This window comes from Haliotis cracherodii, unplaced genomic scaffold (genome assembly GCF_022045235.1).
Source record: "Haliotis cracherodii isolate W230 unplaced genomic scaffold, xgHalCrac1.p SCAF_22, whole genome shotgun sequence".
Taxonomy (NCBI): domain Eukaryota; kingdom Metazoa; phylum Mollusca; class Gastropoda; order Lepetellida; family Haliotidae; genus Haliotis; species Haliotis cracherodii.
Window position 1 is genome coordinate 12,573,214 of NW_027266278.1, and position 144,179 is coordinate 12,717,392.

The window sequence follows — 144,179 nt, forward strand, 5'->3', positions numbered from 1 at the left end:
ATCCCAATTGCGCAGATCGACTAAAAGATTTTTTCAGTTCTTAGTGTCTCGTAGGCCATTTTGGCCGGCCGCTGCGTTTTTACATTCTTGCCTTGTCTTGTTATATGTACAGCGGATGACACTTCTTCTGTAATAAATACTAGCCAACATCAACACCTTGCCAACTTAAAATCGCTGACTTCGTTGATGCATGTCATCGTATCCCAATTGCGTAGATCGATGTTCATGATGTCAATCACTGGATCGTTTGATCGAGACATTATTTTACAGACCGCCGTCATATAGCTGAAATATTGCGGAGTGCGGCGTTAAACAACAAACAAACAAAAAAATTTTAAAAATGTATCTCCCGGGTTTGAAGTTCATCCTGTCAAGTGACAACTTTCCTGTTATGGGATAAGCGAAACAATGCATTACAAATGTCACAGCAAATGTGAATGCGCACTTAAACATTTTTCGCAATAAACGTATATTTCTATATCGTAAATACGTGCCTATGACGGGTGACATGTAACGAGGAATGTCACCCACATGCACGGTCTGTGTCGCATGTTAACGTATGCTAATTAGCCCGATACGTGACGTAGGTTGCGGTTTGGCAAGCATTTCCTGGTTGAGGCAACAACCCATCGGATTATAGGAGACAAACAACGAGAAGGAAAATGTGAGTACTCTCAATATCCCATGTGTTTAGTTGATAATGCTTAACTCGTAATGGTTTTGACAGGACTAACACGTACACGTCAACATATTGTTTGTTTGTAAGACGAGTATCGAGTGTACGATCTACACCTAACAACTACTTGTGAAATATTTACGAGATACGTCGATGCAGGAGCTCCAACTCGGTTGCTTCAAATTCGACACTAGCTTGCTCGGAATATTTATCGTAATTCGAATTCGAGACGAGTACCCACAGCGAATGAGTGGCTGTGGTTTTATGCCGCTTTTAGCAATATTCTAGCCATTTTTCAATCATTTTCATAGCTATTTTAAATTGTTTTCTTAGACAGTGACGTAGTTGAGCCGTTAATAGCTGAGATATTGGGGCTATTACCATTATTCACTCACTCTAATGACGTGGCCTGTTGATCACAGGATACCAATATAAATCTCACTGTTATAGATGAGTCTACAAAAGCCTATAAGAAATAATCCATCTCGGGGTCAGACAATCCAGCATTGATAGCATAAACAACGATCCACGTCGTCGGCATACGAGGATACACACTCAGACAGGAAAAAGGCAGGTTTTATGCCTCTTTTAGCAATATGCCAACAATATCACGACGGGGGACACCAGAAATGGGCTTCACACATTGTACCCATGTGGGGAATCGAACCCGGGTTTTCGGCGTGACGAGCAAACGCTTCAACCACTAGACTACCCCCACCACAGTACCCACAGAATGGTTATAAGGCACATTCTATTCCGAAACCTTATTTGTAAACAATTGAACTTCACGGGGATATGGGTGGGGTAGAATTCTAAGGCGCTGCTTTTCCTGTAGAGTTACGTCCCCAGGCGTGCAAGGATCCGCTGAAGGTTTGTTCGAATCCCAATCCCAATACAGATAATTATTGTATGAACATTTATATTCAGTCACTATCTACAAACGAATCTCTCCTTGGATGGGTGGTGTAATGACAGAAATGCCTGCTCGTGATCCTAGATCCGCACTGATAATGGCCATGTCAAGGGTGTCAAGTGGTGTGCACCGACGACCTGTGTCAGTCTAGGTTTCTTTATAACACTAACACGCCGTGATATACACAATATTCACCTACCTAAATATTCACCTACACCCACCTAACTCAACTTATGCTTGTCGTAAGCGACTAACAGGATCGGGCGGTCAGGCTCGCTGACTTGGTTGATGCATGTCATCGACCCCAATTGCTTGGATCGATGCTCATGATATCAGTCCCTGGAATGTGTGCTCCAAACTCGATTATTTAAAGACCGCTGTCATAAGGCTGGGGCATTGCTGAGTGCGGCGTTAAAAACCAAACAAACACATACCAGTTACACACCTTTGCTTTGCATCACTTTTTGATAGCTATTCATCAACACATTATCATGATATAATTAGTATCGTATAATCTACTCTGCTTTTAGCAGAGATGAATTTTGTCAGTTATGTTTAATAAACCGTCTACCGTACGACGGGCTATTTCAGAGGACAGAATCATTCCGTGGTTTATTAGCAATAACCGCTTATCACGAAATCCACAGTTTCTCCAAGTTTATAATGGTTAGAACGAAGTCCTTTGTATCCAAAACGTATGAGAAGACGGCCTTGCCGTGAGAGTTATGTCCCTTTGTCTCCAGGATCCACTTGACCTGGGTTCGAATCCGCCCAGAATATGATCCTCCTCGGAACCATACCTGAGTTTTTCACCAAACTGGCACTTTAGGCTTTCCTTTTTTAGGAAACTGAAACGCCGTGATATAAATCTGAGGGACGCGACATAAAACACAAATCAGTCATTGATAACGGCAACGTATAAAGCCACGTGAGCTTCAGCCTCGTTTTGAGTGTACCCACGTGTGTTTCCCAGCACTGCGTCCTATTCACAGCTGCAATGTTATCTTGAAAAGGGTTAACCGTTGCAGAAGGCTAGATCATACACATATCATTCATGGAATCTCGTTATCAGACATATTTGCGTAAAAGTAGTTGTTTCAGGAACGGGTAGACCTGTCCAAATATTAGTGCACATGTCTTTGTCGGATAAACATGTCGCCCTCGCCGATGTTGATTGTCGTTACCTAGGAACCGCGTTGTAGAACAACGGCCTGGTTGGTAAATAGTCGATCTCACTGATGAAGCTGCAATAACGTTTTTGCTAAATTCAATGTCATCATATCATTTACGACCTTGTGACGTTGCTGACTGCCCAAATAACGCTCTAGTGACGTTGTTATTAACACCATTAACATTCATTTGACGTAACATACAACGTCATAAACAAGATGGTAACGTTGCTAGGTCTGTTATTAACACACAGCTGACGTTATTGTCTATTTAGGGGCGGTCGGGTAGCCTAGTGGTTAAAGCGTTCGCTCGTCACGCCGAAGACCCGGGTTCGATTCCCGACATTGGTACAATGTGTGAAGCCCATTTCTGGTGTCCCCCGCCGTGATATTGCTGGGATATTGCTAAAAGCGGCGTAAAACCATACAGTATTGTCTATTTAAGAATTGACTTTCACCATGCGTGAGTAAACTGTGAGTATGAACCGCCATGGAGTGTTGCATCATGGGATGTATACACATTTTATTTAATACATGTGACTTCATGTTAACACTGACAGCCAAACAACAACCAGTTATATCGCGGAATAAAATAGTTCCTCAAAAGGAGAGGGACATGAGCGTATGAATTCTCGAATTGTTGTACAGCAACATCTTTTGTGGATTGATTACGACAAATAGGTTCAAATAATACCGTTATTGGATGACAAAGGTCTATTAATAACTACCTCCGTAAGACAGCCAAACTGAAAGCGCGTCGTAAAACAGTTATATCAAGTGCGTGAAAACGTGACGTGAGAGATCAAGCTACTAATGAACCTGTGGCGATCTTCAAAGACCAATTGGCCGATCATTGAAAAGTGATTGGAAAGATGTGTTAAATCTATTCTAAGTAAATTCATGGATTGGTGTAGACTGTCACTGTCGTCTTGACACGGATCGAGTCGATAGTGTGGATGCGCGTTTCTTGTTTTGTTCACTAGGATGGGTTGTAGCGAGGATGTTCTTGATCGACCAGGCAGCCAAACACTCTGACTTTTCTCAGTGTATGCTAAAACGCTGAATACAAGAATAATGGGTCTAGGTAATCAGAAACAACGCTCCTGTATTTATTACTGCTAGGGAATCCGAGGGTTGTTCCCAGGAATGGTGAAGTAGTCCGTCAGTGTTTACATGATTTCGAGTGAGAGAGTGAGTGAGTGAGTGAGTTGGGTTTTAACGCCGCTTTTAACAGTATTCCAGTTATATCACGACGTGTCAGCTTAATGTAGGAGGAAAGTCCTAAGTGATGCAGGTCTCAGACGTTTACCACTTCGGTGGAACCCACGAGCACGGGTATGGTGCTGACAAACCTAGAAACATAATCGGGGCGAACCGGACTTAGAACCCACAATCATAGGTTTCAACTCTGCACAGCGAATCGCGGCGTCTTAGACGACTGGGCCACCAGTGCCCCCTACATCATTTCGAGAATTCAGTCTCGTGAAAAGGGTATGAGCGTTGAATGTTATACCAGCTAAAACAATATGGGAAACTGTGCAGAGTAAGCTCCCCTCGTTCAATGATCCGCTGAGTTTGAATCCTCTATCCTTGATTACTAGTATATGGTCCTTGCGGTCACCATAAAACAGGCGTCATGGGTTTCATCAGTGAGATAAACGTCTACAACGTGCACCTATCGTGATTTCCCTCTTACAATAACCTCGCCTCCGTGGTCTAGTGGTAGAGCGTTCACCCGGAGAGCGGAAGGTCCGGAGTTCGATCCCCGGCCGCGTCATACAAAAAGACGTTAAAAGCTTGTACTTTAAAAGATTGTTACCCTGCTTGGCGCTCGGCATTAGGGGGCTAAAACAAGGACTGGTCGGCTCGGAGTCAGTATACTGTATCTCAGTGAGCTAGCACTATAAATCGGCATCAGTCCGGACTAGTACAAGCAGCCACAAACTCACACACACACATACACGTGCATGCACGTCGCTATATAAGTGCAATAATCTTGGACACGACGTTGGACCTCACCTACAGTTACCTCGACATGGTCTCGTGTATCTGACTGCCGTGATATATCTGTGAACCATTCAACCCGTGAACATCCAGGGTAGAATAGGTCTTAAGCAACCCATGCTTGCCGTAAAAGGCGACTATGCTTGTCGTAAGAGGCGACTGGCGGGATCGAGTGGTCAGGGTCGCTGACTTGGTTGATGCATGTCATCGATCCCAATTGCGTGGATCGATGCTTGTGAGTTCAGTCGCTGGATTGTCTGGTCCAGACTCGATTATTTACAGACCGCCGTCATATAGCTGGAATATTGCTGAGTGCGGCGTAAAACAACAAACAGCTGCCAGCCATTCATATTGTTTCAACACAAATGATTGCTGGGGTGACGGCAGGTTAGAACTGGTCCCAAGCAATCGTGCTTGTCGTAAGAGGTGACTTAATGGATTGGGTGGTCAGTCCCCGCGCATTTCTTGATAGCGTTTCACCATACCCCGATGGTGTGGGGTGATGCTCATAATATCAATCACTAGTTTGTCTAAACTCGTCCTGCAGCTGGTATATTGTTGAGTGCGGCGTTAAACAACAGGACGTAGCCGTCCCTCCCAGTCCATCTTGTCGCCGGGATGCTGACACTGAGGAAGAGATAAGGGTGAGACGCTCAGGAAATGGTAGGGCGTGACTGTGATACACTCTCGCGCCATCTGAATTTGCTTCTGTCCTAGTCGTTCTGAAAGTGACATGGCCTTTCACCTTTCACCTTCCATCAATCCATCCATCCTTCCATCCATCATAACACATACATATATTAATATATATATATATATATATATATATATATATATATATATATATATATATATATATATACCCCGATGAATAAGGTTCATTCAAGATGTGCACGTAATAAATAGAAGAAAAAAACAAAACAAGTATGGTGTCAAAATAAAAAGAAGATAAAGACAATTATCTTTGACATCACAGCGTTTTACGTTCATAACTCCATGAACCAAAATATTGATACCATATTGATGTCAGTTCTTAAACATATGTACCTTACTTTCGAAAATATATTGATATTTTACAGAACTAGCGTTTACACTATTTCGCCGACTTGCTAAACGCCCATAGACTGCATGTACATCATTTCGGCGTCAGTCCCGTAATTATTTCTTCCAACCTTTTTCAGTTTGTAGACAGTAATGAGAAATGTCTTAAGTGTAAAAAGTACTGCTAACAGCTTCAGAAGCCGAGCCATTAGTGATGTCATTTGATTGTGACGTCATGGTTACCAGTGACGTCACAATGGTCTGCAAAGCATTGTGATGCAATTTCATTGATATCGTGTAGATATCGCTTGTTATTACCCACGTTGTGAAGATACAAGTGGTAAGATACTAAATCCGTACGTCACACGGTACAGGGTTGACCTTGTTTTATTCGTTTTGAGTGGATAACCGTGACCTCTGTCACACCGGGACTACTGTTTGCAGAGTTGCGTCCTTTGGGCACGCCAGAAACCTATGAATGTGGGTTCGAATCCCGGTTCGACCTTATTTTGTTTCTAGGTTTGTCAGCACCATACCCGTGCTCGTGGGTTTCACCGAAGTGGTAAACGTCTGAGACCTGCATCACTTCGGGCTTTCCTCCCACATTAAGCTGACACGCCGCGATATGACTTGAATACTGTTAAAAGCGGCGTTAAACCCAACTCACTCACTCACTTAGCACATTGTACCCATAACGAGAATCGAACTCGAGCGTGCGGCGTGACGAGCCAACACTTTAACCACGTGCCTACATATCCTGACCGTACTCCCATGCACGTGTTGTTTAATAAAGGTTAGCAAAAATACCTTTTTAAAAAGTTTAATTTCTTTTACCGTTTCAGCATATATCATCAACGAAACATGAACTCTTTTTCACGACGTCATGACCCGTATTTTTTTTAATTTAGTCACGCCATAAACCCATTGAATGTATCTTTTGCATATAAACAAATAGTTTTATGAACATAGAATTCCATATTGAATAACACGCCGTTTACATAAAACGAATAATGTTTATAATTTGCACGCATCTACAGTCAATAAATCTTAGTCAAAATGAATTATCTACATTTGATCGATAGATGTGGCATCGTATTTATTGTAGAATATACCAAACACGATATACTGAGCTATGTGAAAGGAGATATGGGACACGTATATTGCGAACCGCTGCCTACAGAATGAGCCTTTTATATAGCTTGGATTTATCACATCGGCCACCTGGCCAAGATCGATATGAGAGACGGACCTACGGAAGAAATATGTATCATTTTACTGGGTTTATTCATCAATAAAATATTTTATTGGTTTATTCTGGACATGAGTTCGAGAATGCTCTTTATGTGTGAGCTCCATAGGTGTGGTTGATATGTGAATAGACTTCAATGACAATGGCGTGGACTTGTGACAACAAGCTGTCGGCTGATTGACGGATGGCATTGGAAGTGTCTATTTCGTGGAGGGTCACGGCGAGTGGGCGGCGTGCTGTTTGAAGACGCAAATAATTGTATTTGAGTCTGTTGATGGCGACGGTTAACATATTTATCAAATCGGGGGGATGGTCTCAATTTACCGTGAGTCATGTTGCTCGGGCGTGCCAGAAACGTTCTTGGTTCGAATCCCGGTTCGCCCTGATTATGTTTCTAGGTTTGCCAGCGCCATAGCCGAGCACGTGGGTTTCACCAAAGTGGTAAACGTCTGAGACCTGCATCACTTCGGGCTTTCCTTCCACACCTAGCTCACACGCCGTGATGTAACTGGAATACTGTTCTGTGCTTACTTTGGGGGCAGTTGGGGCGGTCGGGTAGCCTAGTGGTTAAAGCGTTTGCTCGTCACGCCGAAGACATTGGTTCGATTCCCGACATGGGTACAATGTGTGAAACCCATTTCTGGTGTCCCCCGCCGTGATATTGCTGGAATATTGCTAAAAGCGGCGTAAAACCATACTCACGCACTCACTTTGGGGGCAGTAGGGTAGACAGACTTGCGGTGAAGTCTTTCGCTCATTACGGGGAAAGGCCCAGGTTCGAATCCTGAAATGAAGTTTGGGCGTATGTCATTATACGAGGGCGGTCGGGTAGCCTAGTGGTAAAAGCGTCCGCTCGTCGCGCCGAAGACCCAGGTTCGATTCTCGACGTGGGTACAATGTGTGAAGCCCATTTCTGGTGTCCTCCCGCCGTGATATTGCTGGAATATTTCTAAAGGCAGTGTAAAACCGAAGAATTTCAAATATTTCTGAGCTCAGCAAAAGTGAATGACATGTCAGTCAGTTTCTCTGAGCCCAGAAATATCTGAAATACTTCGAGTAAGGTGTGTAAATTCTATTCCTGGAAACAATGGGGTCTTCGCTTCGTTAGGTGTATTTTTCTCATGCGTCAGTTTGATTGATATGACTGACGCTGTGCGTAATATGCACTCTCGCCGCATATAACGCTGTCCAGAACACATCCGAAAGGTTGCACTGCGAGACAAGCTGTCTCCTTTTCAAACCAGTTACGTTTTTTAAAAACATAACACCCACTGTCTCTATTGTATTTCCAATTGATTTTCGTTTCAAAATTGAATTTGAGTTCTCGGCATGGCGAGTTCATCATCAAAGGGGCGTATTTTGTCTGCTTGTCAGGAAATGAAAAATTCAACTCTTTAAATATATTTGCTGTGTTAATTTTATCCTGCACTAAAACACTATGAACGCGAAAGAATGATAATTGTTTTACGCCGCATTTAACAGTAAACTCATTGCGTCACGCCGGACCCGTGAAGATCCGAGATGGAATAGGTCTTCAGCAACCCATGCTTGCCGTAAAAGGCGACTATTCTTGTCGTAAGAGGCGACTAACGGGATCGGGTGGTCAGACTCGCTGTCTTGGTTGATGCATGTCATCGATCCCATTTGCGTGGATCCCTGGATTGTCTGGTCAAGATTCGATTATTTACAGAGCGCCGTCATATAGCTGGAATATTGCTGAGTGCGGCGTTAAACAACAAACAAACAAACAAACAAACAAACACGCCGGGCGTGGCCACAAGGCGCCCCATCACAAGTTCGATTTGACGCCGGCCATATACAATGCCGAATCCCATGGGCACTCGTGCGGTGTCGAGAATCATGATTCATGCTTAGGGCTAATCTGTGATTCGAACCCGCGATCACAAAATACTGTCACGTCTAAGGGGGAAAACTCGTTTGGCCGCCTGTCCCATAGGCTAGCAAGACCCTAAGAATTTTACATAGTTATTTTCACAAATATTTGGTTCGAACACGTTGACAGCAATTTCGCCGTATGAGACAATAATATACTTCACATATTTGGGGAGGGGCGGGTGGGGACGTTGGGGCGGGCACGGGTGGCCCAGTCGTCTAAGGCGCCGCGATTCGCTGAGCAGAGTTGCGTCCCTTGGGCACGCCAGAAACTTATGATTGTGGGTTCGAATCCCGGTTCGCCCCGATTATGTTTCTAGGTTTGTCAGCACCATACCTGTGCTCGTGGGTTTCACCGAAGTGGTAAACGTCTGAGGCCTGCATCACTTCAGCCTCAAATAAGAAATAAATCAATGGTTCCAGTAGAATCAATATCCTCACTGGTCTGTTATCGGCACTCCGGTATCTAGAACTTTGCACAACAATATCAACGGTGTTACCCATGTCAGGAAAATAATGTTCAGTAATATTCTCACTTCAATTCTTTATTTCTGTACGAGGGGACAGTGACTCATATACAAGAAATATGTTTGTTTTGATTTGTTTGTTTGTTGTTTAACGCCGCCCTCATCAATAGTCCAGCTATATGACGGCGGTCTGTAAATAATCGAGTCTGGACCAGACAATCCAGTGATTGACATCATGAGCATCGATCCACACAATTGGGATCGATGACATGCATCAACCAAGTCAGCGAGTCTGACCACCCGATCCCGTTAGTCGCCTTTTACGACAAGCATAGTCGCCTTTTACGGCAAGCATGGGTTGCTGAAGACCTATTCTACCCCGGAATCTTCACGGGTAAGAAATAAGTAATTAAGTGATATTTTCACAGAATATTATCAGTCTGGCTTTATGTTGATTTGCCAATTCAAGTCTCTTGTTCCATTGTTTTTTATTGTTCGCGAAGCTCCCCATACCAATGTGACGACATTTCAACGCATTGTAAACAATTGACGATGACGGTATCCGTTGCTCATCACGTCATAGATGGTTCTATGAGACGTCGTTCCAACCGACTAAGCTCATGTCTGCGCTTGAGGTCTGGATACCCGTAATTTCCTACATTTCTCAGACACAAGACTTGGTTAGAGAATACTCGTGACCAGTAATGACGAATTATCCGTTGAACTTCACTTGACATGGCTCGGGACATACAAAATAAATACGCGTGACAGATAATCCTAAATATTCCTCAATGCTCGCAGGTCATTCTCTAAATAATCTCCCGATTTAAGTGATCTGGGGTATTACTGAGGGTCAATCTCATTGAAGTCAGACCTTGAACTGCGATACGGTGCCTCTCTGTGCGAAGATCTGAGGACACCCCAATAAAAGGTCGCGCCAGGTCAATTCTGGGCGACATTGACCGTCCAATCTAAACCAAGGTAGCGAGCGTTCTTGAGCCAACCAGATATCAGCTTTCTTAAATGATTCGGCTTCATTTCTCAACCACCTCGATTCGGAAATTTCGTTTGTTTGTTTTTTGTTTGTTTTGTTTGTTTAACTCAGCAATATTCCAGCTGTGTGACGGCGGTCTGTAAATAATCGAGTCTGGACCAGACAATCCAGTGATTGACATCATGAACATCGATCCACGCAATTGGGATACGATGACATGCATCAACCAATTCAACCAAGTCAGCGAGCTTGACCACCCGATCCCGTTAGTCGCCTTTTACGACAAGCATAGTCGCCTTTTACGCAAATATCGATACGTGTGATTGACACATATGACGTTGAAATACTATAATTTAAACTGTTCGAGCCTCGTGACACCCTCAATAGCAATAGGGTCTTTTGAAAATTAATATGTAGTAAATCGGCTAATTTGTAATGGTTTTTTTAATTTGGTATCAAACCCAAGTCACATCGTGAGAAAGAATCTATAATACGTATTTCAAAAATGTGATTCTACTCCAAATTAAAAAATACTTCCTTAACTAACGTTGACACGTTAACGTGATATTAATCCAAAACCACCAGGTTGACTTTTTATTCCTCTGATCGCGAATTAACCTTTTCTGAGGACAAACTGAAGACAATTATATCATGGCTGGAGGCTAGATCAAAGGAGCCGACTGTTATCAATGACACAATAGATGATGACGTATGTAATGTCGCCACCGCGTCAACGAGAGTCAGTGCAGGTGGAAACATGTTCTTGTTGGGTTGCTTGTTCCTGTCAGGAACCAAACAACGTAGATGTTGGTTGGTTGGTTCGTTTGTTGTTTAACGCCGCACTCAGCAATATTCCAGCTATATTGCGGCGGTCTGTAAATAATCGCTGTCACTACAGTATACCCTTTGCCTGTTGAAGGTCTCAGACCAACCCCATTGATTTCATGACAAACCCGCTGTTTGCTTGGAGGGCAGTTTCCGCATCATTTGCCGATATAATTAAGTTCTGCACACCATGTCCATTTTGTAGTATAAGATATAATAACCTCCCTTGATTAGTTCATTGCACTGATTAGTTTTCAATGCACGCACATAGAAACACAGACAGACACACTGGTATACACTCACACAGACAGAAACACACAAAAATAGAAACAAACACAAACACGCAGATACAAACACAAACACAGGCAGACATAAACAGACACACATGCACAAACACATACAGACACACACACACACACACACACACACACACACACACGTGCATGCAAGTCGCTATATAAGTGCAATAATCGTTTCCCAATTGCGTGGATCGATGCTCATGATGTCAGTCACTGGATTGCCCTGTCCAGACTCGATTATTTACACACCGCCGTCAGCTATGGAATATTGCTGAGTGTTGTAAAACAAACAGAACCTATTTTATAAACTGAAAGTTTGGAAGCTAAACAACAAACAAACAAACAAACAAAACTGTCGGAACACGATGACATGCACCAAGTCAGCAAGCCTTACCACCCATCCATTTAGTCGTCTCTTACGACAATCATTGGTTTCTGGGGACCTGTTCAGTAACCCGGAATCCCCAGGGGAATATCTGCAGAATATGGCATTCAATTGTTCATATCTGCAAAAGATGTTAAGGCTGACTTGTTCCTGACCAGGAGGAGATCGAACGATTACTCAAGCGGACTTTATCTTGCATTTCATCTTAAGAGTTTCTCAATGACTTAGAAACATCCCGCGAACTTTATTTTCATCAGAAATGCTTTTTAATACATCTTTTCTCAGGGCTAATCAATGACTGAGAAACATCAAAGTTAAGTCATGAATTGAACATGCTTGCAAAACTCGAGTCCTGGTATATCTGGACACATTTCTTTTTCTACATCTAATAAATTGCCATATTTTATCTCACAAGAACATTTGGAATGTTCGTCCATAACATGAACACCGTGCTATTTATCCACAACCAGAACATTGCGATGTTCATAGAATAGGTCTTAAGCAACTCATGCTTGCCGTAAAAGGTGACTATGCTTGTCGTAAAAGGCGACTAACGGGATCGGGTGGTCAGGCTCGCTGACTTGGTTGATGCATGTCATCGATCCCAATTGCGTGGATCGATGTTCATGATGTCAATCACTTGATTGTCTGGTCCAGACTCGATTATTTACAGACCGCCATCATATAGCTAGAATATTGCTGAGTGCGGCGTTAAAGAACAAACCAACCAACCAACCAAATCCTACCATGAAACTCGCGATGTTTGTCCATTCCTGGTAAATTCTAAATGTTTATCTACGCCTGGAGAATGTTAAAAATCCGGATATTTATCTGAACGTGGAAATGTTTCTCCGGTCGGCCGGCCGTACGTCGAGACCAGTCATGCTATTTCGGCTACCTGGAACGTCAAGATTTGTTTGTTTGTTGATTAACGCCGCACTCCACAGGTAGTCAATGATATCACGACGTAAATAATAACACATTTACAAAGAGCAAAGTTACGTTTATTGCGAACAATGTTTAAATGCGCATCCGCATTTGCTGTGTTTACTCAACACGAATTCAAAATTGTGATCTGTGACAGAATTGAAATATAACAGCCCATGAAGCTTGTTTAACGTTTATGATTTCGGAAATACTTTGCTTGACATATTCCAATAACAGGAAAGAAGTCACTTAAGGATTAACTTCAAATCTGCGATAAAGTTTTTTAAATGAACAACTTCTTTATTACAATTAAGAGCGAAGTTGTTCATCCATAAATTCTTATCCTTACTTAGTACTCCAACTTCTAAATGCCTATCAAAGAAGTTTTTTAAATGAGCTTGTTTGTTTGTCGTCGCAATCAGCAAAATTCCTTCTATGGCACTGCCGCCTGTAAGTAATCAAGTCTGGACAAGGCTTTGTTTGTTTGTTGTTTAACGCGGCAAACGGGTGATTGATATCATGAGCACCGTCCCACACCGTCGGGGTACGATGACACGCGATCAACCAAGTCACCCAGCCCGACCACCCGATCCATTTAGTCGCATCTTACGACCAACAATACAGTTGGTTGGTTTGTTCTTTAACGCCGCACTCAGCAGTATTCCAGCTATATGACGGCGGTCTGTAAATAATCGAGTCTGGACCAGACAATCCAGTGATTGACATCATGATCATCGAACCACGCAATTGGGATCGATGACATGCATCAACCAAGTCAGCGAGCCTGACCACCTGACCCCGTTAGTCGCCTTTCACGACAAGCATAGTCGCCTTTTACGGCAAGCATGGGTTCCTGAAGACCTATTCTACCCCGGAATCTTCACGGGTCATACATCAGTGGGATTCGACCCTGGGCCATCTAGCTGACGAGCGAACGTATGTCACGCAAGGCCACACCTCTTCAAATCACCCTCGCTGCTATCACAGACCCCGACATAAAAACGGATATTCTCGAGCATGTCTCGTTAAGTTCCGTGAAGATACGATACAGGGTTATTGATTGGAACTTTAACAATAGGTGAACATTCCAGAGTTGAGAGTTGTCTTACAAAAGAATCGATTAAAGTTAAAACGTTTTTTCCTTGGCTTTCGCGACTAAATATTGATAGACGCTTTCCTCTGAGTTTCTATTGAAAGGGAATTTGGTTTTGAATCGTAATATCATTGTTGTGATGATGATGATGATGATGATGATGATGATGATGATGTTAAGAATTGTGTTCACGGGGTTATGATGTTGGTTTTAAGTTGGCAAGGTGTTGAAAACACATTTGATGTTTGTGCGTAAAACAATGTGGGTAACCGTGATTACGTTTGTTTGTTGTTTAACGCCGTACTCGTCAATATTCCAGCTATATGCTTGGACCAGACAATCATGTGACTGACATCATGAACAATGACATGCATCATCCAAGTGAGCGATACTGACAAACCGATCTCGTTAGTCGCCGCTTACGACAAGCATGGTCGTCTGTTGCCGCAAGCGATTTATTCTAACCCGCATCTTATACCACGCATCTTATACCCCGTTCACATGCACATTTTCTAACGTAAGTAAAGAAACAGATATTAATTAGATCATCTTCTTACGTTGACATAAACGTTCACATTGCAACATATTCACACAGTGCAAATTTACATTTACATTTGCACCTGCTTCAGACATTGATGCAAATTTGCTCCTGTTGTAAATATACACACATGAGTAAACGCGTTCACATGACAAGTGTGTTTGTTTGTTTGTTTGTTGTTTAACGCCGCTCTCAGCAATATTCCAGCTATATGACGACGGTCTGTAAATAATCGAGTCTGGACCAGACAATCCAGTGATTAATATCATGAGCATCGATCCACGCAATCCGACTTGGTTGATACATGTCATCGATCCCAATTGCGTGGATCGATGGTCATGATATAAATCACTGGATTGTCCGGTCCAGACTCGATTATTTACAGAGCGCCGTCATATAGCTGGAATATTGCTGAGTGCGGCGTTAAACAACAAACCAACCAACGTTGACATGCATCAACTTAGTCAGCGAGCCTGACCACCCGATCCCGTTAGTCGCCTCTTTCGACAAGCATGGGTTGCTGAAGACAAATTCTAACCCGGAATCTTCACGGAACTGTTCTCTCGTAGCAGTACTGTGGGAAAAAACTCAAATTAAGACAGCTTTGAATACAAAGTTCTGTCTGAACGAACAGACAGCATTACATTCGCTTTGATCTCAGTAGTGGCGTCAATATACCATGAATACGAAATGTCCTAGGATTAGTTGGAAACGAAGATGAAGGCTGTTCAGAAGAAACAAACTTCACATTTCCGAGAACATCAAAATGTTATATTACTTTCAATGATTTATGAATATAATATTATTGTAAATGCTTAAAAAAACATATAACTCCACTCTGAACCCTTTTAGAATCAGCACAGTATAAAACATTCAAAACGCCATGACGACGACTATAGGCCGAGACGACATTTTCAAAACACAGAGCAGGTGAATTTAAGCCGTATTCCATTACGCTAGAAGAAAATCACATTCAAATAGTATGAAGTACACTACCGGGCAAAAGAAAGTATACCTCACTTTTGATAGTGGATAAAAGTGAAACAAACAAGAAATAGGTTGTTCGACGGATGGTGATGTATTTGATGTTTGTTGTTTGTTTGTTGTCGCCGACCTCAACAATATTTCAACAATATTTCAGCTATATGAGACACGTGAAGATCCGGGGTAGAATAGATCTTCAGCAGCCCATGTTTGCCGTAAAAAGCGACTATGCGCCTAACGGGATCGGGTGGTCAGGCTCGCTGACTTGGTTGATGCATGTCATCGATCCCTTTTGCTTGAATCGATGCTCATGATATTAATCACTGGATTGTCTGGTCCAGACTCGATTATTTACAGACCGCCGTCATATAGCTGGAATATTGCTGAGTGCGGCGTTAAACAACAAACCAACCAACCAACAAACCGGGGTAGAATAGGTCTTCAGCAACCCATGTTTGCCGTAAAAGGCGACTATGCTTGTCGTAAAAGGCGACTAACGGGATCGGGTGGTCAGGCTCGCTGACTTGGTTGATACATGTCATCGATCCCAAATGCGTGGATCGATGCTCATGGTGCCAATTACTGGATTGTCTGGTCCAGACTCGATTATTTACAGACCGCCATCATATAGCTGGAATATGGCTGAGTGCGGCGTTAAACAACAAACCAACCAACGCATTTATCGAAGGCTCAGACCCCATAGAATTCGTTTGTTTCTTGTATAGTCCAAATTATTCAGCCGTATAACGGTGGCCTGTAAATAATCGAGGCTGGGCCAGACAAACCAGTGATTCGGGGATTATGAGCAACGCCTCGCTGCGTCAGAGTACGATAACACACTGTCAACCAATTCACTAAACCTGACAGCCCTATCCAATTATAGGTTTTTAAGGACATATTCCATCCCATAGTGACGGAAACTTGGCAGGACCCGTGAAGAGCCGGGGTAAAATGGGTCTTCAGCAACCGATGTTTGCCGTAAAAGGCGACTATGCTTGTGTAAGAGGCGACTAACGGGATCGGGTGGTCAGGCTCGCTGACTTGGTTGATTCATGTCATCGATCCCAATTGCGTGGATCGATGCTCATGAAGTCAATCACTGGATTGTCTGGTCCAGTCGATTATTTACAGAGCGCCGTCATGTAGGTAGAATATTGGTGAATGCGGCGTTAAACAACAAACAAACAAACAAGAGAAAACAGTTTTTACAACGGCACAATCGTTTACTTTTTGTGTAAGTATACAGTTTATATAATTATTTTGACTTTTACATGTCGTAGTACATCACTTCATGCTCTTGAGGTGTTTAATTCAGCTTTATTGTTATAAATATTGTTTATTGTTCCATAAAGTTCGATCGCAGGTAGAGAAAATTAATTGTTCTCACAGTTACTGAAGATGAAAGCAACTTTCACCGATCACGATACCTTCGTTGCTAAGCGATGCTAAACTGTTAGGTGCTGTTTTAACATACGTTGACTTATGAATTTCGACTATGAACTAACAATTTCATTATGTTTACGAGCGGCTCGCGCCTTCTCTATTTGACGCGGAAACTAGGGTAAGTGTGTGGCTTACTGCACGAGATACGTTGAACGCTCGTGGGGTTTCATGCGTGAAGCGAAATACGGCATATCACGTGATACCAGTCGCTCGACCAGGGCAAAAATTCCCTGCTAGCGATAGAATGCTTTAGCGGTCTGTCAGGGCGATTCGCAGTTCACAGCGGACACGTGAATGTTGCTATCAAGCCTAGGTTTCTATACCAATGTGTGGTGGATAGCAGTTCGACGCTGGATATGAAAAGAAGGATATACGTCTAAATTATGTCGGTATACTAGCACAAAGGAGATTGACAGAACACGGAAATCTAGTCCAGCATACACCATGTGCTAGCGATCGGCAGTGGTCTTGTGTCATGTGGGTAACAACATAGACCGATAAGAGGATTCTGGCTAAAGTATGACGACCAAAATTGTTTATTTTGTGGTTGACGGACGAAATGAACAAACAGAATTCCGCGGGAACGATGACACCGAAGATATGCGAGGTAAGTTGCTGCTGACCACGAAGCTCTCTAACAGTTCCGTCGTTCTCAACCGGCCTGTGAGCGTTGTATGTAACCCACTTATAGACGATGTACACGGCCTGCGTTGCGCTCTCGGTGCTAAAGAAATTTGGCATCCTCTCTTTATGACGAACCTTATAGAAATATAACCTGTCAAAATGTCATGTAGCTCTAAAAAGATACACTTGAGAACATGTTTTAACCGAGCAATAGAATGGACCGGTAAAATCCCTATTCGCTTTAAGAAAAGACATTTAAAAAGTTTACTTACTTGTTGTGAGGGGTTAAATAATTGACAGTAGGTAAGTCCCTTTCATTTAGAGCTATGTCACTGCTTATATGGCAGCGTGAATATGAAATAGATGTTATTTATACCGACAATGCATTTTATTTATTAAACCACGCATATGTTATATTCGATCGGTAAACATTGCCAGGTGTTGGCGTTATCAAATTGCAAATATAGCTGGTATTATTTTCCATGTATTAACGTCCCTTGAACAGAACTCGGAACTTCATTCCACATGAATACTTCAAAGGGTTATTTTGATGGAATGGTGAGAAATATACGCCCATTTTCGACGCCCTAAACTTGACAGGTCGGTTTCAATGTCGGCATCCCTCTGTCGGTAGAGTTGTCAGTTTCACTTGAATGACATGTTATGTAACCAGTTGTCGATTGCATTTGTGAGCCACATTAGTATTATTGGCTTGGAATGAATGACAGTCGAGTTGCATACACTGTTGTTTGTTGTTTGCGTCAAGGTAGAATCTAAGCCAGCTTGAATTGACTGCAGCATTTGTTATTGACACAAAAATGCATAGCGTTGCTCAGAACTTTTTAGGTGCTTCGAAGTTTGAAGCTTTCATGATCAATGTAAAGGATGTGCTGTCCATCTTCTTGTGATTTTTGGCTTTGCTGGAATATATACCATTGATAGGGGGGTGGGGTGGGGGGTGGGGGGTTCCTAACATGGAAAAACAATGCTAATCTCAAACAAAAATCCTCACTCAGGCATACACACCAATAAACAATATACAATATAAATAATTTGAGGGAGTGAATTCTTAAGAAATCTTTAATAAATTATCTAGAAGATTTGTCATTTGACTGACGTAATTTCAAATCAAAATTGTTTTCTGGGTGGAGTTTTTAATATATTAGAGATGACAGAATATGTCTCCTGGTATAATCTTTTCTACCATTAGATCTAATTTTGTGTTTTTCCTTGCTTTGACTTGTCCAGCCTCGATTATTTTTTTATTATAAATTATTAAACTATCAAAGTGATTATTTATTTGGGTTATGCATCTTACATTAAACAATTGTTATTATTATTATTATTATTATTATTATTATTATTATTATTATTATTATTGTGTTCTGTCATTATTATTATTATTATTATTATTATTATTATGTGTTCTGTCAGATATGTCATTACTGTGGCATTAATACCATATATATTATCCCGAACTAAGACAAATGAGTATGGTATTAGTGACATGAGACGTCGACTTAATACTTGTAAGGAATTTGAGTGGGTTTGTGATTGATCAAAATGTACTAGACCAGTCCTCTATTTAAGTTTTTCTTGATAATCTGACAAGAATTTTCATAAATGATGACATAAAAAAACAGAGACAAGACTTTTATTGAAGTACATTACCTGTAGCTTATATCAAGTCATAACACAGTCAGGGCATCGGAGAGGATCTATCATCACCAGATGAGGGAGTCTGACATCGATTGGCTGTCATGACTCACAGAGACAAAGTCTACACTACACACCTTTGTAATGTCACACACTTTGTCTACTTGATCAAGAAAATACACAATACCTTATGAAAAAAATTTTTTTTTAGCTCGACCCCAACAAAATGGAAATCTTTAAAAAAGAGAAATTCTTTAATAACCTTTTTTAAACTCGGCAAAAAAAATTATTTATAGCTCGACCCTAACAAAATGGTAATGGGTAAAAAAGAGAAAATCTTAAGTAACCTTTTTTTAACTCGGCCAAAAGCAAACTCATGTGTGTGTGTTCCCCTTAAACAAATCGTACATACATGTACAGTGCTTTATACTGCCAGACAAACTTGACAGGCTTAACCAACATATTACTCATGGCTAAATATTTTTTTTGATGATGAAGGAAAAAATGTGATGTGGCTTTTTTCTTCTTTCTTTCCAACCAGGACTTTTCTGATAATAAAGCTGTAAATAAAACTCAGGCATATACCCTTATAAAGTACTGACTTTTTTACGAAATGTCTTTATGCCTGTGCTTGTCATTGTGGGTTTAATGGAAATTGGATGGACAAAATGGCTGATGTGGGTGGACAGAGTTTAAAGCAGGGACGAATGAATTCTCAGCTGTTAACTGTCAGATCTTGTGCTCTATCATAGTTTAGTGGTGATTTTATTGGGACAAGTTTGCCATTTTCTTGCTTGTATTTTACAGGCAGATATGGTGTCAGTATGGTAATGCTTACATAAAGGCGGTCGGGTAGCCTAGTGGTTAAAGCGTTCGCATGTCACGCCGAAGACCCGGGTTGGATTCCCGACATGGGTACAATGTGTGAAGCCCATTTCTGGTGTCCCCCGCCGTGATATTGCTGGAATATTGCTAAAAGCGGCATAAAACCATACTCACTCACTCACTAAAGGATTAAGTATTTAATACTGTTGTGTCGTGGTTCATTTTGTGCTTTCTTCAATACACAGTGGCCTTAAGCACTATGATACTCAGTGTCAACAGAGCAGGCCGGGACTGGGTTGGCGTATTGCCACATAAATCGTATTGCAGTATAGCACAATACTGAGAGCTGTAATTCGATACATATTGCAATACTTATTTGGGCCCAAATTATATATATTTGTACTTTCAAATGGTACTTCTTCATTCAATAATGCAGACTTCTGATTGCGTGATGGGTAGTATGAAAAAACAAGACTTCCTATTATGTCTTCAATATGGAATGGTAATGTAAACAGTCTGAAGCGTGTGCTGTTTACATGGTATCGATAGAAACCCAGTCAATCCAGATGCCTTAAGATAGTAGAGAAAATTTATATAATTATATATTAATTCTTTTGTGACTGTATCGGAAAATATCAGTACACAAGGGTTGTATTGCGATTACGATTCCAGTTATATTGCACACACTGAACAGAGCGTTCTCCCTTGGCCCTACCAGGATGCACAAATACAAAGATGTTCAAATACAAAGTCTCAGATATGACATACACAATACATTGCTCACTTGTGTCGTGGTAAATGTCTGCAACCCATGCAGAGTTGTGTCCCTTAGGCATGTCAGAATCCTATGATCATGGGTTCGAATCCTAGATCGGCCAAGATGGTTTGTTAGGACTCTGTGCTTGTGGGTTTCATGAATATGTATCACTTCCAGCTTTCCTCCAAACATTTGACTTGTGGGTTTTTTGCTGGTACATTTTCTCATGGGTTCATAAGGGGCGATCCAGGTAGCCTAGTGGTTAAAGCTTTCGCTTGTCACGCCAAAGACCTGGGTTTGATTCTCGACATGGGTACAATGTGTCAAAAGATAACAAACATTAAATTTGTGCCTGTGTTGCTTTTTCATCACAAGTCATGAAGAAAGTATGCTTTTTTTTCTTGCCTTTTTTTGTTGAACCCCGCACTCAGCAATATTCCAGCTATATGACGTCGATCTGTAAATAATCAAGTCTGGACCAAACAAGCCAAGGATCGATTGACATCATGAGCATCGATCCACGCAATTGGGATCGATGACATGTGTCAACCAAGTCAGCGAGCCTGACCACCTGATCCCATTAGTCGCCTTTTACGACAAGCAAAGTCGCCTTTTATGGCAAGTATGGGTTGCTGAAGACCTAGTCCTGAAAATTGATTTTGACCAAGACCTTCCAAACATTATCAATACGTTAGTAGGCTGAAAAGAGTCGCTGAAACACTCCATACTTTAGGTTCGGTTTGTTTGTTGTTTAACGTCGCACTCAGCAATATTCCAGCTATATGACGGCGGTCTGTAAATAATCGAGTCTGGACCAGACAATTCAGTGATTAATATCATGAGCATCGATCCACGCAATTGAGATCAATGACGTGCATCAACCAAGTCAGTGAGCCTTCATACTTAATGTTAAAAACACAGCTATGATACCCTTATCAAACACATCACCATCAAAGAACAATTTCTTGTTTGTTTCACTTTAAACCACCATCAAACAGGGGTGTGTAAATTATCTAATGTAATCATACATGTATCAAAAAATATTTATGCTGGTCCTAGGGATAAGCAGTGTTTGAAATTAAAGGTCCATGTTGCATATTATTGGTAAAAAACTGGTCATTACAGGTAAACACAAACACGCAATATGGATTTATTGGAGGAAATATGGTATGAACACTTACAGATTTGGAGTGGTGAGCACTGGATATTAATTGTTACTTCAAGCCATGTCAATGTCCACCACAAGTTCTCGCCTCCAGCTGGGGAGATGTTATCCAGTTGTGACACTGCTGTGGTCATTATAATGGCCATTAGCTGACCATTAACTGACCACTAGCTGTCCTGGCTGGGCTTGATGGCTTGCAGGTTAGAGGAAAGTTGTGGACAGGTGAAGTAACATCTTTTTTGTTTAATCAACAGATAATGTTTATGGTTTAAATACATTTTTTGCCTATTAGCTTGGGTAGATTAAAATGAAAATTTGTGTAGCTCCAAATGTTGGGTTTTTTCAATTAACTTTTATGGGTTGATTGATTTTAATCTATATTCTTTTCTAGTTTGGTTCATTTGTTGTTTAAGGCCACACTCAGCAATATTCCAGCTATATGACGCTGGTCTGCAACCAGACAATCCAGTAATTGACATCATGAGCATCGATCAACGCAATTGAGATACAATGCCTGACCACCCGATCCCGTTAGTCGCCTCTTACCATAAACAAAGTCGCCTTTTATGAAAAGCATGGGTTGGTGAAGACCTATTCTACCCCTGATCTTCACGGGTCTATTCTTTTCTAAATGCAGGAAGTTGTAGTTTTGTATTTAATTTTTATCATTCATCTAAACATACAAGAAAATGGTTCCAAGAGGAAAATTTCGAATTGAATAATTATGTTTTAATGTTTTACACAAATTGTCAATCTAAAAGCCCTTACGTCTCTTTCTTTGTAGTGTCATTTTTTAGGAAGAAATCTGTTTGTCTCCATTCCCTTGTGATGTATACCATTCTCTGAAGTAAAGAAAGGACATGACTTAGTTGGTGAACTCTAATGTCATGTAAGAAGGAACTTGAACTGTCTGTAGAGTTGCCTCCCTTAGCAAATGCCAGGCTGTGCTTGCAGTGGGTTGAATCCCAGAGTGGCCATGATTGGGACCCTTGATATGTCAGCATTATTGTATATTAAATTGTCCACCTGGTGGATCTGTACAGATTTTGTCACTTCATTGCCGCTAGGGATTCCAGGTGAGAGTTAGTGAGGCCCCCAGCAGCCTATTCTAGTCGTAGGAGGCAACCAAGTGGATCGGGTGGTCGGGGTTAGTGACTTGGTAGATTGCGTGCCGTTGTACCCGACGGAGTGGATTGTTGAACACTATATCAATCACTGGATTGTCTAGTCTGTAATTATTTACAGGATCCCATCATATAGCTGGAATATTGCCGAAAGAGGCGTTAAACAACGTACAAACAGTCAACACTCCTGGCTTAGCTTCCGTGAAAACCTGATGCATAATATTACTAAAAATAGATTTTTTTCAAAATTTTCAAGGTTTTTCAACAAAAAATATTTTGTTACTATTAATAATAATCTTTCCCAAATTTGACCCCCTTCCACTGCCCACCTCCCTTCCAAGTAGTTTCTTTTAATTATAAAAATAAACTGTCTAAAATGAAACATGATGGCTTACATTGTATTTCTTAACTGACTCAAAAGTCGTATAATAATTGACAGCTCACCTCAGTAGGTGTGACTAACATGTACGAGTCTCTGACGTTTTTTTGTCATCACCAGGGTATTCAATGGTGCCAGACTTGAAATGTGTTTAATCTGCTACAAACTGAAGAAGCGTCACCTTGTATAATTGATCCTTGACGTCACGTTGCCATGCCAAATGGTATATAAGAATGAATAATTGACTGACAGTTTGTTCACCAGTTGAAATCTTTCATTGACTGGGTAATTGCTTCAGGAACTGTATCAAACTCTTGAAGCCAAGGAAGCTATAGAAAAATCCAGGATTTTAGGTAAAAACATATTTAGTCTTGTTTAATAGTGAATTCATCAAACATTTATTTGGCTGTTGCCTGGGCCTAATATCAAAGGGATCTGAACTTTGACTGTTGTATTTCCTGTGCTGTTGTACAAAGCGATCTGAATGCTTTGACGTCATATTTCCTGGGTGTTGTAAAAAGTGATCTCAACACGTTGACTGTACTTTTTCCTGGGTATCGTTGTACAAGGTGATCTGAACACTGTGAGTCTGACTCGTATTTCCTGGGTGCCGTTGTACAAGGCGGTCTTAAAGCTTTGACCGTTATTTTTGTGCTCAAACATTGCCGGTAGTCTCAGCAATAAGATCAAGTTGTGGAAGGAGGTCTAGATGTGTAGGTTTTTTATTGTTTAGTTCTTATCGTTTGCTTCTCTCAAGAGGATGAGTTTTTTGTTTGTGATAAAACAGTTGTTTCATTTCTTCCATACCTTCATCTTCATCAATATGATACAGACAACTATATCTCCAATATTGGGGATTAATCAAGCTGTGAATCAGATGGAAAGTTTACAAGATTTGACCTTCACATTTGTGGCCTTGAATGCAGACTTCTCTTGAGTTTAATTAAATTTTTATATTCTACATTTCAAAATTTTAATTTAAACAATATTAAGAATATTCCCTAGGTTTATCAAGGTTTCCTTCACAGCCATCTGGGAAAAACTATATTTTATTCAAAATTTGGATTATGGATTAAATTTGGAGTATAAGACCACTATGGAGGAGGAGACTTTTAACATCAGTTTATTCAATACAATGTCAAAATACCTTGGAATTTAAGAAAATACAAATTGTTCATATTTTCTTAATTTCCAAGGTATTTTGACATTGTTTTGAATTAATAATGTAAAACTGATGCTAAACGTCTCCTCCTCTACAGTGGTCTTATCAGTGGAATACAACTCACCTCTACAGGGCCATAACAGTAGTAATATCTCGGATCATATGAATTGGATTTTTGGTTTTTTTTCAATTTGAGGCATTTTCTGACATTCCTGACATTCCATGGGATTGAAAATTGGCCTCAGAGAAGATCTAGATGCACCACTGAATGTAAGATCATCGCCAATACTTCATACACCATACACTATACTTTTTGTATACACTTTTTGCTCCATCATGAGGGCGGTCAGGTAGCCTAGTGGTTAAAGCGTTCGCTTGTCAAGCCGAAGACCTGGGTTTGATTCCTGACATGGGTACAATCTGTGAAGCCAATTTCTGGTGTCCCCCGCCGGGAAATTGCTGGAATATTGCTAAAAGCGGCGTAAAACCATACTCACTCACTCACTCCTGCATCATGTCGATGATATTAGATGCCTGATGAGTCAAACTTTGAAGTCATTTCAGACAAAGATCTTATGTTTAGCCTGTTTATAGGGCTGGCATTAAGTGCTTTAAGTTAAACTCTTTTTAATGTTTATGAGGCTAATAAAATCTGATTTGTATGGCTTAGAATCACAATGACTTAATGTGTAATGGGATTATGTGTGCACCAGTTAGCAGACTGAAGTCTATTTAAAACTTTGAAATCTCCATTGTTGTATGAGGTCACATGGTCAGTGGAGAGTTTTGATGTGTGCGATTCATTGGGTGTGTTATTCAATCTAGGAGATCCGTTGAGCAACAGCCCAAAGAATGTAGGAAGTAGTGTGGATCTCGGCTACAGTTGTGGCCCAGTTAGTCACCAAGTGCGTTAAGTATCGTACAATGGAAATAGTTACTTCTACTGCGTCTCGGTCATTTTTGTGAGGGGCGGTCGGGTAGCCTAGTGGTTAAAGCGTTTGCTCGTCACGCCGAAGACCCGGGTTCGATTCCCGACATGGGTACAATGTGTGAAGCCCATTTCTGGTGTCCCCCGCCGTGATATTGCTGAAATATTGCTAAAAGCGGCGTAAAACCATACTCACTCACTCACTCATTTTTGTGAACATGTGAAGTGTAGTCATTCATCTCTAAATACCTATCTATTTTGCATAGCGTACGTCTTAGAATGCAAATTGACAATGGTGGCTTTTGTATATTTTGTAAGCAAGACATGAACACCTTTTTGAATTTATTTTTCATGTATATAAGTTTTGTTTTATCATTGTCGTTGTGTCTGAACCTCAAGTACACAATGACCTGTGAAGATCAGGGGTAGAATAATTCTTCAGCAACCCATGCTTGCCGCAAAGGGTGACTATGCTTGTGGTAAGAGGCGACAGATGGGATCGGGTGGTCAGGCTTCTAACTTGGTTGATGATGTCATCGTATCCCAATTGCATGGATCGATGCTCATGATGTCAATCACTGGATTGTCTGGTCCAGACCCGATTATTTACATACCGCCGTCATATAGCTGGAATATTTCTGAGTGCGGCGTTAAACAACAAACAAACAAACACAAGTACATGATGTACAAACACGAGACTTGTCTGTCATTCAGACCCTGAAACAAATATATCTAATATAGCCCAGGCAAGTCTATAATAGTGGGCAAATCGAGATTACTGTGGTTTCTATAAGTGAAGAGTCTCTGGGCTCCTTCTTATTATATTTCATTAAGATAATTTTACAAGTTTCATTTATCTATGGTTTAGATTTCTTCAAGAATTGTAGTACATATTTTCAGATCAGTAAGATTTAAGAGCATTAAACATTTCTTCTGAAGCTGTGCTGTGGTTAAGATGAATACGGTAGGTGTCTGTCTTGTACAAAACCAACACCACTGTTATATAAGTCTATAAGCTGCATATTTGTTGAAGTACTTTGAACACTGAACACGTCTAAAAACGGTGGTTATTAGAATGAATACGGTTGGTGTCTGTCTTGTAAAAAACCAATACCACTGTTATACAAGCCTATAAGCTGCATATTTGTTGAAGTACTTTGAACACTGAACACATGCTTAATAACGTTTTTTATGAGAATGAATACGGTAGGTGTCTGTGTCTACAATACCAACTCCACTGTTATACAATGCTCCTACCAAGTGGGGAAATACTTGAGGCTTCTCCCAAGGCACATGGGCCGTTACTGAGAGCACCCAGCAGGACATATAGGTTGTATGGAGGCTAGCCACTCAGCTGTGAAGGTTCCCCTGTCATTCATTCATGTTACATTTCAGGGGTTTTATTCTGTATCAATAGGTCATAAAATACGGGATTACGGCCTTAGCAATATTTACACAGCACATGACCAGTGTCATTGAGTTTGTTGAAATAATCTGTCCACATTTGATAAACATCGCACAAGTATGAATAGGCTTATATGTTGCTGTCTAGCCATGTAAGGCCTACAATCTGTTTAGATGCCCATGAAACGCCATCAATTTGGTTACCATGGTTGACTCTGCTAAAATAAATGTATTGCAATTATTTTTCTCAAATAATTCATGATATCAAAAGATAAGACTGTAACTTGATGGAGAAATAACTTGATACTGTGGTAGATATATAATATTGCAACACTGGTGTCCGGACTTGAATAGGTTAATAATGCAATTGGATGTGAATTGAAACAATGAAATCAAGAAAGAATGTCTTTTTAACGACACTACCCTTGGGTATTACTGAAAGGTATGATCCCTGCCCTATAAAGGCCTAAAAAAGTGTCTCAAGTTTTATGTAAACACTGTTTTGTTTTGTATTCCTATTTTATGAAAATCATCATGGATAAGGAAGGTTATATATATTTTTAAGAAACTGACATATTTCATTGCGTATAAAACATTTGTCTTGATGGAATTGATTTTTTGAGACCCTTCTTACTTGTTTCCACAATCCGGGGGTATTCCTGGGTCTATCTTTTCTTGACTCCCAGGGACTTTGGGGGTCCCAGGCCTGCACATGGTTGAGGTTCGAGGCTAGTGACATCAGGCTTGTTTCACTTGATTTCCAAGAATTGTACTGATGTCATATCATTGCGCATGCCCTTAAGTCTATAATAGATGGGAATGTCTGTGTTGGGTAATGGAGAAATCATGAAAATCTGTTGATTCTACTTATGAAATCGAGAGATTTGAGTGATTTCATAAACTTAAACCATGTTATGGTTGATGTGTAATTTTTCTAACATTTTGCATTATGACCTGTAGTTGCATATGTTTTTTCTTCTTTAAAATGCACGTTCAGAATGGTCAGTGAATTCCTGGCTCAGAATCAAATGCATGGACAATGGACGTTATAAATAGTTTTAAGTGAAGAGAATTAAAGATTAACTCTCTGATGTATATTTCTGATTGTTTCTTAACAGAAAAGAAATGTCAAAACATGTTTATTGCAACCTAGCAATCAGAAGAATAATGTGTTCCTGTGATCACCTGTATTCAAACGGAAAAAAGTATTCACTTGAAAATTGGATACACACATTACAAAACGTTACATGCCTTAGAACAGTCAACGCAAGACTGAAAACTTCAGGTTCAAAACATAAACCTGATACTGTATCAAATACATCACGACCCGTGAAGATCCGGGGTAGAATAGGTTTTTCAGCAACCCCTGCTTGTAGTAAAAGGCGACTATGCTTGTCGTAAGAGGCGACTAACGGGATCGGGGTCCGGCTCGCTGACTTGGTTGATGCATGTCATTGTATCCCAATTGGATAGATCGTTGCTCATGATGTCAATCACTGGATTGTCAGGCCAACACTTACAGTCCGCTGTCATATAGCTGAAATAGTGCTGAGTGCGGCGTTAAACAATAAACAAATGAAACGGAACTAAGAGTCTTTGCGATAACGAGAGTTTCAACATGGTGGAGATTGCGTGTCAAGGTCATTGACCAGTGGATCAAGGTCATTGACCAGGGGAGGGAGATAAAACAAGATACAATCAACATGATTTATAGTGTGAAGTTTATGGGGAAAAAGGGTAAGCGAAACGATAGAGACTGGTGTGTGTTTCTTGCCTGAAGGGTATATGTTTGTTTATGGACAAGTTATGATTTTTGTAGTTTGATCATGTTGATAGGACAATTTATGTGTCAAAATAGCTTCTGTTTAGTTTTATAGTCCTGCTTGAGCTTTTACCCGCTTTTGCCCAAACATTTGAGGCTACTATGCTTGTCGTAAGAGGCAACTAACCGGATCAGGTGGTACGACTCGCTGACCTGGTTGATGCATGTCATCGATCCCAATTGCGTGGATCGGTGCTCATGATATTAATCACTGGATTGTCTGGTCCAATCTTGATTATTTACAGACCGCCGTCATATAGCTGGAATGTTGCTGAGTGCGGCATTAAACGACAAACCAACCAAATCAAATTACCCGCCCTTAATTTTGATTAACCGATTTGACTTGCAACACTATGGACCAATCAGAATGCAAGTTACAAACCAACCTCAATGTTGGGTTGATGATATCAACAACATGGCGGCCAGTACCATTGATTATGAAATTCAACATTGAAAAAATTTCTAAGCGAAAGAAAGCCCTCAAAAATGTTTTGATGGAAAGGATGTTGTCATGTTTTCTTATCTCGAAGTTCGATTGGTTGGTAAAATATTAATATAAATCAAGCGCGGGTAATTTATGATCGCGAGTTCCATGGGAATGGATCGAGGGGTGAGTGTAGGTTTACCATAATGCACGCCCTGGGCCCACTTGCACAAAGCAATATGAGCACTATGACTATCTTATGTCTCATAGCGCTAAGTTAGTTTTGTGCAAGTGGGCCCGGCGATAGAGAGGATGTCTGTAGCATCCTCATCCTGAACTAACACCTACCCACACAGCTACTGTTAGCGTGGTACTATTAATTAATCACTTCAACACAAATCTCTGAAAAATCCATTTATAACCCAAGACTAATGATGGAGTTGTGGAAGGGAGACAACTGCCTATAGTCTGAATGTCGAAGACACGTTTGATAACCAAGTCCACATGTTTAAATGTCACTGTTATATTTGCTGCAGTAAATGGATTAATGCTCAGGTAGATTGTCGTGCCATTCTTCGTTTACTAGTGGTGTTGTATGCTATCAGGAATCAGTTGTCATTGGTTTGGAAATATTTTCAGAATGGTCTTAGCACCTGTGGGAAATCATCAGAAAACTTTATTTATAGAATTGTAGAACATGGTTGAAATTTTTTTTTTCCCCCGAAAGTTAAGTGTTATGTAATATGTCTATACTCTCAGTTGGAAGTTAAAAATTGATGAAATATTGTTGTTTTCCTGTATTTGTTTATACTCATGTGCAAGGGCAGGGCATCTTTTTGGGCGTCTTTAATTTTAGTAGAGAGTTAGCAGTTTGATTGTTAAGAATAAAATGTTTGTCTAAATTTGTTCTTAATAAAGATAAATAAGATGCACTCATGCCCACACGCACACACACGTTAAATTCTTGGTTGAATTCAAAACCATCATAAGACCAGTGATAAGAAATTATATTTTTGAAAAGATGTTTGAATGGTGTAAAGAAGGTGTCCTCAAGACTTATTTCTGAAAGTTTGTCTTCAGCCAGTGGACAGATTTACAGTGCTGGGGAAGTAGAGTAAACATAGCGTGTTTGTATATTTGCAGTCATACCCTTTTAGTCCTCTCCAAATTCATTGTGAAGAGCTGTCACTTGTGTTAATACTCTCAAGCCTGTATATCGGGTAGTATATCACGGTGTATATCATGGTGTATATCACGGTGTATATCATGGTGTATATCATGGTGTATATCACGGTGTTTATCATGGTGTATATCACGTGTATATCATGGTTTATATCATGTGTATATCATGTTGTAAATCACGTGTATATCATGGTGTATATCATGGCGTATATCATGGTGTATATCACATGTATATCATGATGTATATCATGGTGTATATCACGGTGTACATGATGGTGTACATGATGGTGTATATCACGTGTATATCATGGTGTATATCACGTGTATATCATGGTGTATATGATGTTGTATATCACGGTGTATATCATGGTGTATATCATGGTGTATATCACGTGTATATCATGGTGTATATCATGGTGTATATCACGGTGTATTTCACGGTGTATATCATGGTGTATATCACGGTGTATATTATAGTGTATATCATGTAGATTGGGATATATTGGGAGATGAAGGAGACTGCCAGGTAGCCCATGAATTAAGCATGATAATGTGGATAATGGTTGACAAATATTGATCAATTAGGAATGTGCAAGCATGTTCTGGCATGACAGTCAGTGAGTTTCTTGGGTATAATATTTCTTAAAGGCCGACAGTATCCTGGCCTTGACCTTCATGGATGCTGGTAGTATTTTGCATGCTGTCCATCCATTTCTGAAACACCTGTGTAAGCGGGCAGCTGTAGAACATAAACCACCTTGCTGCCGAACCATGCAGATATAACTGAAACAACGCTGGTATAACTGAAACACTATGATATATGTAACAATATATATACATGTATATGTTATATTTGGTATACCATGATATAACTGAAACACTAAAATACAACTGAAACACCATGATATAACTGAACACCATGATATAACTGAAACACTATAACATAACTGAAACACCATGATATAACTGAAATACTGATATATCTGAAATTGTTATATAACTGAAACACCATGATGGAACTGAAACACTATGATATAACTGAAACACGATAATATAACTGTAATTATTATATAACTGAAACACCATGATATAACTGAAACACTATAATATAACTGTAATTATTATATAACTGAAACACCATGATATAACTGAAACACTATAATATAACTGTAATTATTATATAACTGAAACACCATGAAATAACTGAGGTGGTGAGGGAGGGGGGATAAAACTCTCTCGCTCAAAGGTGTACTTGTTTGACAGTAAATTCATGGAAGGAGCTTTTAAACACATGACAGTGAAGACATTCATTTCCTCTGGGTCTGTTACCCATCTATCTACGTATTTACGTGTTTATCGACAGCTAGCCAAACAATGTGTAACTATGTCGACAAGGATGTTATTTCCCTTGACTTTTGTGTAAACATTAAAAAGTTTTCAATCATTTTTGTATGACATCACATGCATGACAAAGCAAACAGTTTTATTGTTGAACTAATCGGTTGTGTCAGCGACCTGAGCGGGACTGAGCTCCCATTTAATGGTGGAGGAGTCCTTGGCTGGTGTAGTCTTCAGTTGGGCTGTGTAAATATTTCTGTCTGTTGAGGGGTGTCAGTGTGGATTAGCCACAGACAGGGGTACACATGGCACTGGTTTCTAGGAACCTACACTAACACAGATTCCCAATAGGGAGACAAGCTAAGGTTCTTGGAGACCTATTCTAACTCAGAATCCCCCTGGGTAAGGTGAAATGGGGTTTTACATCATGTCTAAGATTATTGTTCTTTTAAGCTATTTTAGTTTGACTTCAAACTGCCGGTTTTATAGTGCTAGCCCACTGAGATACCATGCCTCAATTTGGCATTGAGACCAGGGCCCACTTGCACAAAGCGATCTTAGCGCTACAACTATTGTAAGCCTATGTTAAAGTATGGGAGTTACGATCATCTTAGCACTAAGATCGCTTTGTGCAAGTGGGCCCTGGTGACTCAGACACCTAATACTGTGTCTGAGTTAGCTAGTTCTTGTTTTATCTGAATGCCAGGCAGGGTAACAACAAAAAACATTTCTTAACATCTTTTTGTACGAAGCAGCCAGGGGATCGAACACAGACCTTCCGCTCCCTTGGCAGACACTCTATCCACTGGACCAGGGAGGTGATGGGGAGACAAGCATGGTTTCTGGTCTGGGTACCAATTCTAACCCAGAATTGCCATGGGAAACAACATTGGCAGAGGGATTGTTGTAGTATTTAACGTAGCGCATAGTTAATCATTATTCCCAGTGTTGACAAGAATAATACATAGAACACCCCCACATCCCAACCTCCAAACCGTAAGAGGCGACTAACAGGACCGGGTGGTCAGGCTTGCTGACTTGGTTGATGCATGTCATCATATTGCAATTGCGTTGATTGATGCTCATAATGTTAATCACAGGATTTTCTGGTCCGGACTTGATAATACCACCTCCGTGGTCAAGTGGTAGAGCGGAAGGTCCAGGGTAAGATCCCCTGCCACACACACACACACACACTATATAAGTGCAATGATCTTAACGGTAAACCCAATTTCACCTCACCTCATCCCAAAACTAGGACTGTTGGGCTAGGAGTATACTGTGTGCGGTATTCATGTTAAACTGCGGCATGGTGTTTCAGGTGGGCTAGCACTACAAATCAGCATCAGTCTGGACGCGCACGCACACACACACACACACACACACACACACACACACACACACACACACACACACACACACACACACACACACACACACACACACACACACACACACCATATAAGTGTGACGTTAAATGCCACCTGACCTCACCAGACTCGATTATTTACAGACCACCTTCATATAGCTGCAATATTGCAGAGAGAGGCATTAAACATCACACAAACAAACAAAGCAAACAAAAACCTCCTAACCACCACCAGAGATGAGCACCACTTTCAATGACTTGAAATAATAATGAATCTATATATTGTGGTATCCAAAATCATGCAAGTTCATCTTGTTGGCAAAGTCTACATAAGTGATTAATTATGAATTTCAGAAATTGATTCCTGTGATTGAAAAAGCGAAACTATTCACGCCCAGCTTCCTATATACAAAGTGTGTATTACACATGCGTCGTGACCATAGAAACACCAAACAAAATGGTGGACAACTATGAAGTTGTAAACAGTGTGGGTTGTTTGTATTTAGGTACATAACAAATAAGGGATGAAAGAGAGCTTGCAATATTGTGCGGTATGTATTGCATTACATGCAGAATTAGGGCAATCAGTTGCAATACAAAGAAAAGTCAATGCACATTACTAACCATGACAATTGGATGGTCGGGTAGCCCAGTAGTTAAAGCAATCGCTCGTCATACTGAAGACCCAGGTTCGATTCCCGACATGGGAACAATGTGTGAAGCCCATTTCTGTTGTCCCCTGCCGTGATATTGCTGGAATATTGCTAAAAGCGGCGTAAAACTATACTCACTCACTCACTCCTTAATTCCTCTGAAAGAAGGAAAAGAAAAAATGAGATTTGAAGGATAGAGAGATGGAAAGAAAAGAATAATTCTAAAAAAGAACATTTTATGTTAAGATTATAATGATGCATACACACAGCAGATAAAATCTTAGATGGTGAAATAAGCAAGGTGGTTGCAGACTCCCTGCTGTGTGGAGCTTGGTGTTCAGTCTCCTTGTAGGCTATTGACTCATTATAACACCTCAAGGTGGTTGCAGACTCCCTGCTGTGTGGAACTTGGTGCTCAGTCACCTTGTAGGCTATTGACTCATTATAACACATCAAGGTTGCCGGGCGTTACCAGATGTGGGTGGTTCTTCAAGTTCTGTATTACAGGCAGATGTTAAATTAGGTCAGTTATGAGCCCAAAACTCTGAGTTTCAAAATGGGCTTTGTTTTTGTGCCATGCCTAGCAACTATGTTACCGGCGTGTTGGAGTTTGTTGACAGTGGTCTGTAAGTTATCAAGTCTGGACCAGACAATCCAGTGATTGACATCATGAGCATCGATCCACATAATGGGGATACAATGACATGCATCATCACCCAAATCAGAGAGCCTTTCCACCCGATACTGTTAGTTGCCTCTTACGACAAGCATCGTTGCCCCTTACGGCAAGCATGGGTTGCTGAAGACTTATTCTACCTCGGGTCTTCACAGGTTCAGAATGACTTGAAGTATGTCTCAAAAGGGAGTAAATAATCTCAAACCAGTGAGTGAGTGAGTGAGTGAGTGAGTGTGTGAGTGAGTTGTTTAACACCTCTGGACAGTATTTCAGTTCTACAGTGTGTCAGATTGATGTGATGCAGGTGTTAGGTTTTTACCACCTTGGTTAAACCAGTGCTGGCATCATGTTCGAGTCATAACATGTATTCAGACAGTTCTTCATTGTTTGTACCTAATAGGAGGGACCTCACAATTTTTTTACCTATTTTATTATATCAGATAAATCCACTTCATTTATGCTTTTTTCATGTTTTTCAAGCATATTCGGAAACAATTTTTGTTTTCATAAAATACACCCACCCCTACACGAACCCCAGCCCCTACTCTCCCCCCACCCCTACTCTACCCCACACTTATGCTACTCCACCCTAATCTACCCCACCCCTATGCCACCCCACCCCTACTCTATCTCACCCCAATGCTACCCCACCCCTACTCTACCCCACCCCTACTCTATCTCACCCCAATGCTACCCCACCCCTACTCTACCCCACCCCTACTCTATCTCACCCCAATGCTACCCCACCCCTACTCTACCCCACCCCTACTCTACCCCACCCCTACTCTATCTCACCCCAATGCTACCCCACCCCTACTCTACCCCACCCCTACTCTACCCCACCCCTACTCTGTCTCACCCCAATGCTACCCCACCCCTACTCTACCCCACCCCTACTCTACCGCACCCCTACTCTATCTCACCCCAATGCTACCCCACCCCTACTCTACCCCACCCCTACTCTATCTCACCCCAATGCTACCCCACCCCTACTCTACCCCACCCCTACTCTATCTCACCCCAATGCTACCCCACCCCTACTCTACCCCACCCCTACTCTACCCCACCCCTACTCTGTCTCACCCCAATGCTACCCCACCCCTACTCTACCCCACCCCTACTCTACCGCACCCCTACTCTATCTCACCCCAATGCTACCCCACCCCTACTCTACCCCACCCCTACTCTATCTCACCCCAATGCTACCCCACCCCTACTCTACCCCACCCCTACTCTATCTCACCCCAATGCTACCCCACCCCTACTCTACCCCACCCCTACTCTATCTCACCCCAATGCTACCCCACCCCTACTCTACCCCACCCCTACTCTATCTCACCCCAATGCTACCCCACCCCTACTCTACCCCACCCCTACTCTATCTCACCCCAATGCTACCCCACCCCTACTCTACCCCACCCCTACTCTACCCCACCCCTACTCTACCCCAGCCCTATGCTACCCCACCCATACACACACACCCCATACTCTAACCCGAGCCCCTCATAACTCTCCCCCTTCCCATGTCCCCCCCACCCCAAATATTGAATGATCTGCCCCTCAGTGCAGAAAGATATGTTTTAAGCAATCTGGGTCATAATCCCAATATAGCATTGTCTAGTGCATCAGTAACGTAAACTTAGTAAACTTGCTGTAGTCAGTCCCACAGCAACAGCGGAAACATTGCAACAGTTGTATTCGTTACCTGTCGGATGCCAGGCCTGAGTGTAAATTTCAGCTGATCATGGCCCGTGGTCTTCCAGGCTTATTTATGACCATACAGCCATCAGTGCCTGGTGCTATCAACACTCGTCCATTTCACTTCCTTGCATACCCTTGTATATTTACAAAAGCAAGCAAGAAGCGTTGCTATGACGTCAGAGGAGCTTCACATGATAGCATACAGCTATACACTTATTTATGTAGCTCAAAAAGCTTTCCTTGGCCAGTGACAGGAATTCACTGTGATCCAAATGTGAAGGGTATGATTTGTTTCAAAGTTTGAGGAATTTTGGATGGAAGAATAATTTCTATTAACTGAATATGAAGAATTCAATTACACACAAAAAAATACTAAAAAAGGTCATCTTCTATCAAAATCAGTAAAATGATCTTATTAAAAATATTAAAAATTATTATTAAAAACAAAATTTAGGAAGAAATTGTCATAACAACAAGTAATCGTCTTGCCTAAGAAACATGTTAATCTACACACATGTTGTTAATAACGTGGGGGCAGTCGGGTAGCCTAGTGGTTAAAGCGTTCGCTCGTCACGCCGAAGACCCGGGTTTGATTCCCGACATAGGTACAATGTGTGAAGCCCATTTCTGGTGTCCCCTGCCGTGATATTGCTGGGATATTGCTAAAAGCGGCGTAAAACCATACTCGCTCACTCACTGATGCATGTCACCCAATCCCAGTGGCGTAGATTGATGCTCATGACATTAATCACTGGATTGTCTGGTCAAGACTTGATTTAATATTGATTGATTACCATATGATGACGGGAATATTACCCAGTGTGGAATGAAACAACAAAAAACAAACAACATGACACATGGCGTATATAGTTGTTGCATTACGCCTGTCATTAAAACAATCTAATGTTGTATTTTTAACAGTGTCCTCAGTCTCACCCTAACCCTACCATCAAGTTGACACAAGCTCTCGTGGTCTGCTTCATTAGCATATGCAAATCTTGTTTCTGCTTCATTAGCATATGCAAATGTAGTTTCCAAGCAACAGAGTATAAACATGACACTTTCCAGTGAATGATATCAGACGACCGTCTGGAACTGATCGCATAGGAGGTCATATCGAATAACGCTAACGGAATATACCCAATAGATTGAGTTTATGTCAAGGTTAAGTTACTGAACGATCTGTTCAATATCATTAGGACTTCCAGAAACCTGTTAACTATCATGTGCCATGCTGTGAGAACCTAATTAGGATGGTGGACAGGTGTACAGGTAATGGGATGCAGATGGACAGTAGAGCAGCCTACAGGTTACGGTGTTTGCTGTTCTGGCCTTAGATTTGTTTGTTTGTTTGTTTGTTGTTTAACGCCACACTCAGCAATACTCCAGCTATATGACGGCAGTCTGTAAATAATCGAGTCTGGACCAGACAATCCAGTGATTGACACTGCATTGATCCATGCAATTGGGATACGATGACATGCATCAACCAAGTCAGCGAGCCTGACCCCGATCCCGTTAGTCGCCTCTTGCAACAAGCATAGTCATCTTTTACGGCAAGTATGGATTGGTGAAGACCTATTTTACCCCAGATCTTCACGGGTCTCTCATCTTAGACCTGGTTTTGATTACCATTTGTTCTTACTTGCACGATCCGTCCCTCCCCTTGCTTGCTCACTCACTCACTCACTCACTCACTCACTCACTCATGTTTGCCATAAAAGGTGACTAATTGGATCGGTTGGTTGATGCATGTCATTGTATCCCAGTTGCATCATGATGTTAATCACTGGATTGTCTGGTCCAGACTTGATTATTTCCAGACCACTGTCATATAGCTGGAATATTGCTGAGTGGGGCATTAAACAAACAAACAAACAAAACAACCACCTATCCCAACCCAGCATGATTCTTCTTAAAAGAAGCTAACTGAAATCTATCCACTTACCTGTATCTAATTTGTTCAGGTGTTTTACAAATGAAATAACAGCATTATTTCTTGGGGCCTTAGAATCGAGTTGGAGCTGTGCCAAGAGGGTATTATGTTCCAATCTATGTGGAGTGCAGTGGTCCAACTGGACATTGTGGACAAGTCAGTCTGCATGGTCAAGGGCTGATTCCCCAGTGAGGTGTGGAGGGTCATGATAGGGGGGGCATGATGTTAGAAATGTGTAATTTCATCAATATTATAGCCCTGTGGGGACTGTGGATTATGCCAAAGGAGACTTAGTAAAATGGATTGGATGGGGGATGTCAATGGATTTATTAGTGGTGTGGGCAGTAGTTTATGACATTGTTAAATCTTTGAAAGCACCAGACTAAAAATATCTCTGTCTTGGAGCAATCAGTTTTAAAAAATATCCCCCAAAAGTATTCATGATTCACGAACTTTTTTTGGTCAGTATACGTGACCATTAATTTGCAGTAATTTTTTACATCAGATACCCATCAGTTTCTTTAGACTTGTTTACTTAATAGAGCTCTCAGCATGACTGCATCTTTGAGTTTAGGAACTTACAGTATTTGCCACAATAAGCACCCCAGGTGTTTGGAATTGACAATGGGAGGTGCTTATTAATGTCATCCCTGAGTTACATTTGTTTTCAGAGATGGAGATCAAACTTTGATGAAACTAAAACTTTTTTGATAACAGTTCCTGGGCAGTTCATGATATCCCCTTTCTCAGCTGCTGTTTTCTGTAAAAGTCTGTAATGTATACAAGAACAACTGGGTGGTCATGGCAAGTTTTGGTTTTGTTTAGGGGTGGTTATGAAGAATACTTACAGTCTGGTCGAGAAGTTAGTGAGGGGTGTTTAGAGGAGCAGGGTGTTTAATATGGCAATTCTTGTAGTACTTTGCCAGGTAGCATGACTTGTTGCAGAGTTTTGTACCATCTTTTAGAAACAGGTTTTAGTTAGGGGTGGTTATGAACAATAGCTACAGTCTGGTCGAGAAGTTAATAGGGGTGTTTAGAGGAGCAGGGTGTTTAATATGGCAATTCTTGTAGTACTTTGCCAGGTAGCATGACTAGTTCCAGAGTTTGTACCATCTTTGGGAAACAGGTTTTTGTAAACAATGCTTTTCCAATACATAGTTACATCCCCTTCTAGCTTATTGAGGGGCGGTTGGGTAGCCCGGTTGTTAAAGCGTTCGCTTGTCACGCCGAAGACCCGGGTTCGAATCCCGACATGGGTACAATGTGTGAAGCCCATTTCTGATGTCCCCCGCCGTTATATTGCTGGAACATTGCTAAAAGCGGCGTAAAACCAAACTCACTCACTCACTCTAGTTTATTGAAACAGGTTCTTATTAATGAAACAGCAGATTCGTCGAGGAAGCCACAAGTTGCTCAAATTGAAGACATTCATAAGGCATCTAAGAATCAATTTTAGGTGAAAACTTTTTGTAGCTAGTTCAGTTTGAAAATAACTCTCAAGACCTGTGAAAAACTGTCTCTGTCATGGTTAATAATCTTTTTTTTTAAATTTCTTATTTTGATTCAATCATCCCATATATTCTTGATTGGTTCAATTTATGGTTGGCATCTCTAGTTGACAAATTTCATAGTAGTAATTCAAAAAGATGCATAAAAGTTTGGGAAAATAGAGACAGGGTCGTGTGGAACAAACTTCCAAGTATATTGTCCCTAAAAAAATGAAGCACCACTATTTCTTGGTCAGTGTCATGGCCATGAACCCATATAATCCCTACCCAGCTGTGAGGAATATAGCTTCTTTTCTGATAGTGATTACCTTGCAACTAATTTGTATAAAGCCAGACAGAGTTTGTCAAGCCTGATTAATGCACGCTGTTGTCGTACTTGTGCCCTATATGAGTGCCCTGAATTGATGTAGCAGTTTTTGTAAGCATAACGATAGTATCATTCAAATCCTTGTTCTTTATGCAACTGGTTGACTTGTTCGCTCAGTAGGATTAGTGGTGTGTTAAATAGTATTATGTGTCTGGAATGTTTATTTATTCCGCAGCTATCATAGACCTATTGTGTGCTTGTTATTCTATCTTCGTTATGTAAGTGTCTTTGTTGTGATTCGGGTTTAACGTTACTGAGGTCAAATATCTTATGACCAGTGACTTTGAGAATTGGCAAGGTTAGATGACTTCTGAATGATTACATTTTTCGAGTCTTAAATGTACCTGTTTTAGAAAAACACATGATGTGTTGAGTGACTTGACTTTTGTTTCAAGGTCTTGTTGAGACTTTTGTTACAAGATCTATTTCTGACTTTTGTTATATGATCTTCTTGAGACTTTTCCACTCTTGTGAAACCTACAAACACAGGGTTGGTTCTGACAAACCTACAACATGGGTTAGTTCTGACAAACCTACAAACACGGGTTGGTTCTGACAAACCTACAACATGGGTTAGTTCTGACAAACCTACAAACATGGGTTAGTTCTGACAAACCTACAAACACAGGTTGGTTCTGACAAACCTACAAACACAGGTGGGTTCTGACAAACCTACAAACACGGGTTGGTTCTGACAAACCTACGAACACAGGTTGGTTCTGACAAACATACAACAAGGGTTGGTTCTGACAAACCTACAAACGCGAGTTGGTTCTGACAAACCTACAAACACAGGTTGGTTCTGACAAACCTACAAACAAGGGTTGGTTCTGACAAACCTACAAACAAGGGTTGGTTCTGACAAACCTACAAACACGGGTTGGTTCTGACAAACCTACGAACATGGTTTGCTTCAAACCTACAAACACGGGTTGGTTCTGACAAACCTACAAACACGGGTTGGTTCTGACAAACCTACAAACAATGGTTTGCTTCAAACCTACAAACATGGGATTTTGTATCAAGACTAGATATTATTCAGCTACTGCTACAAAACCTTTTCTTGCAACAATGTCAGTTTTGTGGCAGGCAATGGTGTTTTTCAGCAGTCTGAAACATAGCTATTGTTTTCAAGAATTCTAAGGGACAATATATTTTTCGATAAAATCCTCTGTGCTCGTCAGGGGCCATTGTAAGTAAGAGAAATGTCATGAGCCCAGATTACAATCAACTGTGTGGGTTGTCAGTTGAAACATGTTGATTGCAGTATGTCAAAAACATTTTAAGAATTCCTGTCAACAGCCACTTTGCACATAATTGTCACAGACTGCCCTACTACCAGCTGTCAGTATGCAGTGATAACGATGTCGGCCACTTATATCCTACAGGTTGTGGTCTGGACACAGACTGTGTGTGGCAGTGTACTCCCAGCACAGCACGACTAGGGCTTCTTGCTGTTCTGCAGTCCTGCACCATGATCCTGGAATATATTTATTTTATGAAAAAAAAATAATCTAGAAACGCATTCAAAAGCAAGTCTAGCCAGCTCAAGCTAGCTCTATTCCACAGAAATCAGCTTAGGCAATTTTTTTATATTTTTGAGTCAAGAACAATATTGTGTAATATAAGATTTCAGAGACTAAATGTTAGTCTATTTGTTCTGGTGTGGTTAGCCACAAAGTTTGTAGGATTTCTTCACATGTCATTCATCAAAGATGGCAAATTTGTAGCTTCACTTAGTGTGTCATGTACATCATATTTTTTTTTTTTTAAACCTGTGAAGATTTGGTTTGAATAGGTTTTCAGCAACCCATGCTTGCTGAAGCAGGCGACTATGCTTGACACTCCCACATCCCAGCATCCTAACCGTAAGAGGCAACTAACAAGATCGGGTGGTCAAGCTCCCTGATTTTGTTGATGCATGCATCATATCCAAATTATATAGATCCATGCTCATGATGTCAATCACTGCATTGTCTGTTCCAGACTCAAATAATTACAGACTGCTGTCATATAGCTGGAATATTGCTTAGTGGGGCCTTAAACTACAAACAAACAAACAAACATATTTTTAAGGCTTTTTTTATGTTATGTACATTTACAAGAGGGGCTGGAGGGGAGGGGCTGGTCTGTATGACATGATTATGAATGCCAAACTTCCAGATTGTGATCGTTGGTCTGTCAGCATCATAAACGTGCTTGTGTGTTTCGATAAATAATAACCATCTAAATCCTTTCTTACTTTTGGCTTATCAAGCATACGCTGACTGACCTTGATCAATCTTTGGAAATCAACATGATCAATAACAATGTCTGTTCCAGACAATGCTACCAATTTATATTAAGGTTGGGATTTTTTTTGATTTTTTTTTTTTTTCACATATAATCCATTAAATGAATACAGACAGACATGCATATGTGCTGATTTTTTTTTGATTTTTTTGGGGGGGAAGGGGGGGTGGGTAAGTTGTCGGAAACAATGTCTTTGACCTTCAATACCACTGTTCAGTGTGTAATTCGGAGCGGTCAGGTAGCCTGGTGGTTAAAGCGTTCTCTCGTCACCCCGAAGACACGGGTTCGATTCCCGACATGGGTACAATGTGTGAAGCCCATTTCTGGTGCCCCACGCCGTGATATTGCTGGAATATTGCTAAAAGCAGCGTAAAACCAAACTCATTCATTCACTCTCTCAGTGTGTAATTCAACCCAAGTCACTGAATTTCAAATGATTTGATAACCCTTGTCTTTTATTGTTATACTCATTGATGCAGCCTGGACTGGAAGGAGCTAATGAGGGATGTTTCGGGTCAAACTATATAAGTAAATGACATGTCATACTTCAAATATTTGGTTATGACATGTTATAATTCATACAGTAATAATTATAATAATACACATTGTAAGATAAAATTATTTTTCAAGACTTGGACTTATAAGCAACTGATGATATTAATTAATATATTTATTTGATATGTGCGGGTTTTTTTACTCTCGTGGCTCAAATTTGATTCTGCAACCAAACCTTGCATTTATGGGTACTGGATGCATAGGTCTGAGAAACACGAAGCACTGCGATAATAGGACAAGCTTGGCAATTGGCATACGGCACCAGATATCCTTGATCAAAACCATAAGTTTCTTTCCAGAGACAATAAACACTGATACATTCATGGACTTGTCGAACCAGTCTACTCGTTATTAGATTGTGTTATTACTTTATCATTCGCAATGTGTTATGGACGATAGTAATCCTTTTTTGTCTTGAAGGACCATAAGAATACCACACACAGGTTTAACTTTCCTTGATCATATACACTGCTTCATTATGACATCAAAGCCTCTGTAATGGCACGGATATAAATATGTAATTGACGACTTTGTCGTTAATATCAAAATTGTGTGACGGGCCCTTTGATGATGTTGATGGTGCGATATATCAGTTCGGCATTGCGTAAAGACAATCCGTAAGTATATGTCTTGACCTTAAGGGATAGAGCCTCCAATTAACTGCTATCAGGCTGGTCGTCTGAAATGAACATGATATTGACGAAATTTGGAAATTAATGGTTGATGTGGCTGTGAAGGAATTATCTGCCTGAGGCGATGCACATATGCCACTTCCTCGTCCATTCGATTAATTGACCCAAGGTCAGTTACGTACTGGTTGCAAACGAGGCTCTACGCAATATCATGTTCAGACGATTTGGTCATAACGTGTCGCCTTGGGCTTACTTTATGTAATAAATGTACATATTTGTATATAATTACATTATTACGTGTTTAAAACCTGCTTGCTGATATTAATGACTGGGATTTGGAGTATGATGTTCATTTTTGCATTAATCATGTCAGTGTTAATGTGTGTTTGGTTTGTCATATATACTGAAGAAAAATGGGTAGGGATCATGAAATATGTTTAAAAGTCGTACACATTTCATGAAACTCAGTCTTGGGTGCAAAAAGATAGAATATTCATGATCCTTAACGTCTTTTGATCAGTATATGTAATTGTGTCACTGAATGAGTGAAATTCTTTGGAAATGATGTGGTAACGTAGGCTGGGCAGATGAGAGTATTTTAAACTTTTTAATTGATAAGGCTGAGGCTGAGGCTTTTGTAGCAGAGATTAATATGCACATTCCAGAAATTTATGGGCAAGGTTTTCTTCTACGTATCTTAAGAGTTTTTAGAGGTGAGGTGAAATTGGGTTTAATGTCGCGTCCAAGATTATTGGAGTTAAATGGCAACATGTGTGTGTGTGTGTGTGTGCGTGCGCATGTGCATGTACATGTGTGTGTACGTGTGTGTGTGTTGCTGCTTGTACTTGTCTGGACTGATGCCGATTTATAGTGCTAGCTCACTGAGATACCATGCCGCAGTTTAACATGAATACCCCACTCAGACACAGTATACTGACTCCGAGCAGACCAGTCCTTGTTTCAGCCCCTTAATGCCGAACACCAGACAGGGTAACAACAAGTACCATCTTTTTAACATTTTTTTGAATGACGTGGCCGGGCGGATGCTCTACAACGAGACCACAGAGGCGGTCAAAGGTTCTTAGAAGTCAGGGGGAACATTTGGGTATTTGTTCAACATTTAGCTCTCTTTGTCTCGGTCTTGTGCAATTTCCACAAAACTAGATGTTGGTCGATAGAAATATAATTTAATATTTTAAAGAATTATCGATTGTTTTTTTTAGCCATTCGAAGCGTCAACGGATAGGTGGTTTCAAAACGTTTGTAGGGGCACGGGTAGCCCAGTCGTCCAAGGCGCCGCGATTCGCTGTGCAGAGTTGCGTCCCTTGGGCACGCCAGAAACCTATGATTGTGGGTTCGAATCCTGGTTCGCCCCGATTATGTTTCTAGGTTTGTCAGCACCATATCCGTGCTCGTGGGTTTCATCGAAGTGATAAACATCTGAGACCTGCATCACTTCTGGCTTTCCTCTCACATTAAGCTGACATGCTGTGATATAACTGGAATACTGTCCAAAGTGGCGTTAACCCAACTCACTCACTCACACACTCTGTTCAAGGCAGGTGATGCACCAGCAACTCAAGGTCCATGAGATAGAAGCATACAGAAAGAATTTCTGTTCACTGAAGCATATGTTATTTTATCCCTAATAGTCCAGTTATGTGCACTGAAGTTGTTTTGCAAATTGACAAACCCTGTCTGATATTTTATGTGCCAAGTTCTAATAATTCAATGGTTAATTTCTTTTATTGCTAGTCTTGAAGACCAATTTTCTAAATTCGTTCATCATGTTCATTGAGAAGAAAGCATACAAGTTAAACCTGCCAAATTGCCATTTTGTAAATGAGAGGTTTTAAATCATTTTCTGGGAATCGTCTACCATCACATGTCCTTGTCTGGAATTCTACCTCTTAATGGTTCTACTCCCAGCGAGGAGGCAAGAAACTCCATGACACCCACCAGTGGAACCATCCTAAAATTGATGACTGAATCAATGAGCCTCTGTCGTGAACTTTCCCATTTCACATAACAAGACTTCATTCGGCTAAGTACAAGAGAAAGAATCGACTTTCCCTCCGTAACATTATCAAACAATTTGTGCACTTGTTGAGAGGGGAAAAGAGCTATTTCTAAGCTTGTACAAATTCTGAGGAAATTCTGAGTAAAAGGGGATCATGTTAATGAATTATTTGTCAAAAGTTTTCAATTCATGCTTGATTAGCTGAACAAAACTCTCTCGTGGTTGGGGGCACGGGTGGCCCAGTCGTCTAAGGAGCTGTGATTCGCTGTGTAGAGTTGTGTCCCTTGGGCACGCCAGAAACTTATGTTTATGGGTTCGAATCCCAGTTCGCCCAGATTATATTTTTAGGTTTGTCATCACCATACCCGTGCTCGTGGGTTTCACAGAAGTGGTAAACGTCTGAGACCTGCATCACTTTGGGCTTTCCTCCCACATACGCCGCGATATAACTGGAATACTGTTAAAAGTGGCGTTAAACACAGCTCACTCACTCACTCCCAAAGAATTACTTTCACTCTGACATCTCATTTCCTTCACAGCGTGCATGGACTCTGTGAGGCCTCTGGGTCATAACTGGTCCCCATCTACCTTTGTTGATACTAAGGGCAGTCAGGTAGCCTTGTGGTTAAAGCGTTCGCTTGTCACGCCGAAGATCCGGGTTCGATTCCCGACATGGGTACAATGTGCGAATCCCATTTCTGGTGTCCCCTGCGGTGTAAAACCAACTCTCTTGTTGGTATTAAGATGATTTCAGAAATCAGGTGACCAGAGATGGCGACTTTTTTGGATGTACCGGAACCGTCATTTATAATAGCAACCATAGTTCGTCTGGTTCAACACGATCCTTCACAGGCCGTTCTGCCGAGTCATGTTGCTGTCAACAATATTCCCGCTTTATCACGATGTAATGACCTCACTGAGTAATCTAGTCTTGACCCACTGAATGGGCCTCTTGATCATTCAACTCGCTGGTCACACTGTCAAGGTCACACGTCGCATGCAACTGTCAACACCCTATCAATGCAAAACATTCCTATTTTTGCCAGCTGAAGCAGAAGACATCCACAAATGCAGACAGCTTAGATTACCAGATATTGTGAGTCTCTGCATATTCAATCTCTACAACAGGGATCTTGTTTTGAAACAAGCCAATCAATTTTTTACCCGTGTGACACACATGAATCTTTGGAGTTAAATGAGGGGAAAACTGGTGCCTTTTATACAATGGACTAGGGCTGGGACGAGTCCAAATTTACTACCTGGGTACCCACCCCCTATTACCCGACACTACCCTGGTACCCACTGTAGGTCTCGGGAGATGTCCGATTGGTAACATATTTAGCATAGCCCAGGCAAAACGTATTTATATATTAAACAATCTGGTCATTCATACACTGAAGCTGAATCAAGTTATATCTTTATTCAACCATATGAAAAATCAGAAGGAATGGGTGCTTAGTCAGAAAGAAATGCGAACATTAGTGACTTGTAGTGTAACCATAGAGTTCCAGATAATTTTTGTCATTAAACAATATATCACGTGACTAACCACGGGTCGGGGTAGTCCTGTGGGTACCAGGGTCCTACTCAGTACCCACCCTACCCAGGTACCCGAGTTACCCATCCCAGCTCTACAATGGACACTTTTTCATCTTCATGGTGCCGTGATATTGCTGGAATATTGCTAAAAGCGACGTTAAACCATACTCACTCACTCATTCATCTACACAGCTGTTTGGGGGTACATAATGAAGATAAAGGGGGACATTGATACAGGTCCATTTCGAGACATCGAAATGATTCCCCATGGACAACCTGAGACACTGCCTCTGTTTAGTTGAGGGTGATCATGTATTGAAGTATTTTACATCACATAAATTGAGTGAGCAGCCAAAGTGATGGTTGAATCACCTAAGTCCTAGTAAACTTGAGGCTAAGGACTGCAAATTTGGGTGTACCAGAATAGTTCCCATTTGAGACAACGGTCAGCAATATTCCTGATAATAAAGTCATTTTTATTGCGCTATTATTATCGAGTTACACATCTGGTGATTGTGGTTTACTCTGAAAAAAATACTTCAGAAGGGATAGATTTAGGCCCTGACTTGAAAGACATTGACGTTGATTTTAGTGTAACGGGTAAGAATTCCACAGAGATGCTGCTCTGATGTCTGGGGCCAATATGTGACAGTATTCCAGCTGTGTCACTGTTTCTGGATCCAACAAACCAGTGGCAGTCCTGGAACATGGGCACGATGAAACACAGTCTGCTGCGGATCCTGAAATATTGCAACATCCTCAGTTCAGTCGACTCTTATGTGACAAGCATGAGGTGCTGGCACTGTTTCTTAGAGACTGGCATACCCACAGCGGTGATACATGCAGAAATATGGTACCAAGAATTTAGGGCTTTGACGAGTCCAAATTTCCTACCTGGGTACCCGACCCCTGTTATCCGACCCTACCCCAGTACCTGTTCTAGGTCTCAGGAGTGCAAAATGTCCACTGAAGAATTGTTTTACCGGAGCCCTGACCAAAACTGTACCAGATACATGTATGAAACGATCTGATCATGATCAAGCATACACTGAAGTTGAATGAAGCTTTATCTTTACTCCAACATAAAAAGTCAGAAGGAATATGTGCACAGCCTTCTGTAACCATGGAGTTTTATCGTTAGTGTCATTAACACAATACATCATCTGACTAACCACAGTCCTGGGTAGTCCTGTGGGTACTCGGGTCAGAATCAGGATCCACCCGACCTGAGTACCCGAGTTATCGAGTACCCGAGTTATCGAGTACCCGAGTACCCGAGTTATCGAGTACCCGAGTTATCGAGTACCCGAGTTATCGAGTACCCGAGTTATCGAGTACCCGAGTACCCGAGTTATCGAGTACCCGAGTTATCGAGTACCCGAGTTATCGAGTACCCGAGTTATCGAGTACCCGAGTACCCGAGTACACGAGTACCCGAGTTATCGAGTACCCGAGTTATCGAGTACCCGAGTACCCGGGTACCCGAGTTACCAGGCCTAGAAGAACTGGAGCAGTACTATCTATCTGCAAGCTGGAATCCCCACATGACTGGTCTTTGATTTGGGACTGGATACATTACATGCCCTTGCTATAAATAGCCTGGTTTCTGCATTCAAGTTATAAAGGGAACAAAGACTTCGCAGAGGTAAATACGTTTGTGTTACAGTTAAAATACCAAACATCCTTTTCGTGAAGATCTGGGTTAGAATTGGTCTTCAGCAACATATGCTTGACATATGAGCCAACTAACGGGATCGGGTGGTCAGGCTGGCTGACTTGGTTGATGCATGTCATCGTATCCCAATTTCGTAGATTGATGGTCATGGTGTCAATCACTGTATTGTCTGGTCCAGATTTGATTATTTACAGACCGCCGTCATACAGCTGGAATATTACTGAGTTAAACAACAACAAACAAACTAAATATCCAGGCACTTGTTCCACAAAGTGATCTTTAAGCACTACAACTATCCTAAGTATTGGAATTACAATCATCTAAGATTGCTTTGTGGAACCTGGCCCTGCACTTTAAACAGCTTTTCCTACTAAACCAAACGACCCAAACAACTCCATGCCAGATTATACAAATATATTGAGCTTTTCAGATTTTTTATTTTGACTGGCCAAAACTTATTGGTGAGCATTAATCAGACCATAAATACAGAGAAGTGCCTCTACAATGCATCCAATGCAAGTCCTATTGGGGCAATAACCCATTCTTGTCCTGAAAGATGTGCAATATTTGTAAGACTAATTTGCAATATCCGACAAGGATGAACTTCTTTCAGCAAGCTTTAAGACAAGCCGCAACAGCAATTTGAGGTTGTCAAGGAGCTATTTTGTCAAGTAATAGGTTCTTTTGTAATCAGTAAGGGAATGCATCGTGGTGGTGCTGCAACAGGTGCAGATGTCGTTGGAGCAGTTCATGCAGCCTCTGCTGATGCTGTAAACAAAGTGTTTCAAGTCCAAATGTTTGACACCTGATTTTTAGCATTTAACATTGTTTCAGAATCTTAATTAGTAGTGTAACGAGTCACTAAAGTCACTGCTGAAGAATACTTTGTACTCTGTATGAAAGGGATGGTCTTTCGTGAGGCCCCATCGGGGTGAGATATTAAGTCATATGAACATTATTGTGTAGTAATCATAGCACTGTGTACCTTGATATACTTCCAAGTGTATTGGTGCAAACCTTCTGTTTGGCAACTAAGCTGAGTAATGTCCCTTGGCTGTCAGGATCTGCTGGTCAATACCAAAGTGATGCAGGTCTTAGTCGTGTACACTTTGGTGACACTTACAAGCATGGGAATGGTGCTGACGAACCTAGAAACGTAATCGGAGAACTGGAATTCCCACAATCCTAGGTTACTGGTGTGCCACTGAAATGTGGTGCCTCAGACGACATGGCCGCCATTGCTACCCTTGTTGGTATGTACCAGTGTTCATGGTATTCAAAGTGGTATTTTTCTATAACTGTGGAGTAACACATCTAGTCTCTGAAATGAACTTATTTTACTGAAAAAAACAGTTGTTAAATTATCTCAATAAAATATAATAAAAATGAGCCAAGAGACTCTCTTCATTTTCAGATGATTTTTCTGATATTGCAGTAATCTAGAGTTGCCCAATACATAGGCTTGCATGGGCTGTATTGGATATATTTGTTTCAGGGCCTGTATGACAGACTTCTACAACTGTTACGCTGTGATCTGACTTGAATACTGCTCAAAGCTGCATTAAACCCCTCACTCACTCACTCACTCACTCTTCAACTGCTTTGTTTGAGGTAATAGGACGGTAGATGGCAGCCATTACGGTGATCCTTAGGCTTACAATCACCTCCTGTACAGTGTATTGACGTAGGCATGGATGTCCTAGATAGGTACACCTCTGCCAACAAGACTGTGGTTCAGTGTCCGGGCTAAATCAGCCAGTGTGTGTATAGGACGGTAGATGGCAGCAATTACGGTGATCCTTAGGCTTACAAGCACCTCCTGTACAGTGTATTGACGTAGGCATGGATGTCCTAGATAGGAACACCTCTGCCAACAAGACGGTGGTTCAATGTCTCAGGCTAAAGCTGCCAGTGTGTGTATACTTGTATAGGACAGTAGATGGCAGCAATTACGGTGATCCTTAGGCTTACAAGCACTTCCTGTTCAGTGTATTGATGTTGGATGTGCTGTGCAGAGTTGCGTCCCTTGGGCACGCCAGAAACGTATGATTGTGGGTTCGAATCCCAGTTCGCCCCGATTATGTTTCTAGGTTTATCAGCACCATACCAGTGCTCGTGGGTCTCACCAAAGTGATAAACGTCAGGCTTTCTTCTTACATTAAGCAGACACGCCTTGATATATCTGGAATACTGTTAAGGGCGGCGTTAAACCCAACTTACTCACTGGTTCAATGTCCAGGCCAATCTTTTAAGAACTTCAACCACAAAGTCACCTTTACATTGTAAGAAATTTATATTTTTTTAAATATTTCTCTCAAAGAGACAACATAGTCTTGTTTACAGATGTTTGTCATAAATCATTCCAGTTAACAGGGTGCAAAACATTTGTATTTTTTTAAACTGTCAGCGTTGTTTTCCTAAAAAATAAAAAAAATGTTACAAATACAAACACAGATATGTTCTTAGTGAGAATATTTTCAAACCCAAACAGCATTTGAACTGTTTAAAAAAAAAAAATAATTCAAAACTGCATCCATAAAATAAGAAAAAAATGGTATAGCCTTTATGATAAGCTTTGTAGATTATTGATGTGTTCTAAAACCTTGGACAAATGTCTGTTCTGTACGAGGGTAACAGTTCAGTACCTCATTATCTTTCATCATAAATCTCCCCATGGGTTCAATCAGGGTGTTAAGATCACCATGTTTACCCCAGCCTTTGTCCCGCACTGTATGGTGTGGCATGCAGATACACTACTGCCTAGAAGTTCATTCCCCTTACACGCATGGGCAACGCGTTACGCAACCAGTGTGCATCGGGTTGGTCACGCGTGTGATACCCGTGTGCAACGCGTTGCACACGGGTGTGCACCCCGTCCGCCACTCGTGTGCAACGCGTGACACACTCATTAGAGGGGGAACAAACTTTTGACCAAAGGAGGACCCGTCTTAGCTGAACCTGGAGGTGGTAACAAGGAGAGAAAATTTTGTTATCCTGACGAAAAATGATAATGCACATGTATTTCCTAATGTCTCCTTTCTTTATGTGATTTTGTGGGAATAACATGAATACTGTTGTGATCAAATAGATGTGTTTTGTTTTATACGACCATTGCTTCTAAATCCGATGGTGTTAAGAGAATACATGGTCCTGGAACATGTTATTGCAATTGAAATGCTTTTATTGTGATTTGACATTAACCGTCTGTAGTACGACTTTCAGTGATAATATGTATGAGGTTTGGCGGCGCATTGTTTTTATTGGACCCTAATTACTTTGTGATGACTTGGACTCTTTATCACAGCTCCATAGCCGTGAGGCTGGAAAAGAACAGCATGTAATTAATGAGGGTGGGTTATATCATTGAGGATACACTTGAGGGAGAGAATACTAATTACCGTACTACAGGAAGAGACCTGTAGACGTAAGCGCGGGGTTGTGTTTTAGCTGGCCGTTCGATAATGGCCGCCAGGAGAAGTGAGCTTTGACTGCGTCATCTAAAATAAATAATATGATACAGCAGTGTTATTTTCACGGTCTGTTGAATAAACTCCCAGTGCAACGGTCAATGTATCTTCTACTTGATCCTTGATACATCATTTTGGCATTCACAATATATAGTATTTCAACGTACAAAAGAGCACTGATCTAAAGCAATTCCGCGGGAGTAGTTGTTACCTGTGCATTACTGTATTTTCTCAGTGAGTACCCGGATGATATAGCAGAAATCTAGACTTGTTCGCGACCTGTGCTCGCCATTCGGAAGCGCATTTTTATTGAAAGTAGAAGGACATATGGTCACACTGATCAACAAAAATGAAATACAGTTTTTGAAATGTAGGTATATTTGTGGGGAGCATCGGTAATGGTGATGCAGTTTTGATAAGTCACTTGCTTGGTTATTGTGCGATCTTCGTGTACACTATTTTGACTTGCAACACAAAGAAAATACTTCATCTGCACATTGCTTATTTTACCGTTGTATATGTTTACATTCAAAATGTAAACAGATTTCACTAAGGAAATGTATTAAACGCCTAAATATTCAGTTTATTTTACAAATTAACTGAAAAATATGTCCATCTTTATTAATATGATAACGAATTCCAAATATTTGTTTATGTTTAATATCATCACCAAGTACAGTTTTGTATTGTTTGGCTTCTTTTCTTAGCATAATTAATATATTGTGATGTGTTTAAGCTCTTTTGGTCGTCTTTATCATTTTTAGTCAGTCGGTTAAATAAATGAATGGATTATTCAGTCAATTTGTAAAATGACTGAAATATTTAGATATTTAATAAATTGCCTGAGTGAATCATATTTTACACATTGAATGTAACATATGCACGCTTACAAAAGAAAATACTTGTGAAAACAACGTCTATCGCGCATCGAAAAACTTCCCAACCAAACGGAAAGGAACAAGAATGATTCTGTTCAAAGCTGCAGCGAATGAATGAAAACAAAATGCAAATATCATTATTACAACCTACCAAAGTTATAATGTATCCGGGAATATCAACATAAAGGAACAATATCCATTGCGTCTGCAGCTGTACAAAAATACTTATTCGATGTCAAATGCCTATGTGAGAATCAAATACTTTAATAATAATTATTTGGAAAAAATATTTGGAATATATATGAAATATATTAAAATATTTAAATATATCGTTTTTAAACGTTATTTAAATGTATCGAATATTATAACCCGTGTCTGTCTCTTAACTGATCACTTAGTTTGTTTCAATTGTTTCACATAGGTGCCAAGTTGGCTGAGAAAGCCCACGTGACAACTATTTTTATAATGTCCACGGTTCTTAAAAACATACATTGAGTTAGATAACAATGAACAACCAGTCAGTGTATTATCGGTTACCCTTTGAACAAAGTATGTTGTTTTTACATCTGTACTTCACGCCATGATATGAGTGTATTCCCTAGGTTTAGTAACCCTACCTTCACATGTAAACACTTACTTTTGACATATCCACTGTGCAAGATAACAGTAATTAATCAATCAACGTATTTCCTGTTGATCCTTTGATGTCTGGGAATGATCAGTTGATTTACAAAAAAAGTAAATCAACTGATCATACATCTCTTGCTGGGCTGCCACGTGCATATCACATAATTCACATTCCACCTCACTTCAAACCTGGATTTAGATTAAATAATTACCCCAGGTACAAGAAAGACCAAATTTGAACCTTTATCCGGTAATCTGAGTGGTGCTACAACTGAGTATACATAATATAAATTCATTAACTGAGCAGCATGTGAATTACGACAAATACAGAAGTGTAGGGTTATACCAGAAAATGCGGATGACAACAAGGGAGTAGTAATTGTATCATCCACGCAATCCGAAATCCGCAAATGCTTTCACTCAGCGATACTTTTTTTTATTATCAAACTGTAACAATCAGGGGTATTTCCAAATAACGACATCCGATGAGCTTTCGCCGTTATTTGTCTGTTTGTTTAGGCTGAAGAAATTAATTACCATGCGCCCTTTGTTGAAATCTTCATAGATCACGGGTAACCAATAAGTTTTCAAAAATGCGTAAGTTTATTTAGCTGTCCTTGCAGACTGGTAGCCCAGTCTCTTGTCACGCTCGGTTGCGTTAACGAGCAAATTGACTCACGGCAGCTAGTAAGCCCAAGCGGAAATCCAAAGGTCGTATTACCTGAAGAATCAACCTTCATTTGCGAAATATCTACTGCTCTTACAATCAATATTTCTCCCAATACTAAAATTCAGAACTATCTAACCAAGGATTACCAGTTGAAACTGGTCGATGGCTGAACATTCCCAGGGAAGACAGCCAGTGTCCACTCTGTGATTCTATCGCTGTGGGAGATGAATTGCATTATTCATTCCGATGTGAAGCTTTACACCAACGGCGATATGAACTCTTAAATAAGCAATATCTTAAGTTTCCAAACATTTAAGAAAATTATGACCACTAACAGTGTAAGAAATCTAAAAGGCCTATCTAAATTCCTTAACAATGTGTACAATACAATTGGTAAATTGTATTAGTATCCACGTATCCTATTTTTATTATTTTTGTTAAATTGTACATAATAAAAATTGTAGATAATTGTATGTCATGTTATTCTAAGAATAAATGAGTTTGAGTTTGAGTTCGACACCCGAGAAGAAGCCAGAGATTAGTGCTCCTTTTTGAATAGTTTACAATCATGTGTTTTAGGGTTAGCTGTGTTGGCTTAAACGTATTTTTATTTCAAAAGAAATCTGGATCGGTAAACAAGCAAAACTAGCTTATGTAATACCTCTCCAGGAAACAACTTAACAACAGCTGGATATATATATAAGAGAGTGATGAACATAAACATACAAAATGCACAAATGAAATACACGAAGCCAGTACACTGAAGCAAGTGGTGTCTGTGAAATAAGGTAATGCAGTTTTCCTTTACTACATGCATAAAATTAAGCTACTCAAACCTTTTGCTTTTGACAATGATGTCATGAACTGATTTAAGAAGAGTCATGTTTGTAGAACTGCTTAACTACTGCCATGTAATATCATGTTTAGACCATACCCATGTGTGTAGAAATACACAGTGTTTCTGATATTATCGTATTTTTTAACAGTTATAGAAAAAGTGAATTGCATCTTCAAGGTGATATCCACAAGTGCAGTCTGGTATGTCTGATACATGTCGTCTAAACTTATCAGCGTTTAAGTCACTGCAGCCGAGCCTAAGGCGACAGTGGACAATTTGGCATGATCTATGAAAATATTTGAAGTCAAAATTATTAATAATTGCATCAGAACGATTAATTAAGGATTTGATTTCTTTTAATGAGCGAGCATTAGTTACTTCATCGGATAGAGGGTTCCGCAGGTTGATCATATCCAGAAGAAATGATAATAAGCATAGGTCTGTGTTCTACATTTGATTGTTTGTATGTTGAATCTTTTTCTAAGGTTATATTTGCTGTTATCAGAGAATTGAATATACACTTTTCAAATATTTTGGCTAAACAACTTGTGAGTGCTACAGGTCTATGATTTGGGCATTCATGTTCATCGCTGACACTGACACCGCATCAGCCCGGCAGTGGACTTGACACAGTTATTTGCGCACTGATTATATAACTCCTACAGACAGGTGGGGTGGTTGTTCAAAGCGAAACGGACGACCCCGTCTGTTATCTAATAAATGCTGTGCGGCGCCTTTGATCTTGCCTCCAACCATACACCTTATAGTAGTAAACGACGATCAGGATGGCCTGGAAATAAACACAATTCTGTCTGCCCAGTGTATCCACAATTAACTAGAATGCTTCATATCTACAAATATATATATTGAAAATTGCATCAGTGTGGTTTATCATGTACAATGCTTTCTTACGCTTGGTGAGGCAGACTGAAATTGAACATTAGGATAACGTCAGCAGGGATAAAAGAGGTCATACCAAAGAACTTTATTTACTAGTGGAAAAATCAGACATTCCGATCAACCACTACAAGCCCCGGCCGGATCTCAAGGTTGACCAGATCAACACCCCAAAGGAATATCTCTACGCCAAACAAGGAGTCCCTTTCGTCATGGTGCACAAGAAGGGGGGACAGGACATCGAGTAAGACATCACAAACTACACAGACTTGTACCACTTCTTCCAGAGTAGTGGCGTACCGACCTCAAACCACTTCGTCGCCAATACCGCCGCCCTCCTTGCCAAGAGTCTCTACCAGAATCCCGACCCCCAGGATGAGAAGCTGACCAAGAGACTACTACAAGGACTAAACTTAATTTTTTTTAAAAATTTTTTTGGGGGACGGGGGTGGGGGGTGGTGTTTGCACTTCTTTATTTAATCATTACGCTTTTTTACCCTAATAGTATAAGTGCTTCCCCGTGTGCGAGATAGGCTAAAGTCGGAAAGCGCACGTTAAATCTCCGAGGTACCTATCTACCAGAACTTTATTTGCTGTTCTGGTCATACATAAATATATGTAAGTTACGTACATGGGGAGGCTAGATTATTTACAGCTTACAGCAATATAGTGCAAATATTATGTTCAATAAAAGAAAACGTTGATAGATCTATAACACACTTTTTGTACTTTTAAACAAACTGTGGACTTTTAAGACATTTTCGCTTATTGTAATAACATCTAGCTAACCAATCATGTCTATCTATGAAATCTACAAGCATAGTTGCTGTCAAACCTAAAAAACATATACAGGGAGGTAAGTTTTGACTTGCCAAGCACCTTAAGGTGAGTTTACTTTTAAACTGTCAAAAGCTATTGTCCCTTCAATACTAGTATAAGTCTGGAAGCTGTCTCTCGGACTGTTATGAGTTATGATGTATTTTATGATGTAACTGGGGAATGTTCAAATTAGTTACTGTCATTTAATCCAACGTTCTAACTGTCAACTGTCTCAACAGGATCATAGGTTTGGTTATATATCTCCTCCCCGTCTCTATGTCTTAAGTTGGTAATCGGTAACTGCGGTCCAAATGTATCAACTTATTCATCTATTGTTGCAAACTTGACTGATTTAAACATATCTAATTGATCATGAACTACTCAGTCAGTCAAGCACCTGTATCAGAAATGTAAAACCAGCCATGTTTCATGTAGTCCCAATATCACTGAAAAATGCCGATGTAACGTGACATATAAATTTACTCACAGACAATATATTTTTCGTGAGAGTGAAGCACAATTTTATTAAAGTTTTATTAACAATTTCATAAACTATAATAATATTAATATTAAAATTCATCATCACTTGCCAAGTTTATGAAAATGTCCCCATTTGGGAGATGTCACATATAAACAAGGATTCGAACTAAATTTGATCGTCTTTGACACTGAGGTTTTTCCCCACTTTGCCAGCAAACTGCAGAAGATTAACAGTGAGTGAGTGAGCATCGTTTCTATGTTTATACAAGAAAAGATGTCATGCCAAAAACGCTCACAGTAGTTAGTGAGTAAACTCACGACCTGTCATGACCTGGTTGAGTGACTTCCTCCAATCAACATGAAAGGATTACCCACAGAGAAAGAAAGGATTAAAGTCACCCATAAATCTTCTCCTAACGTAGTACTCCAACTTCTAAATGCCTCTCAAAGAAGGATTAAAATCCTAAAGATATCCTATCTACGTGCTATAGGTACTCACAACCTCTAATAATAAACTGTTACGTTTGGTATCCCCAGCAATACTCACCATGGTCATTGGGCAAATGTAAAAATCACAAACCCTAACGAGATTCTGTCAACATGGTCACACCCGGTGATTGTGAAGATCTCAAATTCTATCAACTGTCAGACAGCATGGCTGTTCATATTCATTTACAACATCCTCTTATAATTAGTATAAAAGTGTCCCACACAAAACCTTCTTTTATTTATTCTTTCAAAATACAACACAGAAAGTGGGGTGTGGGGAAATGGGACATATTCCTACATGAAATAATGAGACATTCGTAGTGGTGACGGCTATATCATAATTGTACTGTCTAAAGCATAAATTTGGCGAACGAAAAACGTTATATTTGCAATCAAATGGAATGACTCGTGTGGGCAAATGAATATGTTCGCAATCCACAAACAATCATTTTATTAATGGCGAACATTTACCAACCCGCGACAATCGTGTCAACACGGGGGTTCCCCTAGCAATAAACTCGCATCTAAATTCACTACTGTTCTACTGTCGGCCAGCCACAATGGCTAGACTGGACCCTAGTGGAATGGTTCATGCCATAAAAGTCTAGCAACCGAACACTAATTAAGATGGGCCGACCTTGTATTTACGGTCTGGTGAGCACAGCTCAATGGCCGCTCATTAACTCAAATTTCACATCTCACTGTTTTGTTTTATCTCACTATTCATTTGATAAATTTGTCAACTTCAACTGGAACCCGGTCCCGTGTTACACGCGTGGCACACGCGTGTGCAACGGGTTGCACACGCGACGCACACCCGTTGCACACCCGTGTCCAACGGGTGCTCACCCCGTGTGCAACCCGTTGAGCACCCGTGTCACATGCGTGTTACACGCGTTCTCAACGCGTGTTAGGGGAATGAACTTTTAGGCAGTAGTGTAGCTGTGGCATTGCCATTCTGTTGGCCAAGCAATATGTCACAGGCAGTGTATGTGCTATATGTCTTATATCACACACGGTGAAATGAGATAGCGTTTGATGGGACCGAGTCTGGATGATATATAGTATTTTCTTTATTATAGTGGGTTGTGATTTAATGATGATTGATGAGTCCTGGCGGTATGAGCATAGCTCATGGCAAAGGAAATTAATTCCTTCAGGTTTGAGGGAAAACTGATGTTGATATTTAAGTATTTGTTAATGAGTGGTGTGCTGATTATTCTGATGTTTAATTTCAAATTGAATGTTTTTCAAACAGTATTCATTTCATCATTTATATTTGTTACTGAGCACAAGAACCAGTTAGCTTTTATCCTACTTTGGCGGGATCAGCTGTGTGTGTGCGTGATTTTGTGTTTCTGTGTGTCATCAGTGGACCCGTGAAGATCTGGGGTAGAATAGGTCTTCAGCAACCAATGTTTGCCGTGACAGGCGACTATATTTGTCGTAAGAGGAGACTAGCTGATAAGGATCGGGTGGTTAAGCTCGCAGACTTGGTTGATGCATCGGATTGTATACCATTTGCGTAGTACCATGGGATACTTACAATACCACAGGGCACTTACAATACCACGGGGGACTTACAATACCATGGGACACTTACAATACCATGGGATACTTACAATACCACAAGAAACTTGCAATACCATGGGATACTTACAATACCACAAGAAACTTGCAATACCACTCAGGCACTTGCAATACCACGGGGCACTTGCAATACCACAGGACACTTGCAATACCACAGGACACTTGCAATACCACGGGACACTTGCAATACCATGGGACACTTACAATACCACAGGACACTTGCAATACCATGGGATACTCACAATACCATGGGATACTTACAATACCACAGGACACTTACAATACCACGGGACACTTGCAATACCACAGGACACTTGCAATACCATGGGATACTCACAATACCATGGGATACTTACAATACTACAGGACACTTACAATACCACGGGGCACTTGCAATACCACAGGACACTTGCAATACCACAAGACACTTGCAATACCACAGGACACTTGCAATACCACGGGACACTTGCAATACCATGGGACACTTACAATACCACAGGACACTTGCAATACCATGGGATACTCACAATACCATGGGATACTTACAATACCACAGGACACTTACAATACCACAGGACACTTGCAATACCATGGGATACTCACAATACCATGGGATACTTACAATACCACAGGACACTTACAATACCACTGGACACTTGCGATACCACAGGACACTTGCAATACCACAGGACACTTACAATACCACGGGACACTTACTATACCTCGGGGCTCTTACAATACCTCAGGGGATACAATACAATAGAACATAAGTCTTTCAGTAAAGGTATCTGTTTCAGATTTTTTTTCTGCTTTGATAGAAAAAATAACATTGACTCAAATGACATCGTAATGCTGAAATGAGGTTTGATCCATTTCAGCGCTCACGCTGAAGCCTGACTTCACCTTTCCTTTCTCCTCATTCACTTCTCAAAAAGTATTGGCCTCAAATGGGTTTTAGATGCTATTACGTCAGTGAAATACACTGCATGGCAGTGTTATTTCTGCAGGAAGACAAATGATAATCTTGGTTCCACACTTCTTAACACTGAAATGAATATCTGCCAACCCACACTAAATGTTTAAAAGTTTAGTCACCTCAACCAGTTTGCATTTATCATTCATAGCCAGATCGTGTGTGTCTGTGCGTCTGTCTCTGTGTGCGCATGTGTGCAAGAAAACAAGAATTTTTTTTAAATCTGGCCTACCATATTAAATTGGTTTAAAGCTTTAGAAGTGTGGCGGTAGGGTAGCCCACTGGGTGGAATTTGCTTGTCATCCAAATTCACTCAAAAGATGGCTCACCCTTGGAACAAGAAAATAAATGAAACTAGCCTAATGTTCACAAGCCATAGCTATCATATCTGTTCCTTGAGATCTGTGAGTGAACTAAGGACTTGGGGGTATTTAATGAGATAGTCGCAGCAAGAAGGATGAGACATGGCCTCCAGCCATCTGTCATTAATGGACGCCCCAGATGAAAGGGAAGTGTGTTTGATAACACTGATCGCAGTTACATGTATACTGGTGTCATTAAGTGCGTTGTTCTATTAAGGACACAGCAACACAATTTGAGGAGTTTCCTGATGAGGTTTTTAATTCGACCTTTTTGTAATTTGAAGAGCAGTTAAATGATTTCGTCATGAGACCATCTGATTTTGAAGAGGAAGTGTTGTCAGATATTTACTGAATATTTATTGTGTTAGATGAGTTAAAGTATCTTCGGACGTGTCTTAAAGTCTGGGGGCGGTCGGGTAGCCAAGTGGTTAAAGCGTTCGCTCGTCACGCCGAAGACCCGGGTTCGATTCCCGACATGGGTACAATGTGTGAAGCTCATTTCTGGTGTCCACCGCCGTGATATTGCTGGAATATTGCTAAAAGCGGCGTAAAACCTTACTCACTCACTCACTGACTCACTCACTCACAAAGACTGGGGCTTGTTCCTTGGGTATTCTGTTGGTGAAAAGGTTGCAATAGTTTGTCGAGGAACTTACTCCCTCTCATACAGACACCGAAACAGAAATATCAAAAACTCTGAAGAACGTTGTCAATTCTACAATTGATGTAGACATTTATAAAACCTGGGATTCTGTTTGTTATATACTCAACCTCAAAAGAAACATGAATACCATACATGTTGGTTAATATATGAAGACTTATTCATATTCAAGAGACGTAAGTTTGGTTCGATGCTCAAATGAACGTACTGGTATGTTGTGTCAACAGATTCTCATGAACGCATCACATGTGACGTCACAGATCCATGACTCGAGACGCACCATTTGTCTCGTGCAGGATTAGTGGGTAAAGTTTGGAAGTCACGTGCAGCATATCGTGATAAGAGTAAAGACACTGTGGTAACACTTGACTGATTGTTAGTGTTGTCGTGACGTGGTACGCATTGGAAACATCTCTTCTTAACGTACATAATTCTCCATATGTTTCAATGGTTCGCGTTTCTTTTGGCGGTGAGAATATATGAAAAGATAATTGGAAAAGAACATAATTTATTTGTTTCAAATACGGAATGTATTTATTTTTTTTAAATAATGCTTGTATTTTCTATTCAACTTTTCCTCAAGATTTGTTTCATTTTTTTCAGGTTTTTAAAATTTGCTTTAGAAGAATGTTACAATTCAGCATGATTAGACATATTCTATCACAAACATTTCAGCGCAAGTATGTGACTGTGATACAGTCAAACAAAGTAGGTATAATTATGTATTACACAAAATAATATTCATATTTCTTAATATTTAACAAGGCATGTGTACATACACGGTATTTGCCTTGGAGATGGAATGTATTTCTAACTAAAGTGGGAAACAGTGAAGTAAGTATCCTTCAAATGGTGATTGACAGCACTCAGTTTCACACATGGTTCAGACATAGTAAAAAAAACAATCCCAACCACTGATTGAACACGAGAGCATTTAGTCTTGTTGAATGACCAGACCAGTCTATAAATACAGGTTTTTGTCTGGAGAAAATCAGTTTTCCATTAATACAGGGGTAGTACATCAAGCATGGCTTATCTGCCTGATAGCCAAGTGGCCAATGCTCACGACCTATCAGGTCAATATCTGCCATGAGGACACAGAGGGCTGTAAATCACAGGGATCTGTGTGGACATTTTGTTACTAATCTAGGTAATACGTCTGTGGGTGATTATAGTCTAAATTAGCCTGCTTAGGCCGCTCAATTTGTATTTTTGGTTCACGGACATCATCATTTTTTTTAGTATCCTATAAACAAAAAATAGATTTATTTTTTTTACTTGTCTGGCTGTTCCAGAAAAATCATATGTTATATTATAAACTTTTATCTGTTTGGTTGATATAGGATTATTGAGACTGGTGATTATTTGGCGTTGTTATAGTTTGGTTGATATAGGATTATTGAGACTGGTGATTATTTGGCGTTGTAATAGTTGGGTTGATATAGGATTATTGAGACTGGTGATTATTTGGCGTTGTAATAGTTGGGTTGATATAGGATTATTGAGACTGGTGATTATTTGGCGTTGTTATAGTTTGGTTGATATAGGATTATTGAGACTGGTGATTATTTGGCGTTGTTATAGTTTGGTTGATATAGGATTATTGAGACTGGTGATTATTTGGCGTTGTTATAGTTTGGTTGATATAGGATTATTGAGACTGGTGATTATTTGGCGTTGTTATAGTTTATCTGTCATGTCCTCGACAGGAAACAATATGAAAGTTTAGTTTTTCTACTGAACTGACCATCCCTAACAATGTCAAATACAAAAAAGAATTGACTTTCACTTTGTGTGAATTCATTGGACGAGAAAGGTATGTTAGGAAGTTATTAACCAAAAATACAGATCTGCAGATGTTCTGAAAAATGATGTGTTGTGGGACAAAAAAAGTTGTTTGATTCCTGCTTTCAGTGAAAAAAATTTATGTTTTGAAGCACTGGTATTTCAAAATCTGTCTGAAGCAAAAATCCCAGTAAATGAAATGGTCTGTCTGTAAATGAAACGGTAGGCCCATAGATGAAATGGTCTGTCTGTAAATGAAATGGTCTGTCTGTAAATGAAATGGTCGGTCCGTAAATGAAATGGTCGGTCCGTAAATGAAACAGTCGGTCCGCAAATGAAACGGTCGGTCCGCAAATGAAATGGTCGGTCCGTAAATGAAATGGTCGGTCCGTAAATGAAAACGTGGAAGATGAGTACACGCCAGTGGGCAGATTGACTGCCTTTCTTGGCTCCTGTAGTCCAAGTCTTCCCACTCATATTTGTCATTCAACACCACGCCCGGAGCCATTCACCAGTTATTACAGAGACCGTTTGCCATTGATAATATAACACCCACCTCCCCAGGCTAGTGATGACCAGAGCGTAACTGAACCTTCAGGTTACTTGGCAAACTCCCGGCAATAATGTGGTCAGATTTATGACTTGATTAGGTGTATGTCCCCTGTACTGGGGGTCTATTTGTTCCGTCTTGGGACCAGGGAATGGGTGTTTGTTATAGTGTAGGCTGTTGGCCTGGTGGCAGTCGTGATGTCCCGTGTACTGGGGGCCTATTTGTCCTGTTTTTGGACCAGGGAATGGTGGTGTGTGTTATGGTCTAGGCTGTTGGCCTGGTGGCAGTCATGATGTCCCGTGTACTGGGGGCCTATTTGTCCTGTCTTGGGAGCGTGGAATGGTGGTGTGTGTTATGGTCTAGGCTGTTGGCCTGGTGGCAGTCGTGATGTCCCGTGTACTGGGGGCCTATTTGTCCTGTCTTGGGACCAGGGAATGGGTGTTTGTTATGGTCTAGGCTGTTGGCCTGGTGGCAGTCGTGATGTACCGTGCTGAACGGGTGATTTTGATATATTTTGGGATTTATGTACAAAAAAATATCATTACCAGAATTTGTTATACCTCTATTCAGAATCTTTTGATGTCATTTCTTGATCCATATCATGTGACGAAACAATATATTTCACTGTTGACACAACGATAGAAAACTGACCTGAAAATATTTGATCAAATCACATGACAGGAACTGATTTGAAATTGACTCATCACATGATCACTATTGACATGTCACATGATCACTGTTGACATGTCACATGATGAATATTGATTAGAAAACATCGTCTGTGAGTGGCAATGAAATAGTATCACCGATCTTGTTGTCTAATGTGCTTAGGGGCGGTTGGGTAGCCTAGTGGTTAAAGCGTTCGCTCGTCACGCCGAAGACCTGGGTTCGATTCACGACATGGGTACAATGTGTGAAGCCCATTTCTGGTGTCCCCCGCTGTGATATTGCTGGAATATTGCTAAAACCATACTCACTCACTCACTGCTTGTCGGGTGGTCAGGCTCACTGACTTGGTTGATGCATGTCATCATATCCCAATTGCCTAGATTGATGCTCATGATGTCAGTCACTGGATAGACTGATCCAGACTCAATTATTTACAGACCGCCGTCATATAGCTGGAAAAGTGCTGAGTGCGGCGTTAAACAACAAACAAAACAAACTAACAATCATAACCAGTTAACAAAACAAAACTATCACAGTTTGACATTTACACAGACATAATATGTTTAGGTAGATGGCAGAGTCCATGAATATTTGACCCTAATGTAACTTCAGATGTCACAATGTAAAGAGATGTTGTGTGAAGCATGTCCTGTGAGTGTAAAGTGGTGTTGTCTTACCTCATGGCTTGTGTTTGAGAGACCGCGAGCCTAGTTCTAATGTAAAGTCACCTGCAAATGTCCCGGCTGTGAATGTACAGGGGATATTTGGTGTCTCCACAAAATGTCAAGAAGAGTCTCTACTGCAGTTATCATTTCACAAAGGTCAAAACACAATCACATGCAGGCTATCCTATACCGTATGTGGAGTATTGTCTTTCTGTTATTGCTCTTTGTGTATTGATACTGGCGCTGGTATTTTTCAGTGTGAAAGTAGTGAGGGGAGAAAATAATATTCAAGGACACTTCCTTCAATTTCCCCCCTTTGTGTTGAGCAATATTCCAGCTGCTCCGGGGCGGTCGGGTAGCCTAGTGGTTAAAGCGTTCGCTCGTCACGCCGAAGACCCGGGTTCGAGTCCTGACATGGGTTCAATGTGTGAAGCCCATTTCTGGTGTCCCCCGCTGTGATATTGCTGGAATATGGCTAAAATCAGCGTAAAACCTCACTCACTCACTCCAGCAGCTCCAGCAGCTCCAGCAGCTCCAGCCCTTGGGGTCTACCTTTTTCAACGTTTGAGGTACCATCATGCATGCTCTTTCTAACCAGATTTCAAAGAGGATCATAGGACTCAAAAAGTTGTTGGATTAGGGTTTCAACATTCGAAAGGGCAGACTGGTAGCCTAGTGGTTAGAGCGTTTGCTCGTCAAGCCAAAGACCGGGGTTTGATTCCCGACATGGATACAATGTGTGGAGCCCATTTCTGGTGTCCTCTGCCATGATATTGCTGGAATATTGCTAAAAGCGCATAAAACCATACTCACTCACTACAACATTCAAAGCCAAAGTAAGGCTTTCAAAATGTTTTTTGGTAGACATGTAGAGGATATTTCCAAGTTTGACGCAATTTGCTGTGAAGAGTTCAGTCCCTTAGGCTTGCAAGGATCCTATGACTGTAGGTTCAAACCTGGTTGCCCTGATTATGTTTCTTGGTTTGTCAATACCGTACCGATAATCATGGATTTCACCAAAATAGTAACCATCTAAGACCTGCATCACTTCAGGCTTTCCTCCCACATGAAGCTGACATGCCGTGATATATAACTGGAATACTGTTCTAAGTGACGTTAACCCAGCTCGCTCATTCCCGGATTTCTGAATCAAATATCCCCAGCTGCTTATTGCATTAGTTAGGTATAGAAGTTGTCAGTAGTTGCCATGAAAGCATCCTCTTGTAATTACTGGAAGTAGTTTTAAGGGCAATAGTACACATAATAACTACTGGACAGATGATACAGTCATATATTGGTCGACAACATGTTATGATTAATCAGAGCTGTAACTAGCGAACATTAGCAGAATTATTTCCATTTCCAATGTTCAGATGTTATCAGGGATAGTTCATGTGAGTAATATTCTTCTGAGCCATATGATACACTGTGCATTATCAATGAACTGACGATTGCATACCATTGTATTGTTAGACTTGGCATTGTCTTCCAATAACATAACATATTGATTTGAACAAACCTCTCTTCATCAGTTAGCATGATGAACCCATTACATACTTTCAGGACCCGTGAAGATCCGGGGTAGAATAGGTTTTCAGCAACCCATACTTGCCGTAAAAGGCGACTATGCTTGCCGTAAAAGGTGACTATGCTTGTCGTAAAAGGCGACTAACGGGATAGGGTGGTCAGGTTCGCTGACTTGGTTGATACATGTCATCGATCCCAATTGCGTGGATCGATGCTCATGATGTCAATCACTGGATTGTCTGGTCCAGACTCGATTATTTTACAGACCGCCGTCATACAGCTGGAATATTGCTGAGTGAGGCGTTAAACAACAAACCAACCAACCAACAAACAAACACATACACATACACATACACATACAGGCACAGACAGACACAGAGATAGACAGACAGACAGACACACACACACACAGACACAGACACACACAGCGATAGACGCAGAGACAGACACACACAGACATACAGACACAGAGATAGACAGAGAAACACACAGAGATAGACAGACACAGACATAGACAGACACACACACAGACAGACACACACACACATACATACAGACACAGATAGACAGACAGACACAGAGATAGACAGAGAAACTAACAGAGATAGACAGAGAAACACACAGAGATAGACAGACACACACACATACATACAGACACAGAGATAGACAGACACACAGAGAGATAGACACAGAGATAGACAGACACACACACACACACACAATAATCTTGAACATACTGTTAATTCCTATTCCATCTCCCCTCACCTAAGGATGATATCAACTGTCAATGGAGGCATGTTAGAGTCATCTGATTTTGTCTCAGCACCTGTGGCGTGGATTAATAGCTGCCCACATCATGGATCAGCATTCGTCTGGTCTAATTAGCACAACTAGACTCTGCAGTCTGTCGCAATTAAGTCCTCTTCCTGACACAGCACAAACGGCCATTCAGCCTTCATTTCCATGCATTTCGGATGCCTCTGGCACCTTATCCCTGCCTGGGTTTCACCTAAGTGGTTGGCATCGCCTCCGTGGACTAGTGGATAGAGCATCTGCCCAGCTAGACTAACATCTAGTCTCTGAAAGGAACATATCGTACAGAAAAAAACAGTTGTTCCGTTATCTTAATAAAAAATATAATAAAAGGGAGCCCAGTGACTCTCTTCATTTTCAGCCTGATACTGCAGTAATCTAGACTTGCCAAACATTATAGACTTACATGGGCTGTATTTGATGTATATTTGTATCTGGGTCTGTAAGACAGACTACTGCCCAGCCAGCGGAACATCAGTTTTTTTATCGCCTGCTTCATCATGCCAAACAAGTTGTTGTTTCCCTGCCTGGTGCTCGGCATTAAGGGGATTATACAAGGATTGGGATGGGATATAAATACTGTGGCAAAGTGTCTAAGGAGCTCGAGGATGAACCAGTTTTTGGTTCATGTTTAATCATGTTATGTCAGGGCGGTGGGGTGGACTTGATTATCTTCAGAATGTTGTAGGGTGTAGGGGTAGCCTAGTGGTTAAAGCTTTCGCTTGTCACGCTGAAGACAGGGCGGCGGTTCGATTCCTCATATGGGTACAATGTGTAAATTAAGCCCATTTTCTGGGGTGCCCCGCCGTGATATTGCTGGAATATTGGTAAAAGCGGCGTAAAATCATACTCACTCACTCACTCATGTCGTGGGAGTTGTTCCTATTCCGCTCTCTAACATTCATGTACCTGGTGAGCTACAGTGTCATGGTGCTATTTCCGGTAGAAGTGTTTTTTTAGCTCACCTGACCGATAGTCAAGTAAGCTTCTGCCATGGCCTCCTGGTCCACTTGTCTTTGTTCTCTGTTCTTGTTCTCTGTCCTATGTTCTTGTTGTCTGATCACCACTGTCACATGGCTGGAATATTGCTGACTGCTGAGTTATTGTTGTTAGTTTTGATGCAGTAAAAATCGCAGCAAAAGCAGAAACAAGGAATAGGGGAAATTAACATGATCGTTACCAGTAAGGTTGATCCCTAATTTTCTTCAACAGGTTCTTGTCCAATTTTCTTGACCAAAGTCCAAGTACTATTTTATTTATTTCTATCTTTTACAGAAACCTTCCGAGCAGCAGCAGAAGCAGGGCCTAACGACATCCTGAAGTTATATAACACACGTGGAAACCTTATCAACATTTCACCGGGGCTGGCTGAAAATACGTCGGACACGCGATACAAGCTGGAAGTCGTTGCAGCTCATTGTACGGGTAAATGGACTTCTCCTTGTTAAACTCTGTTCTTCCTGCACCACAGCATCAGATTCATCTCGTGCATCTTTAAAAACTTTTAATTTCCTCATTTAGATGGTCTCTGTTACTGAGGATGCATTGTGAGATATTTAATTAGGTCTTGGATGTTTGGAGGCGGCTCAAGTTTATTGATACTGAAGTATTTGCTGATGTATTTTTTGTTACTCGGTTTAAGGATTTTCAAACCCTTTAAGTCAGGAATCTGGGAAAAATAGGTTACAAGTTAAATTGTTTTTATTACTGTGAGTGGGATAATCCTGCTGTTATTAAAACCTCACAAATTGTTACCCTGTTTCACCCAAATTAGTGATGTATACTTATTGATGAGTACATCGTCACTCAAGTTAGTGATGTATACTTAATGATGAGTACATCGTCACTGAAGTTAGTGATGTATACTTAATGATGAGTATATCGTCACTCAAGTTAGTGATGTATACTTAATGATGAGTACATCGTCACTCAAGTTAGTGATGTATACTTAATGATGAGTACATCGTCACTCAGGGCATGAGATGTATACTTAATGATGAGTACATCGTCACTCAAGGCCTGAGATGTATACTTGATGATGAGTACATCGTCACTCTAGGCATGAGATGTATACTTGATGATGAGTACATCGTCACTCAAGGCATGAGATGTATACTTAATGATGAGTACATCGTCACTCAAGGTATGATATGTATACTTATTGATGAGTACATCGTCACTCAAGGCATGAGATGTATACTTATTGATGAGTACATCGTTACTCAAGGCATGAGATGTATACTTAATGATGAGTACATCGTTACTCAAGGCATGAGATGTATACTTATTGATGAGTACATCGTTACTCAAGGCATGAGATGTATACTTATTGATGAGTACATCGTAACTCAAGGCATGAGATTTATACTTATTGATGAGTACATCGTCACTCAAGGCGTGAGATGTATACTTATTGATGAGTACATCGTCACTCAAGGCATGAGATGTATACTTAATGATGAGTACATCGTCACTCAAGGCATGAGATGTATACTTAATGATGAGTACATCGTCACTCAAGGCGTGAGATGTATATTTAATGATGAGTACATCGTCACTGAAGGCGTGAGATGTATACTTGATGATGAGTACATAGTCACTCAAGGCTTGAGATGTATACTTGATGATGAGTACATCGTCACTCAAGGCTTGAGATGTATACTTGATGATGAGTACATAGTCACTCAAGGCTTGAGATGTATACTTAATGATGAGTACATGGTCACTCAAGGCTTGAGATGTATACTTGATGATGAGTACATCGTCACTCAAGGCATGAGATGTATACTTAATGATGAGTACATAGTCACTCAAGGCGTGAGATGTATACTTGATGATGAGTACATAGTCACTCAAGGCTTGAGATGTATACTTAATGATGAGTACATAGTCACTCAAGGCTTGAGATGTATACTTAATGATGAGGACATAGTCACTCAAGGTGTGAGATGTATACTTATTGATGAGTACATCGTCACTCAAGGCGTGAGATGTATACTTGATGATGAGTACATCATCACTCAAGGCGTGAGATGTATACTTAATGATGAGTACATCGTCACTCAAGGCTTGAGATGTATACTTAATGATGAGTACATCGTCACTCAAGGCTTGAGATGTATACTTAATGATGAGTACATCGTCACTCAAGGCTTGAGATGTATACTTAATGATGAGTACATAGTCACTCAAGGCGTGAGATGTATACTTAATTAATGATGAGTACATAGTCACTCAAGGTGTGAGATGTATACTTATTGATGAGTACATCGTCACTCAAGGCGTGAGATGTATACTTGATGATGAGTACATCATCACTCAAGGCGTGAGATGTATACTTAATGATGAGTACATCGTCACTCAAGGCTTGAGATGTATACTTGATGATGAGTACATCGTCACTCAAGGCTTGAGATGTATACTTGATGATGAGTACATCGTCACCCAAGGCGTGAGATGTATACTTAATGATGAGTACATCGTCACTCAAGGCTTGAGATGTATACTTAATGATGAGTACATGGTCACTCAAGGCTTGAGATGTATACTTAATGATGAGTACATCGTCACTCAAGGCGTGAGATGTATACTTCATGATGAGAACATCGTCACTCAAGGCTTGAGATGTATACTTGATGATGAGTACATCGTCACTCAAGGCGTGAGATGTATACTTGATGATGAGTACATCGTCACTCAAGGCGTGAGATGTATACTTAATGATGAGTACATCGTCACTCAAGGCGTGAGATGTATACTTGATGATGAGTACATCGTCACTCATGCCCTGTGCACTATGCTCTTCATAGCTGAATCCCCTGAACATCAAGCAGTGTTGCTTTATTTCATTGTAAATGCCATTAAGATTCCCAGCATTCCTGACACATTTCACAACAATGCCGACCGCCTCCGTGGTGTTGTTGATAGGGCATTCTGACTGGAGAGGGGCGGTGGGGTAGCCTAGTGGTTAAAGCGTTCACTCGTAATGCCGAAGACTCAGGTTTGATTCCCCACATGGGTACAATGTGTGAAGCCCATTTCTGGTGTCCTCCACCATGATATTGCGGGAATATTGCTAAAAGCGGCGTAAAACCCACTCACTCACTCACTCACTCACTCAGTAATATTACAGCTACACATACAATATTGCTTGTCATGGTGACCATATTGAAAGAGGGAACTTGTCCCTTTAATATTCCAAAGTTCACCGGACCGCCTCCAGGGTCTAGTAATAGAGCGTCCGCCTGGAGAGCGGAAGGTCCGGGGTTTGATCCCCGGCCGCGTCATACCAAAAGACGTTAAAAGATAGTACTTGTTGTTACCCTGTCTGGTGTTCGGCATTAACGGGCTAAAACAAGGACTGAGTGGGGTATTCATGTCAAACTGCGGCATGGTATCTCAGTGAGCTAGCACTATAAATCGGCATCAGTTCGGACTAGTACAAGCAGCCACACACACACACGTGCATGCACGTCGCTATATAAGTGCAATAATCTTGGACGCGACGTTAATCCCAATTTCACCTCACCTCACCTCACCTCACCTCACCTCACCTCACCTCACCTCACCACACCTCACCTCACCTCTCCTCACCTCACCTCCAAAGTTCACCAACCCCTGGTGTCCACATTTCACAACTTTTGAGGTGCCATCGAGCATGCTCTTTCTACCAAGATTTCAAAGCGTCATACAACTTGTTTGATCAAGGTTACAACATTCAAGGCCTCTGAGTGAAACTGTCGAAAGGTTTTATGGTAGACATGTGGAGGACATTTATTTCAGTAATAAAAATGATGTCCGACTTGTGCCATATGTTCCCGTGTTTTACAGGTGAACAATTGATTTGCCTTTTCATGTGTTTGTGATGGGTGCCACCGGTTAGGCAGGTACACTGACCTTTTCGCTAACACCTGTTATCACTATTTGATAGTGATTCATAAACACATGCTCATGATATAGTCGGAATCGTACAGTCGACTCTGTTTTTGGCAGAGATTTCTTATAAAGACGGAAAGGGTGTTGTTTGTATTTCTTCTGATTTGGCATTTTTCCCAGGTCAGTGTGCTTTCGAGTTCGAAATTTAAAAAATATTTTTTGGGATCTAAGTTAAAATACAGTTTGTCGAATGATGAGAAACATGTACACAAAAACAGTGCTTTTATCAGCCATCGTGTGCTTTATCATTTTGCACACTTTCAGGCTGTCAAGGCGATGTTGAGGGATGGCTGAAGCTAAGCATTATAGGGCCATTTATCTGCATTTATTTTTCACTAGTTTCTCTGGCTTTTACAAAACGTCATTCAGATGTTTTCATTCAGGATTGAGATCTGGATTTCAAATTCCAAAATTTCCATACTGAGCAGTGGAATAAATCAAGGGTACCATATTGTGACCCAGATAATAGCATGATTAACAGTTATTTTTGTAAGTTGACGTCATAATGAATAAAACATTTTAAAGAGGTATTCGATTTCACTGACATTTAAAAGACTGCTGATCAATGTATTTACATTCTCCATCACAGATACAAAATATATATTTTTAAAAAATAATGAAAGCTTTCGGTCAGAGGGCGCATAGAATAATACAGACTCATCTCCTTCACTGTCAGTCACTATATGTCTGAGATAATGCCGATGAGACGTTAAATTTTAACTCACTCACTCACTAATGGTCTGTTTTGACATGAAAGGTTAAGATGAGTGAGAATATCGGAAACAATAAGATATGTTCAAAAACATGTGGCATTTTCAAATTTATCGATTGCACCAAAATATTTAAAATTAATGGTAAGAATATACCAATATAATTACTTTTACCAAAACTTTGCAGAAATAGAAAAATATATTATAATTGCCCAATCTATAATCATATTTTTTTCATGGGTAAAAAAACATTCATTTCTCTTTTTAATTGTTATTTTAATTAACCTCAAATCAGTTCAGTGTTCAGGTGGAAAATGAATGTGACTTGTTGTGTGGAAAATAGTACATAGTATTGACTTGGCCGTGGAGCCCGCAAGGTCATCTATTGTATACAGTGCAAAAGAAGTTCAAGAACACTTGATAGGACCATTGTTAGCCCATCATATGAAAACGGGGGCACAGGTGGCCCAGTTGTCTCATGCGCCACGATTTGCTGTGCAGAGTTGTGTCCCTTGGGCATGCCAGGAACCCTGATTGTGGGTTGGAATCCTGGTTCGCCCTGATTATGTTTCTTGGTTTATCAGCACCATACCCGTGCTTGTGGATTTCACCTGAGACCTGCATCACCTCGGGCTTTTCTTTTAAGCTGACACACTGCGATATAACTGGAATACTGTTAAAAGCGCTGTTAAACCCAACTCATTCACTCACTCACTCACTCACTCACTCACTCATTGGGTATTCTTTAACTTCTTTTGAGTAGTAAATATTAGTCTATGGATCCCCTGAATCTGCAACTTGTGACATATCAGTGTTATGGAAAGGGCCAATGAACTTCTATGATTAATGGAACAGCCTTTAAATTTAAGAGGCTAATTTGTGTATAGATTATATACTATGAAAAACGTAAAATAAAACTGGCCTGCCTAAACTAGGAACAGTAAATGTAGTTTTCAGTAGCCCTACCGAACAATGAGTTGTATATGGTATGAAAACTGTCTAAAAAATACATCAAGTAGAACTGGCCTAATATAGTACGTGTCCATCCTAGTTTGATCTGTCCAACAAACTCCGAGTGTGAGTGGTCTGTCTACTTTCGATGACCCCCTAGAGAAGGTGTTGCGACCAGTGAGGTGATGTGCCTAGATGCAAAAACACAACCTGACAGAATGGGAAATATCTCCGTTAATCCTGTCTGAGCAGGCTGCCGGCTGCAGCCATTAATCTTCCACCACCTTTCAAGGAACAATCCATAAGCAATTCCTGCTATTGAAGCCAGACTCAGGTCTGTAGACCAAGATGGATGTATGTGGTAAGACCCTGTTAAACCAGCGCTACTAATTTCATCACCACTGTCTGGACAGATGAGTTTTTTATACCAACATGGAATATCATAAATAATTATGTTAGGGTCGTAAAAAATGCAAATACCTTCAGTAAGTTTTCGATGGTACATATTTGTCGGGAGTAAGTACTTATAATTTACAAATTCCAACTTTCTATTGTACTCTCAACATAACAATGGCTAGATAAAAGATGTTGTTTGGTAAACATGATCCCACTGCGTGAGAAATGTTTGTGCCAAGTTTTGTTGACATTGTCTACAAATATCAGACCAAATTTGTAAGTAAGACATGTAAGATTGCCTGTACATTTATCTTGCATATATTTTTAACCGCTATTTTTGTTCATAATTTGCTAATTGGATCAGATAGTGAACTGAATATGTGTTATCTCCAGATAATCCTTCTAGCAATTTCTGACCACATCTATGGTTTGTTGGATGGAACGTCAGCCAGGAGAGGGGAAGGTCAGTGTTCAATTCCGTCCGCGTCAAACCACAACATGTCAAAGGATGGTACTTGTTGTTACCCTGCCTGGCGCTCGGCATTTAGGGGTTAAAACAAGGAATGTTATCTTGAAGTCAGCATTCTGTGTCTCCACGGGGTATTCATGTTAAACTGCGGCATGGTATCTCAGTGGGCTAGCACTATAAAACTGGCTCATGATATCAATCACTGGATTGTCTGGTCCAGACTATTACTTACAGACCGCCGTCATATAGCTGGAATATTGCTGAGTGCAGCGTTAATCAGCGTAGAAACAAACCTGCACACTAAACAACATTTCCAGACATATCAAAAATGCCTAGTGGAAAACAAAGCAAGTTAAGGATCAATAGCGATTATTGTAAATAAAGAACGTTTCTCGTCGCTGATTCTCTTTGAAAGAAAATGTTTGCTCTCTTTAGCAACACTGGAACCTTTCAACTTGTTTCATCAAACAGAGTTGAATTAAGGAGACGATCAGTGTGTGGAAAATAGCACAGATGTATAAACATCTTTGTGATATGACTTGTTAACAATCAAAGCCAACCTGTGATGATAGGGGGTAGAATAGGTCTTCAGCAACCCATGCTTGCCGTTAAAGGCGACTATGCTTGTCGTAAAAGGCGACTAACGGGATCGGGTGGTCAGGCTCGCTGACTTGGTTGAGGCATGTCATCGATCCCAATTGCGTGGATCGATGCTCGTGATGTCAATCACTGGATTGTCTGGTCCAGACTCGATTATTTACAGACCGCTGTCATATAGCTTGAATATTGCGGTTTTAAACCACCAAACAACCAACCAACCAACGATCAAAGCCTGCTTTAAATGATTAAGCTTCAGTGTGCGAAAGAGGAAGTGTGGATTTGAAAACACTTTTCCTGCTATCATTGACATTGCATGGTTGTCCAGGTGCATATGCCCTCGAAGTCGCTTATTTCAGGTCAATGAACATCAGCTCCAGGTGATTTGTTGACAGGTAAACGTTATTTTGCCACACGATCGGGTAGACTTTGTTGTTTTCACGGTATTGAAGTAATTAGCTGCAGAGACAATTGCCTACTTTGTGGTGTTGATGTTCTGAGTTAGTGGGGGAGTATTGCTGATTCAGGGTGAATGGGTTTGAGATTATCATAGCTCAGCTTGTATTGTTCTCATATGACTTACCAGTGGGTATTCCGGAGCAGAATCGGTCTTCAATATCCTGCGTTGATTGTTGTGGAGCTCACACATTGTGTGTGACAATGTGGACAATGTGGGACCTTTAATGCATGTAATTCTACCCAGAGTGGGTGGACATTTGTTTATGCCGGTTGGCCAAGTCGTCTAAGGCGCTGTGAGTTGCTGTGCAGAGTTGCGTCCCTTGGGCACACCAGAAACCTATGGTTGATGGTTCAAACCCGGTTCGCCTCGATTATGTTTCTAGGTTTGTCAGCACCATACCCATGCTCGTATGTTTCACCGAAGTGGTAAACGTGCATTACTTCGGGCTTTCCTCCCACATTAAGCTGACACGCCGTGATATAACTGGAACACTGTTAAAAGCGGTGTTAAAAACCTAACTCACTCACTCATGCCAGCAACTGCTGGTTCTGGTCAGACCTTTTTGATAGGATATTTGTCTATTCTCCTCAAATAGGATGTTTATCTCATTGACTGATCTGACAAAGTTGATATTTTCCTGAGAGGCACAGCAAATTGCTTTCTTTGTAATCTGGTAGTAGATGGAGCGTCTGCTCAAAGAGCAGGAAGTTGCAGCTCGATACCTGGCTGCACAATACCAAAAGATGTTACCCAAAATGGTAATGTCTTGTTACCTGACCTGATACTCGGCATTAAGGGGCTAAAGCTACAACAAGGACTGGTCGGCTTGGAGTCAGTATACTGTGTCTGAGTAGGGTATTTATGTAAAACAGCGGCATGGTACCTCAGTGGGCTAGCACTATAAAACCGGCTTTATTCCGGACTAGTACAAGCCCCTCCCCATACACGCTTGTGCAGATGCACTTTTAGAAGTGCAACAATCTTGAAAAGCAACATTAAACCCCATGTCATCTGCCCTCTTAGTAATCGGCATCTTACTGTAAATATTATTGTGTCATTTAGCCAGACTGAAAGTACTTCTGCATAAAGTGCTGTTTGACAGGAGTTTATTTTTTCAGTTTTTTGCCAATGAATACAGTATTTCACCACTACATGATAAAGCTGTTATATTATCATTTTCCTGACTCCCTTTGCCCGAATGTTATCAGCTTGATGGTGTCGTGGATATTCCCCTGCATGTTGTTTCACCAAAGTAGTAAAAGTCTGCGTTGTGTGGGCCACTTCAGGCTTACCATCCACATTAAGATGGCATGTTGTTGTGTGATTTAAATACCATTCAGTACTGCACTAAGCTTTGCTCGCTCACTGACTTGCTATCTAGCTCGTTCTCGAACGAACAAACAAACAAATAGCTCACTCACTCATGCATCAACCCACTCACTCACTCACTTAAAAATATCCCAGCATGAAAGTGGCATGCCTTTTGTGGTGATGAAAGATGATGATGCTAATGATGATGATGATGATTGTGGGAGTGATGATGATGATGCTTAAGTTCATGATGATAATGAGGCTGATGCTGATGATGAAGCTAAAGATTATGATGAAAGATGATGATGATGACAGATGATGATGCTAGATGATGATGCTTAAGTTCATGATGATGCTGATGATCATGCTGATGAAGCTAAAGATTATGATGAAAGATGATGATGAAAGATGATGATGATGATGATGATTGTGGTGATGATGAAAGATGATGATGATTGTGGTGATGATGAAAGATGATGATGCTAAAGATGATGATGATGAAAGATGATGCTAAAGATGATGAAAGACGATGATGCTAATGATTATGATGAAAGATGATGATGCTAAAGATTATGATGAAAGATGATGATGATGACAGATGATGATGCTTAAGTTCATGATGATGCTGATGATCATGCTGATGAAGCTAAAGATTATGATGAAAGATGATGATGAAAGATGATGATGATGATGATGATTGTGGTGATGATGAAAGATGATGATGATTGTGGTGATGATGAAAGATGATGATGCTAAAGATGATGATGATGAAAGATGATGCTAAAGATGATGAAAGACGATGATGCTAATGATTATGATGAAAGATGATGATGCTAAAGATGATGATGATGATGATGATTGTGGTGATGATGAAAGATGATGATGATGATGATGATGATTGTGGTGATGATGGAAGTGAACTCCTTCACCTTTCTTCCTTTCTCCCCCTTTCTATCACTCACTCACCCCCTGACTGTCTGCAGCTTAGTTAAATTATTGTTCAGCTCTTTGATATCTTTTGTTTCATTTTTTGTGTTTATCTTGGAACATGATATTTTCATATTTACAGGTAAACCAACAACTTTAGTCTCACACCTTGGTTTTGACATGAACTCGTTAGAGCAAAGGTAAGACAATCTTAATTACTTCTGAACTGCAGGGTAGAAGAGGGTATACACTTGAAAATTGGATTTGATCCAAAAATTACAAAAGTTGTTGCTAGGCAACAGGTGCCAAAACACTGCAAACTTGGGGTCCAAAATAGAACTATTATACCTGTGTAACCCATCACCATCAAACAACTATTTCTTGTTTGTTTCATTTTTAGCCAAGATCAAACATCAGTGTATACGCTCTTTTTCCTGGCAGTTTATGTACATAAAATTACTGTCCTTATGGGCCATGTTTTAATTCTGTTAATACTGTTCCCGACATTATGAATATGCCATTATACGAGATATTTCTCTTAAACATTCATTCCATGACGACAACACTGGACTTTGCTTTTGCGTGCAGAACTTAGCTCGTGCACTCAGTAGAACGTATCATTGGTTGGGTAGGAATAGTTTATGCTTGTTTCACCTGAAAGCCAGCGAAGGCTTCATCATATATTTAACCAGTTCTCAAGAAGCAGCATCGAAACTCCTGTTTAAATATTCTACTCACTGAAGGGTAAGTTGAGTCGTAGCTTCCCACGCCACCAATGTCTGCATTCATCTTCTCTTCAGAAACTTATGCTTGTCGTAAAAGGCAACTAACAGGATCGGGTGGTCAGGCTTGCTGACTTGGTTGATGCATGTCATCGGTCCCAATTGCGTGGATCGATGCTCATGATATTGATCACTGGATTGTCTGGTCCAGACTCAATTATTTACAAACCGCCGTCATATAGCTTGAATATTGCTGAGTGCGGCGTAAAACAACAAACCAACCAACCAACCAACTCACATGCTTCACATGCTTGGTCCAAAATGTTGACACCTGAATTTGCCTCAGTTTTCTTGTGGGTCCTTGCTTGTCCAATAAAAATTGTTTTCAGACTGTCGTATTAGAGATGTGTCGTAAAACAACATTCACGATATCTATAGAATTGGACGAGGGTTGGGACGGGAAGTTCTGGTACTGAGTGGTACCCTGTGGTTTGTCAAGTGATATTTTGTTTAATGACAAAAACTCACTATAGGTCAGTGGTTACACTACAAGTTGCTTATGTTTGCATATCTTTCTGCAATGCACACATTCCTTTTGACTTGTGTATGTTTAAGTAAAGATAAAGCTTCAGTCAACCTCAGTGTATTCATGATCAGATCGTTTGATACATGTATCTTGAGAGTTATGGCCAGGGCTGCAGTAAAACAATTCCCAGTCAGACATTTTGTATCTATCTCTTGAAACCTACAATGGGTAATAAATTTGGACTCGTCCCAACCCTAAATTGGACCCCATTTTCACACATTTAACTTCAACTGAATGTCTGAAATAGCACTCAGAAACTACGATGTTGGAAATATCCACCACAATATAGAAGCATGGCTTTATTTGCATTTATTCAGAATATCTTCAGTTATTTTCATTTCGAGCTCCAAACATCAGCCATGCTTGGCTGAATGTTTTGCTCACTCTTTGAAGAAATTTACATATCTTGATGCTGATTGGCTGATTAGAAAGTTCACTTGATGCGACCTCCTATAGACGATCTCAGATCTCCAGGTGGAGCGGTAGCGTATCGGAGTAAAACATCTGATTTTCCCGAGATAATGTTTTCTTCCCCCTCAATGACGTGCATGCACCGAGTAACCTTGCAGATCTAGTGACAATTCCCATGTTGGATGTATTTCAATAAAACAACAACGTCAAAACTAAGGGTCGAGAGGAATGGTGTCATTCACGAGTCTAGTGACTTTCATCAATAGCAATTATTGGTGTAATTATGTATGTCTACTATATCAAGCGTCGTAATGAAACGCTGGTATCAATGATGTGGAGTAGATCTCCAATAATCCGTGTCTCATCCTCTCATGGGGAGCCATGAAGTGCTGATGGAACTAATGATGGAATGGCATGTGCTAAAGTAGTCCTCGTTCTATGACTCTAGAAGTGTTTTGTTAGCGTGTGAAAATGTATTTTGACATTGAGATGCTGCTTATTTAACTTCAGAGAGGATTTGTGATGATGTTTCATTAGTCAATGATTGTTGTGTTTTGCCAGTCACCAATATTCCAGGTATATTATGCCGATCTGGAAGTAGCGGCACCTATGTAGGCAGACCAGTGATTGATAGCCTGCCATGCCATTGAGGTAAACCAGCATCACTTCAGGCTGTCCTCCAACTTTTAACTCACATGCCTGTGGTGTGTAGGGGGGGAGGGAGAGAGAGGAGGGTAGCCTTGTGGTTAAGGAGTTCACTCATCATGCTGAAGGCCCGGGTTCGATTCCCGACATGGGTACAATGTGTGAAGCCCAATTTTAGTGTCCCTCTGCAGTGAAATTCCTGGAATATTGCTTAAAGTGCCATAAAACCATACTCACAAACTCACTCACATTCCATTAATTGAGATAATGTGGTATTAAAGTCACTCACTCACTCACGCTGTGGACATGAGGGGTACCCATTATTTTACCCCAGAATCGCCACATTTGGTCACATTAGAGGTAATGATGAGAACGGTAGGATGGCCATATGGTGTCCAGATCCTCAGCCCGTCTGAATGATGAGAACAGTAGGATGGTGGCATGGCATCCAGATCCTCAGCCCGTCTGAATGAAGAGAACAGTAGAATGGCCGTATGGCATCCAGATCCTCAGCCCGTCTGAATGATGAGAACAGAAGGATGGCATCCAGATCCTCAGCCCGTCTGAATGATGAGAACAGTAGGATGGCGGCATGGCATCCAGATCCTCAGCCCGTCTGAATGATGTGAACAGTAGGATGGTGGCATGGCGTCCAGATCCTAAGCCCGTCTGAATGATGAGAACAGTAGGATGGCGGCATGGCATCCTGATCCTCAGCCCGTTTGAATGATGAGAACAGTTGGATGGCGTCCAGATCCTCAGCCCGTCTGAATGATGAGAACAGTAGGATGGCGGCATGGCGTCCAGATCCTCAGCCCGTCTGAATGATGAGAACAGTAGAATGGCAGCATGGCGTCCAGATCCTAGGCCCGTCTGAATGATGAGAACAGTAGGATGGCGGCATGGCATCCAGATCCTCAGCCCGTCTGAATGATGAGAACAGTTGGATGGCGTCCAGATCCTCAGCCCGTCTGAATGATGAGAAGAGTAGGATGGCGGCATGGCGTCCAGATCCTCAGCCCGTCTGAATGATGAGAACAGTAGAATGGCAGCATGGCGTCCAGATCCTAGGCCCGTCTGAATGATGAGAACAGTAGGATGGCGGCATGGCATCCAGATCCTCAGCCCGTCTGAATGATGAGAACAGTAGGATGGTGGCATGGCATCCAGATCCTCAGCCTGTCTGAATGATGAGAAGAGTAGGATGGCGGCATGGCGTCCAGATCCTCAGCCCGTCTGAATGATGAGAACAGTAGGATGGCGGCATGGCGTCCAGATCCTCAGCCCGTCTGAATGATGAGAACAGTAGGATTGCGTCCAGATCCTCAGCCCGTCTGAATGATGAGAACAGTAGGATGGCATCCAGATCCTCAGCCTGTCTGAATGATGAGAACAGTAGGATGGCGGCATGGCATCCAGATCCTCAGCCCGTCTGAATGATGAGAACAGTAGGATGGCATCCAGATCCTCAGCCTGTCTGAATGATGAGAACAGTAGGATGGCGGCATGGCGTCCAGATCCTCAGCCCGTCTGAATGATGAGAACAGTAGGATGGCGGCATGGCTGACATAGGCAGAAAAGCCTCATGTTGAGGTACAAGATAAATGTAATTTGTTTCCCGAAATTAATCAGTGAGGTGATTGATGGTCGTCTTTATCCAATTATTAACGATAGTGGGTGCTTTTCATCAGATAGGGTTACTGTTGTTAGATGACTGGCTTTTGCAGCATGTTCATAAAAGCGATGAATGAAAGGATGGGAGTGAAATGGAAATGATGAGATCATCATCAGGTTCTGAAAATCCAATATATGCCAGAAATATCGTACATAGTTATAAAGACTTTGTAAATTGGATGTGATTATATCATTAAGTCCTAACTCACACGAGTGGTTACGAGATAATTTGCTTCTGGTGTCTAAGGTATTCAATGCCAAAGAAAGTAACTTTTGTCACAGCAGTTTGACTTTTGACATAAGGATTTAGTGTAAATCTAATGATATGTAATTATGGTGAAAAGAAAATATTTTGGGCGTTTATTTATTCCATAATTGAAATAATTTGTGCTCTGGGTGTTGACCCTTGGAGAGGATGAAGATATTTTTTTAGATATTTTTGGTACTGTTGAGGATGGAAATACTTAAGTAAGGAGATTTACATTTTCTTGCAAGTTTTATATTCACTCAAGTTGTCTGATGATTTGTCATGGTGGCTTAAAACAGGTCCTGTACCCAATGCTTGTCTCCCCTTGGAGATTCTGCGTGGAATAGGCACCTTGTACCCCATGCGTGTCTCCCCTTGGAGATTCTGTGTGGAATAGGCACCTTGTACCCAATGCTTGTCTCCCCTTGGAGATTCTGTGTGGAATAGGCACCCAATACCACATGCTTGTCTCCCCATGGAGATTCTATGTGGAATAGGCACCTTGTACCCCATGTGTGTCTTCTGTTGGTGGTTTTGATGCTTGTCATGATAGCCAAACAATGTTGAAAAGTTGGATACCATGTCCTCTGTTTCCCCTTGCATAATATTTATTTTGTAAGCTGGTGAAAAGCCATTTTCATGAAGAGAATCTCTAACTAAGGCAAAGTTTAATTAACTGCTGCGATATTTTCCAGAGAAAAACTATTTTGAGTATTGTGACAGTTCAGCAAAAAGCAACGGCACGGCACAACAACGGGATTTTAATTTTAATTGGTGTTTATTTTTCAAGAGGTTATGTTTTAAAATGTCATTACCTTGAAGTCCATACACGTTTGTTGTTGGCAACTGAGGACTGACCCCAGGGACAGAGTAAGACCCCAGGGACAGAGTAAGACCCCAGGAACAGAGTTGGACCCCAGGCACAGAGTAGGACCCCAGGGACAGAGTTGGACCCCAGGGACAGAGTAAGACCCCAGGGACAGAGTAAGACCCCAGGGACAGAGTAAGACCCCAGGGACAGAGTAGGACCCCAGGGACAGAGTAAGACTCCAGGGACAGAGTAAGACCCCAGGGACAGAGTAAGACCCCAGGGACAGAGTAGGACCCCAGGGACAGAGTAAGACCCCAAGGACAGAGTTGGACCCCAGGGACAGAGTAAGACCCCAGGGACAGAGTTGGACCCCAGGGACAGAGTAGGACCCCAGGGACAGAGGAGTAGGACCCCAGGGACAGAGTAGGACGACCCCAGGGACAGAGTAGGACGACCCCAGGGACAGAGTAGGACCCCAGGGACAGAGTAAGACCCCAAGGACAGAGTAGGATCCCAGGGACAGAGTAGGACCCCAGGGACAGAGTTGGATCCCAGGGACAGAGTTGGACCGCAGGCATGCTGATGAAGATGAGGAATGGCTGGCAGCAATGTGTGGCCTAGCACACACATCATACCTGGATAGAATTGATCGATCTTACATCAGCCAGTCTGGCCATGACTTGATTACAGCCATGTGAGGATATGCTGACTGCTGTAAAATAACATTCACTCAGGCAGACCTGCTGTTGAAGAATGTGGTGGTTAGTCTGGGGTTAGATCGAAGTATGTATCAATGGGGTGGGGTAGGGGAGGGAGGGGGTGATCAATTGCTGCGTGGAGAGGTGGGTTATTGCTTATGAAGGTTTATCATTTCTCAGGGCGGTTCACTGTTTCTTGTGGAAGTTGACCTGGTAGACTTTAATTATTGCTTGCAATGGCTGATTGTTGATCCTGGTGGCCGATGGTGGCTCTCAGTGGCTGGTGGTTGCTCTTGGTGGCTGATGATTGCTCATGGTGGCTGATGGTTGCTCGTGGTGGATGATGGTTGCTCTTGGTGGATGATGGTTGCTAGTGGTGGCTGATGGTTGCTCGTGGTTGCTCGTGGTGGCTGATGGTTGCTCGTGGTGGCTGATGGTTGCTCATGGTGGCTGATGGCTGCTCGTGGTGGCTGATGGTCGCTCTTTGTGGCTGATGGTAGCTTTTGGTGGCTGATTGTTGCTTGTGGTGGCTGATTGTTGCTCGTGGTGGCTGATGGTTGCTCGTGGTGGCTGATGGTTGCTCTTGGTGGCTGATCATTGCTTTCAATGGCTGATGGTTGCTCTTGGTGGCTGATCGTTTCTCTTGATGGCTGATAGTTGCTCTCGGTGGCTGATGGTTGCTCATGGTGGCTGATAGTTGCTCGTGGTGGCTGATGGTTGCTCGTGGTGGCTGATAGTTGCTCGTGGTGGCTGATGGTTGCTTGTGGTGGCTGATGGTTGCTCGTGGTGGCTGATGGTTGCTCTTGGTGGCTGATCATCGCTTTCAGTGGCTGATGGTTGCTTTTGATGGCTGATCGTTGGTCTCGGTGGCTGATGGTTGCTCGTGGTGGCTGATAGTTGCTCGTGGTGGCTGATAGTTGCTCGTGGTGGACGTTGGTTGCTCATGGTGGCTGATAGTTGCTCTCGGTGGCTGATGGTTGCTCGTGGTGGCTGATGGTTGCTTGTGTTGGTTCATCACTGCTTATGAAAGTTCATCACTTCCCATGGACATAGAGGTTGGATATTACGTACTGAGGTCAACCATTGCATTAACAAATTGCAAATGGAAGTTTATCATTGAACATGGGGGTTTATCATTGAACTTGAAGTTTATAATTGCACATGGATGATGATCATTGGTCGTGTGGAGTTTCAAGTCTTTATTTGTCAGCAGGGTGGTTGGTACTTTTACATTTGTCAAATCTTTCCCAATAGCCATTGAAGGTACCCCTTTGACCTTTGTCTCTGTCAATCACAAACATCAAGTTTTTCACATATTCACAAGACATGTTTCTCTGGTCACTGGCAGCAAACAGCTCCACATCTCTCTTGGACAAGGTGGTGACATCCACACCAGCTTTCAGTGTCAGAATCCCAGTCACAAACACATCGTCTGTATTTATGAATTTTGCATCCCTTGATGTTTCTAAAATTTTCGTCACGATGTCCTGTGTAACAAAATACCCAAACCCCAAACATGACTTTGGCCACCTGTAGAAAGGATACACATGTTCAGGAACATATACTCGTGCATTGGGGCGGCGAAACGGAATTGATAAAGACTCTAGTCGATAACAATGAAATAGATTTTTTGTTGACTTCACTTTCAGATAGTCAACTATTTTATAAATATTCACCATTGTGTCATCGTCAATTTTCATAATGAAGTCAACATGTCGGCAGTTTGTATTGATCCAGTGGTAAGCCATTATGTGTTTGTAGGTGAGATTTCTGTACGAGTCAATGAAGTTACCTTGCACGATGTCCTGAAAATGTTTTGATTCGTTGGCTATTAATTCCTGTTTTGTAGAATTTAGTGACTGTCCTAGCATGAAGACAGTCCTTATTGATTTAGTGTCAATTCTTTTTATGGATCCAAAGGTTTTTCGGATTTCCTGTCTTTGTTCAAAGTGATCTGGAGCTGAATGCACAAAACCAACAAGAAACGGACTTTGTTCACAGATCCGAGAATCCAGACTCCATGAAAATTCATGTAAATTCAAAAAAACATCTTTGGCTGAATTGGGTGGTAGGGAAATAAATGTTTTTATTTTTTCATTAAGTTCGTCAGAATCTTCTTCTTTGTTCATGAAATGACTTAAGGTCTTCAGGATCAATTTTGACTCTTCAGTGCTGCTGAGATCTGTGAATTCACTTCGGTTGGAACCAAGAACTTGTACACACTCTTCCTTCACAAATGTTTCTATTTCATCCTTAAATTCAGTTTGAGTTTTTCCAGTTGATGCGATTATGTTCATTCTTGATAAACGGTTTAACATTTTCTCAAGTTTGCTGGTAGCTGTAGCCTGGGCTGTGTGTGATTGGTTCCAAGGACTGACAGGCACTGCAAGGGTTGTATTTGATTGGTTCCAAGGACCAACTGGCCCTGCATTAACTCTTGCAAGGGTTGTGTTTGATCTTGAAATTGTTGTTTGGTGTGATGTTTCTTTGAAGAGAATCCGGGCATTTCTGTGGTTGGCCAGATTTGGAAGTTTGATCATATAAACTTGAATAAGAATTACACCGAGGCCACTCCCTATGATGAGAAATGCCCGCAGAGTGCCTAGTATTCCAAATCTTGGTAACTTGTTTTTTCTTTTATTTTTCATTTTTCTTTTGGTTAGAGATCTGAAATAAAGATGTACAACAGAATTTTGTTTTAAATTCCAGAATTCTTTCTTTTGTGGTTCTTAGTTATTGTGAGTGGGGGCGGTCGGATAGCCTAGTGGTTGAAGCGTTCGCTCGTCACGCCGAAAACCCGGGTTCGATTCCCGACGTGGGTACAATGTGTGAAGCCCATTTCTGGTGTCCCCCGCCGTGATATTGCTGGAGTATTGCTAAAAGCGGCGTAAAACCATACTCAGTCAATCAATCAATCAATCAATATTGTGAGTGGGTGTATTTTTTCCACTTTTTAGCAATATTTGAGCCATATTCTAGGGCAAAGCAAAAATGGACTTGACACATTATACCCATGTGGGGAATCAAACCGGGCCGAGGGAAAAGTTTGACCATTTTTAACATTTTTAAAAGCCTATGTCTAAAAGTCTGTTTTTCTAATCTACTTGTATTAAATGAAGCTCCAGATGTTATTACTAGTATTTCAAACATTATTTCACCCCCAACACTGATTTTGGATAGAACCACAAGCACATGCAATAGCTTCAGAGCGTACATGCCACAAGATTTTCTTCCAACACATTTCTGACCAATGCACAACCTGTATCCAGTTTATCTCGGTGTAGTTTCTATATTCAACATCTGTTTAAGCTTTCGCTGTGGTCTACACCTCGTCAATATTAGATACAATAACAAGCTCCATGAATACAGCACTTGTGAGGGAGTGTATCACCAGCATGTGATATGGACTGATAGTTCCCTGTCTGCCCTGTAATATAAATGAAATGTAGCCAACTACATATGTGTGGTGTCTTGTTGCTCGTGTTATTCCAGGACTTTTCCATGTCAGCAGAGCCTGTCACGATTTCAGATTTCGGAATGTGTTTTGGTAAATCATGTCTGAAGGCATGTTTCATGAAACGTTTCATGAATTTAATTTCATTTTGGACCACCCAGTATCATTTCAGTTTGTCGAAAAAACTAAAGTAGGTTTAAATTAAATTAAATTGTCTGGTTTTTTATTAATGCATTCATAAAGAAGTTCTCCCTGGTATTGGAGGCTTTATTTTGATTGGTCTGCCAGTCTGATGGTTTTTTTACATGCAATCACCACATACTTCTTCTCTAACATTGCTGGCAATGAATAATTGGACTAAATGTTTTTAAAATACCATGTTGTAGTTTCTTCGGTTTTTTGAAAAAAAGTGACACTTTTGTAACAGAAAGCCTGACAAACATTGAGTAAAAGAGTGCCTGTAAATTTAAAAAATAGTTGAGATCTGACACACTTACAAATATTTTGTTTTTTGTTTTTAAGTATGCTGAGAATGTGGTATTCTTACCATTAAAAAGTTGTGTGTTAAAGCTGAATTCAATAACTAATAATTGTACAGCGTCCTACCTCCTGCCCTTAGCCTGTCTTTCAGTCAATGGATAATTCTTAACTTCAAAAACGTTATTAAAGTTAGGTTCAATAGCTTTTAATTGTACAGCGTCCTACCTCCTGCCCTTGGCCTGCATTTCAGTCAATGGATAATTCTTAACATTAAAAACATTATTAAAGTTAGGTTCAATAACTAATAATTGTACAGCGTCCTACCTCCTGCCCTTGGCCTGCATTTCAGTCAATGGATAATTCTTAACTTCAAAAACATTATTAAAGTTAGGTTCAATAACTAATAATTGTACAGCGTCCTACCTCCTGCCCTGTATTTCAGTCAATGTTAATCTACATCTGGTGACGGCTGATTCCGCAGCAGCTGTCTCTGAGCAATCCCTATCAATCTGATGCAATCTACAGTCTATTAAATTTCATGTGACATTGACAACTGTGTGCTTGTATTCTTCCTTCATGAAGAGGTGAACTTCAGGTTAACTTTATTAACTCCAGTTTGCTTTTGGACTTGACCTAGAAACCTTTTGTTACGATGCGGACAGGAATGGAATCAAATATTGTCAGGTAAACGATCTTGATATGATGCGGACAGGGATGGAATCAAATATTGTCAGGTAAACGATCTTGATATGATGTGGACAGGGATGGAATCAAATATTGTCAGGTTAAACGATCTTGATATGATGCGGACAGGGATGGAATCAAATATTGTCAGGTAAACGATCTTGATATGATGCGGACAGGGATGGAATCAAATATTGTCAGATAAACGATCTTGATATGATGGGAACAGGGATGGAATCAAATATTGTCAGGTTAAACAATCTTGATACAATGCAATATGTGAAACATGGTATGCAAATTGTACAGTTATAAATTTCTTTTAATGATCCAGATGGTGCTGGTCTATTGTAGTTGTATTTTAGGAAGTCAATTGTTCAGTCTGATACCTGCACTTTGGGCTTTTCTCACTCACTCACTCACTTACTCACTCACTGTTCAAAAATGTTTTGTTTAGGTTTGAAATACTATGATTTTTTACCTTTTTGATGAGGTCCCATGTTACTAATTCTACATCACAAGGGTGTGAGGGTAGACGGTGGTCCACAAGCAACTACAGCTTGATCACTGTACAGAGTTGTGTCCCTTAGGTATGCTCAATACCTGTACAGAGTTGTGTCCCTTAGGTGTGCTCGATACCTGTACAGAGTTGTGTCCCTTACGTGTGCTTAATACCTGTACAGAGTTGTGTCCCTTAGGTGTGGTCGATACCTGTACAGGGTTGTGTCCCTTAGGTGTGCTAGATACCAAGCTCATCACAGCGATAGTCCGTTCGCGGAGCTCTCTATACTATCGCTGCCACCAGTCAAAACTCCCCACTGTGATAGGTGGCCTCAACCATGCTTGGAGTTGAACTCGCAACCGAATGACCGTTATGTCACAAACATGTCATGTTTGGTAGTGAGGTGGGGTGTTTGGTAGTGAGGTTGGGTGTTTGGTAGTGAGGTGGGGTGTTTGGTAGTGAGGGGGGGTGTTTTGTATTGAGATGCATGTTTGGTAGTGAGATGGATGTTTGGTAGTGAGGTGGGTGTTTGGTAGTGAGGGTGGGTGTTTGGTAGTGAGGTGGATGTTTGGTAGTGAGGTGGGTGTTTGGTAACAATCATTTACACCAATATTGGCAGTGATAAAGAATCGGGCTTTTTCCTCCTGTCTTGCTACAGGGATGCAGCAGGAATCAAATATCTTCCTACTCTGAACATCACTGAGTAGCCTAAAGTTCCTCCATAATCTGCCGTGGCTGTTACTCTCAGAACCTCACCATTGTCGAGGCAGGCTCATCAAGGTCCCGAGACCGCCTCCGTGGTCTAGTAGTAGAGCATAAGGTCCGGGGTTCGATCCCCGGCCGCGTCGTACCAAAAGACGTTAAAAGATGGACTGGTTGGCTCGGAGTCAGTATACTGTGTCTGAGTGGGGTATTCATGTTAAACTGCGGCATGGTATCTCAGTGAGCTAGCACTATACATCGGCATCAGTCCGGACTAGTACAAGCAGCCACACAAACACACACAAGTACATGCACGTCGCTATATAATTGCAATAATCTTGGACGTGACGTTAAACCCCATTTCACCCCTCCAAGGTCTCGCCTTCTTGCCTTCCGGACATGATGAGAGGGGGGACTTAGCCAAGTACACTCTATGGTATTTTAAAGTAATAGGGAGAAATTCTGATTTAGTGTCTGTTGCTTTGTAGAGTTGGTTAATAAGACAAACTGACTGTGTGAAGTATTGGTGGTTGACATTGGTGATGGACATTGACAGCTCAATACAATGATTTTACAGTCTCTTCAAACACTTTGTTGAATCCTATTCAAACCAAAGAGGATGTGAATGAAACACTTGGGCAAATTGAACAAACAAGAGCAACAGGTTTGGATAAGGTTTGCTGGATCTATTTAAATTTGGTTCTGCAGATTTATACTAGGATGCAGTTGAAGGGATGAAAAGGGAGTGGGGGGAGTGCAGGGAGAAGAATTATAACAAGCTTCATGTCTGATAAAAATAATTTGATATCTTAACCTTTCAGGGATGTGTTTGTGTCTGGTTAGTCCCTCATGTGCAGATTTGTTTGTTTCTGGTAGGTCCCTTGTGCAGATGTTTTTGTTTCTGGTTAGTCCCTCATGTGCAGATTTGTTTGTTTCTGGTAAGTCCCTTGTGCAGATGTGTTTGTTTCTGGTTAGTCCCTCATGTGTGGATTTGTTTGTTTCTGGTAAGTCCCTTGTGCGGATGTTTTTGTTTCTGGTTAGTCCCTCATTTGCAGATGTGTTTGTTTCTGGTTAGTCCCTCAAGTGCAGATGTGTTTGTTTCTGGTTAGTCCCTCAAGTGCAGATGTGTTTGTTTCTGGTTAGTCCCTCAAGTGCAGATGTGTTTGTTTCTGGTTAGCCCCTCAAGTGCAGATGTGTTTGTTTCTGGTTAGTCCCTCATGTGCGGATGTGTTTGTTTCTGGTTAGTCCCTCAAGTGCAGATGTGTTTGTTTCCAGGTTACAGAGGCTGGAGAAGCGGGTGTTTGTGGACAACGGCGACATCCCATCCATCGTCCACGACATGAAGGAGAAGGTGGAAGACTTTAAGGAAAAGCTAGAGGTATGTCCAGATCAGAAGTGCCACCAATACAGTCAAGGTTGTGTGGTGGCCCTTTGATTGATGTGTTTGCCTCTCAGGGTTAAGGCCAGGTTTAATCCCAACATGGCTGTGAATCACTCCCCCAAGATGTGTTTCTCGTGTGACATTGTTGGAAAAAATATAACCTTCATTTCTATATGGCAAAAGTGGCCCAGTGGTCAGGCACTACAACTCCATGTGCAGAGTTGTGTCCCTCAGCTGCAGATGTCCGCTGGGCATGGGTTCGAATCCCACATTCACTGTGATTATGATCCTTGGTTTATCAGCATCTTACCTGTTGAAGGCCAAGGGTGTCGCAGTCATCTGATATGCTGCAAATCGATGAGTAGAGTTGCATCCCTTACATTTGCCTGGAAATTGTAATTGTGAATCCCGGTTCACCCCGATTATGTTTCCAGATTTGTCAGCACCATACCCGTGCTCATGGGTTTCACCAAAGTCATAAACGTTTGAGATCTGCAAAACTTCAGGCTTTCCTCCCACATTAAGCTGACACGTCGCGATATAACTGGAATACTGTTAAAAGCGGCGTTAAACCCAACTCACTCACTATGATATCGGCATTTGTCCACTTAGAGTTACTAAGCAGCCATACACACACACACACACACACACACACACACACACACACACACACACACACACACACACACATATGTGCATGTACATAGCTATTTAAGTGCAATAATCTTAAATGAAATACTGTTCAAAGCGGCGTTAAACCCAAGTGAACTGTGGTCATCATTTTAACCCAAGTAGTCAACATCTACCAACTATATCCATATGGACCTCACTCCACTGTGATAAACAGCAGAAATACCCAATTCATGCAAAGGATGCAAAGCTAAATAACAAATATAAAAAAAGGTAACATTTACATTGACGTTTAAGATTGCGTTGTGGGGCGGGCCCTAGGGATCTTATTGCAGTGTATACGGTACAAAGTGATCAGAGGACTGGACAGGGGAAGGCCTGACTTGGTCCTGTGTGGCTTAACATGATTTCTCTTTGTTTCAGGGTGTTGAACATTTAAGCTGGTTAGGTCTGTTCAAGGATATCTCAAGTGGGACGTCATTACAGCCATTTTGGGACAAACAGAAATCTCTCAAAAAGAGTGAGCAGCATAACCAACGGGTTTTTGAAAAGTTTATGAAAATGAGGTGAGACTATTTCTTGAAACCATCATATTAATCATAAATATGTGCTTTGCTTACCTTGGCTGTGGCCAATGATAAAGTTAGGGACCTTGACGTGTTGAGAGAACGATGTACTTTATTGTACTTTCTTGTCAGAATGATGATTTGTTTCCAATGTTATTTGTTCTTCAAAAACAAAGTCATTCATTCATTTTGAATTATTTACATGTGAAATGAACTCAAGATGTAGGCGCAGGGATTCTATAAGGAGATAGACATAGTGTGTTTGAGTGTTGAGCTACTTTACCTGTTGGTTTGATGGTACTTGATTGAATATAGGACCAAATATAGAGCTGAGACGCAATGGGAATTTGGGAATTTGACGACAACCCTTTTCAAAGACTTAATGCTAGCTCTTGAAATTCCTGGATAAAAGAATGGGAAAATAATATGTTTTTGAAGACTGTTATTCTATCGGCTGCAAGATGATGACAAACAATAACTAAGATGTTAGAAAATCACTAAAACATCTGACTGTGTGTTGTTGGCAGTCAAGTCCAGATGACAGATGAAGTGCGGGACTATTTACGGAAGCCTACGTTCGACAACTGGCAGTGGGACGACTCTGAAATGCTCATTCTTCTCCGGCAAATGTACATAGATCTCGGCTTTGTCACAAAGTTCAATATCGAAGTAAGTCACTACTATTGCTTCCGACTTCAGTATTAAACCACATTCAGCCCACTGCTCATGATGTTACACAATGTAATGGTATGTTACACAATGTAATGGTATGTTACACAATGCAATGGTATGTTACACAATGCAATGGTATGTTACACAATGTAATGGTATGTTACACAATGCAATGGTATGTTACACAATGTAATGGTATGTTACACAATGTTAAGGTATGTTACACAATGTAAAGGTATGTTACACAATGTAACGGTATGTTGTAATGGTATCATGATGTTACATATTGTAGGTTCCTGCATGTTACATGATGTGATGTTACAGGTGCATGAAACATATGATGTTACATGATGTGATGTTACAGGTGCATGTAACATAAGATGTTACATGATGTGATGTTACAGGTGCATGTAACATATGATGTTACGTGATGTGATGTTACAGGTGCATGTTACATGATGTGATGTAACAGGTGCTATTACATGATGTGATGTAACAGGTGCATGTGATGTGATGTTACAGGTGCATGTTACATTGCACTGATGTCTGTTACAGATGCCGGTGTTACATCAGTGGTTGTATGAGATCTACAAGAACTACAATCAAGTGCCTTTCCATAACTTCAAACATTGTTTCATGGTTGCACAAATGGTAAGTCCATGCTAGTAGGGGGGTGGTGGGGTAGCCTAGTGGTAAAAGCGGTTGCTTGTCACGCTGAAGATCTGAGTTCAATTCCCCACATGGGTAAATTGTGTGAAGGCCATTGTGCCCCCCTGCCACGATGTTGCTGCAATATTGCTGAAATTGGTGTAACGGTACACACTTATTCCCATACTGACAGCTGCACAGTTTTAGGCATATCAACTGACATATTCCAAGTTTCAGACGAGTGTTTGGCCTGACGCACGGTCCTATGTTTCAGATGTATGGCCTCACGTGGCTCATCGATTTGCCGTCCATGTTAGACGATGTCGACATACTCACTCTCATCACATCCGCCATCTGTCACGACCTTGACCACCCGGGGTATAACAATGCATATCAGGTAGGTGAAAAACTGCCTTGCATATTTAGCTGGAGCAATGAGATATAGTAGCATCACATGAAATATGCCCTGTATCTGGTAATTAAGTACCTGCTATGAGTCAGTCATATACACTAAAGTTCATCAACATGATAATTTGTTTGGTTGGAGATTTATAACGAATGAATCAGTGCTGGAACACCAAGGAAATGTTCATTTTAATCAATCGCAAAATCTGACAAAATCACTTCACATGGAGTTGAAGGGTGTGTTTTTTCCCGTAGAGATCAAATTTTGAAATTTTGTTTTCTTATGTATCTATATTACCTTAAGGATTTTAGTTTCAAATAACATGCTTTACATTCAGGGGAGTAAACGAGCTCTGTTTGAAGGTGTTGAGCTGTAAATATGGCCACATAAAAGTGTATTGGATAGATTTAGCAACAAATCATGCTCTTTCATGATCAGTGATGTTTTGTTTGCAGATAAATGCTCGCACGGAGCTGGCGCTGCGGTATAATGACATCTCTCCCCTAGAGAACCACCATTGTGCAGAGGCATTTAAAATACTGGAGAAGAAGCAGTGTAACATCCTACGTAATCTTCCCCGGGATGAGTACCGCCGGGTTCGGGAGGGCATGATTAAGTACGTATAGCCACAGTTGTCTCCGGGGGCACGGGGGGCCAAGTCGTGTAAGGCGCCGTGATTCAATGTGCAGAGTTGCGGCCCTTGGGCACGCCAGAAACCTATGATTGTGGGTTCGAATCCCGGTTCGCCCTGATTATGTTTCTAGGTTTGTCAGCACCATACCAGTGCTCGTGGGTTTCACCGAAGTGGTAAACGTCTTAGACCTGCATCACTTCGGGCTTTCCTCCCACATTAAGCTGACACGCCGTGGTATAACTGGAATACTGTTAAAAGCGGTGTTAAACCCAACTCACTCACTCACTCACAGTTGTCTCCCTTGTCATGCACCTCGTAAAGACAGAAGATTTTTTTATTCGTCTAGGACTGATACTGAATGACTGATGCATGGTTGGAATAAAATGCCAACTTTATAGACTTGTAGTGTGACCATGGAGCTCTAGATCATTTTTGTCATTAGACAATATATCACGTGACTCATTGAACCATGGGTCCGGGTAGTCCTATGGGTGCCCGAGTCCTACTCAGTAGCCAACCTACCCAAGTATCTGACTTACCCGTCCCAGCCCTAATGTATGTATGTAACATACTCTAAACTGCAAACTAACCCATACAGTGAACTGATAATTGATCGACAACCCAAATACTTCTAATTAGTAAGTGTTGAGCTAATTGGAGATGTCGCTCAATGTATTCGTGTCACTGACAATTTGCTTAACTCATTCAGTGACGAATCAACACAATACGCGGAGATGATTCAACCTTGTTAAACTTGTTTTACTTGTTTTATGTCTATCTTTCCCGTCCTTGGATAAAGCTTGTCTGGTACATTAATATTAATCATATACATTCTGCAATTATTGTGTTTTGTTTCGTCCACGTTTCCAAGAGAAAACCTACATAACAATCAACATATGTAACAAGCTGATTTCTCCAGGTGCTTTGCAGTTTGTGATATCCTGTCCCACTGTATACAGTCAAGTCCCGTTAATCCGACATGGTTGGTTGCATATGATTATGTAGGATTAACGAGTATATCGGGTAAACGAAATTAAGAATAAATGTTCGTGATCGAAAATCGGACAACTACATGATAGATAACTATACAAACACTAACTGTTCATTAATTGTTTATTGTTCAGCAAGTTTATCTACCAGCCGACTTGTCTCGCATCAAAACACGGGCTGTGTATTCACGGGCAGATGACCATGGAGTACGCTGATCACTGTGTCGGATTAACGAGACTGATTAATGAGTAATTTCAGTAATTCTTTATAAATTAGGTGTGTCGGAGACTGTCGGATTACCGGGTCTAAATAGCACTGATTAAATCATTTGATTCCCATCATTTGGGTCGGATAAAGTCGATTGTTGGATTAACGACTGTCAGATAAACGAGACTTGACTGTATTTATGTTTTTGACATTTCAGATTTAAACAAGACAGTGAAATACATGTTTAAGTAATCCTAATTTGTTTTTCTTTGTTGTGAATGAAGAATGTTTCCGGTTCAAATGAACATTTCATGTTTCAGGTGTATATTAGCAACAGACATGGCAAAACACAATGAGATTCTACACTCATTCAAATCGATCGTATCTACGTTTGACTTTACCGACAAAGAACATAGATCTGTGGTATGTATGAAACAAAAAATAATGTTTTTAAATAAATCAAAAATATAAAAACATAATGTGTAAACATTTTTAGTTGGAGTTTTTAGTTTTTGTATTAATCATCTTTGTTTGAAACGCGATGTTTTTCTTATTTTCTTAAAAAAGGGTTAAATGAAACTAAAAGGGGTAAGTTTCTCTCGATATTTGTTTTTGGAAAGTACACAGTGCTTTGTGATCAGTGCAGTACCAGATTTTAAGAATTATTCAATCTCCTCTAATACTTTCTTGAAAGAATGTTTTGTGACTTAATAAATTACATGCTGTTGCCATGGTTATACTGACCTTGTATTCTCAGGCTATGTTGATGAAGAAGATGCCCTGATTGTTTATATGCAGACCAACAATATATCTTCACATATATCTTCACCACAGCAGCTATTATTGCTGTGGCTAAAAACTGGCTCCTCAGACAGGGGTCCATATACACAAAAAATCTTAAGAAAACATTTTTTTCTGTATATTAATTTTAAAATATTTTACATTTCCCTCAACTCTTCATTTCCAACTTGGCCAAATACAAAGAGAAATTTGCCACTGAAGTTATTACCTGCCTGAGTGTCACTGTTTTTTGGCCTAATCAAATGAATTTTAAGACAAATAATGTTTTGTATACTTTTCCCAAATGCTACTCTCAGCTGATGATGATACTGATGAAAGTATCGGATATTTCTAACGAAGCTCGGCCGCTAGATGTCGCTGCACCGTGGGTGGATTGTTTACTGCAAGAATTCTTTAATCAGGTTTGCAGACCGTGATGGACCCGATGTTTCTGTTTTGTCAACTTTCAGCTTCCACCGTGGTGCCTGCTGGTTTCTGATTATTTCCATGCATGACTTTTGTATCCATCTGCATAGGGGCTTGTGATAGCAGAAATAATTGTCAAGTGGAACCTTTTGACATAAGAATATTATTTTGTGGTATTTATTTTAGTGATAACTGAGCACATAATTTCATAAAATATCTCCAAAATTTTCATGATCCCTAACTTTCATTGTTCAGCATAGCTGGAATAATGCTGATTGTGGTGAAAAAAAATCACCCACTCTAAGACTTTTTCCAAATTCTTTTTCCTGAAATGAAATTTGTGGAAAAGTAAGCTGTCAAGCACCCTGTGCAGAATTTTGATGGTGTCTTTTTCTGTATTCACGATGTAGTTACATGTGTTAAGATGTGAAATATTGTTTTGTCATTTAGTACATCTAACATTTCCTGGTACAGGATTTGGCCTTTTTGTTATGGTAAAACAGGTTAAGGGAGCATTGCCTCCTATACCCTAAGTTCCCAATCATTGATGACCCGTGAAGATCCGGGGTAGAAAAGGTCTTCAGAAACCATGCTTGCCGTAAAAGGCGACTATGCTTTTCATAAAAGGCGACTACGGGATCGGTTGGTCAGACTCGTTGACTTGGTTCATGCATGTCATCTGTCCCAATTGCATGGATCGATGCTCATGAGACCCATGAAGATCCGGGATAGAATGGATCTTCAGCAACCCATGCTTGCCGTAAAAGGTGACTATGCTTGTCGTAAAAGGCGACTAACAGGATCGGGTGGTCAGGCTCGCTGACTTGGTTGATGTAGGTCATCGATCCCAATTGCGTGGATCGATGCTCGTGATATCAATCACTGGATTGTCTGGTCCAGACTCGATTATTTACAGACCGCCGTCATATTGCTGGAATATTGCTGAGTGCGGCATTAAACATCCAACCAACCAACCAACCAACCGATGCTCATGATATTAATCACTGGATTGTCTGGTCGAGACTCGATTATTTACAGACTGCCGTCATATATCTGGAATATTGCTGAGTGCGGCGTTAAACAACAAACAACAAACCAGCCCAATCATTGACAGATTCTGACTCTCTTCCTCATAGGTCTTTTAAGAGATTCTGAATTTATTTCAAGAATTGAGATTACATTGGTATGTTTGTTTGTTGTCTAACTCTGCATACAGCAATTTTCCAGCTATATAACAGCAGTCTGGAAATAATTAAATATGGACCAAACAATCCAGTGACTGACATCATGAGCATCGATCTATGCAATTGAGATATGATGACATGCATCCACCAAGTCAGAGTCTGACCGCCTGATGCTGTTAGTCATCTCTTACAACAGACATGGGTTGCTGAAGACCTATTCTAATCTGCACCTTAAAAAGGGGCCTAGAGTTAGAGGTCATGATAGTTGTGAAGATTAAAACAACATCAAAACACTTTTGTAATTGTAAATAGGGTTTAAATTTTCTTTCAAAAGTTTAACATTACATAACAATCTTAAAATATTGCCGGGTGTAAAATAGACGTTAACTGTTTATCATTAAAGTTGAGAAAAATCAATCAACCGACTAGTCCTAGTACCAAATGTCCAAATTAAATATTTCAACATTATGACATAATAATTGACCTCATTCAAAAAACATTTACATTTGTAAATATTAATTTTTCACTTTTGAAATTTAATAATATGTCTGTAATACATATAGAAATATTCATGTTCTGTTTCAAATTACATTAAGTTAATCATTAAGGTTGACATGTGGTTAAAAATTGAAAAGACGAAGACAGAAATAAGTAATAAATGTGTTTAGGCCAAGTGCTTTCCTTTCTCTGTGGAATGTTCAGGGACCGTGACAGACAATTAAAGGCCAGGGGAGAGGTGGACTGTATTACAATTGAAGGTCTATCAGTGAGTGAGTGAGTGTGGTTTTACGCCGCTTTTAGCAATATTCCAGCAATATCACGGCAGGGGACACCAGAAATGGGCTTCACACATTGTACCCATGTCGGGTCTTCGGCGTGACGAGCAAACACTTTAACCACTAGGCTACCCGACCGCCCCTAAAGGTCTATCAGACAAAACTGATTACTTGTTATAAGACACAATTATTCAAAGGAACATTATTTATTAAGTGTTTATTCGTAGTGAGAACATAATACAGGATTTCCTCACATGACTTCTTTGTTAGTGCCGACCAATTTAATTTCTTGTTTTATGAACTTTCATTGTCAGTATGATGAAAATTAAAAACTTTATTCATTAAAGGATATTTTCTGAAACAGCATTTAAACTTTGTTTTACTTTCAAATTTAAGAGTAGGTTTGTGAGTAAAATAAGAATTTAGATTTGTGTGGCCTTGTTTTTCTTTTTCAATTCTATTTTACAGTACAGCATGCTAGTTATTCCCATGTGTTCAGTAGTGTTCTCTCATTTCTATTGTATGCATGCACTGAATGTATTTCTACATCTGTTGTTTTACATTTGCAAAAAAGGGCCATTAAATTTTGAGTTCAAGAACTTTTTTGAGGTTGTATAAGAGTAGGTTGGTTTTTTGCAGAATTGCAGTAATATGACTGGGAGTCTGGGACACAAAGAATTGGCTTCACAAATTGTGCCAGTACAACTTTGCAGGTTCTACCGGGTACCCATCTGCAGCTTAGTAAACTGACATTGTTTACCTGTTAAAGGTCATCACATGATAGTTGAATCAAACCCAGGTCCTTCCCATTCTAGACCGCTTCCGTTGTCTAGTGGTAGAGCGACCGCCCGGAGAGCAGAAGGTTCGGGGTTCGATCCCCAACCGCGTCATACCAAAAGACGTTAAAAGATGGAACTTGTTGTTACCCTGTCTGGTACTCGGCATTAAGGGGCTAAAACAAGGACTGGTCGGCTCGGAGTCAGTATACTGTGTCTGAGTGGGGTATTCATGTTAAACTGAGGCATGGTATCTCAGTGAGATAGCACTATAAATCGGCATCAGTCCGGATTAGTACAAGCAGCCACACAAACACACACACATACATGCACGTCGCTATATAAGTGCAATAATCTTGGACGCGACGTTAAACCCCTTTTCACCTCACCTTCCCATTCTACAGCATTGTAGATTGACATACTTAAGTATTGTCGACTGTGAAAATTCTCTCTTGCTCCTCAATTAACAGAAAAAAAGTACAGACATACAGTAGTGTTTTTCATACTTGAGTAAAGAGAACTTTGAACTCAAGAATTAATGGCTCTTTGGGCAATATTGGTGTCCGTATGTTTCCATTTTATGTGTGTTCTGTTTTCACTTTTGAGTTTTATTTATTTTTCTGTTTTTTGTCCTTACCTCTCAGCTGTTGATGATTTTAATAAAAGTGGCTGACATTTCCAATGAAGTAAGACCCATGGAAGTTGCCGAACCATGGTTGGATTGTTTGTTACAAGAATTTTTCAATCAGGTAAATTCAGTAATCTTAAGACTTTAAAATGATTTATATTATGCTCTATTAATTATCAATTTCATAGAGAAGATAGATTTGTGTACAAAAATATATGATTCAGAATATATAAATTGATTCTTTTTCTTTATTCCCTCAGCAAATGTTAAGGACGCGGTTCAAAAGTGTGGTGTCGGATAAGGAACCTGTTAATTCTTAGTGTATTTAGACCCCCCTCCCAAAAGAATTTTGTTATTCATTTTTGAAAATCTAGCACAACAAAAGTTGTGAATCAACAAAGGTGTTTGATCTGGCACAAGTTTACTTGTATTTCTTATTGTTTCACCTGTGATGGTGATGCTGTTAGTTCCCAGACCGCCTCCGTGGTCTAGTGGTGGAGCATCCACCCAGAGCGGAAAGTCCGAAGGTCTGCGACATGCTACCTCAGCAAGCTAACTCTATAATTTGGGGGGCATGGATGGCCCAGTCATCTAGAAATCTGTGGTTGTGGGTTCGAATCCCGGGTCGCCCCGATTATGTTTCTAGGTTTGGCAGCACCATACGATTCATCGAAGTGGTAAACGTCTGAGATCTGCAAAACTTAAGGCTTTCCTCCCACATTAAGCTGACACGCCGCGATATAACTGGAATACTGTTAAAAGCGGCATTAAACCCAACTCACTCACTATAATATCGGCATTTGTCCGAACTAGTAAAAGCACACACACACACACACACACACACACACACACACACACACACACACACGTGTATGCACTTAGCTATTAAAGTGCAATAATCTTAGATGCGACATCAAACCCCATGTCACATAATCTAACCCGTTATTTCCCAAGTAAATATGTAATTGGAGCTGTCATTTATTGACTTGAACAGTAAAAAAACAGGAATCTCTGACAGAATTTACAATTTAATCTGACATCCAACTTTTGAGATGCTCTCTTGTGGTCCTGAAAGTAAGGTGAGTTTTATTCTGATTGGTGAAACCTATGAAAATGAGTCAATATTCTTGTTCTTGTTTTCATGGTTGAAATGGATTCTTTCAGAGTGACCTTGAGAAGTTAGAGGGTTTACCTGTTGCACCGTTCATGGACCGTGACAAGGTCACAAAGCCATCGTCTCAAGTTGGTTTTATCAAGTTTGTGTTGCTGCCATTGTTTGAAGCTCTTGGGAGCCTCTTCCCCAAAGTGGAGGTAACCGTTTTTTTATTTACAAAACGTTTAGGGTCAGTTTTTGTTCATGGTGAATATTTGACAAGGAAGGAAAATAGTGATCTTGTTTTTCTCAACACATAGCCTATGCAATTTATGATCATTTGGCTACAATACCAACTATTTAATACCGTATTCGACGTAATAAGCGCCCAGGTAGCTCTCAAAATTAGAAATAGGGGGCTCTTATTAGAATATTATTTTGGTGACAAAAACAGAGTTGAAAGATGAATTTCGTGGTAAATGCTGACGGCCTGAACTGTTTATGTACAACAGATATATTTTTCTAGAATTTAATTGCCCATAATTAAGGGTGCATATGACGCACGAGTGCGTATTGTACGCGAGTAAATAAGTCTTGTTTACATTGATCAATCTTGAAGGGGTGCTAATTGGGATTGTTCACTAGCCAATATATTAGCAAATGTTGCCGTGGGCGCTTATAAGAGCGGGGCGCTTATTACGTCGAATACGGTATTTCAATTATTTTTTTGGCTGGGGTTGGGGAGGGAAGGAAGGAAAAAGGATGTTTGTTTTTCGGTCACTGCTTGGAGACTTACAAGTTTTTATTTGAAATGTTGAACGAAACATTTTTTTCATTGGGATGTCATGCAAACAACAAACCTGAGGCTTCAATTCTTATTCCCAGTCTTTTCTGCAATAAGTTTATTTTTCCAAGAAATCCCAGCCCACCTTCCATGTTCCACCATGACTTTGGAAGTTCCTTGATTCTGATTGGTCAGTCAGAGGTTTGAAATCAACATATCCACCTCTGATTGAAACAGTTCAAAGTACTTCTGTCTTTATCATTATCAGTAGGCATTTTGAAATAATGACATGTCTCATTGTTGCTTACAAAGAGTTGTAGTTCCAACAAAATTCAAAGGATGTGTGGCAATATGTATTTGTACAGAAAATACGATAGAATTGACCAGGACAGTGTATGTCAAATCTTAAGGAAAATTTTGAATGTTAATTCAATTTAACATTGTCAGATCTACAGATGTTATAGCTCTTCATTGAAAACACAGTATGCTTTTCTTCTAAGTCACCCCTTGGGGCTTTCCTCCCACATCAAGGTGACACACCGTGATATAACTGGAATAGTTTTTAAGGTGGTGTTGAATCCATCTCACTCACTCCTAACTCACTTATCCATTGGTTTAAATTAAAGCCAGTTCTTGATCCTGCCTGGTACTGGTTCAATCTCATTAAAATTAGACCTTAGTTCTCACTCCTGCTAAACAAAGATCTCAAGAAATCCCAATAGGGGTCACGTCAGAACAACCTTTCATCCAACCAATGAGAGCGTCGCTTCCCAGATCATGAAAGTGACAGTCGGAATGTGATTTCTAATCATACAACCTCGAAAACTTTAACACGGGGTATTCCGAACGATAGTTACAGGTTTAACGACTGAATTCATACAATCTGGACCATCTATTAGCCATTCCAGAATGTTCTTTTGTTTAGGTTTCAAATTTGTAATCGAGAATTAGTCAAAATATGTTTCGAAGCATAGACACTAATTTGAAATAAGTGCCGTAAAGCACGAGAAAGCTGCCTTCTGGTCGGTCAAAGTTCACGCAAAGTCGGTCTGACGTGACCCGTAATGGGATGTCCTCAGGTCTTTGTTTAGCGGTATCGAGAACCAATGTCTGATTTTAATGAGATTGGGTATTGGTTTCAAAATACAGCTTAAGGTGACAACCAACCTCACTCTATGATTATCACTTTGCTTAGGTTTCATCCTTTTGAAAATTGTTGTCAATACACTTGCAGCCCGAAATCATTGAGCCAGTACGGAAAGCCCTGGAGTACTACACAGACATGCAGAAAGCCTTGGAAGAAGAAAAGAAGAAGAAGGAAGGCACACATGGACTCACAAAACAAAATGGCATCACACCTGCTCAAGTCAGTAAAGGGAAGGTGCAAACATAGTACAAGCTGGAAATAGGACCAACCACTCAAGACCGGAAGCAGATGGTAGAGGAAGGGAGGTAACTCCCATTTCAATAATTCAAGGGACATAACTCCACACTTCTGAGGTGCTGCATATATTGGACCCAGTGTTGAAATGGAAATGATTCCAGGCATTGAAGAATTGTAATGGGAGGAACCAGACTGTTTCCTTCCTACGAGGTTTCTAAGATTGCCAAGTGGCCATTTTAGTGATCCGACTTTAAGAAAAGATTGTGCTGGGTGCAATTCTCAGATTTCGACCATATCAAGACTTCCAACGAAAAACATTCTGAGGATGAAAAATAGCTCCTTTGTTGATTAGGTTAAAGTTCAAATGAGTTATTTTTGACACTTGAGTTAAGGTCCCTGATAGACCAAGGTATATATATATATATATGTTTTACAGATCCTAAAGATCTATCTTGTTATGAATATCAAAACTGGTGCAAACTGTTGAAAGTGTTTTGAGATCAGTTTGATGATGTCTCTGTGCTGAAAACAGAAAATTCTTCTGTAGGATTTGGACAGCAACTTCTGGACGATTCTGACTGCAAACATGCCTACTTCTGTTGAAATGTGGAGTCAATATCAAGAAGTACAACAGGGTTATGTTCTAATCTGTGTTCACAGGGGACTAAAGCTGCCATGGGTTGATTCAGTGTGTCCACCTTCACATGACGGCGTGTGATAGTGACAAGTTTGTGATAGAAATTGTCATACATATATATGTGCATGTTTCCTGGAAACAAGTTCTGATTCATCGTTAATGATAATTGCTTCGGTGAAGCAAAGTTAGTGTTATCATTCAACAAAGATTCAGAGTGACACTCTGGCATTTTAAAGTTTCTTCTTCTCCATATTCAGGGATTTTGGTTACTGTGACAATGAATTTTGTATATTTTATCATTTGGAAAGGTACCTCATAGTCTCATGTTATTTTTCTTTACAATAAACTATGATATTAGCGTGGAAATAAAAGTGGAGTTAATCGTAATGCATGTCGAACAAACCAAGAAGCAGCCCTTGAAGTAATCAGTCTAAATAAATACCTTGCAAATTTAGAATAGCAGTCCTCATGAACATGAAGCACTCCGGCAGATTGACTGCCACGAAAATTATTGGTATATTTTTAGAATTTAGTTTGAGAAAATTACAAAATAATTACCAAATTTTGTTTCGCATCGATTAGTTTCTGTTTGTTGACAACTATATTTTGGTGCTTTTACAGAAAATTAACATCGATACAAACATTTTCTTAAATTATGTTTCCTTCTGCTGTTTGATTCAGAGAAAGAAATTAATGTGATGTAGCCTTATAAGATGAAATTGGCAAGATGTTTCTTTTTGCACTTGGTTTGCTTAACAAATCGTAAGGACGAAACACAAACTAAAATTTCTTCTTTTTTGGATTGGGCATCTAGAAAAATAATTATAAAATAAATGAAAAGCTGTATATTAATTATACTAGAGGTTACCTTCCTGTCTGCATTGACCAACTTTAATGGATTATTTTTTCATATTCCAAAACATATTTACAGACAAGGTGAAAAGGCACATTTCATTTTGTGAGGTATTTGAGGCTGTGGATCCATAGATTAGGTATTTGAAAACAATCTGCCCATGTAATAACCACATCCAGAATATAGTATTTGCAAAGCATTCTGCAATGCATGGTGAAAAATATTAAGTTTTGGTATCTAAAACATCATTTTCCGCAATATTTTTAACCTGTCAACACTAGGATATATCCGTTCGATCAACTATGATATTAGAACGTACCTTCTCATATTGAGCAATTTTGTTTTGTTCCTTTTCGTTTTCTATGTTACATTTCATTTATTATTTTATTGTTAGTTTAGTTTAGTTTACAATCAGTTTGAGGAATTGACATCAGCTTCCTTTTATTTAGGAGTTGAAACAAGACTGCCAATACATTTTTTTACCATCAAAGTAACATTAGATTCATGTTTATGTAAATGTTTCATTGCCCTGATCTGTTCAGTGGCAACTGTTCCCAACCAAAAATTATCATGTGATTGTTTCATTATTTTATTTCTTTTGATCTTTATAGTTAATATTCCATGCTTAATTTCTGCAGTATCGGTAATATAAATCAAGAATCATTTTATGCAATTTTACTACTCATGTAATTTTACTATTAGAATTAAGTGTCGAAAGTCTCTTTTAGAAGCATCAAAAATTGTTTTACTCTATCTTAGAAATGACACATTTTTAATGGCAATGTTTATAATTTATTTCCTCTCTTGGAAGTACATTTTTACTCTTTAGTTTATATTCTTTTAATCTAAATGTTATTGTAAAAATTCCAAACGTGCTGGTGTCTATTGAGCTACATGACAAATATTTACTTTAAAAAACTGCATCATGGTTCACATGTCAAATTTGTTCAAGAATTATTTTATTGGCTGATTTATTTAAGAATTCAATACTTTTATTCACATGAACAATTCATCTCCTTTGACCAAATAATTGATTTAAGACAACCATATTAAAATCAGATCCTTTACTCGGGTGTGATAGTCTCCAGAGGAGGTCATGTCAGGTGAACCTTCTGATCAGCCAGACAGCATCCAGGCTTCTAAGTTCTTGGTACGAGGGAAAGAAGCATCCAGGCTTCTAAGTTGTTGGTACGAGGGAGAGAGGCATCCAGGCTTCTAAGTTCTTGGAGGGGCGGTCGGGTAGCCTAGTGGTAAAGCGTTCGCTCGTCACGCTGAAGACCCGGGTTCGATTCCCGACATGGGTACAATGTGTGAAGCCCATTTCTGGTGCCCCCCCGCCGTGATATTGCTGGAATATTGCTAATAGCAGCGTAAAACTCACTCACTCACTCTAAGTTCTTGGTACGAGGGAGAGAAGCATCCAGGCTTCTAAGTTCTTGGTACGAGGGAGAGAAGCATCCAGGCTTCTAAGTTCTTGGTACGAGGGAGAGCCAGAGCATTCAGGCCAGAATATCTGAGTTCTGTATCTTGAAAACAAAAACGATAAAATTGGATGGTAATTAAAAAAGGCAGTGCCATATTATTGGTGTGGACATTGTATTCACCCTGCCATTTCTAAGTGCCATGGCATCTACCCTTATAAGGGAGTACCATCGCAGGGATATTTGTCATCTCTGTGAGTTTTTGTTTGTACAAATCAAAATTTCCAAAAGTGCATGCAGGCCGCTATGTTAGTGCAACAATATTGATTGGACGTTAAACCCCATTTCACTTCACATCATTTAGGTTGGGTGATCAAAGTTAAATAAAGGTTCATCTGACGCAACCTCTTATGGAGGCGTATTCAGATCTTCAAGCAGAGGAATTGTGTCAGAGTAAAATATCTGATTTTAATAGCATTGGATTTTATTAAGATACAGTCTGTTCTGTAAGTGCTATAAATGTTTTATGTGACAATGTCCAGACCTACTGGCGCCAGTGGAAAGCAAGTCTCTCATTTGATGGCTATGTTATTTTGAACTTGGGAGTCTTCCCAGTGTACGCAAGGGCTGCTATCTCTAAGATCATAGATTCATTTTTTGTACAAACAAGAAGAAATAGAATGAAAAACTAGATTGTCCTGGTTATGAAAGAATTTGGTGCATTGGACAAAGTATTTCAAGTGTATATGTGTGGAAGTGCGAACATGTGTAAAGTTTCTGTGACAACGGGTAAGTGTGATCCCACAGTTTGTCTGCCCAAACATTACCGTATTCGACGTAATAAGCGCCCATGGCGATATTTGCGTATATACTGGCTAGTGAACAATCCCAATTAGCACCCCTTTGGATTGATCAATGTACACAAGACTTATTTATTCGCGTATAATACACACTCGTGTGTCATATGCATCCTTAATTATAGGCAATTAAATTCTGGAAAAATATATATGTCGCATATAAACATTTCAGGCTGTCAGCATAAACCACAAAATTTATTTTTCAGCACTGTTTTTTCCACCGAAATAATATTCTAATAAGAGCCTCATGTTTCTAATTATGAGAGCGCCCTGGGCGCTTATTACGTCGAATACGGTATGTATTGTATAGTTCAGTGTACACGGGCACTGAGCCATTGTAAATTTTAATATCCTAAATATACATATCCATCTTTCAGCTGCTCTGAGGTTTCAAATTGTATTAATACCTTTTCTAGATTTGCTTTCAGTACGAGAACATATAATTTGTAGGATTGTGGAGAAGGTCTGATTAAAGATAGATATAAAATTTTAAATTGAACAAAAATAATTGGGTTGCACCTCCATTAAAAAATTAAGGCAGGTGAACCAAAATGTATCACAACTATATGGAGGGGTGTCAAATATGATGTAGTCCAAAGACCAGTCTCTGACCCCCATGTCCCTTTTAATATTAAAAAATGACCATTTCCTAAACATGATATGAAGTAAAAAAAATAATACAAAATTGTAAAGTCCTGGGAAGAAAAATATGTTGTGTTCCCAAAATTAGGCTCCTCTCTGAAAAGGTACTGAAAGGTTTGAGAGAAAAAAGTTAAATTGGTCTCAGAACAAAAATGCTGGCAACACTTCACCTCCCCAGAACAAAATGCCAGCAACCCTCCACCCCAAGAAAGAAATGGTCAATCTCAAAGTGAACAATCCCTACACAATGTTTTAATTTTCTTATTGAGATTTTTGTTATATCATCATTGTTCTTTCATATTGTTAAATATATATTTATTAGTTTCATCTGAAACATTTCCCATCATTTGAAACGCAGAACTAGACATCATTATTGAAAAGGACAAAAATGTAATACCTTTTTATATTTACAGACAGATTTTTGTACTGCTGATCTGATATATGTCAATAGAAGAGAACCTGGTTTATGATAGATTTTATCATCTACAAACTTCATTAACAAGAAAGAAATACAGACATGATGACTGATCATTCTTGTAAGGTCAGGGTGACCAGATTGGTGCATAGTGAAATAAATGGGAACTGTCAATAAGTATGTTTTTTTATGTGTTTGTGTGTGTGCAAGTTGGGGCTCACCTGCTCCTAGATGACCTGATTTTCACAAAAATGCATCATTTCTTGGTCCAGTTATTATTGCATCACACTTCCATGTGGTGTTCCTACACTGACACCAGACCACACATAACAGTGACGGATGCAGGACACGACCATGCTGTTGTTCCTACACTGACACCAGAACACACATAACAGTGAAGGATGCAGGACATGACCATGCTGATGTTCCTACACTGACACCAGAACACACATAACAGTGACAGATGCAGGACATGACCATGCTGATGTTCCTACACTGACACCAGAACACACATAACAGTGACAGATGCAGGACATGACCATGCTGATGTTCCTACACTGACACCAGAACACACATAACAGTGATGGATGCAGGACATGACCATGCTGTTGTTCCTACACCGACACCAGACCACACATAACAGAGAAGGATGCAGGCCACTTCAATGCTGTTTTTCCCTCACTGGCAGGGGTTTCGGGTGGCCCAGTCGTCTAAGGCGCAGCTATTCGCTGTGCAGAATTGCCTACCTTGGGCACGCCAGAAACCTATGATTGTGGGTTCGAATCCCGATTCGCCGCGATTATGTTTCTAGGTTTGTCAGCACCATACCCTTGCTCATAGGTTTCATCATAAACATCTGAGACCTGCATCACTTCGGGCTTTCCTCCCACATTAAGCTTACACGCAGTGATATAACTGGAATACTGTTAAGAGGGGTGTTAAACCCAACTCGCTCACTTTATACAATTACATCTCCACTGTCACTTTATCACGTCAAACATGAGTAACAGATAATTTCAGCACTGACAGACCCGTGACATCAGCTGTTTGAGAATATCAAAGAAGTTAGGCGATAAACAGGGATGTTTCAGATGCATCAGGCACTTTAAATCCTGCACATCAGTCATTTGCTTTGCCAATTAAAATATGTTTCAAATTTCCAGTGTCTAGTGAAGCAGACTGTTATCCCTGCTTGACAGCTGATATTGTATTAAGGACTGAGGCCAGAGTGTATCTGGCTGTGTTGCTGGTGTGCTTGGTGGGGACAAAATACAAAATGTTACTCCCTCATCACTTATGTTTTCTATAACAAATAATAGTTGACTTGCCTTTGCATGTGTTTGTGATGGACTCCACCGATCGGGCAGGGTGGGGTAGCCTAGTGGTTAAAACGTTCGCTCGTCACTCTGAATGAACGTGGTCGATTCCTCACATGGGTACAATGTGTGAGGCCCATTTCTGGTGTCCCCTGCCGTGATATTGCTTGAATATTGCTAAAAGAGACGTAAAACCTTACTCACTCACTCACTCACTCACTCATAAAAACTTGCTCGTGATTTAGTCAGAATCGTACATTCGAGTGAATATATAAGGGTTTTGTCCCATTTTAAAAATTATCATTCTTATTTACAAATTTAAATATAAAATGCAGCAAAGCGGATTTTGGTTATCCTGGCACAGTCAGGCTGGTTAGGCTCATCATCAGCTCAGGGCCCTTGCCCTCAAACCCTCCGAGAACTTTTCGGAGAATGTGCAGACTCCCCAACACTGCTTCCTTCTGCATTACACAGATTGTCAGAAGGGCTGTATTCCTGGTAGCAAACACGGGTACTCTCCCAATGTCAGTCAACAGATTGGGAGCTACCAAACCTATGGCACCGAGAACAACGGGGAGTCGGACAACTTGCTACTTGGGATGCAAGCGTGACATTTCGGAAGTGAGGCATGTTTGCCATGATATTTCCTGCATCTTGTCAATCAATCACATTAGTGTCAAAAGGGACAGAATATTCAATAATATAAATGATTTCATTGGATTTATCAAAAGGGACATGATCGGGTTTGTTTGCCTGCATAGGTCCGAGGCTGTATACGGGCCTATTCCAAAGAACATTGTATTTATCATTTTCCCTGACGCTCTCTTCATATTCTGGGTCATACTGAGTGCGGCGTTAAACAACAAGACAAAACTCAAACCCCGAAGGAGCGTCTATGTCTGATTCACAGAGTGTTCCAAGAAAATTAACGCGAGGGAACACAACAGCATAGCAAGGGAACATGAACATTATGGCGAGGAACGCGATAGCACACGAGACATCGCTATAAATATTATTTTCACCATGGCAGACACAAAGGTTCCATACAAAACGGAGTAATGAGGTTGTACCTGTGTTCTGTGACGATTTCTTTTACGCAAATCGAAACTCCCGATATGAGGTGGTAAAGAATGAAGCTGAATCGTTTTAGAGACCTCACATCTGATTGGCTATTAAGTACCCATGCATCCTTGGAGATGGCGAGAGTGGTGGTGTATCGGATTTCAACTAATATTTTCTCTTTGTGTGACGTTTGGGTACATGTGCTGGTACCTTTATAAAACAGGTTTGACAACCTTAAGGTACCAGCACATGCCCCCAACTGTGCCTTGACAGAATAAAGAAGTTGAAATCCATAGATCAACTCTGTCTTTATTGATTAAACAGTTTCAGTAACGCCACTTATAGGGTTTGCCTTTAAACCGAATAACCCACTCACAAACAGCATTTCACTTAGTATAAATACGTTATGAAGCTCTGTTGATTTGGTTGTGTTACTATTTTTTGTGTTTCATTTTTTTGTGTTTCATAGGCATCAACGCATCTTCGGGTTTAACGTCGCATGGCCCTGAGTGATCAAATGGTATCGGTGTTTCGAGAGAATGATCTCTTAGAGTGGGGAGGGACGAAGGACAAGCTTCATTCCTTGATTCATGGGGTGAAGTTCAACGTTCCAAATATCAGCTTTATCTTTAGGCCGAGCATTATTCCAACAGCTCAAGACCCTCGAAGATCCGGGGTAGAATAGGTCTTCAGCAACCCATGCTTGCCGTAAAAGGCGACTATGCTTGTCGTAAAAGGCGACCAACGGGATCGGGTGGTCAGGCTCGCTGACTTGGTTGATGCATGTCATCGATCCAAATTGCGTGGATCGATGTTCATGATGTAAATCACTGGAATGTTTGGTCCAGACTCGATTATTTACAGACCGCCGGCATCATATTGTTGGAATATTGCTGAATGCGGCGTAAAACAACAAACCAAACCAATAACAACCAACAGATCCATCCATGTTTGCAGTTTACAACTCTTCTGGTACTACCGAGCATGGGTTTTCTATGAAGATTTCAAAGACGGTCAAACGACTTAAAGGCTGTTTGATCAGGGTTACAACATTCAAGGCCTTAGTAACATTATATATTAGACACGTGGAAGACATTTCCAAAATTAGGTGACAAAAATTGTGTCCGATGACATTCCCTACTTTCACTTGTACCATATGTTCCCGTGTTTTTTAGTTGAACTGACTTGACTTTGCATGTGTTTGCAACGGGTCCACCTATGATACGCCTACCTTTTCCCGAACACCCAATATCATCAGTATGTGATAATAGATTCATAAACACATGCATACTATTTAGTCGGATTCGTACAGTGATAAACACACACACAAGAGACAGTAAGAAATGTGCATGCGAAGTGTTTGTTTGTTTGTTTGTTTGTTGTTTAACGGCGCACTCAGCAATATTCCAGCTACATGACGGCGGTCTGTAAAATAATCGAGTCTGGACCAGACAATCCAGTGATAGACATCATGAGCTTCGATCCACGCAATTGGGATCGATGACATGCATCAACCAAGTCAGCGAGCCTGACCACCCGATCCCGTTAGTCGCCTTTTACGACAAGCATAGTCGCCTTTGACGGCAAGCATGGGTTGCTAAAGACCTATTCTACCCCGGATCTTCACGGGTCGCATGCGAAGTGACCCAAATGAATGTCAATTAGTGATCTGGTCCAAATGGACACCCCTGTTGATGTGTTTGTTTGTTTGTTGTTTAACGCCGCACTCAGCATTATTCCAGCTGTATGACGGCGGTCTGTAAATAATCGAATCTGGACCAGACAATCCAGTGATATGTATTAACTTGAAGTTGTGGAAGATAAACAATTGATACAATACAGTTAATATAATTATCTTTAACATCTATTGGTATGACGCGGCTGGGGATCGAACAACCTACCTTCTGCTCTCTGGGCAGACGCACATTCCACGACACCACAGAGCCGGTACTTCCAGGTTAGGGGAAGATGGAAGTAGTAACAATGGACCCTGTTCTGTTCATTACAAACGTAACTGCATAATTCCCTGTCAAACGATGTCAGATGATCGGAACATCAAAGAGGACATTTTTCTTCCAGTTTGTTGAACATAGAGCTATATATCTCTATTCATCTATTTCATGGCGCAAATACTGATAGAAGTAATGATGAAAGGAACAGAATTCAAATGCCTTCATTGAAACTTGAAGAAAAGATGCTCTTTGTTCTTCTCGTCCTTTCGCCACTTTTTAACGTTTAGATATTCGTCTAATTATATATGTGTGTGTGGTAGTAGCAACAACGAAACCATAGCACCTTGTTCAAAGAACTATGACAGTGAATATTATTGTTGGGTTAGGCATATGGCAACGTAATGTTTTGTGATAACACTAGTCCTCCATCTGGTGTAGTCGACTTTATAGAATGTCACTCTATACACAGAATTACATGAATACATAATTGCTGATAACCGGTTTGTATGTTAAGGAAACATTGTGAAATACAGAGGGAAAATAAAAAATCTAGTTTCAACATGAGATTAATTCTGCTCACTGCAGACCAAACGGTTCTCCCTATTTGTCAGGCTGCAATGGGAATTCAAACGTCATCGGTAGATGCAGCTCTCTGTACGAAATCCTCAAACTACAAAATACAAAGAACTGTTTCAACTAAAGAATTTCAATCTGCAAATATATGAATTGATGAACACTATGGCACGAACGCAAACAAAAGCGACACATCCCTTTCCATAATCATATTACTCTTCCTCAATAGTTGTTCTTATGACGGGTGCGTTCGCTCGTCACGCCGAAGACCCGGGTTCGATTCCCGACATGGGTACAATGTGTGAAGCCCATTTCTGGTGTCCCCCACCGTGATATTGCTGGAATATTGCTAAAAGCGGCGTAAAGCCATACTCACTCACTCACTCTCTCTTATGACGGGTCCCACAAGTGGGGCAGGATACGCCCACCTGATATGTTCATTATTTGATAGTGATTCACAAAAACCTGCTTATGATGTTGTAGGCATCTGCAATGGTTGTCTCGCCTTTGATTACTATAAACCTCTAGAACCGGTGAAGCATTTATTTTGATACAATTGACTATGATCGAACAGTATCCATTGATGCATACTTGTTCTGTGCGTCAGAATGAAAGAACATATTTTTCCACAAATGTCTCTCATTTGCTTTTACAAAAAGAAAGTGATCCTAATTGGTATCCATAATTCCTTTTCATTTATACAAACGATCTGTGCGAGTCGCTGAGTTGTTTTGCTACACGAGAATGCTTAAAATACGACGACTGAAGTCGCTGAGACTCCATACCGCTTTCAGCCTTGAAGAGAAACACTTTGAAAATGGGGTTAACAATGGTCGTTGTGCTCCATGGGATGTTTCTGGCCTATCTACCACCCGGCGTCCCTGTCTCGTCAAGAGGGGACTGTGTGTATAGATGTTGCTATCAGAAGGACTGTTCCTCCCTTTTCTATGATGGTAGCACCAACCTGTGCCAGCTGTCTACTGAAGTGTACCTTGAACGCGACTTGACGAACACACCAACCAACATGCAGTACCTTGTATGGAGAAGAGGTATGTTCAAGACTTTCTTAGTTCTTCTTTAAGAAGACTACTTCTATTAAGGACATGTTCACAAGTTAAGGTTTCAAATTAAGAGAGGGGGTTCAAATATGGGCGGGTCAACTGCAGCTAATGATTTCTGCCCATACATAATATTATATTACTCATTTAGTAAATACTCAGTTCTGATTGTTAGCCCAGCAGTTTCAAATATCAAAAACGTATCTCTGACTAAATATGTCTATGGTTACCGAATTGCAAGTTTCATTTTTGTTTCATATCAAAATCCTTTCCATACACCAAAGAATACCTTCCAAACACAGAGTCGATTGTACGATCCCGACTCAATATGTGTTTATGAATTACTATTCGCGAATAGTCGAGAGTGTCTTGCCCCACCGATGGCACCCATTACAAACACATGCAAAGGCAAGTCAGTTGTTCATATGGTACTTGTACAATTCAAAATAGGGAATTGCCTCGGACATCATTATTGTCGCTGATGCGTCATATTAGGAAATGTCCTCCACATCTCCACCATTTTATAAAGCTTTACTGAGACTTTGAATGTTGTTGCCTTGATCAAACAACTTCTGAGCAGGAGCGTTGTGACATTCACCATAACGAACCACACCGTAGAAGCTGAAGTGGTTGTTTTGTTCCTTTCTTCTACAGGCGTTAATATTTCAAAAAAATTAAGAACTCACACTGTGAGTGTACATGTGCAGCGGGCCGTTGCTATGAAATCGTCCTCATGGTTATATCAGCACAAGTCTTTTTGTGATCTCCGGTTCCAGCGGGCCGTTGCAATGATGCGTCGTCATGGTTATATCAGCACAAGTCTTTTTGTGATCTCCGGTTCCAGCGGGCCTTTGCAATGATGCGTCGTCATGGTTATATCAGCACAAGTCTTTTTGTGATCTCCGGTTCTTATAACATTCTATGTAAGAGAAGATAATGAACAGTTGATCAGTTGTATTGAGGTACGCTGACAAATTGTAGTTTAATGAATGCAGGCAAACTCGCGACTTCCTTGCAGAAACTAAGCTGTATTTCATCAACAAATCTCTGAAATACAAAGGCGTGAAACCCTTGCAGAAGAAAAGATGTATGTGATATATTCATGACAGCTGATATGTATTGGAAAAATGTACGTAGTGTTTCTATATAACTGATTTCTTCTGTTGTTTATCTCCGCCAGAAAAGTTAAGAGCCCCTGTTTGATGTTTTTTTCATAAAGGGAGAATGATAGCATATGTTAAACTATCTGTTATATTATATTTATTGCAGACATTTACATACATTTGCAACCTTTGATGGAGAATATCACAATTTTCGTGCATTTGTGTGTATTTTTGTGAAAACTGACGATTGTAGGCAGGCACAATCTTGTCGTCTCTCAAGATATATTTGGAGCCGAGTCACTTTTGGTTTAAGGAGGAATAGGATTGAGCAGAATGGAACTTTTGTTGGTGTTACATATTGTGATATGATCCTTCATCCCACGTTTTCCAACAGAGTTTTGCTGATCCACCTTAGGTCGTCTGCTCGAGCCATGTTGCATGCCTAAGAAGGAATATTATATTCATTGGAATTCAGTGTCTTATCTGGTAGTAGTATTGTTATAGACAGTAGACTTCATTATAAGTGAAAGCCATTTGACTGAAGTGCTCGTACAATATCGAGTTGTGATGTTGTCCTTGACAGGTATTGATTCAGAGTGGTCGCGCTTAGTTGTGATTGTTTTAGTGAAACTTGATACCTTCGTTACCTTCCCGGTGTAGAGAACCCCCCTCCCCTCGTGACATAACTGGAATACTCTTCAAAGCGGCGTTAAGAAAAACCTAATTTCTAATCAATGCAAGTCTCCTTACCCCTTCTGTATGTAGGAGTTCATTTTTGTAATCATGACAGTACATTGTTCTTTAGATGACTGCGGCACTGGTTACACGTGGTACCGTAGTCTTGGCCTCTGCTACAAGATCTACACCTCCAGGAAAACCTGGTTCCAAGTCAACACTACATGCCATCAAGACGGCGGATACCCTATCAAAGTGGACAGTGCTGACATCAACGCACTTGTGAACAAGATATCTGATTCTTATTGTAAGTTGTAATGGGCCAAGCGCTCACCATCTTAACACATCATTCAAACACATATATCTCAAGTTCGTAAAGAAAATGAAGAAACTGTAGATCAATTGGTTTGACCATCGACTTCCCACTGGTTACAAAAGCAAATTACTATATTTATTATATGAATATAAAACAGCGAGTGTAAATGTATTTTTTACTTGTCTTTTCTCCTTTAGTTTCCAAGTTGTACATACAAATGTATCTACGTTTGTGTTTACAGCTGCTGCCAGAATATGGCTGGGTGGTTTTCAAGTAGAAAAGCTCAGTGGAATTTGGACATGGCCTGATGGAAGTGTAATCAATCCCGCCTTCTGGGACGAAACCCGTCATCAGCCAGACCAAGGTGAATCAGATCAGTGTATTCTGGTAGTAACAGGTTCTGGGACATCCAGGAGGTGGCATGATGCCACATGTACATGGGCCGATCTAATGTTCGTGTGTCAGCGTCCTCTGAAGGAAGAGCTTTACTGTTGGCAATAGGTGACAAGACGACTCATATGAAACAGATATGAACAAACTACAGTTGCATGCACAAGTGAAACCGGTTTGAATTTGTAAAATGTGTTTGCAATGATGAGTGTCTATTGTTTTGCAAGTAATGTTACAGTATATTCCTGTTTAGGTGTCAGTCAGTGCACCAGTTACACTGTACACAACAAGGTGCTCGATTATTGAAGAGGATATATATGAACATATGAACATTTGAAACACGATTTCTAAATTCTTTTAACATGGAGATTTGAAAAATCTTTCATTCTATAATCTTGTGTCGAATGTGTCGTGCAGGTCCAAGACGTTTACTGCTTTGTTCAATTCACTTCAATTCTTTATTGTATGAAAGGCCACAGGCCAATATACAATGAAGTTACTTAACATATTTTATAAAATACAAAGTCAAGGTAATAATTCACTTCGTAACAAAAAAGCATTATGTATGTACAAAGCCAGTTGCTGTTGTGTTATTGTGTTGTTGTGCTTTGTTGGAACAAAAATAGAGTTTGAAATAAATTGATGTTTGAGACTTTTACTTTTCTCTCATATTTTGCAAAGATTGCGTCTGGATTTGAGCTAAACCAATTTAGTCTTCATTATCTATATCCACATCAACGAAGCATAGCAACAGTCTTCTTAAGCTGATGTGCCCATCAGCCGCACACGCCAAACAAATTATCATTTAACTGTTAGGAGCGTGGGGTACTTTCCGAATAGTGGCTTTATACACATAAAGATCATTCTGTAAAGAGTGAGTTGACTTAGCATAATTTATAAATACTGCTGAGGTTATGAAGAAACTTCAGCCCACCAGCAGAAACACCGACCCAGTAAATATAAAACGTCAAGGCAAGAGAATTAAAAAAAAAGTGGTGAAAATTAAATGAATGGATTGTTGAAAATCTGTGGTGACACCAGAGTAGGTATGTCAGACATCAGACACCATTTGGGGCACTGAGAACTGTCCTCCGCATGTTTTACCATATAACATTTGGAAAGCTTTAAAAGGACCTTGAATGTTGTAACCCTGATCGAAGAACTTTTGAGCAAGAGCGACAAGATCAAAAGTTGTGAAATGTAGTCACCAAAGGATGTACGAAATCTTAATGTTTGGTACTCGCCATCCACCTTCATAGTGATAATAATAGGTTATCCACTACATGGGGGTGAGTGAGTTGGGTTTTACGACGCTTTTAACAGTATTCCAATTATATCATGGTGAGTCAGCTTAATGTGGGAGGAACGCCCGAACTGATGCAGGTCTCAGACGTGTACCACTTCGGTGAAAGACCTGGGTGGTACTACAACTGTCCTGGTGGTGATGTTGGAGACATGAACCTCTACAACATCTGAACTTGACCCATCATATGAAATGAGCATAGGGGCTATGTCAACATCATCTGGAAGGTATGAGTGTAGAGTTGGCTGAAAAAGGGCACAGACGGGTGGTGACCTAAGTCCTCTTGTAATGTATCCTCTAATAATGACATTACTGTTCGCAGGAATCACCATGTTCCTTGTCTCTGCACTCTTAACCAGTCCCAACTTCCCATCATTCCGAGAAAGATCCTTGTCATGCAAGACAATGCTCCGATATGCTAAATACCATGGGGTATGTAAATCAGCTTTCTGTAAAAATTGGTGTCCATGCGACTTCTTACACTCATCCAGGAAGCATCTCAAAATGTTTGTTCCAAGTAAAGCTGGGACTCTAGCATTATTTCTTATGTCTGGTACAAATAGGAATAAACAGGAGATTTCCTCTTTTGTTGCAACTCCTCAGTAAACCTATAGGTGGCCCTTCCCCACAGGCCTGGGCAAGTTTAAAAGGTGTCATAGGTGATCTAGTCTTACTCGACATCACGTGCGATATGGCCAAGATATCCACACCTGTAGCAACTAGGTGGACCTTGCACTTGTGTGTATCTGCTTGGATATGAACCAGGTTCATAAGTGACATCTCGTCTTGGCTGCTGTTGATCACCTTCAACCTGTGTAAAAGGTCCAAAAGCAGACTGAGGTGGAAAATACCTGTCCTGTGGTGAAGGGCTATAACTTGGATGGACATCTTTCCGCTGTGGCTTGATAATGTTTCCTTGATGTCTGTCTGGCTGACCATGAAGTCTCTGAGGTATGGAAGGGTTGTTGTAAACTTGTTGGTTTACTTGTGCTTGAGCCTGACTCTGCTCCTTCAAATCGGATATCTCTTTCCGGATCTCCTCCATCATGACTTTGAGATCTGTGACTTCCTCCCTAGTTGCTGCAGCACCAGATGAGTTCGAAGTGTTAACCATCTTAATTAGCTGTGGCTGACTGCTTCTTTGTTGGTATTCCAGACTTGTCTCTCTTTAACTCTACTCTCTCAAACAAAGTCGTAGGTCATCGAAGTTGTTGATGGCATCAAACTTATGAGCAGCAACACCCTTCAGTCCAGACTTCAGTCCATCCCACATACGAGTCCTCAACATCTCATCCTGTTCTTCCTCTGGAATAGGGTGGTGCTCCGTTATCTGGTATAACATATTATCAAGCCTACAACCTCATGTGGTGACATCTTCATCCTCTCTTTGAACACAACTATAAAAGTCAGACATGAGAGTAGCTCTCCTCCGTAATGTTCCAATGACACTCTTCGTCATGGATAACAGGTTGTCAACTGTAGCATTCCTTCCAAGTTTCATGGCAATAAGAGCTGCTTCACCTTTTAAAGATTTCCTAATAGCCTGCAAAATGACATCGTGGGAGTGGGTCTTAGACTGGAGTAGACAGTCAACTTCAAATCAGCATAAGTCATAGGGAGTATCTTTGCCTGCTTCTCCACTGAAGAAGGGTATCCTGGGAAAATAATGAAATGAAGCAGTGGGATTTTGTCCTTCCTTGACTAATGCTGATGGAAGAGGTGGCTTGACATCTGGTCCAATGAGAAAACCTTCCTGTTTGGACGTGTCCTTGAGCCAAGTCTTGAATTCTTCAGTGTTGTCAATCTTTGGTGCCATTCCCATCTTCTCAAAGATGATTAGCATACTCTTAAGTTCCTCCTGATTGAGTTCCATCGTGCAGGTTGGTAGGCAAGGTTAATATAATAGTTGGAAACAAATGCTTACGGAAAGCACACAATTACTCCAAAGTAATTCATTGTTACCAAAACCCAAAGCTTGAAATTGCAAGCAAAATGATGCTATGTACTGGTTCATTCAATGATGAACTGTATCCACAGGGCTACGTACCCTTTGGTAATATGACAACACCCACATACAGGTACGAAGGTTTCAGATAAGGTTAGGTAAGTGTATAGCTAACTACCAGTAAACACCTAAAACAACTAGTGACACTATGGTAACAGCAAGACAGAAGCTGAAAGAAAACAGGTAGCATTAATGTTGCCCATCGGAGTCACACCTGGAATGAAACAATTTAATAAATTCATCAGTTGCCAACCTTGATGCAGGAAGGAAGGAAGCAGACTGGAACCAGCGAAATCGAACTCGAAACTTGACTGTAGCAGACTAAGTGAACACCTAGCTCATTGGCAATAATCAACTGATGTATGTTATCTCGCCAAGACAAACAAAGTTAAACAGAACTAAATATCACAGCATCTACTAAACCAATGTTGAGCCTAAATGAATCCCCAACCAATACACACAACCCAAAGCGGAAATATATGAATAGGGTACGTATTGGTATACCAGTGCAAAGGCAAGTGCCGTGTTATAGGAGTGAGCGAATGAGTTAATATTTAACGTCACATCGGCAGTATTTCAGCCATATCGTGACGAGAACTGACATGAAATACAAATATATGAATGGAAGAAATATCTGTCATCGAAGGACAGTAAAAAGAACTAGAGTATCACAGTTTTCATTTTAAAACTAGTTTAGAACATTAAAAAGAATACATTTTCAATCAACAATACAATATAAAAATGGGCTAGAGATCACCAGCAACCAAAGTTAGGCCACCTTACTGGGGACCGTGGGGACTTACAATACTTTTGCTACCTGCACGACTCCCCAGCAGGATTTGCTGTGTTATAGGAGTGTTATTTGCTTATATAATATGGTGGCTATATAAATGTTTACTAAAAATAGTTTACTATGGTTTAATGTTTATTTATTTGCAATATTTGATAGATATATAGACAAGATATATAAATATATGTTGTTGTTGTTGTTATTATTATTTTAAGTGGGCAAGGTATAAGGTGTAAAGAGGAATCAAGTTAAATCACTTACTCACAATCAACCACACAAAGAAATTATCTAACTATGATGGATGTAGATGACCTATGTCTAAATTAAACACATGATGTGAAGTAAACAACTAAATAACAGAAATAATTACATCTTTATTGCTTGGCTTGGGTAGGTAGTAAGAAATAAACTTAAGTCCAAAATCTATTCTAATATGGTGAAAGCTATCTAATATCTAATAACTAAGTGTTGGTACCAACATAAACATGACTTGTTAAGCCGGCAATGCACAACTTACAATACAAACAAAAGCTGCAGCAATGAATTATTTCAACAAAGGTATACCCAGGGTACAAAAGCATAATGGCAGTGTTACATAGCTAGCATGTCCTTCATGGGAGTCATATAAACTGTCAACAACAAAATTCACATGCACCAGTCACATGGTGTCAAGAATATTCCACACAGTACCGATTATCTCTGTGGATGAACAATCACTCGACTGGAATCAATACTGGCTTGGCTGGCTGTACTGGCTGTGCGTTTCTATAGAATGCTGGTCCTCACTGGGGGCTCCATTTTGTAACCCATTTTAGTGCGGAGGCAACATCAAAGGTCCAAGGCACTGGTTACGGGGTGAGAACGTTTTATTCCGGTCAATTAACACACCCTGAAACAATATATCATTCAATATATACAGCGTCATACAATATACTTGAGGCTTAAAAACAGTCCATTACAAAAATTCGGTGAAACATGAATGACAGATCGTATGACAATACAACAAGGGGAGATAACTCCTTGATTAACTCATATCTTCAAATTAAATATATATGACAGACGTCTTAATGCAATAAGAATGGAATAGATGTGATACTCAGTATCACATAAACATACGAGAATGCAAAATAACATAGTTCCTACCCGGTGTATGGCCCCAGGGTGCACACGACGTTCACCAAGCTCCACCAAGCCAGATATGCCAAGCGTACCTAAAATCCGTGTAAACAATATACAACATTAATTCTAAAGTTACTACAAATCAACATATCTATTATCATTACAAACGCATGGAACACATCAAAACAACTTAGGCTAAAATCACATTTGTACTTACATTCACATATACACTATTCTTCCTCTCATATATGAAATCAGTCAATCAATCAATCAAACATGCAATAATTCACTCATAGGGAAAATATAATTACCTGAATGAATTATATGAGTTATTTGATAGTTTTTGTATTAATTCTTTACTCCGAAATGCACTATACCCTGACTTAAGTGTTATTTACATTTAGGTTAAGCTTTACCATTGTTAAGGTTGAATTTACTGGTTTATATATACCCACACATAACAAATATAACGTATAAAGTGTACACACTCATACACCAATGTAAAATATTAAACTAACCTGTGAGGTATTTGTATCTGTTTATGACTCCATTACAATCCTGATGGTGCAAAGGGTGAATGTGAAGTGCAGATTTGAATTAAGAAAGAGGGCAAGAGTTGGAATGATCTAATTGGTGTTCATTAAATCAGGCCACGTAATAATGTGGTAGCCCTACCTATCTACCCTTAATCAGATTAGAATGAAACTAGCTATAGAGCTAATAATAGACCCAACCTTCCGTGTCCTTATAATTATAGTCTGTATCAAAAATGACCAAACCTGTTGATGGAAAAAATTCATTCATTAGTTAAAATCGGAAATAATATACCTGCAATTCTTAAAGCAATTGTCATTATACAAATATCAATGCAATGCTTAAATGACTTAAAACTAATATTTACATAACTATATAATACAATAATATGTATCTGCCACAATGATATGAAGTAAAAAAAAAATTCAAAAATTGTAAAGTCCTGGAAAGACAAATAGGTTGTGTTCCCAAACTTGGGCTCCTCTCTGAGAAGGTATTGAAAGGATTGAGAGAATTTATTTCTAAGTGGTCTCGAACAAAAATGCTGGCAACACTTCACCTCCCCCGAACAAAATGCCAGCAACCCTCCAACCCCCGAAAGAAATGGTCAATCTCAAAGTACCTCACAATACCTACAACATCTTTTAATTTTCTTATTGAGATTTTTGTTATATCATCATTGTTCTTTCATATTGTTAAATATATATTTATTAGCTTCATCTGAAACATTTTCCATCATTTGAACCGCAGAACTAGACATCATTATTGAAAAGAAGAAAAATATTATACCTTTTTATATTGACAGACAGTATATCACAGTTTATAAGCAATACTAGTTTAGAACAATTAAAAGAATAGCCTATTATTCAACAATAGATGATAACAAGAGTGATCAGAAATATTACACATCCCCCCGGCAGCTGTCTGTAAAGTAACCACTAGTAAATGTGCAATTCTGTATGTAATGAGTTGTAGACAGGGGTGGATGAATAAGCCTCACTCTCACTAAGATATGGTGCTTTGTTCCTCAACAATGATCTCATCAGAGTGTCCTTGCCTTTATAGGATTGTGGTTGGTTGGTTGGCTTTTTGTTTAACGCCGCACTCAGCAATATTCAAGCTATATGACGGCGGTCTGTCAATAATCGAGTCTGGACCGTACAATCGAGTGATTGATATCATGAGCATCGATCCACGCAATTTGGATCGATGACATGCATCAACCAAGTCAGCGAGCCTGACCACCCGATCCCGTTAGTCGCCTTTTACGACAAGCATAGTCACCTTTTACGGCAAGCATGGTCACCTTTTACGGCAAGCATGAGTTGCTGAAGACCTATTCTACCCCGGATCTTCACGGGTAACTTCTAAGTAATGCCTATCAAACAATTCAAATACAGAGAAGCTTGTACGATTCCGTCCATATCATGAGCATGTGTTTATGAATCACTATCAATCAGTGATGCGAACATGTTGGCGTATCATGCCCACCGGTGGTGCCCATAAACACGTGCAAAGGCAATCAAGTGTGCACCTAAAGGAACACGGGAACAAATGGTACAAGTCAAAATAAGAGAATTGCATCGGACATACGTTTTGTCACCGATGCCTCGAAATTGGAAATGTCCTCCAGCTTTACTGAGGCTTTATGACAATCTTTGAAATCGTCATAGAAGAGCATGCTCGATTGAGTGAGTGAGTTGGGTTTAACGCCGCTTTTAACAGTATTCCTGTTATATCACGGCGTGTCAGCTTAATGTGTGAGGAAAGCCCGAAGTGATGCAGGAATCAGACGTTTACCACTTCGGTGAAACCCACGAGCACGGGTATGGTGCTGACAAACCTAGAAACATAATTGGGGCGAACCGGAATTCGAACCCACAATCATAGGTTTCTGGCGTGCACGCAACGCAACTCTGCACAGCGAATCGCGGCGCCTTAGACGACTGGGCCACCAGTGCCCCCCATGCTCGATTGAGAAATGTAGACACGGCTGGAGCTGCTTGAATATTACTCATCACTGTTTACATACATTTACAGAAATGTTGTAGAGAATCATACACTTGTCGTCGAGTTTGTGTAGTTCAGGCAATACATGCATGTTTAAGCAGAGACAACCTTATTTGTCGAAGAGTCACTTGAGGTTTGGTGTGGAATAACTTTGAACATTATCGAACACTGACTGGTGACAGATATCGTGATGTCCCACAGTCTAGGCCACATTCTGGAGCAATGTTGCATGCCATGCCTTAGATGACAACTAGAATTGATTGGAAGTCGGTTCTAAATCTAGGCTTTCCAGTGCATTATGTTGTTCCTGCTATGAAGGCGTGATGGCCTTAACAGAACAATTTACCTGAACTAGGCGTCAGACTAAACCCATAACACTCGTGGTGGAAAGTTTGTTAGGTGTTCCCAAGCCAGTCAAATACACTGCAGATAATAAGCATACATTGCAGATGATCTTTAGGGTGAATGTCATTTCATCATGTGCACCCGATAATCACCTCACTCGCTGTGTTATGTCTATACAACACAGGTCTGCTGACCTCTTCTGTGTGGCCCAGTCGTCTAAGGCACCGCGATTCGCTGTGCAGAGTTGCGTCCCTTGGGCACGCCAGAAACCTATGATTGTGGGTTCGAATCCCAGTTCGCCCCGATTATGTTTCTAGGTTTGTCAGCACCATACCCGTGCTCGTGGGTTTCACCGAAGTGGTAAACGTCTGAGACCTGCATCACTTCGGGCTTTCCTCCCACATTAAGCTGACACGCCGTGATATAACTGGAATACTGTTAAAAGCGGCGTTAACCCCAACTCACTCACTCACTCTTCTGAGTGGATGAGTTCATTCTTGTAATCATGACAGTACATTGTTCTTTAGATGACTGCGGCACTGGTTACACGTGGTACCGTAGTCTTGGCCTCTGCTACAAGATCTACACCTCCAGGAAAACCTGGTTCCAAGTCAACACTACATGCCATCAAGACGGCGGATACCCTATCAAAGTGGACAGTGCTGACATCAACGCACTTGTGAACAAGATATCGGATTATCATTGTAGGTTGTTATTAGCCAACGCAATCACTCGTCTCAAAGCATTATTCAAACGACCCGTGAAGATCCGGGATAGAATAGGTCTTCAGCAACCCATGCTTTGCCGTGAAAGGTGACTACGCTTGTCGTAAGAGGCGACTAACGTGATCGGGTGGTCAGGCTCGCTGACTTGGTTGATGCATATCATCGTATCCCAATTGCGTGGAACGGTGCCCATACTGTCAATCATTGGATTGTCTGGTCCAGACTCGATTATTTACAGACCACCGTCACATAGCTGGAATATTGCCAAGTGCGGCGTTAAACAACAAACAAACAATCACCGTTCAAACTTGATATCTGAAGTTCATAAAGACAAAGACGGACATACACGTGTAGTATATCAAGTGATTTGAAATACAAAAATATATATTTGAAACATTAAAGCAATTACTTCAATAATTAACAACTCATTTTTTAAAGGCAATAAGATCTCCCTCCTAAAAGTCAAACTTAGATAACTGAAGTTTGTAAAGAAGGAGGTAGGGAAAGTGTATATAAAAACTCATTTGAATTGTCTCTATAGTTTCAACTATTTGTTTTCTTTTTTTATTTAAAAAAAAGCAATTACTTTTAAAATTTGACATTCATTTATGATAATTAATTCCTATTTATCCTTAATACAGCGAGTAATGTTTGTTTGTTTGAACTACAATCAAAAACATGTAACTTTTCCACATTTTACATGTTTCCACATTTATGAATGCTTTGTCCAAGGTGATAAGGACCACCAAAGTGTTACTGCTGTCATGTGATAGTCATTGTTTGTCGGACAGTGTCACTCAGGGTCACATAGGTCTTCAGCAACCCATGTTTGCCGTAAATGGCGACTATGCTTGTCGTAAAAGGCGACTAACGGGATCGGGTGGTCAGGCTCGCTGACTTGGTTGATACATGTCATCAATCCCTATTGCGTGGGTCGATGTTCATGCTGTCAATCACTGGATTGTCTGGTCCAGACTCGAATATTTACAGACCGCCGTCATATAGCTGGAATATTGCTGAGTGCGGCGTTAAACAACAAACAAACACACAAACACTCAGGGTCACGCCTGGTCAACAAACAAACAAACAAACACTCCGGGTCACGCCTGGTCAACAAACAAACAAACACTCCGGGTCACGCCTGGTCAAGGTCAGTAAGCATCTACGTTTGTGTTCACAGATGACACAATCTGGCTGGGTGGTTTTCTACATGGAATTTGGACATGGCCTGATGGAAGTATCATCAATCCCTTCTTCTGGGACGATGATCAACCAGACAATAGTGCGGAGAAGTGTATGTTGATAGAGAGACCCGATAAAAACTTCATAAGGAGGTGGCATGACTATCCATGCACACATGCCACTAAGTTCGTGTGTGAGCTTCCTCTGAAAGGAAAGCCCCTCCGTTGACAATAGGTAACAAGATGTCTCATATTTACTCAGCAACAAAAGTTCCTGTGACACCAATATTTTAGTGTATTTTTCAAACAAGTAAAGTATGGTTTTCAATATTGTAGTACATGTATGGAATCAAGTCACAAAAACGCAACTGCTACAGAAAAGCATGCATTCCATGCAAAAGTTGACTTAAGGAAGCCCCATGCATTTCACTAACCAAGAATGGGTATAAAAACATGTGCGTTAACGGGATTCCATATGCATTGTTTAGCATCGTGCTGACAACAACCACTCAGAAAAACAATACAATTACGCAATTATTCAACATTACGAAATGCCACGCCTGTCCGAAAATGAGTGTCTGCGAGCCATTGGTATGCTTGAAGCAGGATCGATTCAACGTGATATTGCAAGACAATTTAACGTCCACAGAAACACCATTTGGTGTTTGTGGCAACGTTGGCAACAGACAAATGCAAACAGAGATCATCCTTGGAGTGGCAGGCCACGCGTAACCAATAATCGACAAGACAACTGGATTCGAACAACACACCTACGAAATCGATTCCAGCCAGCAACAGTGACTGCAAGAAGCATCCCTGGCCTTCGACGAATATCTTCACAAACCGTACGTCGTCGCCTCAGATGTGCAGGGATTGTCGCCAGAAGACCCACCAGACGTCCAATTGTGACAGGAAATCACCGTCAAGCACGTCTACAGTGGTGCAGACAGCGTCTACGCTGGACGGCCATGCAGTGGGGACAAGTTCTATTCACTGACGAGTCTCGTTTTCACCTCAGCCACAGCGATGGACGGATTCGAGTGTACCGACGTCGAGGTGAACGTAACGTCAATCATTGTGTCATTGAGGAAGATCGGTTCGGGGGCGGCAGTGTTATGGTATAGGGTGGGATTACAGCAAGACAGAGGACCCGTTTGATAGTGGTAGAGGGAAAGCTCAATGGACAGCGTTACCGCGACGAGATCATCCGCCCTGTTCTTCTACCGTTTTTGCGTCGTCATGGCCCAGGCTTTACCTTTCAACATGACAACGCCCGGCCAAATATTGCTCGACTTGTTTAGGATTCTCTTCAACAAAACAACGTGAAAGTCATCCCCTGGCCGGCTCGCTCCCCTGATCTCTCACCAATCGAGCACATACGGGATGAGATGGATCGGCGCCTTTCGACGTCAACCACGTGTTCCACAAACACTCAAGGAACTTCGAAACATGCTCCAGCAGATATGGACAGATATCCCACAGGACTTTGTGCGACGCCTTGTCCATTCCATGAGACGAAGATGTGTTGCTTGCATCGCAACCAGAGGTGGACACACTAGCTTTTGATTTGTAAATTGACATTTTGGCATGTTCATGTTCTTTTTTATGAAATCGCGCATTTTCTGAAGTCAGTATGGCAAATTAAACCATTTGAACACTTCCAGGAGTCTTTTATCTGTTGCAAACCGAAATTGTTTCAGATTTGGTAAAAAACTTTGCATTAAATCTTATTCAATGTCACAGGAACTTTTGTTGTTCAGTAAAGTTACGATGAACATAATACACACGAGTGATGTTTCAATTATTATAACAGTATATTCCTGTCCATGTGTCACTTTATGCTCCAATTACTTATGTACGCAACCAGGATATGTGGTATTTACATATGATTATTTAAAAACATTTTTTCTAAATGCTCTCAACAGAATGTATTTGATTCAAGTGGAATTAATTCCATATGGATTCTCAAAAAGTATTTGCTTGAAGATTTGCAATCACAGAAAATAATCAAGTTCAAATATGTCAAACACGTCTGGAGCGTCTGGTCCAGATTCCATTGTTTAGAGGCCGCCCATTATAAACCTGGAATATTGCTGAGCGCGCCGTAAAACAACATCAAAGAAACATCAAACATGGGATAACGTTCCAATCAGAAGACTGCCTCCGTGGTCTAGTGGTAGAACGTCCGCCCGGAGAGCGGAAAGTCCGGGGTTCGATCCCCAGCGGTGTCACACCAAAAGACGTTAAAAGATGGTACCTACTGTCCTGTCTGGCGCTCGGCATTAAGGGGCCAAAACAAGGACTGGTCGGATCGGAGTCAGTATACTGTGTCTGAGTGGGGTAACTGCGGCATGGTATCTCAGTGTGCTAGCACTATAAATCGCCATCAGTCCGGACTAGTGCAAGCAGCCACACACACACACACGTGCATTCACGTCGCTATATAAGTGCAATAATCTTGGACGCGACGTTAAACCCCATTTCACCTCGCCTCCAATCAGAAATGCCATGATCCAGTCAATGTTCGCTGCACCTTACTGGACACTTCTATCACAGGCTACGGGAAACGCCAGGCCAAACCAGTTCAAGCCAATCTACCGCTAGAAATAATTATGAAAAGTGCATTTATTTATATTAATTGTTGGATGGTAAAAGCGGTTAGAACACACTCGCAATTCTAATGCAAAATGTTTTCTAAGATGTAATGTATTTACAATAGCATTGTCATGTTTTTTTTATTTCTTGAGCTCTTTTGTTACCATGATAAATATTCAGAATCAGTCTGTCAATGGAATACAACTTGATTTTACACAGTCAATAGTTCTTCAATATTTACGTGATGACTAATCTGGGGCCCTGAGCTGATGATGAGCCTAACATGCCCGAGTGTGCCAGTATCACCCACACCTATTTTGCTGCATTTTGTAAAAAAATAATCTGTAAATAAGAAGAAACGAACACTGCATCGCGTTTATGTACAGTGTGTGGAGAAGGTAAGCAACCCTGCAGAGTCCTTCGGTTGGATGATGTCGGCTGGCCTAACAAGAGTCATCAGGAGATGACAAATCCCCCCGGCCCATGGATACACGGAAAAATGAAATTTTGAAACATTCCTAAATAGCAAAAATAAAAACTCTAAAAATTACAAAATAGCAAATGGCACCACTTCAGCATTAGACTGATACATCTTTCAAGTTTCGATCAAATATACTGAATGGTTTTCGAAACCTGCCCCGGAAACGAAGCCCATCCCCATTGGAGTCTATGTCCAACTTCATTCCATAAAAAAATTTAAAAATAAAAAATCGAAAAATCCCCAAATAGCAAAAGGCACCACGTCAGTATGTGACTGATAGATTTGCCAAGTTTCGATCAAATACACTGAATGGTTTTCGAGTTCTGCCCCGGAAAAGGAAATGATTACGGACACTGATCCCCATATCCCCCCGCATTATATACTGGGGGGATTTAAGTGAAACCAAAGGCTTTCTGTCTACCGCTCAAGACCAGTCAATCCCACTCGAAACCGTCAATGTGTAATTTTGCATCAAAATGTAAATATGAAATGTAATTTCTGCACTGAATTCAATGAGACTGTTCAACACATTGTCGGTGAAAGCCCACATTTGGCACAAACACAGTATCTTAAGGTACATGATGGAGCAACTCGGTCATTGTATTACCGTCTTCGTCATGCCCTGTGGTTTTGTAACGGCGGTCCATCCATGGTACGACCTAGAATTTGTTGAGGACGTCCTGGAAAATGATAAATACAAAATTCTTTGGAATAGACCCGTATACAGCCTCAGACATATCCAGACCAACAAACCTGATCTGGTCCTTTTAGATAAATTCAATGAAATCATTGATATTATTAAATTTTCTGTCCCTTTTCGGGCCCGTGAAGATCCGGGGTAGAATAGGTCTTCAGCAACACATGCTTGCCGTAAAAGGTGACTATGCTTGTCGTAAAAGGCGACTAACGGGATCGGGTGGTCAGGCTAGCTGACTTGGTTGATGCATGTCATCGTTCCCAATAGCGTGGATCAATGCTCATGACATTAATCACTGGATTGTCTGGTCCAGACTCGATTATTTACAGACCGCCGTCATATGGCTGGAATATTGATGATTGCGGCGTAAAACAACAAACCAACCAACCAATTGCGTGGATCGATGCTCATGATGTCAATCACTGGATTGTCTGGTCCAGACTCGATTATTTACATATAGCTGAAATATTGCTGAGTGCGGCGTTAAACAACAAACCAACTAAACAACCAGCTGCAGTGATTAACCAATCATCAATAGAAAAACCGGTTCCAAATAAAACTAAATGAAACAAGGAAAGATATATCCCAGATAGTACTTTGCTTGAAATTTTCGTTCCTCGGAGCAAATAGCAAAATTCTAAATCAAATTCTTGATTATCTGAAGGCAAAGTTAAAAGTTTGACAGGTTCCGTGAAGATCCGGGGTACAATAGGTCTTCAGCAACCCATGCTTACCGTAACAGGCGACTATGCTTGTCGTAAAAGGCGACTAACTATCGGGTAGTCAGGCTCGCTGACTTGGTTGATGCAGGTCATCGATCCAAATTGCGTGAATCGATGATCATGATGTCAATCACTGGATTGACTCTGGTCCAGACTCGATTATTTACAGACCGCCGTCATATAGCTGGAATATTGCTGAGTGCGGCGTAAAACAACAAACAATCATATAGATGATCGCAAAGTATTTGATTTCTATAACACATTTCCAAATAATGTATGCTGGGATTTCAACAAAGGTGCATGTAGCCGACCAGCATGTAGGTATCTGCACAAGTTGGGGGAAGTGTGTGAATACCACGCACGGGGCCGCCGCTGGTATCTGCTTTCGAGGCACAGGGCCTAGGGAGCGTCAGGCCCAGTCTTCAACAAACAACTCCCATCCCTGAAGCACAGGTAGCCAGCGTCAGAAGCCTAACGTCACTAGCACCAGTCAAGCTAAGTAATTTACTTCCGTATCTGCTACCTTATTCCAGCGTAAATGCATTTCATGCATTAAGTTTGTTTGATGGTTTCCAATCGGGTTTTCGCCTAGGTTATCAGGGACCCCGCCTGTTTAGATCTGCAGGTAACTTGTCGTCGGTCAAACAACCTTAGTCACAATCCATAGTCAAGGCCAAGCTGGATAAAGAAGTCATGTTGGGTAGGATAGCTGGGCCCTAGGCTACTACGACCCACCATTCGAAAGTTTGCAAGTGTCGCCTATTGGCTTGGTCCCAAAGAAGCAAGACACCACATCCTCTCACAGGCCTGTTCAGGATAACTATAGATTAATTCATCATCTTTCATTCCCACAGGGTACTTCAATTAATGATAATATTCCACAACAAGAGTGCTCTGTTACCTACGCACGCTTTGACGAACCTGTGGCCATGGTGCAACAGCTTGGCCAAGCAGCTCAGTTAGCAAAATTTGACATTAAGTCAGCTTTCAGGATAATTCCCGTACATCCGGCGGACTTTGAACTACTGGGTATCAATTCCCAAGGCTTGTATTATTTTGACAAATGTTTGCCCTTTGGTTGTGCAAGTTCATGTTCAATCTTTGAAAAGTTTAGTTTCTTTCTACAGTGGTGTATGCAGCAGGACCTCCCAAACGGCCAGCTTAGGCACTATTTGGACGATTTTCTCACAGGGGATAAGTCAGGCACGGCTGAATGTAAGCAAAACCTGCATATTTGTCTCAACCGTTTGATCCAATTTGGTGTTCCGGTAGCACCCGAAAAAATAGTGGAACCCACTAACTGCATCACGTTTCTGGGTCTCGAGATCGACACGATGGCTATGCAGGTCCGCATACCACAAGACAAAATCGGCGCCGTTACCATGGAGATCAGGGGCTTGATTGAAACAGGTAAAAATAAGATCACAAAGCACCAATTGCAGTCACTTGTGGGTAAACTCAACTTCATATGCCGCACTATACCGATGGGTCGTGCATTCTGCCGCAGATTTATTGACCTCATGTGCACTGTAAAATCGCCGCATCATCGAATCCGGATTACACGGTGGATAAAACAGAACCTATCTATGTGGCTAACATTCTTGTCGGGTTTCAATGGTATATCAGTGTTTCAGGAAAGTGATTGGGACGACACTGAAACCCTTCAGCTATACACGGATGCTGCCGGCAGTGCAGGCTATGGTGCATATTTTCAAGGACACTGGGTCTCAGAAAAGTGGCCCCGGCATTGGGTTGAGGACGGTACCACTAGAGATATGACATTACTGGAGTTATTGCCAATTGCGTTGTCTATGCGATTGTGGAGTAAGTCTCTGGCTAACAAAAAAGTCTTATTCAACTGTGATAAGCAAGCGGTAGTGTACATTCTCAACAAACAATCCTGTAAAGGGCCTAAGACGATGTCATTGGTCAGACAGCTTGTTCTGCTTTCCCTCAAGTTTAACATTCTTTTCAAAGCTAAGTACCTGAGTACGCACGATAACATTATTGCTGTCGCATTATCGAGATTTCAGTGGGACCGCTTCCGACAAGTAGCTCCAACTGCAGACCACCACCAGACACCGCTGCCAGGCGATATTTGGGGGATTTAGAAGCTGAAGCCATGAGACTGCTACGGCTGTCTTTTAATTACAAGCAATACTTGGTCAACTTACCAAACTGGTCTAACAGCATTTCAGCACTTCCGGTCTACCCATGATCTGAGGGATGAATGGCCAGTTCCGATAAGTCACATTGTTCATTTTATTGCTTCAATGTCTGTAAGACAATGCTCTATCAATACCGTCAGAACCTATACTGAACACCAAAAGAAACGCGAAATCTTCAAGTTCCCATTTAATATAGGAAATGGTTGTGAAAACGGTTGGCTGCTATGGTTCCAATCTGACTCTTTCTTATTGCTAATGAATTGTGTTGTATCCATCATTATTATGTTTATACCAGTTGAAACAAAATACATCATGTTTCCTATACCTTCTTGATTCGCGTTTCTTTTGGTGTTCAGTATATTTACCTTTCTGTGCAGTTCATCACCATAGACGTCAAAGAGCGATACGCCCCTGCCTCGGGCTCAAACTTACCGATTCAAAGATTAGACACAAGGCTCTCGTGCTTTAGCCTATGGGTATGGAGACACGATATTGTATAGAAAAAAAGAACCATATCTTCCTGACAATCTGTTGAATTAGATGGATGTTCAACTTGAAGGTGTAACCCCGCTTTTATCGGTATTCCAGTTATATCACGGCGTGTCAGCCTAATGTGGGTGGAATGAGTGAGTGAGTGAGGTAGAATTTAACGTCGCATCGGCATTATCTCAGCCATATAGCGACGAGACCAAGTTGATATATTTACAATTTAGTCATTAATGCAAAGTTTTGTTTCAAAGCAAGTTGTAAAACATATTTGAGCATAACAATATTATATATACAGTTTTAAAACACGGGCTATAGGCCACCAGTAACCAAAGCTAGGCCACCTCACTGGGGATCATGGGGACTTACAGTACCTCGGCTTCCTGCATGATACCCCAGCAGGATTTACGTCATCACTTTAGCCACTGATGGTTGTGCACAATGCTAGCCAATATTTAAAAAATACTTATCAATGAGTTGGCTTAAAAATACAGGTTGATGATAGTTACATTGATTATGATCGGGTTACGTGTCACGCAGTGGGGGGGCAATATTTTTACGGTACTTTAACCTCCTGGACAGAGCCTTTGCTAATGTATGTTAATAGTAGCATCACACCCAAGTTAAAAACAAGCATTTACTTCTTCACATACATATTTAGAATTTAGTATACAGACCAATTTCTTTCAAGTAATTTATGATGAGATGCCCTAAAAAGCCATAATGGCAATATACAGGTATCAAAAGAGAGTAGGTAATATTAATTGTACTGATCTGATCTTTTCGGGATTTGTGATGCAGTGGTTACACCAATATTGTGCGGGGGGGGGGGCAATATTTTTACGGTACTTTAACCTCCTGGACAGAGCCTTTGCTAATGTATGTTAACAGTAGCATCACACCCAAGTTAAAAACAAGCATTTACTTATTCACATACATATTTAGAATTTAGTATACAGACCAATTTCTTTCAAGTAATTTATGATGAGATGCCCGCTGACACGGGAAAAGAGATCTTTCAGATTTACACTTTGATAATGTGAATCCCTTGCGATTGCAAAGTCCACAGAGTCAAGCAATATATGCTTGAAGGTGAACCTTTCATTAATGTGGGAGGAAAGCCCGAAGTGATGCAGGTTTCAGACGTTTACCACTTTGGTGAAACCCACGAGCACGGGTATGGTGTTGACAAACCTAGAAACATAATCGGGGCGAACTGGGATTTGAACACACAGTCACAGGTTTCCAGCGTGCCCAAGGGACGCAACTCTGTACAGCGAATTGCGGCGCCCTAGAGAGACTTGATATATTTACAGGCCACCGCTATATAGCTGTAATAATGGTGAGTGAGGCGTTAAAACAACACATGTAGCTGGAATATTGCGACAAACAAGCAAGCAAACAAACAGACAAACACTGTTTAATGAGACATGGGAAGCAATCAACATCTGAACTGGACTTCACTGGACAACCCGACGACAGTTGTGGCCCTCGTAAAGCTGTTATTAAATTGTAGATGTTATTTATATTACTGTAAACAATCTAGCCCTTCTTAACGTTGTTGTGACTTGAGAGTGTGCGTTAGTGTGACCTCAAATAAGTCTCTGTGGATGAAGGTAAACACTATAAACACTGTATAGCTTACAGGCGTCTTGGCCAAGGAGTTTATGAGTTTACAGACGCCTGTATCAAATATGCTGGAGGAAATTAGCATCCTCACAAATGTTTGTTTCTGTATCCCATGGTACATCAATAAAATATCACAGGATAACAAATGCTGAATAAAACAAATGTTGGCCTATCAATTAGAGGCATTAAAAATTTCATATTGTTTACAATTTGTTGTTATTTTCATGAAAACATCAATTAAATATTCATAAACTATTAAATACATTCTCACAAAAAACATATAACTTAGTTACCAAGAGGGGGCACGGTTGGCCCAGTCGTCTAAGGCACCGCGAGTCGCTGGGCAGAGTTGCGTCCCTTGGGAACGCCAGAAACCTATAATTGTGTGTTCGTATCCGGTTTGCCCCGATTATGTTTCTAGGTTTATTTATCTAATTATATATGTGTGTACTTATATTACGCTGACCTACATACGCAAGGTCCATGCTCAAAGCGCTTACATTATTACCCCGGTCCATTGATCAGTGTGCACTCGATTTTTATTCTCAGCTCCCTGGGGAGTATGCAACCCAAGCTGCCTTGTTGGGTGCTAGAAGGTTACCCATTTTACTGCTTGGTGAACAGGAGCATATTTCAAACAAAGTTCGAACAAAGAGACACCATGCTACATGTTATTCGGTGTGGGTCATGATCGTACATAATAATAATGACATGTAAGTTGTTGTTTGAGAAGGGAATATGTTACTTTTACGTTCTGATATTTTGACGATGATTCACTATCCCACAATGCCACTCACAAATCACAAACCACTGACAAATCACATGCACGTGGGTTTCAAGCACCTGTTTTCACCTGTCGTCAAGGTGTCATAGGTCAGGGTTTTTTTTCATTTCCGTGAGTACTTTAGAAGTTCTGAGTCATCACATCAGCCGTCACCATCTAACTTATCTTATACCGGTGGCCAAGTGGACCACGAACGCTACACAACTGTCATCTTAACAATCGTCAAGTACACTATCGCTTATGGTTGCCTGCAGTTTATTACGGCATAAGTATTATTACCCCGTTTATGGCTATCAGCTTAGTGAGCGTCTAGGGATCTCCGAGGCCCTTGACATAGTAAATCATTCATTTTATAACTTCGTGACCACCCGGTGTCATAACTAGTTGATAGTGATTCATAAACACACGCTCATGATATAGTCGGAATCGTACAATCAACTTTGCTTATAAATATGGAAAGGGTTTTGTCGTTCTTATTAAAACATTCAAACGTTATAAGGGGAACACCTAACTGTCCCCTCACCTATTGTTACAGGGTACAGGTGTGGTCAGCCGTGGTTAAGTGGGTAACAATAAAAGCTACTCGATTACATTTTCACACGCGACATTTGTGTTTTTTTTATTCATTTTAAAAACACACGTGAAGAACTTTGTCGATTCTAGTTATAGTCCAACTTGCTATTTAGAACATTTTGTTGTGTACAGACGCATATCACTGATAGACTCTATTTGTAACTCATTCACTTCTATTTTAAAAATCGGTTACGACAGAAACAAGCAGGATTGAGATCAAATTATTCCACTGAAGATCATATATTTTCACTCCATGCAATGATCCAGAAATTTGCCTCCAAAAAGAAAGGGAAACTCCACTGTTTGTTTATGGATTTTTCAAAAGCTTTTAAAGCTGTTAAACATGATGTATGACTGTCAAGCCTTAAACATGTGGATATATTTTGGAAAATCTTCAATATTCTTTCATCAATGTACTCACAGCTATCAGCCTGTGTACGAACTTCAAATGGATTGTCTTGTTACTTCCATTGTAATGTTGGTATTCGTCAAGGGTGCATCTTGAGTCCCCAAATGTTTATTATTTTCATCAATCAACTTCTTGATATGATGGAAGAATATGGTGGACAAGGAATATATATATCTCTTGATGCAAACGATCTACCTGCTCTCTTGTTTGCTGATGATGTTTCTGTAGTCGCTGAAAGTGCATTACAGTTACAAAAAAAGATGATCGGTTTGAAATTCTATTGTGAATTAACTGGTATTAAAATAAATTTGAAAAAGAGTAAGGTTATGGTATTTCGTAATAGCGGCCCACTGCGACACTATGAGAATTGGTCTCTTCACGGCCAGAAGCTTGAGGTGGTGTCATTTTATAGATATTAGGTATGGTATTTACACCCAGACTACTTTGGACTAAAGCACAGTCCTGCCTTGCATCACAAGCAAATAAAGCCATAACGGCAATATACAGGTATCAAAAGAGAGTAGGTAATATTAATTGTACTGATCTGATCTTTTCGGGATTTGTGATGCAATGGTTACACCAATATTGTGCTATGGGTCAGAAATCTGGGGAACAACATAGTGTAGAACTACTGAAAATGTTCAGATAAGAATGTGCCAATATTTACAGAAAGGTGGTAACAGTACATGCAATAGTATGGTACTGGACGACTGTGGGAGAGACCCACTTCAGCGAACTACATGTCACAGGCAGTTACGTACTGGTGTAGACTAATCCATCTAGATAGAAATAGGCTACCTCCTCAATGTTATTTAATGTTAATGCAGCTGCTCACACTGTGAGTATTGATCCTACCAGATATAAACATATTATTGAACAGGACCAACAGCCCCCTTGGTGGGACCAGGAACTAAGCGAGCTAAAACACAAGACATACAGAGCTCTTAGAGGGCATAGCGATTTTATTCAGGACATAAATGATTTTAGACTTTTAAGAATACATTTTGAATTAATATTTAAATTCTCAGATATAAATAAATAAATTAGCAGCAGCTAGTGAGGACTCTGAACCATTCAGGAGAAAACCTCAACAGTGTAATAGGTCTAGTGGAACTTCAGTCAATATCTAGTCAGCAGTGGATGGGTCACTTCATGTCACTCCTGTCTGTGGAACCAGTCGATGTATTTCCCTCTGATATTGATGATGATTCGCCTTCTTCTACAGAAAGACCCACTGGAGAAGTTAATCAACCAATCACTGATCGAGAAGTGTTATTTAATATACTTAATGCTGCAAATAACAAATCACCAGGACCAGATGGTATGGCTGCCGAAGTTTTAAACGTTTCTAGACATGTTACTGTACCTTATCTTACTCACCTTTTTAATCTCATGTTTGACAGTGATAGATTCCCCAGTTCCTGGGGTAAGGGTATTATATGTCCTTTTTTCAAGTCTGGATGTAAAAATGACCCCAACAACTGTAGAGGTTGTTCTCTAATAAACTCACGTATTTGAAGGAAATTAAACTCTATGATAAAATTTAGATTTTTACCTGAACAGTTAGTCTTTTACCTATGAATGTGATACAGGACTGAGATTTTAATGATTTTCAACATCACTATTACTTTATTGGTTGATATTTGATTACACAAATGACATTTCTCGCCGCGAATAGCTGCAAAACTGCTAATGCGGCGTTAAGCAATATTCACTCACTCACTCTAATAAACTCAACCTGTAAAATATTTCATCTATTTTGAACAGCCGTCTACAGAAGTGGTGTACCGTGTGGGAATCGTAAATATTATTAATGAACAAGCTGGTTTTAGGGCTCATTACCTCCCCATTGACAATATTTTTTTCATTACAGGCTGTATTTAAAAAAACACTTTCGTAAAAAAAAGAGGCAGATTTTACGGCATCTTCATTGACTTTTCCAAAGCATTTGACACTGTAAAGCATAATGTTCTCCTGCACATATTGCGTGAACTTGGTATTAAGGGTAAATGTTTGGATATAATCACATCAATGTATATCGATTTATCTGCTTGTGTTAGAACCTCTAAGTGATTTACCAATGACATTGGCACCCGTCAAGGATGTGTTTAAGTCCACAAATATATATTATATTTACGAACAAGTTATGTGAAAGAGAGGGTGGTCAAAGTATTACAGCTACCGGTCCACGGAATTTGGATCGATGACATGCATCAACCAAGTCAGCGAGCCTGACCACCCGATCCTGTTAGTCGCCTCTTACGACAAGCATGGGCTGCTGAAGGCCTATTCTACCCCGGATCTTCACGGGTAGATATACGGCATTGATAAAACACTAGTATGGCATTGATAAAACACTTACACGGCATTGATAAAACACCAATGGGCATTCATAAAACACCAATCGGCATTGATGAAACACCAATACGGCATTGATAAAACACTAGTACGGCTTTGATAAAACACCAATACGGCATTGATAACACACTAATACCGCATTGAGAAAACACCAATCGGCATTGATAAAACACCAATACGGCATTGATAAAACACCAATACGGCATTGATAAAACACCAATCGGCATTGATAAAACACCACCACGGCATTGATAAAACACTAATACGACATTGATAAAACACCAATACGGCAGTGATAAAACACTAATTCGACAGTGATAAAACACTAATACGGCATTGATAAAACACCAATTCGGCATTGATAAAACACCAATACGGCATTGATAAATCACCAATACGGCATTGATAAAACACCAATACGGCATTGATAAAACACCACCACGGCATTGATAAAACACCACCACGGCATTGATAAAACCAATACGGCACTGATAGACACCAATACGGCTTTGATAAAACACTTATACGGCATTGATAAAACACCAATACGGCATTTGAATGTGACAACAAGATATCATGTTACCCAGCTGGAGAAAAAATGAACCGGAAAGTATTTTTACAGCGCTATGACCTCACTGACCTCCGCCGAGGTTTGTTCAAGTCGCGTTGTAACCTTCCCCTTTCTACCAGATGCTGTATGGCCGATACTGAAACTATGTGTTTGGGCTGATTCCTCTTCAAATTACATCTGTTGGTACTCATAAACAGAATATTACACGCGGTTCAATTTGATATAAAGTTTATGTCCCCCGTGAAAATATTTTCGTTTCCTCGAAGGCAAACTGAAGCATATTTCAAGGGGAACATAAACGTTATGTTAAATTTGAACCTCTTAAATATCTTATATACATTTAATGGCCCCTTAAAAGTGTAAAACTCTACCTTGTAAAACGAAATGAGAAATAAAGTGCGTTCTTTCCTCGTGCCCTTTCTAAACGTCCTCGCGCTTGAACTATAATAGCTCAGAACAGAACTACATTTTATTACTCTTAACATAGGGGTGGAACAAGCAATATTTCTTAAGGCAAGAACTCGTGAAGATCCGGGGTAGAATAGGTCTTCAGCAACCCATGCTTGCCTTAAAAGGTGACTATGCTTGCCGTAAAAGGCGACTAACGGGATCAAGTGGTCAGGCTCGCTGACTTGGTTGATACATGTCTTCGTATCCAAATTGCGTGGATCGATGCTCATGATGTCAATGACTGGATTGTCTGGTGCAGACTCGATTATTTACAGCCCGCCGTCATATAGCTGGAATATTGCTGAGTGCGACGGTAAACAACAAACAAACAAACAAACGAAATCTTAAGGCAAGATTGAACCGGGGCCTTTGGTATATTTGGTACAGGTGGGGATCGATTGTATGCCATGTACGACAAAACAGTTCGAAATTCGAGACATTTGACAAACGCTGAATGGTCCACACAACAATGCATTTATTACCGTTTATTGTGACACTGATATTGCACATTTAAATATAAAGAGGACCACATGCAGATATAACATGGACACAGAATATTGACATCCAATTGAAAACCTGCCATTGATGAGTCCCAAAACCAACAAGTGGCTCCTCGTGTGGAGCTTACATAACAATATCAGAAAATTGGTTCACACTGACTCCGGGCTAGCCGGGCAACCATGCCCTCGTGCACCGTCGACTGATAAACTGTTGTCATAAAATATTACAAAAGCTAATGTCGTGAGTCCGACTGTGACCTTACGATTGTAAATATTTATGTACCATAATTTAATGGGTAACTTGAGCTCCGTTTGAGCGAGTGGCTGGCGGTCGATCTCAGATGTTCACCATATAGGAACGTAACTGTATCTTTGCTCGATTTTCATCCTAATCACTTGAAACCGTCCATCTGATGTCTTCTTTAGCGATATCAGTGAGTGTGAGTGAGTTGAGTTTAACGCCGCTTTTAACAGTATTCCACTTATATCGCGGCGTGTCAGCTTAATGTCGGAGGAAAGCCCGAAGTGATGCAGGTCTCAGACGTTTACCACCTCGGTCAAACCCACGAGCACGGGGATGGTGCTGACAAACCTAGAAACATAATCGGGGCAAACCGGGCTTCGAACCCACAATCATAGGTTTCTGGCCGCAAGGGACGCAACTCTGCACAGCGAATCGCGGCGCCTTAGACGACTTGGCCACCCGTGCCCCCTTAGAGGTATGTTGAAGTAGTGTTGAAGTAGTGTTGAAGTAGAGATGAATCGGTAACAATGGATACACCCATGGTAACCAATAGGCACTTTATCATAATTTCATTTTGATTCTGGTTTTGAAATGAAATTTGATTGAAGCGATTTTATGATCCTGTGCATTATTTTAACGAAACATTAGTATTATTAGCAAAACCTAACTGTTAGTTATTTGCAAATTGAAGTCAGTCTTATTTTATCCCCGCTCATTTATCAATATATAGATTTCGACGGATAGTTTGTGATCAAATATCAGTCATGCAGGTCCACTGAATGGGCATTAGGAAAAAAGGGTTACGCCACATAAAGGTTTTTTGTTTCTCCTCATATACATATACATTATAATCGGCACATCACTTAAATGTCCTCTTTTCTTTTTGAGTTATTTAGCATTGCTTTGCTTTTCCAATACAAACCAAAAAAAATAAATAAATAAATAAATTAAAAAATAAATTTTAAAAATGCTTTTGCAACTTTTGAGCAACTGGTGTTTTTCAAGGGAAATATGTGCATGTACTATGATATTCTGACCATACAGAAGTTTGTAAGTCGTATGCTTATCACGAGGGAAATACGGTACGATGTACACCGCCACACACCAAGCGTATTTCCATAGGGAGGAGTATACACCATGGTGAACTTCTACACCGCAATGAAAACAAACAGAGATGGAGGTTCGAAACCTTTAAATTGTTTGTCGCCCTATTTCCAGGTGAGCTCCAAGTTACATGTACGTCAAATTCAGTGTTAATATACACTACGCGTACATGGAAATGTATCAAAGAGTTTTTGACCAATAGAAATGAATAATTTTACATGTGAGGTAAGGTCAGTTGTATACTATCCTCATTGAAAAAAGGAAGTCAATAAACCTCATGAAGTAAGCGAAACCGTTATCTTTAATTAAAGAGCACTGACATCAGATCGCCAGTGATTTTATCAGGTGTATAAGTATTAAATATACAAAAAAAACGTCCAGAGTCCAGATAACCGTGCTTGTCAAAACTCCTTTATCTACACAAGATCTTTCGCCGTTCAACGGCTCTTCAGGTGTAATGAAAACTTACATTGTATTCCTAGTCCTTCTCCCTCTATTGTCAGTGGTACATCATAGGCATTAAGACGCCACAGATACTACTGTTGTGCGTCACCTAGGACTACAATGTAAGTTAAAGTTACATGCGAAATGAAATTGATATTCAAATTTTTATAGCATGAAACGTTGACATTTTAAAATAGAAAAACTCCTTAGTCTCATATATTTAGCTTAAATCAATAATAAATGTATTATAACATCACAAGAACACAAACAGCTGTCGAGTTGCAGAACGGTATGCACCATACAGATACGGTTCTGTTCACTTGACATGTTTCTGAATGTTTATAAACCATCAACACTGACACGTCTCGTAGAAACGCAGCCGTCATAAGGGTGTACATATGTCCTGTGAAGCCCGGCGGACGGTCAGACCTGTGATATCTTAACACGGGCAACACTGTTGACCAGTCGTGATGACTGGACATATAATTAACACAGTGACCATGTTGCAAGTCCTTTTTGTATGTATGTACTTCATGGCGAAAGGAACCTGTCAAAACGAAGCAGAAACACGTGAGTACACATTAACAATTTTTATTAACTGTCGCAGTTTCACTGTTTAATCTTTAATCTAATTGTTAGAGTAAGGGAGTGAGTTGGATTTCACACCTGGTTTGAGACATTTCCAACAGTGTCACGGATGGGCTTCACACACCCACAGATGGGCTTCACCCACCCACAGAGGGGCTTCACACACCCACAGATGGGCTTCACACACCCACAGATGGGCTTCACACACCCACAGATGGGCTTCACCCACCCACAGAGGGGCTTAACATACCCACAGATGGGCTTCACACACCCTCAGAGGGGTTTCACACACCCACAGAGGGGCTTCACACACCCACAGATTGGCTTCACACACCCACAGATGGGCTTCACCCACCCACAGAGGGGCTTCACACACCCTCAGAGGGG

General features: G+C 40.6%; 3 protein-coding genes across 6 annotated transcripts in view; all 3 read left to right on the top strand.

Moving 5' to 3' along the window:
- Positions 1-17,107: 17,107 nt before the first annotated feature.
- Positions 17,108-107,462, top strand: LOC139471492 (high affinity cGMP-specific 3',5'-cyclic phosphodiesterase 9A-like). 4 transcript variants are annotated; one of them, XM_071253846.1, is made up of 13 exons: positions 17,108-17,507; positions 68,649-68,798; positions 78,272-78,329; positions 91,018-91,120; positions 92,177-92,319; positions 92,847-92,988; positions 93,547-93,642; positions 93,914-94,036; positions 94,501-94,661; positions 96,197-96,299; positions 100,463-100,567; positions 101,611-101,757; positions 103,558-107,462. In XM_071253846.1, the coding sequence occupies exons 1-13, from the start codon at positions 17,420-17,422 to the stop codon at positions 103,714-103,716; spliced, it is 1,578 nt and encodes a 525-aa protein (XP_071109947.1). In that variant the 5' UTR covers positions 17,108-17,419; the 3' UTR covers positions 103,717-107,462. The 4 variants fall into 4 exon arrangements, with proteins under 4 accessions (XP_071109947.1, XP_071109949.1, XP_071109948.1 ...); XM_071253848.1 differs by having other exon boundaries at positions 78,290-78,329; XM_071253847.1 differs by having other exon boundaries at positions 68,649-68,792.
- Positions 107,463-114,252: 6,790 nt separating this feature from the next.
- Positions 114,253-117,088, top strand: LOC139471173 (C-type lectin lectoxin-Lio3-like). The gene is made up of 3 exons (XM_071253448.1): positions 114,253-114,484; positions 116,402-116,578; positions 116,829-117,088. Exons 1-3 carry the CDS (start codon positions 114,253-114,255, stop codon positions 117,086-117,088), a joined length of 669 nt encoding a protein of 222 aa, XP_071109549.1.
- A 26,586-nt stretch (positions 117,089-143,674) lies between these two features.
- LOC139471221 (alkaline phosphatase-like) overlaps positions 143,675-144,179 on the top strand; it is a 16,375-nt gene continuing 15,870 nt past the window's right edge. Inside the window, exon 1 of the mRNA XM_071253511.1 lies at positions 143,675-143,774. Within this exon, the coding sequence (XP_071109612.1) occupies positions 143,675-143,774 (100 nt within the window). The remainder of the gene's footprint in view (positions 143,775-144,179) is intronic.

What these genes read in the sequence shown, in the direction of transcription:
- LOC139471173 (XM_071253448.1), top strand. Translation starts at nt 114,253, where the DNA reads ATGGGGTTAACAATGGTCGTTGTGCTCCATGGGATGTTTCTGGCCTAT. An exon ending in GTACCTTGTATGGAGAAGAG is followed by an intron (nt 114,485 to 116,401) that starts GTATGTTCAAGA and finishes ATTGTTCTTTAG; the next exon opens with ATGACTGCGGCACTGGTTAC. An exon ending in CAAGATATCTGATTCTTATT is followed by an intron (nt 116,579 to 116,828) that starts GTAAGTTGTAAT and finishes TTGTGTTTACAG; the next exon opens with CTGCTGCCAGAATATGGCTG.
- LOC139471492 (XM_071253846.1), top strand. Translation starts at nt 17,420, where the DNA reads ATGACGACCAAAATTGTTTATTTTGTGGTTGACGGACGAAATGAACAA. An exon ending in GAAAAGTTTATGAAAATGAG is followed by an intron (nt 92,320 to 92,846) that starts GTGAGACTATTT and finishes TGTTGTTGGCAG; the next exon opens with TCAAGTCCAGATGACAGATG. An exon ending in GCCTCTTCCCCAAAGTGGAG is followed by an intron (nt 101,758 to 103,557) that starts GTAACCGTTTTT and finishes ATACACTTGCAG; the next exon opens with CCCGAAATCATTGAGCCAGT.